This window comes from Camellia sinensis, chromosome 1 (genome assembly GCF_055761805.1).
Source record: "Camellia sinensis isolate YWXY chromosome 1, ASM5576180v1, whole genome shotgun sequence".
In the NCBI taxonomy this organism is placed as follows: Eukaryota; Viridiplantae; Streptophyta; class Magnoliopsida; order Ericales; family Theaceae; genus Camellia; species Camellia sinensis.
In genome coordinates this window covers 236,147,253-236,291,431 of record NC_138961.1, presented here as the reverse complement: position 1 = coordinate 236,291,431, position 144,179 = coordinate 236,147,253, and the positions used below count along the sequence as shown (strand labels likewise).

Sequence of the window (144,179 nt, the reverse complement as noted above, 5' to 3'; positions counted from 1 at the left end):
TGTGAGATATTATTTTTGAGTAACTGTTTAGTAGTGATTCGTAATATGATATTATATATGTTTTGATGGGTTACAAATTGCATTATTGTTAATAAATAAATAAAGTTTTAAAGGTGGTTAAATATTTATTTTTGTAGTCCCAGTTGGAAGTTGTAACGCCCTCAAAATAATAACATTAAACCCATCAAATAAGACATGCATTGATATGTAAAAGTTCCACATTCTTCCATATATCAGAATTTCATTACATAAGTATTACATGTTAACAACAAAAGCAAATGCCCTATGGGCTTACAGCTTTCCAAGTTAACACTTGGTTACAACAAAAGAGTACTAACTCATTACACATTAAGCCCTTGGCTTGAATTACATGTAATACATCAAAAAGTAAACAACAAAAGTATGTCCGCCTCTAGCCTCCCAAGCTATGTCCTTGGAGGTGGCATGCTACCTGTACCTGAAAATGATATTCCCATATAGGGTGAGCCACAGCCCAGTAGAAATACACTAAACCAACCATGAACAATGACTAAAAGATTAGCAATTGATAGATGGCCAACACTGATACATCCACATAAATCACATATTATGTCATACGACTTATGAGTCCAAGTTACTTTTCATTTTCCTCTTTTTCAACAGATAGGCTTATAAGCTCTATCCACATTCTCAACAGATATGTATAAAAACTATATCCCATATTCACAGATAAGCATATAAGCTATATCCACATTCTCAACAGATATGTATAACAACAATATCCCATATTTACAGATAAGCATATGAGCTATATCCACACTTCACAAAGATAAGCATATGAGCTATATCCACACTTCACAAAGGTAAGCATATAAGCTCTATCTTCACTTCTCTAGACAAGCACATGAGCTGTATCTACGGAGTTCATCCCCTATCTTCTCCCAACACTATCCGGTTTAGAGGTACATCCCCCATCTTCCCCTAAACCGCGGAGTACATCCCTCATCTCCTCCTCTACACACAACGTATACAAACACATTGGTTCTATATACAATCACTCAATACATACAATTAATGTATTCTATCAACCGTCAAATTCCATGACACATTCCATTGATTAGTTTCCGTTTGCCTAATCATCATGCATTGTCTACAACAATCACAACTATCCTCCACCGATAGCCCAAAGCAGTTATTTCTAAACAGAAAATAAATGCACAATGGATATTCAATCAACATTTCATTTCCTCATTTCTCACAATTAATTATCCCAATTAATCAAACAATGTAATTAGGTCGTTATCCATAATTACCATTTCAACCCTTAGGTCCCATTTTCATCAATGATTCAACATTTATTCCATTTCTCTATGCCAAACATGCATCTAGGTTTATTATGAATAAAACCCCAACTTTTGTAAAATAACACAAAAGCCCCAAACTTTCACAAAATTACCAAACCAACCCCAACGTCACAAAATACTAAAATTTAAAGACAAAATCCATAGAGAGGAGTAGGATATCCCTACCTCGAAGTTTGAGCCAAAAAGGAGATGAAGACTCGAAGATCAACGTGTTCCAAATCCCAACTTTTTCAGATTAAAACAAAGCTCTCAACGCCCTCTATCTTTTTAACAAAGGCCCTAGGCTAGATTCACACTCTAGGGAGATCAACTCTTAGAGAGAGTGTAAGTTTAGAGAGAGAGGGTCTCGGATCTAGGGTTTGATCAAAAGGAAAGTGAAAAAGTGATGTTTAAAAACGCTACCTTCCGCTGATATAAAACACGCTCGCTCGAGCGAAGACTTTGTCGCTCGAGCGACCAGACACAGAAAACTCTCGCTCGAGCCAAGAAATTCTCACTCGAGCCAAAAACTCAGAAGTGCGCTCGAGCGAAAGAACGCTCGCTCGAGCCAACAACTCAAACCCTCAGGTCTGCAACCAGAAGCACGCTCGAGCGACATACCTCTCGCTCGAGCGAAGAACAAACCAGACCGCTCGAGCCAAGAAATGCAACTCTCAGGTCCAGAACCAGACGCAATCGCTCGCTCGAGCGAAGCCACTCTGGCTCGATCCACCAGACACAAACTCAACTCTCGCTCGAGCGACCAACTCCTCGCTCGAGCGAAGGTCCAAAAATCTGGGCAGCAACACTAGGCTCCCAAACACAACCAACCTGTAACAAACCTGCCCAACACATCCTATAACTCAATATACAAAGTAAAGAGGATGCAAACAAGATAATAAACAACTACCAACATCCACGGACACATGTCCGGATCACTGTACAACAAGGGTAAACCCGAGATCGCTATAGAAGTTTTTTGAATCAATATGGGTGATACTGCCAAAGTGGTTAACTTATTGAGATTTAAAGTGATTTACCAATAAGGATTCTGGGAAGCTCTTCTAATATTATATCACTCAATTACCTACCCAAAGGGGATTAATTGAGTGTATTAATTTTAGAGGTAATGTGAGCCGCTAGTAAGGGAAATTTTATTGTTTTTGAAAGAATTTATCTACCCAAAGGAGAAATTTTTTTGATAAATCATTCTTGCTAGTTGATTGGTTTATTGGTGTTAGAATGTGTCTTATATATTTAGTCCAAAGGTATTTATATGATGATACATTCTGAAACATCTAACAAGATTGTTAAAGTTTATTTGCAGCCCATTGTTGTGAGATTATAATTATTGCCCATGTATAATTAACTAAGATTATATTGAAGTTTAAAGATGTTGATTGTATTCTATATATTCAACCCAAAGGCGTTTATATAGTGATACATTCTGGCACATCTGAGAATATTGCTAAAGTTTATTCGCAACATATTCTTGTGAGATTATAATTATTGCCCATGTATAATTAATTAAGATTATATTGAAGTTTAAATATGTTGATTGTATTCTATATATTCAACCCAAAGGTGTTTATATAGTGATACATTCTGGCACATCTGAGAATATTGCTAAAGTTTATTTGCAGTATATTCTTGTGAGATTATACTAATTGCCTATGTATAATTGAAAGTTGGAGTTGTGAACATGTTTTCTATATATTCAGTTTAAGAGTGATACGTTTTAAATATTTGAGAATATTAATTGTGATTATGAGATTATTATTGTCCATATATAATTGAATGATATTATATTGAATTGAAAGCAATGAAGGGAGATATTTTTATGAAAATCAAATTTACTCCATTAAAGTTTTGATTATGAATCGGTTAAAATTTATTGAGTTAGCTTTAAGACTAACTGATTTAGATATTGACATACTCGAGAATGTGTCTTCTTAACCATTTATATTAAGACCTCAATATAGTGTGAAAGATTGAAATTATATCCAATGTTAACTATTTAAAAAAGTAGCGTTTTAAAATATTCACTAGGTGATTCTTATAAGAAAATCTAAATTATACTCTACAATGCTGTATATAATACCTTCAACTTTTATTAATCGTTATCTCTCTTCAGTGTTTTATGTTTTCCTTTTCAAAATATTCTGCAAATCTCTTTATATATTATTAACTCAAGTAAGAAAAATTCTTTAAAATTTTTTGTGAGCTATGACGCTCTTCCCACCTTCGGAATCTCCTTATTTATTTTTTAAACTACTTAAAAAAAAATGCTTGTGTTAATCAAAATTTTATTTTCTGGTCAAGTTATTTAAGTTATAGTTTAGTACTGATCTTATTTTAAAGAAGGTTATTTTTATATTATTCATGAGATACAATTCAATTTTAATGTCAACAAAATAAGGATTGTTATTATTTTTAATTTTGGTAATAAATAAAATAAAAATAATAATAATTGAAATAGATTTTCATTTATCATAAGGTGTGTGGGAGAAATTATTTTATTAATTTCATAAATGAGTATTGATGTTATGCATTTGTCTAATCTCGTTTATGTTGAAAAACACACTAATAAAGATTTTAAAATTATTAATTGAAGATCGATATTATAGTGAACATGATAATTTTGGTTAATGTGCATAACCTCTTATTAATTTTTTATAAAATTGTGGAATCAATTTAAATATATCATGCTTGTAACTTCGAAAGAAAGTTGAGTACTTGAGCGTCGTAATTGGACTCCAATAAAATGATGAGGTGTATGTTAACATGTTTAAATTATACAAGTTTTTGTGACAAAATATTTTTAATTGCTATGTATACTTGTGTATACTTTACATATGGTACTAAGTTAAAAATATTTTTAAAACACTTTTGAATTGCGAACTAATATAAAATTTAGTTAGAATAACTTTTGAGTTTGGGATTGTACAGAAGTAAAAAAATTTATGATATATTTTTGAAATCAAAATGGGACCTACAGTTATTTGTTGTTACTTTGTAAGTTGTCAATGGTTCTATTATCTTGGTTCTGACATAAAAATCTTTTAAGCTTAAAATGTGAAGTTTTTAGATTGATGAACAGTTTAACGCTTAAATATATAAATCTTTCTGTGTACTTGTGTCTATTGTAATAAACTGGTATGTTCATTCTCATATAGAGAAAGTGAGAGTGCAAGTAGAATCTGAAGTGTCTATTCAGTCTATTGATAAAAGTTGAACATGTATAACACGTGCAACCTTCTAGACATTCTCATACAATTAAAAGATCCTTGCGATTATATTATTTTTCTAAATGAGCAATATCAAGAGATTGAAGAGATGATTGTTACATATGATGAAGATATTGGCGATTTGTAATATGGTAAATGAATTGGTAGAAATTATTAATTAGATATGAGATCATGTTATACCTTTATAAAAGTTTGAAATCTAATGAGTATTTTTTTTTAAAGATAAATAAATAAATACAATGCTATTGCAAGAGGTTGTGATTTGAAAAGAGTATTGTTCTTACCAATGTCATAAATATAGGTTTATAATGATTATAGTGGTATTGTGACATTTTTATCTTTTGCTTCGCCAAACAAAATAAATTTGATTTGTAAGTTAAACAAATTTATCTATGGTTTTAAACGAATTTCTGAGTAATGATATTTAAAGGTTCACCAAATATTATTACTTGGCTTTATGGATAATACTATTAATTTATGCATACATCTCAAGGTCAGTGGGAGCAATTTATTTTTCTTGATCCTTTATACCGATGGAATTTTACTTATTAGTAATAATTTCGAATTAATACTTGACGTGAAAATATTGTTATTAATAAATTTTTGATATAAAATATCTTGATAAAGTATTTTATGTGTTTGGCATTGAGATACTTGAAAAATAACTTAGAGGATTATTCGTCTCATCTCAAAGAGCATACCTAGATCACATTTTTATTGAATTTAATATGCAGAATTGAAAGCTTTACGTTGCTCTTCTTAATGATCGAGATTAATTAAGTAACATTCAGTATTCATAAAATGATTTTGAGAAAAAGTTCATGAAGAATGTCATGTATGCTAGTGTTGTGAGAGTTTAATGAATTATGAAGTTTGAATTAAGCTTTGTGGATATGCAATTAGTTTGTTAGATAATTATTATTTTAATTTAAGCCTTGACCATTGGGTTGAAAGACATAAAGTGTCATGATATTTATAGAGAATTAAAGATTATACAATTGTCTATAAAAGAATTAATCATGTTGATATTACTGATTGTACTATGTCGACTTTGGTAGTTGCTCAAATGATATAGTATCTATTATTGGTTATAGTTTTATGTTTGCATAAGGTGTTGTTTCATGAAAGAATTTCATAAAATCTCTTATAATTTTTCACTAAGCAACATGTTTTAGAGCTCGACTTGAGTTATACAATTAAAGAATTTTATTTCAGAGCTTGGAATTGTTAATTTTATTTCCAAACCTATAAAGATGTATTATGATATATGGTTTTAATTTTCTCTATAAAGAATAACAAAAACTCTGATGGTGTTAAATATATAAATTTAAAGTACTTCAGAATTGGAAAGTTGTTAAAGATGATATTCTTTATGAGCACATGTTATAGAATACATACTAGTCGATCTTCTAAATAAAGGGCTTAGGCCAAATTTTAGTTTGCTAAATATATTGAGCATATGGGTATTATACAGTTTTTTTATGTGTTTGGTTAAAGAAATTTTTTTACCCATGAATATTATCTATGGTATATTTCAGTTAATAAAGTTTAATGTGTTTATTCACATTTTGTTTATAGTTATGTGTGTGTACACATAAATGGTAATTGTCATATATGTATACCTCTTATATGAGCTCTTACAGCTATATTTTAATTTTGAGATATAAAGATTAATACTTCAGTTTAGAAGTGTATATGGATCCATAAAGTATGATGCTTGGTTTAAAGCATGAAAGATCTCCGTTTAGAGGAATAAAGGCTTCTTTTGGAAGTGTAAAATGGAATAAAATTCCTTACAGGGTCTTGTCAAGACCATACAGAGGACTGAATGTGGAATTAGCATGTTATATAATTTTTGGATCAATTATGCTGAAATTCCACACTACACTTTATCACATATAGGAATCCATGTTGGTGAGATATTAGTGTTTGTAATTGTGGAAGGTGTTATGTTGTTCAATAGCATAATTACCGCTACAGTTCGATATTAATATTTCTCATTGAACAGGATTCTGTGCTGAGATGTTTTTATTCTGAATCATGTTTATGTGGCCACTAAAGTTGTTTAACCTGAGAGTCCATTTTTCTTAAATAAAATATTCTCTTAAAGTAGTAGTCAATGTTGCCTAAGTGGGAGAATGTAAGAATTTATTCTTAATTAGGCTGTCATTGACTATATTTTGTTTGGTTTGTGAAAAACGGGTTGAACGTGATTCAGATAGATTGACTGGTATGAGCCCAAAATTATTATTGTGATCCATGAAGTTTGGGCCATGGTCATCTTAATGTATATATTATTTTTATGTGGATATGTGATATGGAGGTGTAAGGCCTGTTTTAAGTTATTTGGGTTCCTTAATGGGAGGGCCCAGTAATTGTTTTATTTAGGCCCAGTCCCCTCTCCTATCCTTATTAGGGTTTACATATATCTATATATATGTAGATCAAAGGGTTGTCAGTCCCATTGAAAGACAACATAAAGATTAGGAGAAGGAGGGGAAGAGCTGGTGCTAAGGTTTTCCAATTGTGAATGCCATATTCTTTCAAGGAAGCAAAACTCAAGACAATAACGAAATTAAACGGTATATATCTAAGTTTATATTTTAGTGGTTAATTATATTCATAGTGTTTTGATTTCTAGTATATAGATCCTATATTCTTACAGCTGTCGCTTATTACATCTCAATCCTATGGCGGTGTATCGGTTGCTGTTGAGTTAGGCAAATGCTGAGGTGTCTTCACAGGGTGTGGCGGCAAAGCGGCAGAACTCTACATCTTTCGGAAGTGCTGAAACCAAGAACAAGTGCACAACCAGACAACCAGGTGTGTGAAATTCCCTACTACGTTCTGCTTTCCTCTATGTTCTGTATTTTCTATTGGTGTTTTTGTGAACTGAAACTCCATTCAGCTTTGTATTTTAATGCTTTTTCGAGATGGTTGGACAATCTGGTATGTAGATAGCTGCTTCCATGCTTATTTGTCTTCCAAGATGTGCCACAATGTGGTTTCGATGTTCTTGTTTCTCTTTACTCTAATGTATGTGTAAATTATGCACACCACATGTTTGCTAATGTGCCTATGAAAATAGAAATAGAAAATTTGTAGTTTTTGTCCTTTACTTCAAAATATATATTGAAGTAATCTGATTGCAAAAATACCCCCAGTTGGATCGTGAGATGTAGTTCTAATGACCATCGGAAATTATGCGCCCTTGAAATTATGTTTTGACATTATTTTCTGGTGATGCTTAATTTGCATTTGTTTTGTTTTCTATTGAATTTGTGTTTTCCATTTGACATGTTATTTTCTTGTTGTAAACATTCTAATAGTTCGTTTCCCAATTTTTTTTTTCCTCATGTTATTTGGCAGGCTTTGGCCAAAACATTGACAGTAGATGAGCTAAGTTATTTGAAGGAGCAGTTTGTGCTATTGGAACCAAACAAAAGTGGCACCATAAGCTTAGACAATGTTGAAGCAGTTGGTTTCTTTTTTGTTTTTTTGGAAAGAGTACTAAAAAAAAGAAAGGAATATTAAAGTGGTTGGCTGAAGCAAAACTGTTTTTTTACTGTATTTAATGTATATGTTGCTCCAAAATATTTTTTATTTGGTCAGGCCTTGACGAAAAGTGCAACAGATGCTATGAAGGAGTCTCACGTCCTTGAATTTCTTACATCAATATGTGCTTTGATTGTGATGGTGGATGTGCAATCAACAATTGTTTTCTCTATGGTGTTCTAATTTTTGGAGTGAAATTGTTTTCTCTTCTTTTGTGACAGCACGAAACGATTTGATTTCCTAAAATAATAGCAACCAACAGGAAAATGGAACAACTACACAGTTAGTGGATCCACAGATAATCTCAACTTACTGAACCAAAAGTGTCTTACTCGCTTCACTTCAAAAAGGACCATTGGGTAATTAATTATTGAAGAAACTGTCACGACCCCAAACCGCCCCTAGTAGGATGGTGCCGTGATGGCCAGTAATCTGGGATTACCGAAGGCCATCTTTCAAAATTCACACACAAACAGAGTATAAATATACGGGGCTCACAGGTACGGAAGCAATACTTACCAATCTAATTAGTCCATAAGAGCTGTGCGTAAGTCAAATGAAATGGCATACATCTTCACATGGGGTACAACATAGTTACAAATGAAGCAAAGTACAATTACATCTTGATCAAAAGGTTTCTCAAGCCGACGTATGTAAAATACAAATATTACAAGTCGAGAAGCATAATTTTCAAGACTGCCGACATGAATACAAGTCAAGCCGACATAACAAAAATCCAAAACAAACTCGTGAATCACATCTAGGTGCCACCGCCTTCTAGCTCATCACCTACATATATATAGAGAGGGTGAGCTTGGATACTCAGTGAATGATATAAATAATAAAGGGTTTGCATGAATAATAGCCGAAGTCTTTTCAAAACGATACATATCAAAACTTTATAAAACAAGGGATGGCCTTTGTCCATCTAACAAATCTTCAAAGCTTCAAGGGATGCTTACTAGCATCAACATATTACAAATGATGACATTCCGGGCAAACAAACCCACGCGGTAAACCGTCAGTGGCAAAACGAGACAAAGCAAGGGAGATATCTCAAACAATGGTGCAGTTGCTTTATAGTCCCCTGGCACTAAGGACTTCCAAAACAAGATGTGCAGTTGCATTATAGTCTCCTAGCACTAAGGACTTTCAAAACAAGATGTGCAGTTGCATTATAGTCCCCTGGCACTAAGGACTTTTCCAAGAATGTCATCAAAACAAGATAATACTGAATATACAAAATAGGGTCAATCATTCATGCTTGATCAAATATTTTTCAAAACAAGGCAAAGCAAGGCTCATCAAAACATTGATAACATAACTTTATTAAAAATAATACTCACTTTGTTCTTCAACGTCGAGGTCAAGGCAAAAGTTTGAGTCCTACAAACACATGGCAAAGTCTATTGAACGTACTTTCAAACAAGATTCACATGCAAACGGATGATCTCGGCATTCATCAAGACTAAGTTAAATCAAAACAAAACACTGTTTTTCATCTCAGGGAAAATATGCTGGGCATCAACCAGGTCTTGGCCAAGGTCCCACACCTTCTCGCCAAGGTGTGGTTCCGACGGCCACATTCAAAAGCGAAGTCGGGAAAATCTGGGTTTCCCTTGGAGGAACATGAAGAACATGAAGATGGAGAAGATGAAGAACATGCATGCTTAAATCATAAATTATCATTACAAAATCTGAGATTTCATGCTATGAGTTCGAAAACATGGACTTGGGTACCCATACTTGAAGATCCTAAGAAAACAAACACAAAAACATGGTTCTTGATATAAACTCTCGGATCAAAACAAGACTTTTCTTCAATAACACATGAACACCCTTTTCTCTTCCTAAAACCAACTTTAAATCAATGCATGGCATGCAAAACAGATTCGATCGTGCAATGCAGCTAAATGATCAACAAGAACGACAATAGTAAATTAAGATTCTAACCTCAAAACTCGAATCTAACGGTTCAAACTCCAACGATCAAGCTTGGAAGTCTACTCTCTCACTCAAAACTTCTCCTTCTCCTTCCTAGAGTCTCTCTCTCTAAAAGACAAGATTTGATACAAAATGATATGTTTTTTTCTCGACAGTCACTGACTTAACCCTCTGCTGAGACACGTGGCATCGGCTGACTGGCTCTACTAAAAAATGTGACTAACTGACAAGACAAGACCATGACAAGGTGTGTTCAACAAGCTAGACAGCAAGAGCACTCCGACAAGTGATGATCTCGGCTAAGGGCAAAGCTTCGACAAGTAGGGTAACAATGACATCGGCTTGGAAGGACAACACTCGACTAAGTTGTGTCACACCTTGACACCTCGGTCTAGGTCATACCATTCCAGGAACAAAAACACTAAGTGCGAGGATCAAGGATCTAGAACGCCTAGATAATAACATCTCGGTCAATATGCCAGGGTGAAGATGGAGGTCAACCGAAGTGGCTCCAAGATAGTTCTAAGTGTGGAAAGGTTTCAAAGTGACTAGGCTTAAGGTGACCTCGGCAACACACCAGGCAAGAACAAAGCATGCAGGTAACACTCAAGCAAAGCAAGACAAGATCACACATAAATGTATGCAAGTAAGACTAAGTTGAAGTGAGGGTTGTTACAGAAACTCTGGACTCTAGTTTTTTACTCTCTTCTCTAAAAAGGTAAATAACAAAGGACCCTTCAAAACAAAACCAAACACTCTCTTCCTGACCCCTCCCCTAGCAACCATAACCAAAGGCCCATCAAATTAACCCATCCTCCTCATATCCTAACAAAGCTGGGTCAGCAAAGAACAGAAAAAGAAAATAATATGGCACATAATATATAACCAACTAACGAGAAAAAAGAAGACAGAAAAATTAAGAGTGGAGCAAGCCAAACCAAAGAGCAGATGTGGTAATTGATGTCTAATTGATGAAACTAGACATGATCCTGTTTTGTAACTTTTGCATCTCTGGATATCTTTAGCTAATTGTTGATTTGTGAACAACGTTTGGTAAGAATAGGGTTCATATGCATCTCTGGATATATTTGGCTAATTGTTGATTTATGAACATCATTTGGTAAGAATAGCGCTCATAGTTTGTTATTGACCATTTGTTAATAAGACCTGGTGCTTCTTTAGTGGATTTACCAAATAATATTACTTTATTAGTTTTGGTTGGAGAGATGAGTTAGGAGGAACTATGAAATGATGATATCAAAGTGATTCTGCCTTGTAATGTGAAAAAGCATCCTAGAAAGCATTTTAGTTAAGAAAATAAACCATATGAAAGTGGTTGATCTCCTTGACAATGTCAACTCATTGAAGTAGATAAGGAACAGTTTTCTTGGTCAAGTTAAAAACTTATATATGTATGCGGAAGTCTTCACTCAATGTGCAGAAACATAGCCTATATTTGGCGGTTGATACACAAGTTGCAATCAGCTACTTGTCACAGATGTTTAAATTAACAAAACAAAAGGTACCTTCCACAACAATTATCAATTAGAGTATGAACTTTGATTCAGATATTCAAAAACAGAAGTAAATTAGTTACAATCAGTATGAAATTCATTACAACACTGTCATAAGGTCTATATAACACTTTACATGTGGATTCAAATGTTCAATTGCATTTCAAAAGTTTTACACATCACATTTGTGACTTTATTTTTTATTTTAACCTTAGTTTTCTTATTTTTAAATGCTAAAAACATTTTATGGCTAAAGTTGAGGAAGTATTAGCCCATCCTTACCTTGCAAGATTACATGACGCAGCTGATGAACCAGTCTGCCTAGAGCCATTCTCCTTTGATTTTGAACAAGCCTTAGGCGAAGAGCAGATAAAGGATATGATTTACCAGGAGGCCTTAGCACTTAATCCGGAGTATGCATAATGCAAAAAACAAAATCCATTTCAGGTTCTCTATATAACAAGTTTGTAAGTCCAGTTCTTCTCAGAGGAGAAGATCACTGCAATTGAAATATTGCAACCAGTAAAGCAAACTCCTTTTCAACAATCAAATTTATAATGTGTTGATCAAATAGCTAAGATCATCCTCTTAATCGGCTTTGATCTGGTATTATTTAATTGTGTGGTGTTTGGATCTTCGATTTTGTCATAAAAGGGAAGAGATTGCGAAAAAAAATATAGCTTTTATCTCATTCACTTTCGCTTCTCAAATCCAAGATCTATGCACAACCTTGGTGTCTCTGCTGATTGTCAATTTTCGCTTCTCCAATCAGTTGTACTGTATTTATGAGGTCAGTATTTTCAAGGGTTCTGTTGGCCTCATACCTCTTACCAAATACCTCTTCATTTTGTATTTGTTTTTTATATGTTTGAAATTAGATTTTTCTACTGCAATTTTATTGTACAGTAGCTTGGATTGATTGTAAAGATGTATAACTTGTGTTGAAAATATATGAATGAGAATTACCATTTGTTGTTCTTTATATATGGTCCTGTTAGCAGTTATGCTAAATTAAGTATATAAATTCCATACCTATGTAAAGATGACTGAAAGAAATACCAGTATGGAGATTGATGACTAAAAAATCAAGTATGTTAAACACTTTTGGTTTGTAGAAGACTTCTTTTATTTCAATTAGCTGAAAAACCTTATAATTTGTTGTTGTAGTTGTTTTTTTTGTTTTTTTTGGGGGTGTGTTTCCCCACTTGCTACTGAGAGCATAAACCTTGCTTAACGTTTTGATTCCTTTGTACATTTCTTTGTAGGTTTAAGTTTGTGTATGAAATTTAATTTTGTTTGCATTGTATTTTGTGTGTACATGGGTTCAGCCTTTTTTGGGCAGTTTTGTAAACGATCTTGAATTTCGTAGTTCTCTAGGGAAGTTCGAAAGTAGGGATGGCAAGCTTATTATCCTGTGATCTGCTTGATTGTTTAGTAAATTGGTTTTGAATTTTTGGTATGGACCTTGGGACATTGGCATACTGGGTCTTCAACTTAGTGAACTGTTGTCATTGGCATTCACTTTCTGATAAGGATTATTTAAAGGTCCCAAGTTATGGGATATTTATGACCTGGAAAATTAGCAAATGAATTGGTTAGTTCCTGGGGTTTAAGAATATAGTGGTTGGTTTGGGTCTAGGCTTGACCTTTAACTTTAAGTCATATTGGACTGGGGGTATCTTCTAAATAGAGCCACCACACTATCATTCCATACTTCGACTGATTTAGAAAACTTTGGGCTTATAAATACATCTTAGTTACCAACAAAATAAATCTTCACATGATGATGTTTTAAAATATTAAAAATGGGAAAAAGAAATGTTATCTGGTGCATTTAATTACTTTTTAGTTATCAACTTGTTGGTTTGTATTTATTTTGAGTCTGTTGGTTGGTGTTTACTAATTCAACATTTATGTGGTCTATTTTGGTTAAGCAATTTGCAAGATCTAGTTACTATTAGCTTTCTTTTGTTCAATTGTTTTGATCCAGACCAATCAAGACTGATGTTAAATGTTAATAATTGTGAGATGGTGAATTAATTCAATATCTGTGATTTATCATTTATGAACCCTTTGATGGTAAACAAAGGCCTTTTTTGTTCTTCTTTTAACTTGGCCAATGCCAATGTTCTTACATTGTCTTGCCCTACTTTCGGTTTCTCAAGCTTCAGGTGCCTTAAAAAAATTGGCCCTTTTTTTCTTGATAATACTGCAATTTACGTTGGCTATTAATGTGATGGTTCCATTTTTCTGAAAACCCTTCTCTAATTTGATATGAATCTTTACTGCATTTTGTGCGTGCGAGTGTTTTCAAATTTCAACTTGAGAAAGTGGTGAATGTTACAACAAATGAATCCTTGGATAAGAGATGTATTGATTTCACATTGCATGTCTAAAGCCATTTTAGCTGCTGTAGTATAGAAAGTGTGCCAAATTAGATTGCCATATACTTATGCTGCTATAGAGAGAATTAATTAAAACTTCTTGTGGAAATAACTTCAAGTTTTCTCTTTTTTGCGGTTTTTGTCTACATTTTTTCTAGAGAACATTTGAGAGATATACATAAAAGAAAAAAAAGAAAAAACTGCAAAAAAAAAAAATGGTATGAACTCAAAAAAATTACGAAGTCATGAAAATACAAGTAATTTATGGGAAAAATAGACAAGAAAAAAAAAAGAACAAGAACAAGAATGAGAAAAATAGAACAATTAAGGTTAGTGAGGGGGTAATAATTTATAGGATTAGTGTATTGGTTATTCAGTTGGATTAACCGAATGATTTTGTATGTGATTTTCTGAAAATATAACTATCACCTATATTTTACACATATTTTTTTTTCCTTTTTTAAGTCACTTTTCAAATTCACAAACGAAATATATTTTTTAAAATATTTATATTGACACTGTAAAGCGATCCTGTGCTCTACTAAATGTGGTGCGAGATCTTACCATGTGGTCACGTAGGTTCAACTCAATTTTAATATAAAAAAATGTGTGAGAGATTATTAATAAGACAGGATTATTAATAATGTCAAAGATTAGAATAAAGAAAGAAATAATATTGGTATTAAAGTCAATAGAATAATACTTGATAGCTCGAAAATTATTGGCCCGAATCGGCTCGAAACCCAAAACGGCGTCGTTTTGGATTTTTTTTTCCCTTTTTTTTGCTTTTCCCTTTTTTTGCTTTTGAATACAGACGAGAGAGAGAAGAGACAAGAGACAAGAGACAAGAGAGACAGAGAGACAGAGAAGAGAGAAGAGAAGAGAAGGGGAAGAGAAAAGAGGCGAGAGAGAAGGAGGAGGAAGAGAAGAAGACAGTGATGGTGGTGATCATCGGTGGGTATCGCTGATCGCCACTTTCTCTGTTTTCTCTACTCTTTTTTTTTTTCTAGTGGATCTGGATCTGAAGATTGGTTGATGATGATGTGTTGATGTTGATGAAGGTGTTGTTGTTAATGATGATGATGCGTTAATGAAGATATTGTTGTTGATTTTTTTTTTTTTTCTGCGGATCTGGATCTAAAGATGAAGGGGGAAAAAAATTTGTTGGTTGATGATGATATTGATGAAGATCCAGCTTCTTCTTCTTTTTCTTTTCTTCTTCTTTTTCTTCTTCTGCTTCTCCTTTTGCTTTTTTTTCTTTTTCTTCAGAAAAACGAGAAAGAAAGGAAAAAAAAAAAAAAAACCCAAAACGACGTCGTTTTGGGTTTTGAGCCAATTCGAGCCAACTATTTTTGAGCTACCAAACGGAACTAAAGTCAATAATTCACACATGTAACTTGAAAAAAATTGACTTGTTACAATCCTTAACTGTTAATTTTAGACTGATATACTTGTTGAGTAGGGATGTAAATTTTACCTAACCCGACCCATCAAGGCTCGAGCCGGCCTATGCCAGGTCGCGCGGGCTCCTGCCACAATTCGGGCCAGGCCATGGACCAAAAATTAAGCTCAGACCTAGGGGATATTTGGGCCTCGAGCCGGGATTGGCCTTGGACTCGGACTTGAACCAAGCTTCGGTGTGTCTGAACATTCTTTTCTTACAAAAATGTTATTATTTTTCACTAAAAATGACACTAAATCTCGGACAGGCAGGATCTCAAGTCAGGCTTTAAATGAGCCTTGAGAGGGCTGGGCTTGGGTCTATCCCAGACCACAGACCATTTTACACCCCTAGGGTATGTTTGATTGGACGGGCTAGATAATGGGGGATTAGAATTGATCGGACTTTAATCCTGGGACTATAAAACCCCCGAACTATTTGGTTGGATTGGATATGTATCCCATGTTTATTTTCTCATGGGATTAGATATCTGGAAATGACTATTTTTAGTGAATCCAATATTTGGTTGGATAGACTGAATAAGGATAAAGAAGCAAAAGATTATTTTACTCTTTTTCAATTATTAAATCTATCTTTAACTTTAATCTTTATTTATATCAAGTAATAGCAATATTTTGGGGGTTTTTTTAGGGTCCCTGGTATTAAGAGTTTATAGTATAAAGGACATCAAATATTTTCATAATGTCTAAGGTCCCTTATATATTGATCCAGAGAAATTTCAATCCCCAGAGAAATTCTCTTCAAATTTCTCTTCAAATTTAAATTTCTCTGAACTTCTTTTCAAATTTCTCTAGACTTCTCTTCAAATTTCTCTGGACTTTCCACTATTTCTTTGGACTACCCACTGTCCAGAGAAATTCTCTCCAAACTTCTCTGGACTTCTCTCTAAATTTTCCTGGACTTCCCATTCTAATTTCTCTGGGCAAAGTAAGTTCAAGTCTCAGCTTGGCCTAAACTCTCTCTCTCTCTCTCTCTCTCTCTTTAATATTTTTGTCTTTGGATGTATGGTTGCAGAAGAAGCTTCTGATTCTCCAAATTTCTCACAGCCATTATTGGTCATTCAAAATCTCAAAATCAAAGAATTTCTCTGGTTACCTACCATGAAAGATTTCTTGGTTATCTAAACTTCGTTATTATTGGTCATTCAAAATCAAACCAAACCAAAGAAAATTGGGCTACTTAGAAACAAAAAAACAATCACAATTTTCTCTGTGTTTTGAACAAACCAGAGAAAATTGTAATTGTTTTTCTCTGTTATTATTTTTCTAAGAAACATTTTATCAAACAAGTTAGCTTCAAAGCTTATAGCTATATGTTTTACAGTTCTAAGAAGAGTTTTGTCAAATCAAATCTCACAGTTATGTGTTTTGGAGTTCTAAGAAGCATTTTGTCAAATAGTTTAACTTCATACTATATACATGGATGTTTGTATGTGTATGAGTTTTGAGAGAGAGAGAGAGAGAGAGTGTGTGTGTGTGTGTGCGAAAGAGAGAGAGACCTTTGTTCCAGGACCAATAGAGGACGGAGCCGGAGGAGAAAGAACCAAGAGAAGCTTGCTAAGGCTTTCAAACATGACAGTGTAACGCCCTCAAAATTAACCCATTATATATATAATTGACATGCATTATTTAAAGAAGACAATTTATTAATTCATTCATTAGAGTACTACTAAATAAAGCATTACATGTAACATTGAATAAAATGCCTTACAGGCTTACATCTTTCCAAGCCAACACTTGGATACAAAAATATGAGTTCTAACTCAATACAAGAAAAGCCCTAGGCTTGAATGTTTACATGTACTAATAAATAAAAACAATTAACTAAAGGTAGTCTTCTTCAAACCAGAAGCCAAACCCTCCCAAGCTAAGTCCTTGGAGGTAGTTTATCACCTGAACCTGAAAATGATGTTCCCATAAAGGGTGAGCCATAGCCCAGTAGAAATATTCTAAACCACATATAAGCAATGAATAAAGCAATAGCATTCAACAGATGGTTAACCAAGATAATCAATTACCTCATTTTACAGCCTCAAGACACTATTATCTAAGATACATTTTACTTTCCAACTTAATCAACATGGCTCAGAACCTGGCCGAACTTACAACAGTGAATTATATATATCATATTCACATTCTTCCTATATCAACAAACAAATGAGACTCAAGCTCAATTCAAAACACTTCATACTTCCAGATTGATACACATTTTAGTGTTGTATCAATAAAACACTTCTATATAAATAAGCACACATAAAAGTGATGCTAATGGAGTCCATCCCCTATCTCCTCCCAAACAAAAAATCCGGTTTAGAGGTCCATCCCCTATCTTCCCCTAAACCGTGGAGTACATCCCCTATCTCCTCCCACACAAAACAATGTATGCAAATGCAATGCTCAATCAATACACGTATTTTCTGTATCAATGCAATAGTCAAAATTAATGACTTAACCAATGTGATCAGTTTCAGTTATTCCTAATCCACATGCAATGTCTACAACAATCACGACTATCCTCCACCGATAGCCCAAAACAGTTATTTCTAAACTGAAAATAACTATGTCAACAATTCAATAGACAAATAATTCAAATTATCCAACTACGTCATTTAATCAATGAATTCCCTAATTCCATGAATTAAACCATCTTTTCCCAACTCCATGAATTAATTATACAAATTAATTTAATAATACAACTAGGGTTTTTCCCTGAATTTACCAAAGTATCCCCAACATATCAAAATACCAAAACTTAGAACAAAACCTATAAAATGGAGTAGGAAATCCCTACCTTACAGAAAACAACCCAAATGGTGAAGACAGAGATGAGTGCCCAAATACCAAAGTGCTCCAAATCGCCAAATGTTCAGATTAAATGGAAGCCCTCGACTCACTCTATCTTTTTAATGAAGGATCTAGGGTAGAAACACTCCCTAAGTGGATCAAATCTAAGAGAGAAGGTGAGTAGGGAGAGAGAGAAGTCGGACCTAGGGTTTGGAATAAAAAAGAAGATGAAAAGGACTGATCAAAACCCGCTGCTGTGTATATAAACTGGACAGGCTCGTCGAGCGAAGCCTTTGTCGCTCGAGCGACCAGACACAGAAAAGCTACGCTCGAGCCAAGGAAACCTTGCTCGAGCCAACAACCCAAAAGCTCGCTCGAGCGAAAGAAAACTCGATCGAGCGAGGAACTCAAATCCTCAGGTCTATAATCAGACTCACGCTCGAGCGAAGGAACCATCGCTCGAGCGAAGAACAAACTAACTCGCTCGAGCGAAGAAAATCTCGCTCGAGCCAAGAATGCAGAGCTACAGGTCAATACTGGACGCCATCTCTCGCTCGAGCGACCAACTCCTCGCTCGAGCGAAGAACCAAAATCCTGGACAGCAACACTTGGTTTCTAAACCCAACCAACCTGAAACAAACCTGCCCAACACATCCTATAATTCCAAATGAGAAAATAAAGGACAACAACAACAATTATACAATGACAGAATCTACGGAACCTGAGTCCGGATACAAGAATCAAATGGAAAAAGACCGGGGTCGCTATAACCTCCCCCCCTTCAAAGAATTTCGTCCCCGAAATTAAGCATAAATTTTTTTTTTTTTTTTTTTTGAAAACAGGTTTTTTTTTTTCTCAATTCCCAAAGATATTATAAAACAATAATAAACAACTTGACCCAATACTGGTCACTTCATCTCTTTATCAAGAGGCATCTCACAATATATATATATAAAAACAACATATATCTCAACCTGCATTACTACTGTGCATTATTCCTTCCAATGTTAGCAATTCCCATATCAAATTCAATTCCAAAATATAACCATTGACCAAAACATACCCAGTGTTTTACAACTTAAGACATTTATAAAGCTCTTAAGTTCAACAATATTACAAAATCTAAATACAAGATTATAAATCTATAAATATGTCCGGATATTTTTCACGGACTTCCAATTCACGCTCCCAAGTGGCTTCCTCCACTCCATGATGTTTCCACAAAACTTTTACCAAAGGGATGGTCTTGCCTTGCAAAACTTGATCCCGCCTATCCAAGACCCGCACCGGTCTCTCCTCATACGAAACATCCTCATCAACCACTAAATCGGTCCAATCCAACACATGTGATGGATCCGGCTCATACTTCCGAAGCATACTCACATGAAACACGTCATGTACTCCGGATAACTGCGGCGGCAAAGCTAAACGATAAGCAGCCTCGCCAATCCTCTCGAGGATCTCAAACGGACCAATGAACCGAGGGGACAACTTCCCACTCTTCCCAAACCTCATCAAACCCCGTCTAGGTGATATTTTCAGAAAGACATGATCACCCACCTCAAACACCAAAGGTCTCCTCCTACGGTCGGCATACGATTTCTGACGACTCTGTGCTGTAACAAGCCTCTTACGGATAAGCTCAACTTTCTCCGTTGTTTCCCTCACCAATTCTGGACCCAACAGAGGTGCATCACCCACCTCGGCCCAACACACAGGAGATCTACACGGTCGGCCATACAAGGCCTCAAAAGGTGCCATACCGATACTAGACTGGAAACTGTTGTTGTAGGCAAACTCCACCAACGGCAAGTGCCTCTCCCACGACCCACTAAAGTCTAGAACACAACCCCGAAGCATATCCTCAAGTATTTGAATAGTACGCTCGGACTGTCCGTCAGTTTGAGGATGATAAGCCGTGCTAAAGGTCAACTTAGTGCCTAAGGCACTCTGCAAACTCTGCCACAACCTGGCAGTAAAACGAGGATCTCTATCTGAGACGATCGTCACTGGGACCCCGTGCAATCTCACTATGTCCCGAATATACAAGTCAGCAAGATGATCTACCGTATCTCTCACGCGCATAGGAATAAAGTGCGCCGACTTAGTCAACCGGTCTACAACCACCCAAATAGCATCACTACCCCGCTGAGTCCTCGGAAGACCTACGACGAAGTCCATAGTGACATGCTCCCACTTCCACTCGGCAATAGGCAAGGGTTGCAACAAACCCGCGGGCCTCTGATGCTCGGCCTTCACTTGCTGGCAAGTAAGGCACTTAGATACAAAAGCTGCCACATCTCTCTTCATACCCTGCCACCAAAACTGGCGACCCAAATCCCGATACATCTTAGTGCCTCCCGGATGCACCGCAAGGCGTGAATGATGAAACTCTCAGAGTACCTCCTCTCGGCAAGACTCCGGCACAAACAGACGGTCTCGGTATCTCACACTCAGGTCGGAATACACCGTCAAACCCTTCTCAACCTTCCCACCGGAAATTTTCTCACGAAGAGATTCTACCTCAAAGTCACCTCTCTGAGCCTCTAACACTCGAGTCACAAGTGAAGGCTGTGCAATAACAGAAAACAAGGCCGCAGCCTCAACGGATTCGCCCAGAAATAAATCAAACTCCCCAAGTGCACCCAACATCTCCCATTCTCGGATGGCTATACTAGCTATGTCACCAACAGGTTTCCTGCTAAGGGCATCGGCCACCACATTGGCCTTTCCCGGATGATAATGCAACTCAAAGTCATAATCCTCTATAAATTCCATCCACCTCCTCTGCCTCAAGTTCAAGTCTTTATGTGTAAACAAATACTTCAAACTCTTATGATCCGAGAACACCTCGAACCTCTCACCATAAAGATAATGCCTCCAAATCTTCAAGGCAAATATCACAGCTGCTAACTCTAGATCATGTGTAGGGTAATTCTGCTCGTGAATTTTCAATTGACGTGAGCCATAGGCAACTACTTTCCCCGCTTGCATTAACACACAACCCAGACCCTCTCGTGAGGCGTCACAATAGACTGTATAACCCAACCCTCTCTCTGGAATAATCAATACTGGAGCGGTAGTCAGTCTAACTTTCAACTCCTGAAACGACTTTTCACAAGTCTCACTCCATACAAATTTGACTCCCTTCCGAGTCAGTCTAGTCAACGGTGATGCTAACCTGGAGAAATCTTTCACAAACCGACGGTAATACCCAGCTAATCCCAGAAAACTGCGGATCTCAAATACACTCTTAGGCTGTGCCCAATCCTGCACTGCCTCTACCTTGGATGTATCAACAGACACTCCTTCACCGGATACCACATGGCCTAAGAATTTGACTTCTCTCAGCCAGAACTCACACTTCCCAAACTTGGCATACAGCCTATGGGCTCTAAGTAACTCAAGCACCACTCTCAAGTGTTCCTCGTGCTCCTCCTCAGAAGGCGAATAGATAAGGATATCATCCACAAAAACGACTACAAACCGATCTAAGAATTTCCGGAAGATCCGGTTCATCAAATCCATAAAAACTGCCGGTGCATTGGTGAGCCCAAATGGCATCACCAGAAACTCATAGTGGCCATACCGCGTACGGAATGCCGTCTTCGAAATATCCTCTTCCCTGACCCTCAACTGGTGATAACCCGATCTCAAGTCTATCTTAGAGAAACAACGGGAACCCTTCAACTGGTCAAACAGATCATCTATACGAGGCATAGGGTACTTATTCTTAACCGTAGCCCGATTCAATTTCCGGTAATCTATACAAAGTCTCAAAGCGCCTCCTTTCTTTTTAACAAAGAGGGCTGGTGCTCCCCACGGCGAAACACTAGGACGTATAAAGCCCTTATCTAGCAACTCCTGGAGTTGGATCTTCAACTCAACTAACTCAGCTGGGGCAAAACGATAAGGTGCCATCGAAATCGGCGCCGTGCCGGGCACTAGGTTAATGGAGAACTCAATCTCCCTATGCGGTGGCAAACCAACAAGATCCTCGGGAAAAACGTCCGAGTACTCACAAACCACCCTTGGCAACACAATCTGTGTTTCCTCATCCTCACTAATCGAAAGGTTAGTAAGTAGACCACTAAGCTCACTCCGTCCTCGTGGAACATACCCCGGTGGCAACACATCACCAACCCGGTCCCTCAGAAAATGAAAATACTCTCCGCTCACAGTACAACAAGTGACCCTCTGGCGGTAGCAATCAATAACTGCCCGGTATGACGATAACCAGTCCATACCCAAAATAACATCGAAACCCCTCATAGGCATAACTACAAAGGAAAATGGGATTCTATGATAATCAACCTCTATATCACAACCCCTAACGCCTTGTTTCAAAATCAATTCACCCCCAAGAGGTGACACTACACAAATAGGAGATGCTAGCTGTGCAAACTCCAACTCCAAAACAGATGCAAATGCAGCAGACACAAAGGAATGAGATGCACCCGTATCAATCAAAATATTAGCAACCGAGTTGCAAAACAAGAAGGTACCTCTCACAACTGATGGTGCTGGCACAAGATCCTGCGCGGTAACAGCATACACGCGCCCAGACGACCTCTGATCAACTTGATCAACCCTAGGAGCATAAGATTGTTGCATCGACTGAGACGATGAAGCCCCCCCTGATTGGCCCTCGAGGCCTGACCCGACTGAGCTGGCTGCTGACCTTGAATCAGCCTCAAACCAGATGCACCAGGTGTGCCACCCAACTGCGGGCAATACCTCTTCATATGCCCTGGCTGACCACACTGATAACACGAGAGTGGCTGACCTCTACCCTGACTCTGGCTCTGAGATCGAGCCGAAGAAGATGCTGCTCTTTGAACTCCTCCCCTCTGAGGACAAACTGGAGACTTGTGGCCCAGCTGGCCACACTTGAAACAGGTAATGTCCCTCTGACTGCCTTTCCCCGAACTAGCACTCGGTACAGGAAAAGTCGATCTAGAAAAGCTACCCTGAGACTGCTGGGGATTAAAACCCTTCTGTCTCCTACCATCATTCTGACCATCCTGACTCCTCTTGGAGCCCTTCTGCCCTTCCTCCTCCTCCTGCATCATGATTTCCATGTGGGCTGCAGCATCAACCATACGCCCATAATCCCGAATCATAGTTCCCCCAACTCTCAGCTTGAGGCCACGCCTCAACTTCTTCTCAAACTCAATACAACGGCGTTCCTCAGACGCCACCAACTCAGGTGCAAACCTGGACAAACTAGTGAATGCAGCCTCAAATTCGGCCACTGAAGAACTCGCCTGCTTAAGCTGACAAAACTGGTCTCGCAGCTTCTCCCTGACTGCTGGAGATAAGAACTTCTCCTGGAAAGCATTCACAAAAGCCTCCCACGTACCTCCTATACGCCCCTTAGTAAACTTCCACCACTGACCTGCATCCCCCTTCAACTGGAAAGACGCCAAGGTCACTTTCAACCCCTCGTCTTCGATGCCAAGCATCTCAAATGTCTTCGTTGTCTGTTCGAGCCATTCATCTGCCTTAAGCGGCTCTTTAGGATCACCCAAAAATTCATCCGGATTAGACCGGAATAACTCCCTCTTCAGAAAGGAAGGTCCTGCATCAGCAGCAACAACCTGAGCTTGATTCTCAGCTCTGAGAATGCCTACTGACTCCCTGAATGCTCCTGCTATCTCTCGAGCTAAAGCCCCCATAGCCTGCTGGCCTACTGGCTCGGCCACATTAGCCTGGCCAATTCCCTCCTGAACTGCCGGAATCTCCTCTGGCACAGGCACCTACCCGGCCTACCACGCCTACCGCGTCCTCGTCCTCGTCCTGACATCCTAATAAAGGAAACAGAGACATTAGCACATTAATAAATGTGCCGAAGCTAAACACTCGCGTCCTAATGCAATGGACAACAATAATACATTCCACGTAAGCACATAATCACATAAGCACCTACGAATTTCATTCCCGGATAATGATAGTCCCAATGCGTTACTATAGTTCCGGTTGGAAGCAGCAGTGATCAAGTGCCTTTCCAACAAGACTACTAGAAACTCAAGGGTCCAATCAACATCCTAGAAACTACATTCCATACCCACATAATCACATAAACATGTTATCACATAAGCATATAACATTACACTAAATCTCTATCAAACGAGACGAACCCAATGTGATACTAATCACGTCCCACGTACCCAAAGTATTCAAACCTGGCTCTGATACCAAGTTGTAACGCCCTCAAAATTAACCCATTATATATATAATTGACATGCATTATTTAAAGAAGACAATTTATTAATTCATTCATCAGAGTACTACTAAATAAAGCATTACATGTAACATTGAATAAAATGCCTTACAGGCTTACATCTTTCCAAGCCAACACTTGGATACAAAAATATGAGTTCTAACTCAATACAAGAAAAGCCCTAGGCTTGAATGTTTACATGTACTAATAAATAAAAACAATTAACTAAAGGTAGTCCTCTTCAAACCAGAAGCCAAACCCTCCCAAGCTAAGTCCTTGGAGGTAGTTTATCACCTGAACCTGAAAATGATGTTCCCATAAAGGGTGAGCCACAGCCCAGTAGAAATATTCTAAACCACATATAAGCAATGAATAAAGCAATAGCATTCAACAGATGGTTAACCAAGATAATCAATTACCTCATTTTACAGCCTCAAGGCACTATTATCTAAGATACATTTTACTTTCCAACTTAATCAACATGGCTCAGAACCTGGCCGAACTTACAACAGTGAATTATATATATCATATTCACATTCTTCTTATATCAACAAACAAATGAGACTCAAGCTCAATTCAAAACACTTCATACTTCCAGATTGATACACATTTTAGTGCTGTATCAATAAAACACTTCTATATAAATAAGCACACATAAAAGTGATGCTAATGGAGTCCATCCCCTATCTCCTCCCAAACAAAAAATCCGGTTTAGAGGTCCATCCCCTATCTTCCCCTAAACCGTGGAGTACATCCCCTATCTCCTCCCACACAAAACAATGTATGCAAATGCAATGCTCAATCAATACACGTATTTTTTGTATCAATGCAATAGTCAAAATTAATGACTTAACCAATGTGATCAGTTTCAGTTATTCCTAATCCACATGCAATGTCTACAACAATCACGACTATCCTCCACCGATAGCCCAAAACAGTTATTTCTAAACTGAAAATAACTATGTCAACAATTCAATAGACAAATAATTCAAATTATCCAACTACGTCACTTAATTAATGAATTCCCCAATTCCATGAATTAAACCATCTTTTCCCAACTCCATGAATTAATTATACAAATTAATTTAATAATACAACTAGGGTTTTTCCCTGAATTTACCAAAGTATCCCCAGCATATCAAAATACCAAAACTTAGAACAAAACCTATAAAATGGAGTAGGAAATCCCTACCTTAAAGAAAACAACCCAAATGGTGAAGACAGAGATGAGTGCCCAAATACCAAAGTGCTCCAAATCGCCAAATGTTCAGATTAAATGGAAGCCCTCGACTCACTCTATCTTTTTAATGAAGGATCTAGGGTAGAAACACTCCCTAAGTGGATCAAATCTAAGAGAGAAGGTGAGTAGGGAGAGAGAGAAGTCGGACCTAGGGTTTGGAATAAAAAAGAAGATGAAAAGGACTGATCAAAACCCGCTGCTGTGTATATAAACTGGACAGGCTCGCTCGAGCGAAGCCTTTGTCGCTCGAGTGACCAGACACAGAAAAGCTACGCTCGAGCCAAGGAAACCTTGCTCGAGCCAACAACCCAAAAGCTCGCTCGAGCGAAAGAAAACTCGATCGAGCGAGGAACTCAAATCCTCAGGTCTGTAATCAGACTCACGCTCGAGCGAAGGAACCATCGCTCGAGCGAAGAACCAAAATCCTGCACAGCAACACTTGGTTTCTAAACCCAACCAACCTGAAACAAACCTGCCCAACACATCCTATAATTCCAAATGAGAAAATAAAGGACAACAACAACAATTATACAATGACAGAATCTACGGAACCTGAGTCCGGATACAATAATCAAATGGGAAAAGACCGGGGTCACTATAGAAAGTGATAGTATCACTTCCATTGTGTGATCAATCTCCTCTTGACTAGTCAATAAGAAGAGGATATCACCCTCAGGTTCTGTCAAGTGGATCTATAGAATAATGATTAGAGATGCATCTAGGTAGTCACTTTCTAGCTGTTTGGTGTAGAGTATCTCCACCGGACAAGTTCTTCCAGGAATTGTAAAGATATTGCAGTTAAAGAAATAACCTGAAAATTTCTCTGCATCTAATGTGGCAGATGTGACAATCAATCGAAGGTCAGGTCTCCTCTTTACAAGCTGCTTCAACAGTCCAAAAAGGACATCAGTGTAGGTGTGGATTGTCCTCTCATGAGCTTTATCAAGCATTATAACTGAATATTGAGATAAATTCTCATCAATCAAAATCTCTCTTAAAAGCATACCATCAGTCATATACTTGATTACTATATCCGGTCCAGTACAGACGACAATGATGAACTCTGATGATGGAGGTAGAGTTCGTTGGAGAGAGAAGAGCAAAGAGAGAGAGAGAGAGGGAGAGGTGGGGGAGAGGCAGTTTGATTTGAGGGAATCAAATTTCTCTGTGATATATGAGTGTTGGGGGTTGAGGGATCTTAGACATCATAAAATAATATTGTGGATCTCTTCCAATATTAAAAATGAGAGAGGGACCTTAGACTAATTTTCCCATATTAAATATGTCTTTACATTTAATCTTTATTTGTAATTGATTAGTAGGCCACAATTAATTGTTTAATTTTTTCAATGTTTCAAACAAACATTTTTCCAATAGTTATATTTTTTAATGGTCACATTCTTTCAATATAAATAAGACCATTTCCCTTCTAATTTTTATCCAACACAAAAATAGACAGAACAGAAACAAACAAACAAACAAACAAAAAAACAAATACAAATCCAGTACCCACCAAAATAGACAAAACAGAAACAAAATCACTGGTGTTGAAAAAAGATAAAAAATGATCTCTACAAAATCCCTCAAATGTGGTTTGATGAAGAGAAAAAAAAATTAAAATAAACAAAAAAAAAAAACTAAAGAGAGAGAAAATAAAATCTCAACCAAATTAGCCACAACAACAACCAAACTTGAAATAAAAAATAAATAGCAAACATAATGGAAGATAAGAAAGTGTTTCAATCCTGAGTGTAGATGGGAGATCGAATGATTTGATGAAATTCAGTCTCAAGAAGAAGAATCGCCTGCTAAGGTTTTTCGTTTTTGCTTCTTCTAAAATAACGATCTCTACCAAAAACAACCGAGGAAGCAAATTATATATGATGAGGGCAAAATAGACTTTTTGCGGTTTAATCCCATGGGATTGTTATCCCATGAAAATTTTCCTACACCTCACCTCCCCTCCCGAACAGTGTAATCCCACATATGGGGGATAACGAGTCTAGTCGAACTCCATGTCTGGCAGATTAAAAAAAAAACAAATGCCGGATAAAAGGCTTCAAATTAATTACAATCCAATCCAACACTCTAATCCTTCCAATCAAATGTTGAGTGTGTTACCAAACCCTTTGATTGATCCATACCCAAAACGTTTTTTTTTTTGTACCCACGGACCTTCCTACCGATTTTGCAATGGGATGGGGTAATTTCATCAATAATTATGTTTTTCAACTTTGGAAAATTTTTAATTTTAGATTAAAGTGATATGAAGTACATAATTTAAGAATAATGATGTATTTTATTACAATTTTGTTAAAATTAATTATAAAATTTATAAAATTAATATTTTTGGATTTAAATTACTATAATACATGTTAAGGCCTTGTTTGGGAACAAGCTACTTTAGTAATTTTTTGATTAAAATATGAGGTAAAAAAATTAGTATGTTTGGAATGATTTTTTACGAAAAAAAGTGCAAAAAGTAAATAAAAAATGAAAATTTTGACTTTTTGATATAGATCGTTGACTTTTAATTTTTTTTAATGACTTTTTAACTTTTAAATTAAAATATTAAGTTACTAAACGAAACTTAAGAGACAATAATTTAGTGTGTTTAGTTTCAGTTTTCTGAATTCAGTTTTCTGAAAATTGTGTTTTTTTGGTTTTAGTGAATATTTTTTAAATTTTAAGTAATTTTTTTACATTTTAGATGCACCTTACTTAGATATATGTAAATAGTAAAATACAAAAAAATACAAAAAATATATTGTAACGCCCTCAAAAATAAACCCATTATATATACATCATTGACATGCATTATTTAAAGAAAACAATTTATTAATTCATTCATCAGAGTATTACTAAATAGAAGCATTACATGTAACATCGAATAAAATGCCCTACAGGCTTACATCCTTCCAAGCCAACACTTGGATACAAAAATATGAGTTCTAACTCAATACAAGAAAAGCCCTAGGCTTGAATGTTTACATGTACTAATTAAAAAAGACAATTAACTAAGATAGTCTTCTTCAAAATCCAGAAACCGAACCCTCCCAAGCTAAGTCCTTGGAGGTAGCTTATCACCTGAACCTGAAAATGATGTTCCCATAAAGGGTGAGCTACAGCCCAGTAGAAATATACTAAACCACATATAAGCAATGAATAAAGCAATAGCATTCAACAGATGGTTAACCAAGATAATCAATTACTTCATTTTACAGTCTCATGACACTATTGTCTAACGCCTGTTTTACTTTCCAATTTTATCAACATGGCTCAGAACCTGGCCAAACTTACAACAGTGAATTACATATATCATATTCACGTCCTTCGAATATCAACAAACATATGAGACTCAAGCTCAAATCAAAACACTTCATACTTCCAGATTGATACACATTTTAGTACTGTATCAATAAAACACTTCAATATAGATAAGCACACATAAAAGTGATGCTAATGGAGTCCATCCCCTATCTCCTCCCAAACAAAATCCAGTTTAGAGGTCCATCCCCTATCTTCCCCTAAACCGTGGAGTACATCCCCTATCTCCTCCAACACAAAACAATGTATGCAAATGCAATGCTCAATCAATACACGTAATTTCTGTATCAATGCAATAGTCAAAATTAATGACTTAACCAATGTGATTAGTTTCAGTTATTCCTAATCCACATGCAATGTCTACAACAATCACGACTATCCTCCACCGATAGCTCAAAACAGTTATTTCTAAACTGAAAATAACTATGTCAACAATTCAATAGACAAATGATTCAAATTATCCAACTACGCCATTTAATCAATAAATTCCCCAATTCCATGAATTTAACCATCTTTTCCCAATTCCATGAATTAATTATACAAATTAATTTAATAATACAACTAGGGTTTTTCCCAAAATTTACCAAAGTAGCCCCAACATATCAAAATACCAAAACTTAGAACAAAACCTATAAAATGGAGTAGGAAATCCCTACCTCGAAGAAATAGCCCCAAAAGAGAAGATGGAGATGAAAGCCCAAACTCCAAAGTGCTCCAAACTACCAACAATTCAGATTAAATGGAAGCCCTCGACCCACTCTATCTTTTTAATAAAGGATCTAAAGTAGAAACTCACTCTAAGTAGATCAATCCTAAGAGAGAAGGTGTGTAGAGGGAGAGAGAACTCGTAACTAGGGTTTTGGAATATGAAAATGCAAGAAAAACAGATCTGAAATACGTTGCTGCCCATTTAAACCTGACAGACTCGCTCGAGCGAAGACTTGGTCGCTCGAGCGACAAGACACAGAAAAGATACGCTCGAGCCAAGAAAACCTTGCTCGAGCCAACAACCCAAAAGCTCGCTCGAGCGAAAGAAAACTCGATCGAGCGAAGAACTCAAACCCTCAGGTCTGTAACCAGACTCACGCTCGAGCGAAGGAACTATTGCTCGAGCGAAGAACGAACTAACTCGCTCGAGCGAAGAAAAGCTCGCTCGAGCCAAGAATGCACAGCTACAGGTCCAAATCAGACGCAACCTCTCGCTCGAGCTACCAAACCCCGGCCCGAGCGAAGAACCAAAAATAACAGCTCGCTCGAGCGACAAACTCCTCGCTCGAGCGAAGATCCAAAATTCTGGACAGCAACACCTGGTTTCTAAACCCAACCAACCTGAAACAAACCTGCCCAACACATCCTATAAGTCCAAATGAGCAAATAAGGGACAACAACAACAATAATACAATGACAGAATCTACGGAACCTAAGTCCGGATACAATAATCAAATGGGAGAAGACCGGGGTCGCTATATATATTGAATTTTTGTATTTTTTTTTTGTATTTTTGGTATTTAGTGTATTTTTTTAAAGATTTTTTTCACAAATATTATACTTTTTAAGTATATTTATATTAAGTGTATCGAAATTTTTAAAAAAAAAATTCTTAAAATATTAAAAAAATTCATTAAAAACATTAACATACAGAAAATAAAAAATTAGCATTTTCTAAAAACCAGAACCAAACAAGCTATATGCTATTCATAATTTTTTTTATTGATTAGACACGAAAACAGGTTATAAAGTGGATTAGTGAGTTAACGGGTGTCAATAGAGGAGTAATTATTTAGTAATTTCGGAATATGGACACGTGGTATTTCATAGTATTATGATTGGTAGAGAAGGTGGATAGGTGAGGTATTGTGTTAGATGATTGAGAAATATGAAGGAACATATTGAATGATAATTAATTAGGGAGTACAAATATGTAGTACTTCTAAAATATTTAATAACTAGGGCATGCCCGCGCCTGAAGGCACGGTGTAAATAATGTTGGTATCACATACTTTACAAAAATTAATTACAATTTCACTGCTATAGAAATCAATTGCAATAAATTAATTTAAAATGACAACAATTTCATTGCAATATAAAACTTCACAGATAAGTCGAAATAGCAAATTACAGTTTTGGCAAACTTCATATTTAAAGTTTAAATAGCAAATTTATAATATAAAAATTTTGTGTACAACATAAGCAAAGTTATTCATGCCAAAATAGCACATGTATAGTGAGTTAGAATGGGACAACTTTCAAGAAATAGTGAGTTGAAACACATGTATAGTGAGTTGTAACTGAGTAACCTTTTCGCTTTATCAAATTTCAAAGCTTCAAGAAATGGTGAATGAACATTTTGGTACAAAAAAGTAATCATCCTACCTTTAAATAAATTTTTTTTAAAAAAAAGATTAATCATCCAGTTTAGAATGAAAGAGCCAACCATCAACACACATAGAAAAACAACACAATCCCAACATTTCTAAGGTGTATTAGTCACCTGTAACAAAATCACTCCAATGCTTGAATTCACTTTAAAAAAATCAATTAAAAGAAATCATAACTGGAAAAATCACATCAAAATACCTTTGAGAAACAGAGAACCCAATAACTATGAATTAACAAGAATTGAACATTAAAAAAATATTTTAATATAACCTTTCTTTCTTTTATTTTCTTTTCTTGATACATATGATTAAGCACCTTTCAATTTAGTTCCCAAGTCTCTTGATTAGTGTATATCATGACTTTTGAGTTTATATGTTGCTGCTTAATGAATATGAATATGAATTGTATCGAGAAAAAAAAATGACTATGAATTGCTAAGTATAACTCTTCTTTCTTTTCTTTTTTCAATTCAACATAAAGAATTTAACAATTGAAAATAAAAAATTACATCTAATTTGGAATCTCATTACAGGCAGGCTCATGACAAAAAGCTTTGCCCAATTAATCATTATACAACAATTTACACAAAATTCTCACTATCATTGTTTTTCTTCAATATTCTGATCATAGCAAAAGAATGCGTAATGAGAAACCCAATAAATAAATAAACACAAAGATGTTACCTTCTGCAATTTGATGGACAATTGCCACTTTTAAAAGAAAAAAACAAATTTAAAAGTTAAAGTCAAAATATATCACTATAATCGAGTGCCAAGGATTCACAAAAACCAAAACAATTACATGAGATCGAACAATTTATGTTGGTGATGAGAAGAGATAAAACAATTTATGTGTAATAAATTTTTATATTACAATTTATTAGGTAGTGCCTAATGAAAGAATTAGAAGGCTTTTTTAAATTCAACAATTAGAAGATTTAACCATAAAGTAAAAATTACCACCACCTCAATAAGATAAAAAAACTATAATGATTGAAGAGATCGTACTCAAGTACTCAAAGTTGTAATTTAAAACATTCCCTACAAAAACCATGCACATTGTGTAAAAGAAACTTTAACGTAAAGTAAATAAAAACTTGGAAAATAAAAATCAAACTAATGTTAAACAATCAAGGGTGAATAAAGTCAATTTTCCAAATGAAAAACAACTCTTTCATTATCATATTAACAATTAACGAAAGGATCAAGAGATTCGTTTCTCCTTCTGCTTCTAAACACACCAATCTATTAATTGATTAAATACATAAATTGAAAACCATTACCTAATCACAAACATAAACATTAAGAGAGACATTATAGTTTGTGTGAGAATCAGATGGTAAGCAGACATTATATCAAAATCATCACCCACCCTCATCCAATCAAACCACCAATCAGATGGTTGCAATTGAGAATCAAATAGAAAACTTCCAAGAAAGAAAAGGAAATAATCAAATTAATACGCACATAGTTCCCCTAATATATTCTCTGCCACTGGGAATTCTTAAACCAGTTAATTCATCAAATGTAAAATTAACTGTAACGATAGATATGTGATTTTTGTAAATTATAATCCATAACTACACAACTGAGTGAGGAATAAGCTTGTGAAATTGGACAAAACTTTGTCAAGCCAAAAAATTGTTTATGCCACTATACTCATTGGCAATATAAACTTAGGTTTTTGCTTAATGTTGCCCCCAAGCCAAAATATTGGTTCTGCCACTAAACCCATTGGCAATATAATTTAATCATGAGGCTAGGCTTGATTGTTCTAATGTTATGTCCTGAAACCATAATAGAAAAATAAAATTAGAAAACATTGTTCTAATGCTATGTCCTGCGAAGACTGATATATTGAAACCATATAAGAAATATAAAATTAGAATAAATAGCACCAAGAACAAAGAGACTATCATTATGTTTCGGGACCAAGTTCAAAACATTAACCAGCTTTTAGGAAGAGTTGTCTCAATTTACGGGTGATTCTACATTTCCTCTTAGCAAAGGAACAATAAGGAGGATGGGCTCCTAGTAGTACTTGATCTACCTACTTGGCATTTATTGGGTTACTAAGTGGAGTAAATGATCTTTGACCAAATCATAGAATCCAAAAATCAACTCAACAAAAGCAACTGACTTCAAGCAAGTGACGCCATCCTATTGTCAAGTTGACAATTGGCCACGTAAATATTATATTTAGTACAACTCTCTACATGAGAACTTCAAAATCATAAAGAAATAACAAATATCACATCAAATAGAATTAACAAATTAGATATTAAAATCCCTCATTTATGTATGTAAATTAGATCGATAGTGCTTATGGTTGGGAAAAAAAGTAAAAATAGAAATTACCATAGAACTTATCCTAGCTTAGTGTCGTCGGTTGATCTCACTCCACTTGTCTGCAAAATTGAACCGGTGTAATGGTGTATTATTAGTGGACAACACACACCATCACACAATGGTTTCTCTTTTCAATAGACAGTGGCATTATCAAATGAGAAAAAAAATAACAACGAAAATGAGTAAGCTTAACAATGTATCAATCGGAAAGCCGATCACCATGGGTCCATTACCGGCATTGGTCTTCTCAATTATAGCAACTAATGCTTTCCTTTTAGCAAAACTAACTAAAATCTGAGTGTGAGAGTTTCAAATTCAATTTTGAAGATCTCAGCTTCTTAACATTGTCCAAGATTAAGGAATAGAAAAATAGATATAGATATATATATATATATATCTTGTAATCACATGAACAAAAGAATATCTTGTAATCCCATACATACTAAAGAGGGAAATGAGCTCAAATCTCAAGTATAAACTAAATATTTAAGGGAATTTTTTTATTTTTTATTTTTGAAGGGAAGGGCCAAAAAAACTTGAATGTGGTTTGTTTGTTTGTTTGTTTGTTTTTTTTTTTTTAATTTGGAGTGTCGTAGGCACGGGTGGTTCTTTTACGATGAAATGTGGTTCTTTTACGATGAAATCATGAAACTGTCCTATTTATACCCAAAATACAGTATAAGTTGATTTTACTATTACCCAATACTATCAATTTAACTGAATTGAATCAATCTGACAAAGACACGAGTTATTGCACATTGTTTTCATATGCATTTTGGTAGTTTCTTTAGACCAAGAACCAAACCATCGAATTCAAGCAATCAATCAAAACCACACATATAATAATATAAAATTCTAAACTTGCTAAAGATGCACTGTTTTATGTCAATATCAATAATCTGTCAATCAATAATACCAAGAACAAAAAGAGATTAGATTCAACATTAAACATAGTTAAATCATTACACTATGAAAAAAATTGAATTTGAAGGTAGTCTAACAAATAGAAGGCACGTTTAAACCAACCGATAATGATGAAATTATAAACAACTATTTAGAGGATTCTATGTAAATAAGAAGGCTTTTATTAATGAGATTAATCAAAGATTGAACAGGATGATACTACAAATCCAAAATAATTAAGTTATGAAATTCAAAACCAATTAACTGGAAAAAAAAAATCAAATAACAATATCAATAACTCAATAAAATTCAAAACCATGAATTTGAAATGTTAGTAAATAAAAACTCCGACTCAACTTCTATAACTAAAACAAATTAACACATGAATTTACCTTTTATATCAATAACTCATGCCAATTAAACAATATCAATAACTCAATAAACCAAATTTTATAGATATTGAATTTACATTTGGTTTATTAAATTTACCTTCTTGCTTACATTTGTACTAATTAAACAAAACCAAAATTTTAACTGAGATAGGGGGTGGGAGTGAGTGGGAATCATTCCATTATGAATCTTCAGCCTAAAACAAAATCCAAACACACATGGGCTTAACTGGTGGTGTATGATGAGATTACAAATGTACAATAAATATTGAGGGGGGGGGGGAAACAAATGTGAGAAAGGTTCAAATGAAAATCTCATTGTGCTATAATGCAATAACAACATACTAAAAACCCCCAAAATCCCAAAAAGCATGAAATAACAACCTATTCACATGAAAAATAGATCTAAAAAATCTAAATTTGGGTGCTCACCATGAAAAAGTTATTGAACCCATTAAATATAAATGCTGTGAGAGAGAGAGAGAGAATCACCACAAATCAACAATGTAGAGCATGTGTTGGTCTTCAAAATCAAAGAATCATGGAAGTAAGAAATTATTGAAGGGCATGGCTTCTGTCCAGTCCTTAATCGGACTGGACCGTTCTGTTGGGCCCGTGGGGGCCCACCACGGGTCCTGTTTTGATAATCTGAACTGTTCAATGTGTAAAACTCGTCGAGTACTATATGTCTGTAAAAAATCACATTAATCGGATATCGATAGCTATGTGATCAAATCAGTTTTGTATTAAAAAAATAGACGGTGAATAAATTAACGGTTGACAAAAATCTGTTTTGATCACATAGCTATCGATATCCGATCAACGTGATTTTTTACAGGCATATAGTACTCGACGAGTTCTACATATTGAACGGTTTAGATTATCAAAATGGGACCCGTGGTGGGCCTCCACGGGCCCAACAGCACTGTCCAGTCCGATTAAGGACTGGACAGAAGCCATTCCCATTATTGAAATCAACTTCCAAGCTGCCCATAATAGCTGTCAACAAACCAAAGCAATACCACGACAAATTATCAAACAAAAACCCCAATGGATTTTAATTGCCTCGAAAAATTATACTTTCATTTGGGTTTAAAGTTCCATGTATGGTGGAGAGGATCACCACTTATATAATTTTGAACAAACTTGCTTGTGCTCAAATCATTAGAATGTTTTTATTACAACCAGAAATTGGAAGTCATACCTTACCTTTTGAAGATTTATGGATAGGCATAGAAAGATATTTGGATTGTTTTCTAAGGGATGAGCGACAAAAGGAAACATTAAAATGCTTTAGTAAGAATGCAAATCAAATACTTACCACAATGTTTGGATGCAAAAGGTTCTTAAGAAGTTTCACTTCTTCCTCAAGCTCTCTAATATGTGAACCTATTAAGCAAATTTAAAGCAATGATTTAGATATATAGGACCACAAACACAATGCTTCATAAATGTAAATAAAACATTTAAATTGGAAGTGATTTTCTATTTTGAAGCACTCTTACTGCAATTGAAAGCTTCTTAGATACATACCAATATCAAAAGCAATTGAAAAAACAAACACAATAAATAAATAAATATATCCAAAAGAATCAGCAAAATATATCTTTTAGAAATGAAAGAGCACTTCACAAAATAATAAATAAATAAGAAGTATAAGAACATTACCCCAAAACAAAATCCACTGCTCATATCCTCTGTGCATCACAACTCATCATCATTCTGTACATCACAATTGAATAATGTGCCAAATAAAGATTAAGTAAATACAAAAGTATTTAATAAATACCAAAAATATTTTGTCTAATTTGAAGCTGAGAGGGTGATTTATGCTCCGGTGTTGGGCCGAGGTATAGACCGAACAAGTTGAGGGCCCAGCAGAGCATTGGGCCGAGATGATCGACTGTTCACCCGGAGATGGGCTACCAGAACTTGGGCCGGGCAGAGTTTGGACTGTGTGCTGCCCCGGACCGTGCAGAAGCTGCTCGGCCAGGAAGTGACCGGTCAGACCAGGATGCTCGGTCCGAGGATTGTCGAGACCAGACAGACCGAGAGGCCGGCGCTCGGAAAGGCGCGGTCAGCCGAGGTAGTTGACTGACCGGCGAGAAGGCCGACCAAAGGAGGAGCCCGGGCTAAGCTTTGCCGAGATGCCGCCTAGCCCAGTCCTTCATTTGGTTATCCGGTTAGGCGCTTAAGGTATGAAGCATGGTATGACCGAGGTAGGGCAGTTCGGCTGCCGAGCTCCAGCTATGCTGACAGGCAGTTGAGAGCAGGTGATGAACGGCATGGTTTATGCTGACAGATGGGATAGCAGAGCCACGTGTCAGGAGATGACAGGGAGTGGATATGGGGCTCAGAAGGTATATAAGCATGTCTGCGCCCCCCATACGCGATACACGAACACTCTGTAAGGAATTTCTTACGCCAAACACTCTCTCCCTTTTCTCTATTCCCTCTAAGGTGTGTGCTAATTTGACCGTCGGAGGGTGTTTCCGGCCACACACCGCCGGGTAGCTCACCGTTATTTGCTCGCAGGTGATCGGATATCGACGGAGCTCGGAAGAAAGGAATACGAGCACGCCGGAATATTTGCTCCCCGTACAATTGGCGCCGTCTGTGGGAAGTTTTCAGACAAAACCTTGTCTTCCAGGTTCATCTGATCGCCGTCCATGGCGAACAACGACGAGTTCCCGTTGTCCGCCATCGATGGAGCCACCCCGGAGTATACCCGAAGGAGAGAGGGACCTCCTGCCGTCCATCCAATGGCTGACTTGGGGACGCCCACTGGAGGACAGTCAGGAGACGCGCGGGATAAGCGCGGAAGGAGTCATGGGCGTTCACGGAGTCCAGACGGTCACCGGCGGAGAGACTCACACGCCAGGCGACTGGAGAGCAAGTTAAAGGATCAAGACGCTGTTATCAGGCGGATGGCGGCGGAGATGGAGGATCTTAAGCGGCATGTCAAAGGGAAAGGTGTAGCTGGAGTGGGAGACCACAGTGAGCGCACTCCGTCCCGCCGATCAGGCGATCAGAGTCAGCGACGTACTCAGTCCATTTCCATCACCAGGAGTTACCAGGTTGGTGATTCCGACGTGCATGCAGAAAAGTCTAGCGCGCAAGACAGTACCTACAAACCCTCACGTCCGGCGACGACGTCGAGGTACTCTTATTCTGCTCAGTCAGAGGACCTACGGGCAGTGTTAAGGGAGCGGGCTCGCCGGCGCGAAGCTCAGAGAATCCCAGCTTTCCAGCGGCTCTCCTACGGGGTTCATGCCAGCGAGGAGGTCGGAATGCCTCCACCCCGCCAGGCAATGCCAATATTCGAAGATACAGACTTGGCAAGGTTGAATGCCACTCCTTTTTCCCTGGAAATAGAAACAACGCCGCTTCCAGCAGGCTTCCATCAGCCTAAGTTCACACTTTACGACGGAAAAACCGATCCGTACATGCATGTGAGCCACTTCCGACAGGTTATGGCCGGACATCGGCGCAATGACGGACTTATGTGCCTAATCTTCCCGTCCAGTTTAGGTGAGCTGGGGTTAAAGTGGTTTGAGAGGTTGCCGGAAGGGAGCATACAACGGTGGCATCAGTTGGCCGAAGCGTTTGTTACGCGCTTCAAAACTAACACAAAAACGCCAAAGGAAGTCGATCACTTGCTGAGTGTCAAGATGGAACCGTGCGACACACTGAAGGCATACAATTCAAGGTATTGGGAGACCTTCAACGAGATCCTGGATTGCCCGGTCAACCTTGCCATCACGCAATATAAGCGTGGTCTCCCGGTCGGACATAGACTGCGGGACTCGCTTACCATGCACCAACCGACCTCCATGGGCCAGCTCATGCAGCGCATCAATGAGCACATCCGAGTAGAGGATGATGCGTCAGCTTCCACCGTGAAGGCCACTCCGGTCGGAACAGACAAGAAGACAGCTGGCAAAGTGCACGCAGTTGGGCAAGAGTCCAGCAGAGGAATCAGACCGAGGTTCAAATCGTAAAAACCGGGGTAGAGGACGTCGGAATGACCGGGATGACTACCCCCGTGATGACGTTGAGGACGCAAACAGGAGAATGAAGGCAAGGACTGGCATAACCACGGTCTTCAAGATTCCAATCTATCGCATACTTAGCGAAATCCGAGACGAGGAGTATGTCCGATTTCCTGCTAAGTTGGGCGATGGACAAAAGGGGTACAATCCGCGGTATCGTTGTACATTTCACCGGGAGAGGGGCCACTGGACTGAGGATTGTTTGCCTTTGCGACAACATTTGGAAGAATTGGTTGCGGCCGGGCATCTGGACCTTTACATTGATGGCGGCGTGAAACCAAATCAGGCTCCGGTCGATCCCAGGGGACAGGATGACCGAGATGCACCACCACAAGGAGTTATTAATGTCATCCACGGCATCGTGGAACCGGAGCGCGTTTGCGAACTCCGGGGCATGATCAAGAAGGCAGAGCATATGAGGAAGGTTTTGTCAGTACAGCCTGCCATCAAAAGGGGGAAGACAGAGGAGAAAGATGTGATTAGTTTCACCTCAAGGGATTTAGAGCGTATTCAGACGCCGCACAACGATGCTCTTGTAGTAACATTACGCGTCAAAGAATTTGATGTTAGACGGATCTTGATCGATCAGGGAAGCTCGGTCGAGATCATGTATTATGATGCGTTCAAACAGCTCAAACTCCGTGAGACAGACTTGGCTCCGGCCACTTCGCCACTGGTTGGATTTAACTCGCAGCCGGAGTGGCCATTGGGAAAGATTATCCTGCCGGTCAAAGCGGGATCCGTGGTCAAGCAAGTGGAGTTTTGGGTACTACAAGTGCCTTCAACGTACAACCTTATCCTTGGAAGAGGATGGCTTCACGCCATGCAAGCCGTAGCATCGACCTACCACTAGGTGATGAGATTCCCCTCGGCTATGGGGGCAATCGAGGAGATTTGGGGTGATCAGGTCATGTCCAAGCAGTGCTTCGTGGCGGTCAACGGGAGCCGGGCAGCCAAAGGATTCGTTCAAATGATCGAGGGACCGGAGGACCGGAGTGTCTTGGATGATGTTGGCACCAAAGCGGAAGACAAGGCTGTTGAAGAATTGGTTGAGGTGCGGATTGATGCCGAGCAGCCGGACAGATTCTTCTTTCTCGGTTCAAGTCTCTCAGCCATGGAGAGAACCGAGATGATTGAGTTTTTGATGGCGAACATCGAAGTCTTTGCATGGTCGCCCTACGACATGCCTGGTCTTGACCCAAGCTTTATCTGCCATCACCTCAATGTCTTCCCTGGAACAAAGCCAGTCATCCAGCGAACAAGGAGATCGGCGCTGCATCACGCCGAGGTAGTAGCAGAGGAGGTAAAGAACTTGCTTGAGGCACGAGCAATACAGGAAGTGCACTACCCTCGGTGGATTTCCAACACGGTAGTGGTGCCCAAGAAAAATGGAAAGTGGCGAGTTTGTGTCGATTACAAGACAGTCAACCGAGCTTGTCCGAAAGACAGCTTCCCTTTGCCGCGCATTGACCAGCTAGTGGATTTGACGGCTGGACACAATCGGCTCAGTTTCTTGGATGCGTACCGCGGCTATCACCAGATTGCCATGCATGGGCCTGACCAAGAGATCACCTCTTTCACGACTCCAAGGGGACTCTTCTGCTATCGAGTTATGCCCTTTGGTTTGAAAAACGCCGGGGCAACCTTTCAGAGGATGGTGACCAAAATGTTCGCTCCTTTGCTCGGCCGGACAATGGAGGCTTACATCGATGATATGGTGGTAAAGAGCCGACATGAGGCACACCATTTGTCCGACTTAGCCGAGATGTTCGCCATTCTGAAGAAGCACAAGCTGCGCTTGAACGCCTCGAAGTGTGCCTTTGGCGTGGGATCCGGGAAATTTTTGGGATTCTTAGTCACGAACCGAGGCATCGAAGCAGACCCTACTCAGGTCAGAGCCGTGCAAGAATTGAAACAACCCAGCTCGGCTAAGGACGTGCAGCATCTGGCCGGGATGGCCGCCGCGCTTAATCGATTTATAAGCCGGTCATCAGATCGCTGCCGCCCTTTCTTTCAAGCATTGAAGTCAAAGTTCTCATGGGATGACGAGTGTGACCGAGCTTTGGCCGAGCTCAAAGATTATTTGTCTTCTCCGCCGATGTTGGTTACACCAGAGCCCGGTGAGGAACTCTACCTTTACCTTGCCGTCTCCCAGCACGCAGTAAGTGCGGTGTTAGTCCGGGCTGAAGGAATCAAGCACCTCCCAATTTTTTACGTAAGTAAGACCTTGCTGCCGGCTGAGACGAGGTACTTGCCGCTGGAAAAGCTTGCGTTGGCACTGATGATGGCTTCGAGGAAATTGGCACATTATTTTCACGCCCATACCATCGTCGTACTGACCGAGTTTCCCCTCAAGGCCTTGTTTGAGCGCGCAGACTTTTCAGGCCGAATTTTAAAATGGGCGGTCGAATTGGGACAGTTCGATGTGAAGTTCCAGCCGCGCACCGCAATCAAAGCCCAAACCCTTGCCGATTTTGTTGCCGAGTTCTCACCTGGCACTCATCCGGTATGCCCGGTCGACATTGCCGAGGCAGATGATGAGACGCACACAATGCCAACCGAGGAACAACCAGCTGCAGAAGGTCGCGCCGCGGAGTTAGCGCGCACTATCGAAGTTCCCTCAGTTTGCACGGTAATACCTCCCGGTGCTGCGATGACGGAGTTGTGTATCACCAACCCATCCACTCTGTCCGGTACCGCATCACCAAGGGGGGAAGGAATGGTTCCACACAGCTCAGAACTTGATGATTCGCCTACGGACTTGGGCATTCTGAACCAACTTGCTGAGTCCGGTGTCGAATCATCAAGGGGGGGAGGAATGGTTCCAGACAGCTCAGAACCTGCGGCCGGCTTCACACCGCAACCTGGTGATTCGCCTACGGACTTGAGCATTACGGACCAACTTGCTGAGTCCGGTGTCGAATCACCAAGGGGCACTGAATTTGAACCGGTCAACACCAAACTTGGCACCGCACAGCCGAGCAGTTGTGATCCCATTGCCCTTCGCAACTCTCAGGACCCATCTGACTGCTGGAAGCTTTTTGTAGGGGACATGTGGAAGCTTTTTGTTGATGGAGCGTCCAACCGTCATGGTGCCGGCCTAGGTATTGTTCTTATATCCCCGGACGGCCTAACCATTGAGCATTCTATCACACTCGGCTTCCCGGCGTCTAATAACGAGGCTGAGTACGAGGCGCTTCTTGCTGGGCTCAAGAGCGCCATTCAAATGAAGGCTGCCGAGCTTCTGGTATATAGTGATTCCCAGCTTGTAGTTAACCAAGTTTCAGGGATTTATGAAGCGAAGGACGACAGGATGGCGAAGTACCAAGCTCTGGTCCGGAACCATATCAAGCAGTTTGAGGCAATCAGAGTCCAACGGATTGGCCGGGAAGAAAACAGCCGGGCTGATGAACTCGCCGGCCTCGCTTCCATGGTAGATGGTACGTCTCCAAACCCCCTGTTGATTGACTTTCTTCCGCGGCCAAGCATTGAACACGCCGGGCAGACGGATGTACTCTGCGCCGAGCTAGGCCCTTCATGGATGGACCCCTTGATCTTGTTCCTCAGAGACCGGACTCTTCCAGCGGACAAGAAAGAAGCACACAAAATCCGGGTGAAGTCAGAGCGGTTTTGGCTCTCTCCATCAGGCGCGTTGTATAAGAAGTCCTTCACCGGTCCGTATCTCAAGTGCGTGCACCCAAACAGTGTGGAGGCCTTCTTGTTTGAAATTCATGAAGGCATTTGCGGCAGCCACATCGGGGGCAGGTCCTTGGCCTACCGAGCTATTTCGCAGGGGTACTGGTGGCCGTGCATGCAGGCCGACGCACAAAAATATGTCCGCAGGTGCGAGAAATGCCAGAAATTCGCCCATCAGATCCATCAGCCTGCCAGGGAACTTCTTCCCCTCACCAGTCCTTGGCCTTTCGCCATGTGGGGGCTAGATATAGTGGGACCATTGCCAACAGCACCGGGCAACCGGAAATTCTTCATCGCGGCCACAGATTACTTCACAAAGTGGGTTGAAGCTGAGCCCTTGGCAACCATCAAAGAGAAAGACGTGAAGCGATTTGTCTGGCAGAACGTTGTCACACGGTTTGGTGTTCCCAAGATTTTGATCTCTGACAACGGCACCCAGTTTGACGGTCTCCTATTCAGAGGATTTTGTGAAGATCTGAAGATAGAATTCTACAACTCCACCCCGGCCTACCCGCAGTCCAATGGTCAAGCCGAAGCATCAAACAAGACTATACTGGATGGGTTGAAGAAACGGTTGGAAAAGGCTAAGGGCAAGTGGGATGAAGAATTACCGAGCGTCCTTTGGGCATACCGAACAACCCCGCGACGTTCGACCGGGGAAACTCCATTTGCTTTGGCTTATGGCATGGAGGCGGTCATACCCTTGGAAGTTGAAATGCCCACCCTCAGAACTGAGAGTTTTGAGCCCGAACTAAATGCCGAGGCTATTGCCTTGGAGTTGGACCTAGCGGAAGAGCGCCGGGAGAAAGCCCTCATCCATGTGGCCGCCTACCAACAAGAGCTCTCCAAGAAGTATAACAAGACAGTGCACCCCAGACCGTTCAAAGTTGGGGATTGGGTTTTGAGGAAGATTATGGGCAACACCCTGGTGCCAGGAGAAGGCAAACTAGGGGCAAATTGGGAAGGACCCTACAAGATCACTGGTCTGGCTGGCAAGGGGGCTTACCACTTGGAGGATCTAGAGGGAAGAGCCATACCCCGGCCATGGAATGCGGCCAACTTGAAATTGTATTATTTTTAAGCTTTTTACTTTCCTCTTTTTGTAAAGCAATTTTTTGGCTTGCAAAGCAGAATGTAATTCTTTTTGTCAAATTATAGAAGTCATTTTGCATTAGCACTTGGATTATTGTTTTAATGTTACGAACCGAGATGATGTACTCCGGTTGGAAGAGTTGGTGTGTTGTCCAACTTAGAATTCCCAACCGAGATGATGTACTCCGGTTGGAAGAAGAGTTGGTGTCTTGTCCAACTTAGGATTCCCAACCGAGATGATGTACTCCGGTTGGAAGAGTTGGTGTCTTGTCCAACTTAGGACTCCCAACCGAGATGGTGTACTCCGGTTGGAAGAGTTGGTGTCTTGTCCAACTTTGGATTCCCAACCGAGATGGTGTATTCCGGTTGGAAGAGTTGGTGTTTTGTCCAACTTAGGATTCCCAACCGAGATGGTGTACTCCGGTTGGAAGAGTTGGTGTCTTGTCCAACTTTGGATTCCCAACCGAGATGATCTACTCCGGTTGGAAGTGTTAATTTGTTCAAATTAGTTACAGCCGAAGTGGCTACTTCGGTTCATGAATTTGTCTTGTTCTGTTGAAGTGCTTAGACCGTGTTATGTATTTCGGTTCGATGAGTTATACTGAGATGTTTTGCTGAAGACAGAACTGATTACAACCGTGCATACACTTGCAAAAATTTGAATTTTCATTGATAAGAAATTCATTACAAAATGGAGGGGACAGAGCCCGGTTACATCAAAAGAGTTGATAGCAAAAATACAAAAACAAGGTAAAAGCAACCTAAACTAAGGGGGAAAGATTGGTGAACGCATCCTCGGCAGCATCAGCATCAAGGTCAATAGCTTGGCTTGCTTCTTGGGCGCCGGGCTCATCGTTGCCGGGCTACTCGGGCACCTCGGCCTCTTCTTCCTCAGAATCTGTCTCCCCGTCCCCGTCCTCAAGTCCCTCCTCGGCCTCAGCCTGTAAAGCGCTGAAAACATCATTTGCATATGGCACAAGGTAGACCGGTAGAGAAGCTGGAAGAGGGTTGGCAAATACGTCGGTGTCAGAACTTTGGCCGAGCTGTTCGCAAGCGGATTTCCAGCCAGCCTTGAAGTATATGTCTTGTGTTGCAAAGACTTGCTTCTGGTAATTCTTCTCGGCCTCGTTGAAACCCGCGTTGTTGGCAGCCCGGCAGGCCTTCCTCTTCTCCTTCTTCAGAGTGTCAACCTCGGCCTGGAGCTCGCTATGTTTTTTCTCGGCTGCATTCAGTTGACCGAGCAGCCTGTTATTATCATTGTTGGCCATCTCGAGAGAAGCTTTAGCTCGGCCGAGCTCGGCTTGAAGGCTTTCAACCTGGCTGGCAGTGTCGTTGGCTTTCTGCCTAAGCCGGTGGATGCGCTCCAAGACCAAATGTTGTTTCTGAATGGCCTGCATAAAGAAGCAAAGTACATCAGAAAGGGGACCGAGCATGAAGGACCGAGCAAACACTTGTGAAATATTAAAAAGAACGCCGACTTACCCTGGCCATGGACTTGACTGAGGATTTCACCAGCCGGGTGTCAGGGACGTGGTCGCTGCCGACCACGTCACCCGGTAGGAGAAATGCTTTGGAGATATCGAAGGCGAGCAAATGTTCTTTGTCAGCCTTGATTGAAGCCGTCGCCGGGATGTCCTGTCCCCGGTGCTTCAGCTGAGGACGCCAAGCGGGCACGGGAGCAGGAGTTTCAGCTGGATGTTCGGTTGTCAGCTCGGCGACGAGCTCGGTGGAGGGATCTGCCCTTGGTCTCTTTCCAGCCCGGCGCGCTTCTCTGGCAGATTGCCCGGCAGCTGGAGCCGGGGACGCAAGGGCGACCACAGCGCTGCTGGATTGGCCGGCGGCTGGCGACCGGGTTATAACGCTCGGTATCTCGGCTGAGGTCGCGGTTAGAAGGTTTTTGATCCGAGATCTTTTGGCCATCTCTTGCTCGTCGGTTAACCGGATTAATGGGACGTCTGGTAGGGTTGGATCTGGAGGTGGCGAAGGAGCTCTGAGGAAGTCAGTTACTCTACTCCGGCGCGGAGCAGAATATCTGTAAGTCGGTGTGTAGCTGAGCAATTCGTTGCAGTCTCGGTGGCGGTACCTAAGCACGGCCCGAATTGCCTCGACGTTGGGGAATTGGTAGTTGGCTTGCAAGGCTTGGATAGCTGCAAAAGAAACAGGGAAACCGGTTAGTTAAACTAAAGAATAAAGTTCACCGAGCAAGTTTGAGTGGCTTACATGAAGAACTGAAGTCCTTGCTTATGAACCAGCCCGGCACCTCGGCTGTTTCGTAATTGCCGGACACCCAGAAGAAATCATCGTCGTGCATATCTTTATCCGGGGTGCCGGTTACGATTTTTTCCTTGCCCGGTCTTATTTTCAAGTAGTAAGCTAGGCCGTCACCGGTGTGGCCCATTGTGTATTGCCTCAATATCTCGGCTAGGCCTAAGTTGGTGCCTAGCCGTTGGTTCAATTCGTGCACGCCGTTGATTATTCTATAAGTGTTGGTGGACACCTGTGTGGGTGCCAGCCTGGTGCAGCGGAGGAACTCGGTTATAAGAGGGTTGAGCGGGAAACGAAGACCCCCTTCCACGATGGATAGCACGGTGAAGGGGCACTCCTCCCTACCCCAAGGTGTGGTCTCCTCTTCTGCGAGCTGCAGGTGGACATCGGCCGGGATGCCGTAGTCCTCCCTGAACGTAGCCAGCGCAGCCGGAGTATCCACTAGGAAGCGGAACTTCCCCATTTTTGGTCGGCTTAGTATATCCCGGCTGAGGGGTTTGGCTCTGGGTATTGGATGTTGCCCGGTCCTGAGAGCCTCAGGAATGACAGTGGTCCCCTTGGACTCTGCAGGAAAAGGATGGCAAGTGTTAAGTGTTAGCGCGGTCGCGCGAAAGGTGCTGAATTTTAGCTCGGTCATTAAGGGCGCCAAACCACCTCGGTTGTCTACTCTATCTAAGGAGCCCGGTCGCCCAAGCGGACCAGATGTTAGCCCGGTTGAACGGCCAAGTCCTTTTGTTAACTCGGTTTTCGCTGGGGTTGAAACAAACATGTTGTTTGCCCGGTTTGGTTGGTTTTTTGGATCAAAAGAAGGCCCAGAGCCCGGTTCACCACAGTTCATCAGTGTTCTTTAGAAATATGAAGAACACCAAGAACAGAGAAAGGTTTTAATACAGATTCTACGACCTATGCCCTAATATCTATGTTTTTGTACCCTAATGTGTGTAATATGAAGGAACATAACAACAAAATGAGGATGGATTGACTTACCAGTGAAGAGTAGGACCTAATCCTTCGAGCACGAAGAATGGCAGCGAGTCTGGATGAGGATGCAAGAGCTCTGGGATCGAATGTCGAAATGGCAGTAGGAGGATTTGGAGTTCGAGCAGGGCATGTATGTATAAGCAAAGAAAACCGCCCAAATTCAAATTCTGGCAAAAACGGCGGGTTGGCTGCCCGATGACCAATGGCAGACCGCCACGTGTCCCCATTTATGGCTTTGACAGGACTGAAGCGACGGGTTGAAAAGACGAAGAGCCAACCGAGCTACTTTCAACGAGAATAGGTCAGCCGAGGAATATAACCGGTCAAATCTGCGGACAATTACGTCAACTAGCTCGGTCGAGGCTTGGCATCTTGACGACCGGAGAAACGTTATCTCGGTCGAGGTGAGTAATCCCAGTCACGCTTCCGCGGACGGAATTAAGGGGCAATTGAGAGGGTGATTTATGCTCCGGTGTTGGGCCGAGGTATAGACCGAACAAGTTGAGGGCCCAGCAGAGCATTGGGCCGAGATGATCGACTGTTCACCCGGAGATGGGCTACCAGAACTTGGGCTGGGCAGAGTTTGGACTGTGTGCTGCCCCGGACCGTGCAGAAGCTGCTCGGCCAGGAAGTGACCGGTCAGACCAGGATGCTCGGTCCGAGGATTGTCGAGACCAGACAGACCGAGAGGCCGGCGCTCGGAAAGGCGCGGTCAGCCGAGGTAGTTGACTGACCGGCGAGAAGGCCGACCAAAGGAGGAGCCCGGGCTAAGCTTTGCCGAGATGCCGCCTAGCCCGGTCCTTCATTTGGTTATCCGGTTAGGCGCTTAAGGTATGAAGCATGGTATGACCGAGGTAGGGCAGCTCGGCTGCCGAGCTCCAGCTATGCTGACAGGCGGTTGAGAGCAGGTGATGAACGGCATGGTTTATGCTGACAGATGGGATAGCAGAGCCACGTGTCAGGAGATGACAGGGAGTGGATATGGGGCTCAGAAGGTATATAAGCATGTCTGCGCCCCCCATACGCGATACACGAACACTCTGTAAGGAATTTCTTACGCCAAACACTCTCTCCCTTTTCTCTATTCCCTCTAAGGTGTGTGCTAATTTGACCGTCGGAGGGTGTTTCCGGCCACACACTGCCGGGTAGCTCACCGTTATTTGCTCGCAGGTGATCAGATATCGACGGAGCTCGGAAGAAAGGAATACGGGCACGCCGGAATATTTGCTCCCCGTATAGAAGCTATGAATAAAAATTTGACCATCTATTTTATTTTTAGCTTAATGTTAACCGTCAAGTTAACATTTCACATTAACCCTTTTAATGTTAACAATCCTCAACCCATTTGACTAACCTGGAAAAAAAAAAGAAAAAAAAAAAGAAAATAAGGTGTTAACATTGAAATAGTGTAATGATAAAGAGTGAGAGCTATGTTGGTCATGGTGGGGATGATGAGAGTGAGAGCTATCCATAATTTTAGACGTCGTTGCAAGTTAGTAGTGCTCAAACATATAATTTTTATGAAAGACGAAAATACATATTAATCCGAGTAATACACTAGTTAATTGACCAATTAAAACCAAATGAAGCAACCAACTTTTAAATATCCAATTGAAACAAAATATAACTAAAAAAAGAAAAAAACTAAAAATGAATTTTGTAACGCCCTCAAAATAATAACATTAAACCTATCAATATAGACATGCATTGATATATAAAAGCTCCACATTCTTCTATTCATCAGAGTTCCATTACCAAAAAGTATTACATGTTAACGACAAAAGCAAATGCCCTAAAGGCTTACAGCTTTCCAAGTTAACACTTGGTTACAACAAAAGAGTGCTAACTCATTTACACATTAAGCCCTTGGCCTGAATATACAAGTAATACATCAAAGAAACTAAACAACAAAAGTCTGCCCGCCTTTAGCCTCCCAAGCTACGTCCTTGGAGGTGGCATGCTACCTGTACCTGAAAATGATATTCCCATATAGGGTGAGCCACAGCCCAGTAGAAATACACTAAACCAAATATGAACAATGACTAAAAAATTAGCAGTTGATAGATGGCCAACACTGATACTTTCCCTTATCACACTTTACGGTTTCATGACATACAAGTCCATTTTACAATCCATTTTCCAATTCTTTTCAATTCTCAATTTATAACCATGGCTCAGAACCTGGCCAAACAACTTATATGAGACAGTAACTCATATTAAACTTCTTCCCAATTCATATTAGATAAGCGTACTAGCTATATCAACATATCAACAGATAAGCATACAAGCTATATCATCACTTCCATAGATATGCATAAGAGCACTATCACACTTCCAAAGACAAGCATATGAGCTATGTCAACACATTACTAGATAAGCATATGAGCTCTATCTATGGAGTCCATCCCCTATCTTCTCCCAACAACATCCGGTTTAGAGGTCCATCCCCTATCATCCCCTAAACCGTGGAGTACATCCCCTATCTCCTCCAACACGACACAATGCATATAAACGATAATTATACACATCATCACACAACACCTAAATTTAATGTATTCTTTCAACCGTCATACTCAATGACACATTCCAGTGATTAGTTTCAATTTGCCTAATCATCATGCATTGTCTACAACAATCAAGACTATCCTCCACCGATAGCCCAAAGCAGTTATTTCTATACAGAAAATAAATGCAACAATGGATATATAATCAACATTTCAACCAGGTGAGTGATAAATAATCCAACTACACCCTTTAATTCCATACATTTCCAAATCAATTTCTTATTCCTCATAATTAATTATGCGAATTAATTGACCAATGTAATTAGGGCATTTTTCATAATTAACATTACAATCCTTAGGTTCCATTTTCATTAATGTTTTAACATTAATTGCACTTTTCCATGCCAAACATGCATCTAGGTTCTATATAGTTAAAACCCCAACTTTTGTAAATTTACACAAAAGCCCCAAACTTTCACAACATTACCAACCCAACCCCAACATCTCAAAATGCTAAAATTTAAAGACAAAACCCATAGTGAGGAGTAGGTTATCCCTACCTCAAAGAATGACACCCAACCAAGAAGATGATGGAAACGAAAACGCTCCAAACCACAAACTTTTCGGATCAAAAGATAGCCCTCGACGATCAACAATCTTTTTGTAAAGGCCAAAGGTGAGGAAATCACTCCTACTAGATCAATATCTAGAGAGAAGTCAAGGTTTTAGAGAGAGGAGCTCTCAAAATAGGTTTTAGAAAAAGTAGGAGAGAGAAAGGAAAGTAAAAAGTGATTTAAAATCACCCAGCGGATAACTCATATACGCATGACCTGCTCGAGCGGAGAACACAACGCTCGAGCACCAAGAACAAAAATCTAGACACGCTCGAGCGCAACAAGGCCCGCTCGAGCGCCAAGACACAAGAATAAAGCACTTCCGCTCGAGCGCAAAAACCAGTCCGCTCGAGCGTAGATTTCCCCCTCCCAGAACTTGTATCCAGAAAGTTCTATCGGCTCAAGCGCCAACAAACCCGCTCGAGCGCTACCGCTCGAGCGTAAACAAACCCGCTCGAGCGTAAAAATCACATCTGCAGAAGTTTTGCAGGAACACGAAATACTGGAGGTGTGCAATCCCCGCTCGAGCGCAAGAAGACCCGCTCGAGCGGATCGCCTAAAAACTGGATGACAAGGAATTGAAACCAAGGCCTAACCAACCTGTAACAACCCTGCCCAATACATCCTAAAACTCAATCAAGTGGAATTAAAGGACGGCAACAAGATAGATACTACTATCAACTTCACGGAACCGAGTCCGGAATACAACAGAACAGTAAAGGGACAACCGGGATCGCTATAAATTTCAGTATTTTAAATATCCAATCACTATACACAAACCCAATCAAATACACCACATAATAAAAAATCAAAAACACAATATACATTACACTATTTCTTTTTCTCTTTTTTTTTTGATCAAACAATTTCAGCTCTGGTTTTTTTTAAACCATAATACAACATGTTCAAAAAAAAGGATTTTTAACAGAATTTCGAGATTTTAAATATCCAATCACTATACAGAAACCCAATCAAATACAACACATAATCAAAAATAAAAAACACAATATACATTACACTATTTCTTACAATGAAATCTAATGAATTACAATCATAATGATCAAAATCAACTACAACAATTTTTCACTTGTTTGATCAAACAATTTCTGCTCTAGTTTTTTTTTTAACCATAATACAATCATGTTCACAAAAAAGGACTGTTAACAGATTGGTAAGATTGGTTTGGGGGATGGAAAATAAAAATAAAACAAAACAAAACAACTAAGATGTGAATCAACCATTGTCATATGAATGGCTTACCTGTTATAGAATAAGATGAGAGATAAGAGGGGCCAATCCACCTGATTGTGCCAAAATCACAGCACACCCATCATACTGCAGTTGAATCAGAAACAAGGAAAAATAAAATAAAATAAACATGAGACCAAAATAAGATCAAAATAAAGAAATTTTCCTCCAAAATTGCTCCTTCACACACCAACAATGGTGATTAGACTTGAAGAGGAGGGGCTGCAGTGGTAGTGAAACGAAGGGGGCTCCTAATGGCTGAGGTAGTGGCTACTCGGTTGAGAATGAGGTTCAAAATTTGAAACCTCTGGAATCGAGAGAGAGAGAGAGAAGCTTGGGTGGGAAAAGTGAGGCTCTATAAGAGTGAAGAGAGAAGGCAAAAGTCCTCCTTTATAGATAGACTAGTATATGCCCGTGCCTAAAGGCATCGTGTAAATAATATTAGGATCAAAATGTAGTTGTAATTTGTACGTACCACGTTAAAATTTGTAGAGTCTGTAGCACCTGATAAAAGATCAAGTCAGCACTCTTACCATTAGTTTGTGGCTAACACCTGATACACTGGTGAGTGTCATAGTACCCCGAACCAAAAATATCTTATTGAAATAACATAATACAAATAACATAAATAACATAACCTGACAAATAGTAATCTTTAGAAAAATAATTTTGCAACCAATCTGAAGAAAGCACTGACACCTCTCTACATCGCGGAGGAAGCCCCAATATTGAATTTTTTGCAACAAAACACATGACAATCTATATAACAAAACACACAAATCGTCATCCTAAAATAGTGAATTTTGCAATTAACTGTAAATTGAAAAAGCTAAATGCATCATATCATCAAGAAAAAATCAACTCTAGAATAGAACCGCTTATGAAAAACCGCTTAAATGGTGAAGTTTAATTTTGTAAAAAAAATAATTCCTACAACTCATATGGTTTGTCAAATTAATATGAAAATCATCAATTACATCAACTATAGACAACTTTAGAATAGAAATTGTTGCTTTACAAAATAGCCAAATTAAAAGGAGTTTAACGTCACCCAATAGCCATCAATTGTTGCTAGTATCAATACTTGAAAGAAAATGTATAATAAAAATAAAATAAGAAAAATTATAAATAGGTGATAGCTTCACAATTTTTTTTAAAACTTACTGATTTGTAATTTTCCCAATGAAATAAGAAGATGAGTAAAGAGATCTCATATTACAGTTTGGTGCAAATCTCCATCGTCCTATGGAAATAAAAGAAAAGAGAATTTTATTAGAAGACAATTACAGGGGAAAAAAGTGTATTTAAAAAGGGGGAAAAAAAAAAAGACAACTTGCATGTCCGAAGTAGTGACAACTTACATGTCCAAAGTAATAAATCAATTCAATTAAAAAAAAGACAATTTTTTTTTTTTTTGTACCACATGGAGAACTCAATTGTAATAAACTGATTCAAAATAAAAGATCAAGTCAGCACTTTTATCATTAGTTTGTGGCTAACACCTGATACATTGGTGAGTGTCACAGTACCCCGAATTACAAATACCTGATTAAAATAACATAAAACAGACAACATGGATTAGGCCAAATGCAATGTATAACTTGGCAAATAGTAGTCTTTAGAAATTGTTTACATATTAAGATACGGAAATCAAATCTCAAAGAATAATTTTCCAATCAATCTGAAGAAAGTAGTGACACCTCTCTACATCATGGAGGGAGCCCCAATATTGAATATTCTACAACAAAAAATAGACAATCTATATAACAAAACACACGAATTGTCACCCTAAAATAGTGAATTTTGCAGTCAACTATAAATTGAAAAACTAAATGGATCAACTCTATGCCATAGCATCCTAACAATGTAGCAATACTTTTTTCATAAAACCGCTTATGAAAAACTGCGTAAAAGGTGAAATTTAATTTTACAAAAAAAAAAAAGTCCTGTAACTAATCTAGTTTGTCAAATTAATATGAAAATCATCAATTACATCAACTATAGACAACTTTAGAATAGAAATTGTTGCTTTAAAAAATAGCCAAATTAAAAGATTTAAAGTCATCCAATAGCCATCAACCGTTGCTAGTATCAATACCTGAAATAAAAATGATCTTAACATGTTTTCCTCCTCTAGTTTTACTACCTTCTTCAAAGCACTTGACAGAAAATGAGCACACATGTTTTTCCTTGCCAGCTAAACCATATTTTTAAAATAATCAACTCCCAAGTAGAAATAACAATAGCACAACAAAGGCAATATACTATGATTATGTTGTGTTTTCTTTTGCTTTATAAAATAAAAGAAAGACATCCTAATAAAAAGTCAACAATATGTTATATCAATCCATTTAACCAAGTCATCATGTTATATCAAATCCATTGAACCAAGTCAACAATATCCAAGACACATGTCAAAACATAGAGTTGTAATTGAATATACCAATCAAGTAAAGGGTTGAACATATGACTTTCAGGTGTAATTAAAGCATGTTCTCTTTTATAAACATTGTAAGTAAACCCAAACAAATTTGTCCCAAAAAAACAAAAACAAAAACAAAACAAGTAAACTAATCAAAAATAGAGCTCCCCTGTTAAACTAAAAAAAAATCAAAAATGGAAATAATAAATAGACCAAGCAACCATATGCTATATTGCAATGCACCCTAAACAAATGTTATGCAATAGGAAATGACAATAATAAATCTTAGAAATGACGATATTAAATCTTAGAAAAATTTATGAACTAAAAAAAAAACCTTGCACAATTTCATTCCCAATGGAAGCCAATTACTCTATTAAAGAATTAGGATACCTTTAATGGGTTAACATGGTATGATGAAATGCTATAAACAGATATTGCAACAAAAACAAAAAATAGTTTAAAGAAACATCAAATAGCTCCAACTATTAATAAGTACCAAAAATATATTGCTCAAATCCGCCCTAGCACAATTTATAAATTGTGCATGTATAAGTACAAAGGAAGACAAAAGGTATGGAGTTTCAAAAGCAAAATAATATCAAACAATACTAAATTTTCAAAAGAAGCATGAGAAGCAGCTAACCTTAGATACATTTCAGTGGTACAAAGGAGCATGAAACCTGTTCTATGAAAGAAACATGTTCTAGATGAGAAATCAACAATTATGCATGAAAACAAAATACAAACACACCTAAAAACACCAATGCAGAGATGTCCCAAATTAACATGTGCATCTTTAGACAAAAATAAAGCCATTAAATTAACTGGAGGTAAAAAAATAAAATAAGACTTGCCACTACATAATCCAAACAAACATTCTATTAAATACACTTAAGCCAAACTTAGCTATACTATCTTATCAAGTACCATTTTCTACTATTTAAAAAAAGTACCATTTTCTATTTTTATATCCCATTTTCTTCTTTGTTTTCGTTCTCGTTGTTAGGTTTTTATTCTTGGCAATCCCGTTTGACAAAACTCCTTTAAGTTGTATTTGTTTTTGCATTTTTTATTTCAATGAGGTTATGAGTGTTTAGATGCGAATCCAACCCGAATTGTGCCTTGCAGAGAAGTTTGTGATATTAATACTTTCAAGATTACCACTTCGCTGATTATGACCGGGATCGAGCTGCCCGGTCAGCTCACGGGAGTCTAGGGGGCAGCGCCCCTTGGCAGGTCCGGGGCAGCACCACGGCGGGGTCGAGGGGCAGCGCCCCCGAAGCAAAATGCAAAATTACATTCGAAGTTGCATGTCCGCCCTTGCTCGCTCGAGCAAAGGAGTGCTCGCTCGAGCGAAGGCTGCGTCTGGCAAAAAACCTGAAAGAGATGAATGTACGCTCGAGCGAAGCCACTTATGGAAAACACGCGTTTTTGGTTCCTCGCTCGAGCGAGAGAGTCTTCGCTCGAGCGAGTATCGCGATTTAGGTTTCTATAAGTACGGGTTTCTATCAGATTTTAGGATTACTGCTCCAGATCTTCTTCTTGGGTTCTAGGGTTTATATCTGGGGATATTTTGCTAGTTTTCTTTGATGTTTTGATTGAGTATTCAACTCATGGTTTAAAGAGTATACATCAAAAGATTATTTGTTTGTTCTACACAAAAGAGAGAGTTGTTCTTCGGTGGATTCTGAAGAATTTGAGACTGAAGCTTTGGTGGATTCTGGAGTGGCTCATCGTCAAGACAATTCCGAGGTGAAGACGGGGTTGGAAGAGGCACATAGAGGTTAGTTCAATTCGAGCGTGGATTCGCTAGGTAATTGAAAGTATTCCTGTGTAATTCCTTTATATCTTCTTAGTGGATTGTTTTGTGGCTGTTGCCCGTGGTTTTTTTATCACAATTGGAGGTGTCCAATTGTGGTTTTTTCACGTAAAATCGTTGTGTCGATTTGTCTTGATTGTTTGATTAGGATTGTTGTTTACTGTTTTAAATTGATACATAATCACAAATCAATATCTAGCGGATTTCTAAATTTATCACTCGTAATTTCTATATTTTTAAAAATAGAATTTAAAAACCCTTTCTTCTAAAAAAAATGCATTATACTCTTGCCCATGGCTACCCATAGTTTTTACAGCAAATAGTTTGTTACAATAACAAACAAATGTTCGGCCAGCTTATGAGCTTCATAAAGAATCCCCATTTAAAGAGGACACATACATGATTTTTTTTTGGGCCCATTTTCTCACTATCTATTCCTTTCTCCCTTCTCTCTTTTTATCTCAAAATTTTCGTGACTTACATTGAAAAGTGCACAGATATACAAGAGATTTCCACAGATAAAATGCCTAGTTTAAAAAATAAAATACAATTATGGCTTATTCAAAAGATACAAACATACGGGAAAAAGAAAAAAAAAAAAAAAAAAACTCTACAAAAACCAGTAAGAACCATACCGCTGGACATGCATTTTCCTTTCTCTTGCCCTTGCAAGCATAAGTCACCTTTTATTTTCCCATAGTTTGTGTGATTTTGTTTACACTAATGAACAAATATTCGGCCAACTTATGAGCTTCATAAAGTATCCCCATTTAAAGAGGACATATACCTGATTTTTGTTTAGGGGGCCCATTTTCTCACTATCTAGTCCTTTCTCCCTTCTGTCTCTTTATCTCTTTATCTCAAAATGTCCATGCACTTATAATAAAAAGTGGTGCAGATTTCCACATATATACAAGAGACACTAAGAAAAGTGCACAGTTTAAAAATTAAATACAATTATGAACCATACCGCTGGACATGCATATGAAAATAAAAAATTTACAAAAACCAGTAAGAACCATACCACTGGACATGCATTTTCCTTTCCCTTGCCCTTGCAAGCATAAGTCACCTTTTCTTTTCCCTTCACCATTGCCTTTGCAATTTCCTTTTCCGTTACCTTTAAAAAATAACCAAAATATAAGAAATACAAAAAATGAAAAGAAAATGATTTTTGGGTTGACCTTAGAATTACGAACGACATTAAGATCCCGCTCATCACGAATCACTACACCGACACTTCTTTCTTAAAGAAACTAAACCTATACATACAGAAACAAATGAGTAGCTGATATGGACAAAATTGAAATTTATAGATTCAAAAATGTTATAAGATAAGAAGATAAGTAAAAGGAACCAATATTACAGTTCGCTATAAGTCTCAAAAAATGAGAGAAAAAAATTTATATGAGATGTAAAATTAAAATAATAATAAGGGTGTAAAGGTTGCTGCAGCTTAGTATTGCCAGTAAGGCTGTGCAAAATACCGCCCAATCTGCTAAAACCGCACCGATCCGCATCAATCCGTACCGCTCTAACCGCTAACCGCGGTTTAAACGTTAAAATTTATAATCTGCCAACCGAACCGCTCCGCTCCGCTAAAGTTGATACATATATATTTTTTAACTTTCAATGAAATATCGATGTAAAAATGAGTGTGAAAAAGATTTAAAATATGAGATTTATTACAAATTAGTGGTTATATATATGAAACATTGTTAGTAATGGGCGCCCATGTGGCATGACCATTAAAATTTGATTTTGAATCCTTATCCAAATAGGTTTTGATTTTGAAATCAAACCTATTTAGGATAACCACTCTTGAAACAGACGTTATCAGTTTGAACTGATATAGATAGATATAATATATTAGATATTATCTGTATCTTAACTGATATGGATAGATATTATAATATATTAAATATTTGTTATATGGTTATGGGTAATCCAAGAGAAACAACGTTGAGTCTGTTTTCAACCCATATTCTGACTCTCTCCCAAGAAACAACGATCAAGTCAGTTGCACTGTGGTTTGTGTGGGTGATATTCACCATTGTAATATCACCCCACTGCTGGGATTGATTGATCTGATTCTGGAAGCACGTGATTTATCCACGAGGTTCTATCATCAAAAGGTATGATCTGATGATTTTATTCCGCTGCATGTTTTGTGTTTTAATTTACATTGGTATCAGAGCTATTGATGGATATTTTCGTGCTTTCTTTTATCATATGTATATTTATAAAAGATAGTGAGATCCAAAATATTTCATTTTTATGATCATTAATGTCATTTTTTAGAGCATAAATGATTTTATTTTGGAAAAAGGAGTCCGGCAGTACAAAAATCGGAACTGTCAGTACCCTGGAAGGCGGCGCGTGGCATTCACGCGCCACCACGCCGAAGCCACGCGCGCCCACGCGCTTCCACGCGCCTACACGCGCCGGATGCCCTTCTGACGCGCCTGCACGCGCCATCACGCGCGCGTCGGCGGTGCTGTCTACGCACGCGCGCCGTCCGCGCCCGCACGCGCGCCGCGTGCGGAGCCGAGCGCCGAGCCGAGGCTGAGCCGCGGGCCGAGCCGAGACTGAGCCGCGCGCCGAGCCGAGACTGAGCCGCGCGCCGAGCCGATCCTTGAGCCGACTTGCGCTGAGCGGCGCCGAGCCGAGCCGAGCCGTTTTTCCGCGCTGGCTTGGCTCTAAGGCTCTGTTTGTTTGTTTTTTAATTCTGAATTGCGTTAATTGGCCATAATTTATTCGTTATAGCTTTGTTTTAAGCATGGTTGGTACCCTTAGACTCAGCATTAATTTTTCTATATTATGTAAAATTTTGAAAATTTTACGAAAATATGTAATATTTTTCCTGTGTTAATAATGCATTTTTTTTGCTTTAAAATGCATCTGGTGTTGCATGATTAATTTTCTGGGGTTGAAATTTTTATTGTGGACTTCTGAAATGTTTTAATATCTACTGGTAATATTGTCTCATTTTACTAGTTTCTGGATTTTTTATTTCTAATTTTATGTGTGTTTAATTAGTTATTTAAAATTCCAGAAAATACCAGAAAATTCCAGAAAATTTCAGGATGATGTACTTTCTGTTATGGCATAATTTAAATATTGAATACAGCATATTTTTTTGGGTTTGTAATATGTTGTAATTAGAAGAGCATGATTATTTATTTATTTATTAGAATTCCATTATTAAATAAATATAGCATGAGTTATTTGTAGATTTACATTAAAATGCTATTGTATGGAATTTATCATGCTTTGTATATGCCATAGTCAGTGGGAGGTTATTCGGTTGAGAGAAATCTTTGTAGATTAACTCCCGAAAACCAATATTTTGCGCATAAATTAAACTAAATTTTGGATAATTGTCACTTGTGGCGCAAGAGATGATTACGAGCATAGCGGATTTTCGATCTTGCGACTTGTGTAATATTGTCACTATTTAATTTAGATTTTTGCGGCAAAATTATATTATGCTAATCAAATTAATCCCAATGCGAATTTCTCTCTAAATTGATTTAACTTATGGAAGTTAATTTGGTTGACCTAGACTTAGTAGAGATGTTCAAATGTGAACAAACTAATCCCATTCTTTAGATGAGAAAAAGTCTTGGAGACTTTAGGTCAAACCTTAATTGAGCCAAAGTAAGGAAACATGACTCAAAGTCGCCGTGTTTTTGTTGCCTTGTTTGGCACAATAAAAACTAATGTGTGCGCTATAGTTAGCGGCACGCTACATAGTTTTGGTTGGCGAGTTTTGGAGTTATGAAATTAGTAAGCCCTCAATAGATCTGTATATGATCTTGACTAATGAGCTGCGCGGATTGACTTTGTAATTTGACTTGTAAATAATGTTGCATCATTGGATGAAGTAACATTCAAGAGTCACGTCATCCAAGAAATGCGAGCTTAAATAAATTAGTCATTAAGTGTAAGACGAGTAGCCAGTACGAGCAGTGTTTTGCTCTCTACCCAATTATTGGGAGTGGATTGAGCGAAATTTCATGCACTATAATAGTGTGCGTTGAAATATCACGTGAAGTTAAAAGATTAGCGCTTAGAAGCTGCAAAATCTATTAACACTGAGTGAAAAGATTAGCGCTTAGTGGCTGCAAAATCTATTAGCATTGCCAACTTGTCTAAGTGTGGACACTTACTGTTTCCACACTTGAGTGTGAAACATGGATGAGGTGCTTCTTTGTGTGATTCCTTTACTAGGCTAACGTTTTGAATAACATTTACCACTAAGCGCAAACGTTGCAGCATAGTAATGAAAAGGTTATGGCTGACAAGGTTGTTATGACTCTAAGAATTTAACGCATCGCTTGTAAGAGTGTTGGATTAGACTCTTTAGCCTAATTCGCGCTTAAGTTACTTCAGGAGCTATCATAGTTGATAGCTTATTCTCTCCTTCTTGTGGATAGTAGAATTAATTGCAAGTAACTATGAAGCGAGAAATAGAGATGGCAACAGGAGTATCGTCATCTTTCAACTAGATGTATTAAAGTGTATGGAGAATAAAATTGACTTGAAGGTGCAGGGGATTAGCACTTACTAGTTAAATTTGCGACTTAGGCGCAGTTGATATCTCCATGACATCCTTTTTATGATCTAGTGAATATGACTTAGTCGTGAGTCATTACCTAGTTGGGCCTAAACCTTTAAAACTTGTCTTCGAGAACTCACACATTAAGATGATTGGAATTAGTTTATGACATTGGTCATGAACCAGTGGCTTATTATACTTAATCACATTAATGAGATGATGACACGATGGTTTGAGTAGGCCTTCTCGGGCCCACTCGCTTATGACATCCTGCTCTCATGTGAATGTGTAACTTTGTTCGCAATGGGTGCGCACAAGTAAGTAGGAAAGCCGCAGAAGGTCATTTGTTTTGGCGCATTTAGTCCACTATGATATTTTGTGACTAGATATGTGTGAGGGTACAATAGCTAAGCCTCAATCTCAACACATTTATAGATTACGATACGCATCTGAGTCAAGACTATTTGATCTCCCATAAGTCAAAAGTTTTGAGATAATTTTTGACATTGCACATATGAGGTCGAGATCAATTAGATAAGAGTTTTTTGTGCTTTTAGTTTTGACCAAGGTGGCGAGTATCTATTTGAGTTATTTTTTCAGAAAAACTCTGTGAAGAGAGATGGATGCTTAGAACATTGATTATTCCTAGTACTCAACAACACACTGGTGTAGTAGAGATAAGGAATTAAATATTGTTAATGTTAGGTAGATAATGGCGCAAAATGTTTCCCAATTGGGAATTGCACTAGTTTGTTGCCTATATCCCTAACTAAGTGCCCTCCATATCAGTTTTTACACTCCATTTTGAGTAATGGGTTAGCAGAGAGCCATCTATGGGCGATCTGTAACCATTAAGCAGCTTATCTTTATTCTACTTCTCATAAGATTGCGAAGTTAAGACCTAGGGTTCTATAGCGCATTATTGTATGCTGTCTTGTAAACACAAAGGGTCGTGTGGCGCATTATTGTATGCGGTCATGCAAACCCTCCGGGTCATGTGCATATAGGTAAGCAGCTTTGTGGTAGTGTAACTAAGTCACATAAAGTTTTATTAGTAAAGGTGACGTGAATAGAGTTTTCGGAACTCTATAAGATGGAGAATTCCAAGCATAGCGCTCTATGTAGCCTAGTTGAGAATGGAAAGAAATTTCCAATATCCTAGGGACAGTGGGAGCGATGTGTCTACTAATGGATTACTCCATTAGAGCAGAATACTTTACATTCTTAGTTGCGTGGTAGCAAATGTGAAAATTTTTCACGTCATCACTGGGTGATTGAGAGGGAAACATTCATGATTGCTCCGCAAGATGATAAAGAGCCTAGGATAATGCCTAAGGCTCTAGTCCCCTATTTTTGAAAGTGGATCAATGTTGCGCAGTTTAAGACAAAGTCTTTGAGGATTAACCATTTTTTATAATTTGGTTGACTTTCCATTATGACGCAAAACTGTTATAAAGTTATGCGTAATTTGGATAGTCATTTTTGAGGCATAAGGCTCGCTAGATACCGAATGGTCGCACCATTGAGGAAAGTGTAGACCATGAGAAGACTTCCTCCTGGGGAGTGAGGTTATTTTGACTTAGGCTATAATTGACATAAGTTCGGAATATTGATTTGTGGACATTGTGACCCGATTTCTCATTAGAGAATTGGATAAGTAGATCCGTAGGGATTTACCTTCTGCTTTTATGGTGAAAAGTTAGGAGCGCAAAAAGGTTGCTAGTTCCAATAAATCTTTTACAGCCTAAAGCAGTTATCCAAACAGTGGTTCTTAGATTTCGTCAAGCCATGATAGGGCAACGATGATCGATGAAGACCACTGAGGCATGATCAATGGTCCAAAAGAAGTTTTTCCTTACTTAGTCATTATGAGCCAGGAATTTATAAGGTTGTCGCCACCTAGGGTGGGCAGTCCTCCATTTTAGATATGATGGACATGGGTGATGTAATTCATATGCTCGGATGTACGATCCTTAGGGACTGTTTTAGGAAAATTCTCGGTTTGTCTTCGATGACTTACATAAGGAATATCCTAGAACGATTCTAGATGCAAAATTGCAAACCCATTGACTTACCTATCGGTAAAAGCCAGAGCCTTAGCTATTGAGTGAATCCTCAGATTGTCTTTGGGAGAAACAGATGACCTATATTCCTTGATTTTTTCTTTGTTGTGGGAGCCTAAAGTACGCTATGTGGGCGTATTCGGCATGATAAGTTTTATCTTTGATAAATGGTTAACTGAGTTGTTTAGACATTGACCTTGCTCATTAGACTGTGGATAAAATGCTTTATTAGAAGCATATTAATTTGCTCATTGTAAAATTCAATGCGCTAGTTGGGCGCATCTGCGCTAGTTGGGCGCATTAAGAATGAACGCAAATTGGTCACCAAAAATATCTTTAGAGAGGTTATTGCGCAAGAGATAGTGATCTTAAATCATTTCATGTGAGGCGCACATGGTGGATTCCGTTGTATATACTTATCGCAAGAGGTGCTGATAAGGCTTATGTTTGGAATCTATAATTGCGCAAGCTGTGGTCAATTTTTTTTTAAATCGATCACTTATTTTGAGATGATGGGATGTTGACACTATTATGGTTTGTGTCATAATGATTAGCAAATGATGATGTCAGCAGGCAAGATTGGCTCACTCACACGAGCAATCGCCCTTGGCGCTTGGGAGCGAGCAAGGATGAGACTGGTGGTTTATTTTTATTCGGAGCCAAGAGAGGCTTAAATCATCCACTATGTATGTCGCCTTGGTTATAACCAAGATGAGGTCGTGTTAAGGACCAAACATGGATGTTAGTACCCACTTTCCATGTTGTGCCTGTTATGATTAGCCAGATTCGAGATCTCATTTGACGCCTAGAAGGCGAGCAAATAGAGAATTCGGGTTAGGCGCTAGAAAGCGACTAGACTAATATCTGTACGGTGTATCGAGTATGACGTCACTCTTTATGGAAGAGTTACTCCACCGTAACATATATTCATACTATATGTGCTTAGCGACCGAGTAATGAGGTGAGAGAATGGATCCCTGCTTCCTCACCGTGTGAGTCTTACGAGTCATTATTGATATGACTTTCATTTATGTACCCTTTTGTGACTTTTGACTATGTCATAAGGTAAGGGGTTGATGTTCTGCTACTTTGGTATGTTGCCTGCGGTCATGCATGATTCGGCCTTAAGGGACATCACTGGGAAAGCGGTCAATCCTAAACTAAATGGCATGAGTGCAAAGGGAAGATCATCTAGTATTACACCACTGTTGTATATTCACTGCCGGCAACTCACATCGCTCTGTATGAGAGGCGAATTGAGTGTGAATATATTGCAAGAATTGAGAGGGTCAAACATGCTCTTTTTGAGGGATTAGAGATGTTTTTTGGACCGGTGTAATTAGATGGGTCTGGGGTATATGAGACACTATTTCTTTTCTTTTTGGGTTGATGTCTCTATGCTGGCTCATTTTGAGTTTCTAGTATAGAGCTCCCACATGCAGGTGTTCTCAGCAGTCGCACGGTGCAGTGGCTAGTATGAGATTGTTTGTTTTTGGGGAGATTGAGATAGAGATGTGGCAGTGTCATGCCAACTCATGTGCGAGTGGGAGATGTTAGTAATGGGCGCCCATGTGGCATGACCATTAAAATTTGATTTTGAATCCTTATCCAAATAGGTTTTGATTTTGAAATCAAACCTATTTAGGATAACCACTCTTGAAACAGACGTTATCAGTTTGAACTGATATAGATAGATATAATATATTAGATATTATCTGTATCTTAACTGATATGGATAGATATTATAATATATTAAATATTTGTTATATGGTTATGGGTAATCCAAGAGAAACAACGTTGAGTCTGTTTTCAACCCATATTCTGACTCTCTCCCAAGAAACAACGATCAAGTCAGTTGCACTGTGGTTTGTGTGGGTGATATTCACCATTGTAATATCACCCCACTGCTGGGATTGATTGATCTGATTCTGGAAGCACGTGATTTATCCACGAGGTTCTATCATCAAAAGGTATGATCTGATGATTTTATTCCGCTGCATGTTTTGTGTTTTAATTTACAAACATATTATGTAATATTACTTTGTGTTATATATCTAAAAAATATTATACAAATTAGTGTTATATATTATGCAAATGTATGATAATTAGTTAGAATATTCTTCAATCCGCCAATCCGCCAAAAACCACCCAAACCGCAATTTGTCAATCCGCCAATCCGCTAACCCGCCATTCGATTTGTAATTTTACTCTCAAACCGCCCGAACCGCACCGCGCACACCCTTAATTGCCAGTATGAACCAGTAATTTGTAAAAAAAAGACAGCTTACATTATCCATAATTGTAGAGGTTGTTGCAGTTTAGTATTGCCAAAACCTGTAATTTTTATGAAAGTTAACTTCACTAAATACATATTAATCCAAGCAATAGGTCATTGCAGCTTAGTATTGCCAAAGCCTGTAAAGGTAGCAATACATAGCTTATTTTAATTCACCAAGTGAAACCAAACAAAGCAATCAATAGATGGCTCCTATATTATTGTTAGGAACCAAACATATCGATGGCTTAAGCTTTCTTGAGTTTTATTGAACTAAAAAAGGTTGAAATGGAACTGCAAAAGTTATAAAGCTAATTCATGAACTATGAATAAAAAATCACTTTCCGCCACCAAAAGTTGGAAAGCTAATTAATAAAAAATCACATAGATATGCAAATGCCAAACTAATAACCTACAGATCACTCTATCAATAAAACACATCAATTGTTTAGTACTTTGTTTCTAAGAATCTATTTAGTAAAATTAACAAATAACAAAAGATTTGAACATCTACATAGTTTTAAAATAATAAAAATAATGAATAAGTCTAAACATCAAAAGAAAATATTAATGAATGTTACCATTTTAGATATGCCACATTACCCCAACCTGGCAAAGGGTGCAAATGAGTAGAAACATATGTACAACCAACAAATAGATATATGCTTCTGCACCTAAAATGAACAAAGAGATAGAAAAACAAACAAAAAATATATATTTCATAAAGTCAAACTCCATACAACCAACAAATAATTTCATCAAAAATAATTCATCCACTAAGTAAGCTAAAACGTCTCCAAGATATAACTAAGCTAACATTTTTTTTGACAAAATATAGATATGATAAAGAAATATTTAAACGTACGTAAGAAAATATTATGAGAATTGAATTATTCACCTTAAAATATCTAAAAATTGACTTTCCAAGATTTTTTTCATTTTTGGTAGGGGGGAAAAAAAGTGTGGTTAAAAAAAATGTGTGGTTGAAGACTAGTACTTGTTTTAGGTTTATCATGTACAGATGCTAAAAATTTTTGGTTCAAAACATTGGTGTTACTGAAATTGGTTTTGTCCTATAAATTGGTTCAAAAATTGGTTTTATCCTTACTATTCAAACTATCTGTCATTCAAATAGTTTGAATACCTGAATGCCAACAATACAATTCTTTTAAACTGTGTTTGGATCATGAACTTGAATTATATTTCATTCATATTTTACTCATATTTTAAATTAAATGAAAAATGAATAAGGCAAAAATATAAAAAATGAAAAAATTTAAATTATATTTCATTCATATTTTATTCACTTTTTTTTTCTTTTATCTTTCCAAATCTTTACCTAAAACCATGATTGAATACCCTTAATAGATTCATACAAAAGAACTATTGTCTTTACTTCTTTACACGGCGGGACATTATTTTTAGAGGAAAAAGACCAGAGAGAGAGAGATAAGGCAATGGATTAATGGCAACAACAAAGATAAGAGAGATGGAGGGAAAAGAGACCATATAAAACGTCTTAACCATGAACAACAACAAATAAAGCCAATCCCCAAAGATATCTGAATCGCACTTCCAAAGTCAATCACACTCCAATCAAAATTGAGTGAATTCCTATAACAAAGCTAAATTAATCCAAGAACTTGGCACATTTCAATGAAACATCATCTGAAACACATCTTATTACTATTTTTCTTGTAATTATTCACTGGTGTTAAGCAATATTGATGTGGAAACCAATACGGTGGATACAAACAATAGTGAAACCAATAAAGGGCTGTTTTACCATAGGAAACATAACCAATAGAAATAAAGGGCAGTTTTATTAGTGATTTTTTATTTTTTTTCTATAGGAGGTTACCTTTGATTAAATCAATCTAATGGTCTAAATTTTGTCAAAGGGTGAGTGGGTTATTTTCAGCCCTTAGATTAAATCAATCTAATGGCCTAAATTTCGACAAAGGGACAAAAGTCTCATCCGAATTCAAAATCTGAGCTATTTTGTTATATAGATTTTAACCAATTGATCAATCATCAGGAGTAAACTACCATCAATCAATCGTTGAAACTAATTGATTAAGTGTAAAAAATAAAAAATAAAAAATAAAAAATAAAAAATTGTAATTTGATTTTCTAAATTATTATGTAAATGAATTATTATGTATATACTCTTATATATTTTCCACTTTCAACCCAATTTATAAAAAAATTTAACTAGAATATCAATTATGAAAAATGTGTATATTTTAAGTGATTCCAAATAGATGATAGTTATTGTGTTTGCATCTATAGATGCAAAAATAACTAAAAATTATTTAGTAGTGCATGCTTACCATCTTGCACATGATCAACACTATACATGCGAATATAATAGATGAATAGTGATTCGGTAAAAAAATCAAAGACTTATGTTTCAAATACCAGGAAAAGTTAGTGTAATTTACAATTTTTTATTTTTTTTAAATAATAATGGTGGGCCATCACATGCAACAGTTTTTGATAAAATTAGACAATATAAAATCACATCCAAAGAACAAAATATCCTCACAATCCCCAAGAGAAAGAAAAAAAAACCCAATATAAAATCAGACAATTCAAGAAATAGGTATTGATAAAAATCGACAAACACAGTTCCGGATCTTCAATTTGCAGAAACAAAATGATAAAATAATAATAATAATTAAAAAGAAAAAAAAAACAGGATGAATCAATATGAATGAATAGAGAAATGGGCCTGCAAATAGAACTGGTACGAACATCCATCCAAACAATGGTGTTATAGAGAGAATTAAAATAATATTAATTCAGAAAGAAGAATACCTCCTGCCATGATGTTCAAGTCTTTGAATCTTGTTCTTGAATGGTCAAATCTTAAATGTATAAACAAAACCCACTCACTGAACACTTTTACAGAACCATATGGGAAAAGTGAAAGGAACAGAGTTTCAAGCCTATTCTATTCACAAAACAACGTCTATGTTTGATGGCTATCACAGGCATATATATAGATAGGCTTGGACCCATATCCAAGTGTAACTCCTTATAACTTCCCACCATCAGAGAAGTTGTAAGGTCTCATGAAACCACCATATGAGAAAGTGAACAGACGCCAGTTACCCATTAACCATTAAACTAATTAAATATATATAATATAAATAAACAAATAAAACAAACATGTGGCATATGGGCCACTTTATGAATATTCTTACATTCTCCCGCTTGGCACATGTAACACACATTGTCGACTGTCGGGTAACTAACAAACTGATTATGGCCATGAAATAAAAATACCCAAACCTTAGAGTTATAATACACAAATCATGGTGGTTATACTCTATCAATTAAGTATTTCCTTCCATGTATTACATTGTATCACACTCTCAACTTTATGTGGTGTCATTCTTTATGAATAACTTCTAATAAGTTATTCTGGGTCCAATGAGCCCTATGGATCAATAGTTCCAATGGACTGCATAGCATCACAAATACTTTAGGTGCACAAAATGATGTTTTTCACTAATAATAATCAAAATGTCATGACAAAACAAAATAAAACAACAACTAGAAAAATTATTGAGCTAACCAATCAGTCCCATGCCCTCAATGTGTTTTGAAAACACCTTTACAGAAAGACCTTTGGTCATGGGATCTGCAACCATCATATCAGTACTAATATGCTCAATGCTGACTTCTTGATTCTTAACACGGTCTCAAACAGCAAGATACTTTATGTCAATATGCTTGCTTCAGCTACCACTTTTGTTGTTGTTAGAGAAGAAAACCGCAGCCGAATTATCACAGTAAACCTTTAATGGCCTAGAAATTGAATCCACAATTCGAAGTGCTGTGATAAAATTCCTTAACCAAATAGCCTGTGATATTGCTTCAAAGCATGCTATAAACTCTGCTTCCATTGTTGACGATGCAATTATCGTCTCTTTGGCGCTTTTCCATGAAATAGCACCGCCTGCTAGCAGATAGACATATCCTAAAGTGGATTTTCTAGAATCTTGACAACCCACAAAATCCGAGTCTGAATATCCAACCACCTCAAGACAGTCAACATGCTTGTAAGTAAGCATGTAGTCCTTGGTTCCTTTTAAGTACCTCATGATTTTCTTTGAAGCCTTCCAATGTTCAATTCCTGGATTGCTTTGGTATCTTCCAAGCATCCTAACTGCAAATGCAATGTCAGGTCGTGTACAAACCAAAGCATGCATTAAACTGCCTATAACAGACGCATAGGGAATGCTAACCATTTGTTCATTTTCCAAATCATTCTTCAGACATTGACTTAAACTGAATTTGCCACCCTTTAAAATGGGCGCTGCATTAGGAGTGCAATCACTCATCTTGAATTTCTCCAAAACTCTTTCAATGTAAGATTTATGAGACAATCCTAATGTCCTTTTGGACCTATCTTTGTGAATCTCTATGCCAATGACATAAGAATCTTCACCCATATCCTTCATTTCAAAATTTTGGGAAAAAAATTGTTTAGTATCATGCAACAATCTCAAATCATTAGATGCAAGTAAAATGTCATCCACATATAGAACTAGAAAAATGTATTTGCTCCCACTAACCTTAAGGTATATGCAGTTGTCCACAACATTCTCTGTAAAACCATATGAAGTAATAACATTGTGGAACTTTAAATACCACTGCCGGGAAGCTTGTTTTAGTCCATATAGGGATTTCTTGAGCTTGCAAACTAAGTGACTATCTTTATCAGAACAAAAACCTTCAAGTTGCTTCATGTATACTTCTTCCTCAAGATCTCCATTTAGAAATGCCGTTTTTACATCCATTTGATGTAGCTCTAAATCAAAATGAGCCACTAATGCCATGATAATTCTAAATGAATCCTTTTTTGAAACCAAAGAAAAGGTATTATGATAATCGATGCTTTCTCTTTTAGTGAAACCTTTAACTACAAGTCTGGCTTTATATCATTTGGCATTGCTATTTGAGTCTTTCTTGGTCTTATAGACCCATTTACAGCCAACCGCTTTAACTCCTTTAAACAACTTGACAATTTCCCAAACTTGATTTTTAGCCATAGATTCCAACTCTTCCTTCATGGCATCATACCATAATTTAGAATCATCCCTATTCATGGCATTGGAAAATGAAATAGAATCATCTTTAGGTCCGATGTCAAAATCAGACTCCATTAAGTATACAAAATAAGCACCAGAAATTGCTGACTTTCTAGCTCGTGAGGATCTTCTTAATTCTGTAGTCTCAATTAGGACTTGAGCTACAGGCTCTATGTTGACTTGTTCCTCTTGTGGTGGAAGTTCTTGAATTTGTTGATTTTCAAGGATCTCAGGTTGATTATCCTGAAAGACAACCAATTCACCTATATTCACGGGTGTTGTCTCTGGATCCCGTGACTCCTTCCACTCTATCTTTCGAGGGTAACTCCCACTAAGGTCAACTTCCTCAATAAACTTAACATTTCTGGCTTCAACAATTCTAAGTGAATTTGAAAGATAATAAAATTTGTAACCCTTGGAGTTTCCCGCATAGCCTATGAAAAAACCACTAACTGTTCTGGGGTCCAATTTCTTTAAATGTGGGTTATACACCCTCATTTCAACTGGACAACCCCAAACATGTAAGTGTCTTAAACTTGGCTTTCATCATTTCCATAACTCAAACGGTGTTTTGGGAACAACCTTGGATAGAATGCTGTTTAAAAGATACACAGCAGTTTTCAAAGCTTCACTCCACAAATTTATAGGCACATTAGAATAACTAAGCATGCTCCTTACCATATCCATAAGTGTTCGGTTCCTTCTTTCAGCAACACCATTTTGTTGTGGTGTGCTAGGTATTTAGTATTGTGCAATAATGCCTTCTTCTTTAAGGAACTTAGCAAATGGACCTGGTAATTGTCCTAATTCTATGTACCTCCCATAATATTCTTCACCCCTGTCTGACCTCACAATTTTAATTTTCTTTTCTGTTTGTTTCTTTACCTCTGCTTTATAATCTTTAAAGGCATCAAGTGCCTCGGCCTTATCAAACAAGAGGTAGAGATAAATGTATCGTGTAAAGTCATCAATAAACGAGATAAAATATCTTTGACCATTCAAACAAGGTGGAGTAAATGGTCCACAAATATCAATGTGTATGATTCCAAGAATTTCCTCACTTATTTTGGCACCTTTACTGGTCTTGTTGGTCTGCTTTCCCTTTATATAGTCCACACAAATACCAAAGTTGGTAAAATCAAGAGTCGGAAGGACTTCATCATTAACCAACCTTTTTATTCTCTCAATGGAGATATGTCCCAATCTCCTATGCCAAAGAATAGAGGAAGAATCATCAACAATATTACGCTTAATGAGACGCCCCAATTTTTTTTTGGAACATCATAAAATTTAAATAACAATAACTTGCTAGATAAAATCTTAACTACTAATTAGGGAATTTTAAACTCTTACATAGTCAAAGTCCAACAACAAAACAAAATTACAAGTTCACATATAACGTCACAACATTGTTAAATACTAATACAAGAGATAATAGAATTTTGTTTGGATAAAATCTTGACTCTAAGTTAGCCAAGGTTCGATATTAGCAGCAGCTCCAAATTCAGCCTCAGTCCCTTTTTTGACATAATCTGGCATGAAACGTCAGGGTAACAAAATATATGCCATAAGTTTTGCAACACAGTAAAAAAAAATAACTAACCTACCATTCTTTTTTAGAGAAAATAATAAGATTATAAACATAAATTACTACCATTAAAATAATTCAAATAATTTTAATAAATTAGGTGACCCTTGAAATCTCACCAAAGAGGCTTAACTTACCAACCACTAAGTCATGGTCACAGTTAATTTGGAAACCCCCCCTTGGTCAAATATTCAAGAACTACCAAAGATGCCCACGCCCGGAGTTATATACCCAACCCGTGACATCCGTGGTCTACCCCAAGGGAACGGTCTGCCAGGGGTACGTAACTTCCCTGCATGCCATCCGCACATCCACCCTTATTCCAAAACCAAATACCGATAAGGGTTCAAATAAGCCACGTGCCATCTTAGGGTTTCGCGACACAATTCACTTAAAAATTATTAAAAACCAGGGCTCACCCTGAATACCCGGTATTAACCCTCTATCAGTAACTTTATATATACCATTAATCATTTCGGTTAATTCATATATTAAACACAAATTATTCAATCTCAATCACCAATAATGTTATACCAACTCAAAAAAAAACTCCCAACATAAAACATTATACATGTCATACAATAATAGTTCAATGTAAAAAATTTAATAGACAATTAATTTAAACCATGGTATGAACATAATAACTTAGATACAAGAAATAAACCATAATCACACACATGCACAAATTTTTGATTTACAAAATTAGACTAACACAATATTAAATAAATCACAACACACCCATACATGGATTACTAATTTATAATAGTTGATGGATTAGACCAACACAATATTGAAGTGATGATTTTATCCTGTCCAGAAAATTCCAGATTGTAACTTAGGTATTAAAAATTATAAATAAATTATTTACACAATCCTAAAATTCATGCAATTGAACAGAATACTCAATAGGGATGTTTAGGTCATTTTTCAGAAAGAATTTCAAAAAAAAGAAGATGTAAATAATCCTGTAAAATTTTCAGCAATTTTTATGACACAGATTTGTTACATTTCCTTACATTAATTCCATGCTTAAATTTATAGATCAAATCCATAATCTAAAAATTTATTATGAAACTAGACTTCTCAAATTTCATCTTTTAGTTAGAAATTACCAGATTTGGCTTAGTATAGAGTTTTAAATAAATTTTCAAATATATAGTAAAATCTGTCTCACTGTTTCAGATTTAGTTAAAAATTTGTATAAATTCGTAAAAAGCTCAAAAATTATTGCCAAAATTCCTAGATGAACTAGACATCATTCTCAACAACTTTGTAGAAGAAATCATCTCGAAATTTTGAGTGTAAAATTGCCTAAAAATTCGTGCAAATATTCTGGCAGGTTCAAGGACAAACAGATTATTTTCAATTTCTCTTTAAAGGTGTAAACTACACATGCAAGCTTATTTTTACAATAATAAGATGATTTTAAGACTATGAATATCTTCAAACATTTGATATACACATCACAAAATTCCTACACATATGTATAAAATTTCTATCTATGAGTAGTCATTTTAATCACATGAACATAATCTGAAAACTTCATTAATAAAAAGAAATGAGAGGGTTTTCTTACTTAATAGTAGGATTGAAATGGGTGATGAAATGATAGAAAAACTTTGCTTCCTAAACCTTCCTCTCTTCTTCTCCTTCTGCTGAATTCTTCTTCTTTTTTTTCTCCTCACCCGTCCAAAGGAGCAGACATGCATGTGTATACTTAAGCTAAGCCTTCTTTTCTTTTTTTTTGTATATCTATCAGATTATGCTCAGCCTTCCTTGAGTATATATAAAAGCATGCTGAGCCTCCCCCTCACGCTCCCTCTCTCTCTCTCTCTCTCTCTCTCTCTTTCTCATCATACTCTGCCACTTCGAATCTCCTCAACCCAAGAACTATGATGAAGTGAAGGTTTCTATGGTTACATGCAAGCTAGCAGGTGGCATCATTCTGCCACCGAGAATTTGATTCAAAGATTTTTTTTTTTAACTAAGGTATTTAATAAGAATAATTGTGATGTTAAATCCCAATTAAAATAATTTATAAATAATAAATATTGAATATTCACAAAATTATTTTTAATAATGTCTTTGTTAGTGGTTTAATTAATTTTAAAACTAACTTATACACCAATATATTTCAGACAAATTCCAGATAATGTTAATTAATTAATTAATTTATTTATTATTTTATTTATTTTATTATATATATATATATTGATTTTTTTTTTTATAATTAAATGCAGGTTTTCACACTTAATGGCAATATCACCATGCAAGGTTAAAAGATTTTGTTTAAAAACAGGATCCAAATTTAATTTGTACAAACCATTAATTAGAGTACCAAATCCTACAAAAACAGAGTCTTTAAACAAACTAAAATTTGCACCAACAAACTGAAATTCAAATCCAAACGGTACTTGTCCAGAAACATAAATTAAATTTTTTGAAAAAGATGGAATGTAAAATGCGTTTTCAAGATCCAAAACAAAGCCATTTTTTAAAACAAGTCTGAAAGTTCCAACAGCTTCAACGTGCGAACGCATCCCATTGCCCAAATAGATGCCTTGTTCATCTCCCGTCGGTTTCCTTAGGCTGAGGAAGCGTTGCATGGTATTAGCAATTTGAATTGTAGAACCCGAATCAATCCACCAATCATATTGATGAGTATTAACAAAATTAGATTCATAACACACAAGAGATATAAGATTACATTTCTTCTCAATCTCTGAGGACTTAAAACGAGCTGCAATGTCCCTCATTTCCATAATGTGCTCACGCACACTCCTAGAATTGTTATGTTTCATTCCTAATAGTTTGTTCATTAGGGTGCTTGCCAATGCTTTGTCAGAACTAACAAATTGCTCTTCAATAGCCCTCGTGTAGTTCTTGACCTTATCAGATGGTGAGATTGAGCCCCTAACGCTTTGGCTGATATGTGACTTTATGAGCATTAGGCTTAAGCGATTGGATCGCTCCCACTTATCATAAGCACTCTTTTTTGCAGCAGAACTCTCGTCCGTGGGTTCAGGAGGTTTATCCACACGGAGTGCCAGATCGAAGTCCATGCACCCTAATGTTAGAAGGATTTTGTCCTTCCAGTCCGAAAAATTATCATCGTTCAAGAATGGAATACGAGAAGACTCATTAGACAATACAGAGGTAGATATCACTGCAATTACCAAGAACATTATTAATGCTTTGAAACAATAACTATAGTCTGAATCAACCAATGTCAAATTCAGTAACAAATCTAAACCTTCCTATGGATAGAGGTCACTAAATTGTATTAGATTTGCTATTACTTTATAATAAGACTAATGGGTTCCGAAATATTTAAGGAAAAGAAAACTCATACTTGTGGGTTTAGAGTGTTCAATCCCTTTAATACCCAATCCATTATCTTATTCCAATTAAATTTCATAAATAATTACTTTCCTGTGGGACCAAGAAATTATTTATAAAACATAATTGCAATGTAAAAATGCCAAATTAATTTTTAACTTTATATGATCAAAATACTGAGGACCACATCTTTATGTCTTAAGATGTTATGGCTACTCTTACAACAGAATAAATTTTTTTAAATATGGTGAAAAATCTAGAAATACCCTAGATGTTGATTTGTGATTATGTATCAATTTTAAGCAGTATATAACAATCCCAATCAAACAATCAAGACAAATCAACACAACGATTTAAAGAAAACTACGGGCAAATGAAGGTTTAAAGGAATTACACAGGTATACTCTCAATTACCTAGCGAATCCACGCCTAATTGAACCAACCTCTATGTGCCTCTTCCAACCCCGTCTTCACCTCGGAATTGTCTTTACGATGAGCTACTCCAGAATCCACCGAAGCTTCAGGCTCGAATTTTTCAGAATCCACCGAAGAACAACTCTTTCTCTCTTGTGTATAACAAACAAAACCTTTGATGTACTCTCTTTAAACCATGAGTTGAATACTCAATAAAACATCAAAGAAAACTAACAAAATATCCCCAGATATAAACCTTAAGAACCAAAAAGAAGATCTGGAGGAATTCAGGAGTCGTCTAGTTTTGGGAGAAAACCAACTACTTATAGAAAACCAAAAGTAATCCTAGATTTGGAAGAAAACCCAATCCTTATTGAAATCCGGAAAACTGTGTTCGCGCGGTCCGCTCAAGCGCCCAACATCACGCTCGAGCGTCTTCAGCAAAATATGCGTGTGACAAAACAGAGGTCCGCTCGAGAGCTGGAGAACCCGCTCGAGCGCGAAATCACACCTTCTAGTATTTTTACAGACCTGACAAACTTCTGAAACCCAGCATTTTCCGCTCGAGCGGGGGAATGTCCGCTCGCGGATAGGCAACTTGGAATGCATTTTTGCATTTTGCTTCGGGGCCGCTACCCCTCAACCCCGCCTGGGCGCTGCCCTGGACCCGCCAAGGGGCGCTGCCCCCTCAACCCCCGCGAGCTGACCGGGCAGCTCGATCCTCGTCATAATCAGGGAAGTGGCAATCTTGAAAGCATTAGCATCACAAACTTCTCTGAAATACACAATTCGGGTTGGATTCGCATCTAAACACTCATAGCCACACTGAAATAAAAGTGTGAAAATAAATACAACTGAAACGAGTTTTGTCAAACGGGGTTGCCAAGAATAAAACCTAACATATGGCATTACTTATTAATGAGAGCAAATCCTTATAGTCACAACAAATACATAATCTTTTAATACACACAATGTATAATACATACAATCAGAGTAATATCACATGAAAAATCTCAAGACCAAACACATGTAATTCAACCTTATACTAGATTTTGCTTTAAAAATTGAACCAAAATAAATTCCATAAGCCCAACACATAGTGTATACATGCTCTTATTTCACATAAATTTTCAATGCATAAATAATTACCTTAATGCATGTAATATTATATTACATTATTTTAGATAACATGCCAATGAATCTCAAAAATTATAAAAGAACATGTTATAATTCACTGTATGAAATTCAATTAAATTTGCTCATTACTTTCACATGCAACTACAATAAAATGTCTTTCATAACATGTCATTCCTACTATAATATTTAACAATAAATTAAACTAGCGTAGGTTTCAAAGATTAAGACTAAATATTGATCTACTCGTAACCACATATACAGGACTAATTGTCTAATGCATATAAAGTTATCAGAATGCATTGTTTGATCAACAGTAAAACCATAATCACAAAAGTTCAAAAATAAAGAAAGCAATTATAAATCAATGTGATCTCCACAAATAAAACTTAATATAAGTTGATCATCTGCTACTTTCCACGTTTATTATACATATAAATTCACTAAATCAATGGAAACAAAAATAGATTTTTAAAGAATAAAATTTAGATTTTAATAAAGTTGATCCCACTGGAAATCTATTATTAGAGATGATGAATAAAAACTAGAAACAATTTGGTGATTCAATCCTTCCTTCCTTCCTCTTTTTTTTTTTATTTTTTATTATGCAACAAGATATGCTTTATACCCATATAGATATTAACCAATCTAAATGCCCCAAACCATTACACACTTGCAAAATCAATTTCGAACAGTAGAATTAAAATAAACAAGTTTCATGAATTCTCAAAACTGAGAATAATAATTGAAATAATTTTGGTTCTCTGATTCCTTATGCTACAGTATTGTGCTAGTGATCAGGCCATTATATTATATGGACAGCACAAATGAAAACAAAATAAAATATGATCTAACAAGATTTGGCCTCCATAAATTACAGTAATACTGAACCACAAACAGAAGGAGGCTCCGATACCAATTGTGAGAATTAAAATAATATTAATTCAGAAAGAAGAATACCTCCTGCCATGATGTTCAAGTCTTTGAATCTTGTTCTTGAATGGTCAAATCTTAAATGTATAAACAAAACCCACTCACTGAACACTTTTACAGAACCATATGGGAAAAGTGGAAGGAACAGAGTTTCAAGCCTATTCTATTCACAAAACAACGTCTGTATTTGATAACTATCACAGGTATATATATAGATAGGCTTGGACCTATATCTAAGTGTAACTCCTTATAACTTCCCATCATCAGGGAAGTTGTAAGGTCCCATGAAACCACTATATGAGATAATGAACAGACGTCAGTTACCTATTAACCATTAAACTAATTAAATATATATAATATAAATAAATAAATAAAACAAACATGTGGTATATGGGCCACTTGATGGATATTCTTACAATGGAGACTAATAGATTTGCTCCAAACGGTCATTGTTTCTCTCTGATTGGCTTGAGTCCACCGTCAACATTGTACCCATCTACAATGGCTTTGTCAATTGCCTTGCTCATACAAATCCTCACTCTCCAGAATCTCCATCGGATCGTGCTTTACCCATCTGCAGATTCACAAACAAAACAACAATAAAAAAAATAAAGCAATCACAGAGAGAGATAGAGAAAGAGAGAGAGAGTTCTTCATACCCTGCTTGTGGGTAGAACTGAGTGAACTCGACCTAGTGAGATCCAATTGGGTGGGCATTTTTGTCGTAGAGAATGAATCTGGTACTGGTGGTTCCTTGATTAATTGACCCAATAAACACATTCTCTTTCGACATTTCTATTCTTCTCTTCCTCCTTCGAAGAGTGTTGTGTTGCGTCTCAAATTGACCAAAAAAACAGAGTTATGAAGACGGGAAGAGAGAGAGAGAGAGGGTGTGTTCAAAATTTGAAATCAGAAAAAAAGAGATAAGAGGAGTAAGTGTGTGAGAGAGATACATTTTCAGCCCTTGGATTGAATCAATCTAAGGGTTCACATTTTGACAAAGGGACAAAAGTCCCATCAGAATTCAAAAACTATCCTTCCTTATTATATAGATTTCCCACCAATTAAATACCAGGTAATAATGTTATGGGTTACTTTTTATCAATTACACATTATTAAATCATGTTATCTTTCTATTGACCAACACAGATTAATTAATCACTTTCAAAATTAATCAAAATAAAAGAAGACAAGACCTCAAACATGTGCTCTCAAGTGTTAAATTATAATTATCAAACACCAAATATGAAATCATCAGAGATAGTAGTGGAGTCGAAATGTACTTTCAGTTGAACCGGACTTGACTCATAGAGGGCGCAATTAGCGGCTCATTCTCAAGCGGTGAAGTTAATTGTACTGGGGGGTGTTTGGTGTGGATTATAGAAGATGATTATAGTTTATTTTAATTTGAAAATTTGTGCCAGACTGTTTGGTGCAGCTTATGTTTATAGTCTTTTAGGCAAAAATAGCTTAAATAAACTGAGAAAACTGATTATTTAAAAGTTGAGGAAGGGGTACTTTTGGTTTCTACTTTACAATTTTCAACTTTTAGCTTACAACAAGCTACACCAAACAACACCACTATACTCCGATCATGACTTTGCCTCCTGTGCTAAAGGTTGATACATTTCTCTCTTCCCCTAATAGTAGATCTCTTCTTTGGGGTTAGGTTAAATGTGACTGTGGTGGTAGGCCAATTCCCCTGAATTAAATTAAATCTGACCGACAACCGATTATTTTAAGATCATGATCCATAAACGCTATGATACTTTCACGGAACGTCTTCTTTTCTTTTTTTTTTTTTACGTAAAAAAAAAAAACACACACGCGCGCACAAATATGAAACTCAAATCTAAAATTAATTTAAAAATTAAAAAAAAAAACACCAAATATGAAACTCGTAGTAGCTAAAATACGACGTCGTGCCTTAAACATTATACGACGCCGTCCGGTCCACACACTCCCAGGTCCGAAAAATCAGAGCGAAAGCAGCCTGCTTCTCTCTTCGATCCACTCGAGCCTAACTCCAATTCCTCTCACACTTCTCTCTACCAAACCAAACCAAACCCTAGACACAGAGAGAATAGCCATGGCGATCCGGCACCTCCTAGCCCTTGCTCGCCGCTCCCACAGCCGCCCCCAATCCTCCCTCCTCCGATCCTTCTCCTCCCCTGCCGTCGCCACCACCACCTCTCCTCCTCCGCCCTCTCCTCCTCCCCCCACCGCCATGATCTACGACCGCCTCGCCGAGTCCGTCAAGCACAAGCTCAAGCAGCTTGAAAACCCCGACCCTCGCTTCCTCCAACACAACTCTCCTCACCCAACCCTAACCGACCACACCTCAATCCTCGCATCCCCTCTCACCCGAGTCACCACTCTCCCCAACGGCCTCCGAGTTGCCACCGAGTCCAACTTCTCCGCCAAGACCGCCACCGTTGGAGTCTGGATCGACGCCGGAAGCAGGTTCGAGACTGATCAGACCAACGGCACTGCTCATTTTCTGGAGCATATGATATTCAAGGGCACTGAGAAGAGGACTGCCAGGGAATTGGAGGAGGAGATTGAGAATATGGGGGGACATCTTAATGCCTATACTTCCAGGGAACAGACTACTTATTATGCTAAGGTTATGGATAATGATGTGCCTAAAGCGTTGGACATATTGGCCGATATTCTGCAGAATTCTAAGTTTGATGAGAATCGCATTAATCGTGAGCGTGATGTCATTTTGAGGGAGATGGAGGAGGTAGTAACATTCATTCTTTGATAAAGTTTGTGTTTTGCTTCAATTTTCCTCATAATTTGATTTGTTTTCCAGGAATGATTCTATATTCCAATTGTTTGATGTAAAAAGCCGTTGCACTATAGACCATATGAATCTTTGGTGGCGTAAATTGCGTATGAGTATTATTAGAATTGGTGTTAATCCTAGTAAAGAATATAGTCAATAGGGAAAGGTGCATCATGATTCACAGGGTAAACAGTAAAGCCTACATTACATGGGGAATAAGAGCCAAGAATAGTTTGTTAAGGTAGTTATTGTTTTAATAATGAGAAGGGGACGCGAACACTAAGGAGTTGTTGGATGATCAAAATGTTTTGATTTTAAGAAAAAAGAATACAATGAGTTCTATTAATTGCTATTAGTTGCTTGAGCAGTTGAAAGTAATGCCTTAGTTAGTGTGGCTGACCTCCTTGTGCTTTACTTACTTCCACCCTTTGCATTGATGTACCAATAGATGCTGATCAAGTCAGTTTTCTGAATGATGAATGCCTTTGCGTATTCATTTGTTGTCTCGAGATTTCATCAATTAAATCATCTCTATATTTTGTTTTTACAAAATTCTAATTGCATTGTCGTTAGTTATTTGATTTTTTATTGTGATGCTTGTATATTCTTCATTATAGGTCGAAGGGCAAACTGAGGAAGTAATTTTCGACCATCTGCATGCAACAGCTTTCCAGTACACTCCTTTGGGCAGAACCATTCTTGGACCTGCTCAAAATATCAAGACGATCACCAAATATAATCTTCAAAAGTATATATCAACACACTACACTGCGCCTAGAATGGTAGGTGATATTCATATTGATTGTTAAGTCTATTTGGTTGGTTGGTTTACATGCTGGCTTTGCTGTCATTTATCATCAATTATTTTACTCTATTGACTTACTTATTGAAATCTTAAGCATTGGTCTTCTATTTTAGGTAATTGCTGCTTCTGGAGCCGTGAAACATGAGGACATTGTTGAGCAAGTAAAGAAATTGTTTACCAAGTTGTCAACAGATCCAACTACAGCTTCTGAATTAGTTTCTAAAGAACCAGCAATTTTTACAGGTTCCGAGGTGTGCTTATTCCTATAAATATTTCACGATTTGTTTAGTTTAAACATTCTCTCCCATCTTGTCTTTCTACAAAATTTATTAATTGGCATTTGTTATGTGAAAATCAGGTTAGGATAATTGATGATGACATTCCTTTGGCACAATTTGCTGTTGCTTTCAATGGGGCTTCTTGGACGGATCCAGATTCCATTGCTTTGATGGTCATGCAGTCTATGTTGGGATCTTGGAATAAGAATGCAGGTGGTGGGAAGCACATGGGGTGAGCTGTTGAACATCATTTGTGGGGTTTTAATAACTAAGTTGGATATTTTCCTGTGATATAACCTGTGAGCGCATGCATTAATTAGTTTTTGACAATTTGTAATCAGTTCTGAGCTTGCACAGAGGGTTGGCATTAATGAGATTGCTGAAAACATGATGGCCTTTAACACCAACTATAAGGACACTGGTCTATTTGGTGTTTATGCCATCGCCAAGGTGAGATTATGTCCTATAATTATAATTTTGTTAGTTTGAGGGCCTCCTTTCCCTCTTCATATCAGGTTCTTTCAAATTTTTGATATCTTTTTGCCATGAATCCATATTTTGTTAGCAAATTGAGAACATCTATAAGTCACTCCCTAAAATGATTGGGTTGTATCTCTTGTTCCCTCTCATTCCATTTCTTTCCTCACTCACTTTTCTGATGGACTAAGTCCCCATTTGGCACTACTGTGTGTTTAGCTTGGAATTACTTTTCTTTCCCTTGAAATAATGCTTTAGGTTTTGTTTGGCTGCAACTTTAAAGTACTTCGATGTGTAGAGGCTCCCCTAAAGGCACTTTTTTAGTGAAATAAAACATACAAGAGGATATGCAAGTGTTTTTGAAGTGCGGCAAATAAACACTTCAAACCCTTTTTACAACATCTTCTATAGAGCTCTTAACTGATTGGAGGCCTATACACCACAAAACAGGCCTAATAAGTGAAACATATTATTGGATGTTGTGGTGGAGGACACTGGTTGCTTGCATTCTGAGTGAGTTCAGACCTGAAATATAGTCAAAAGTAAAACAAAATAGCCCAGCTGGTTCTCTTGTGGGTGATTTAGGTATGTCAGAAAGGGAAAAAGGGAGTACTGTGCCAGGGGATGAGGTTCACCCCTTCCGGTACCCTTTATTGGCAGGGACTAACACTAGGATAGTGGTTATGGCCTCTAAAAGCTTCTCAAAATCAAGAGGGGGGACACACTGGTGCGCGCGCGCACACGCACACATGGAGAGCGGGGAAAACTGCTGTAAGTCAAGTGAGAAGAATAAAAGGGTGCAAGTGCAAAAAGTTACAGTGGAAATTTTGAAAATTTGCAATCCTTTCTCTCCATAATTTAATATGATACCAAGTTAACTTTTAGAATGATTTCCTTTCCACTAATGTCTTGGGATCAAATTGTTACAGTTTAATAGCCAATACCTTAGAACTCTTGATCATGGTAATCTGGAGCAAAAAAATTAAGTATCAGGATTTTGCTCAGACTAAGATGCCCATTAATCATAATTTTATAGCATCACAAACATGATAAAACAGATATCAATATTGCCCATCAGTTTTCACATATGTCATGCCTAGCTTTAGTTTGATTGATTTTAATTCACAATTGATGTTGTATGTTATGCCTCAATAATTCTAGTTATTCATTTTCATTTTTACATTTTGTTTTTAGCCGGATTGCTTGGATGATCTAGCTTATGCAATTATGTACGAGATGAGCAAGTTATGTTATCGAGTTTCTGAAGCTGATGTTACCCGTGCTTGTAACCAGGTAGTTACCGGTTCTTGTGCTGAACCTTGATATTATCTGCTTGCTTGTCCTCAGTTTTTAAGTGCTTTTAATAAAACTATATTGCGTATATCTATATATATATATATATATGTGTGTGTATATTGTTTTGTAATTCAAAAACAATACGACATATATTGCTACCACCCTAATTTGTGGATCAATATGCCTTGCCTATATGCTCAAGTCTTAAGTCTTTATTTCTTTATAGTTGAGTTCTGGAGATAATGAAAGCCATAAGTCTTTATTAATGAGTAAGAAGTATTTCTAAAGTTGGGGATGTTTAAAACTGTTTTTGGTTCACCAAGCAAATAACCCTTTACCAAGTATCCCATATTTTGCCCGTAGTTCTAACTTATCTTAGATAAGTATTTGTTGTGCCAAAGTGAGTCAGAGCTACATCATTTGTTGAATAAAATGTGTTATCCACATTTTTTATTACACACATTAAAACTAATATATGGACAAAGGAGGTCTGGTAGATTAACTTGTATCCGTGCAACATGCTTAGCGTTATGAAAGGGAAATCGATTTTAGCTTGGTCACTTATTTTTTATCTTGTGGTGCTCAGTATATTGGCATTCACTTACAATTCTATTACACTGCAGTTGAAATCTTCTTTGCTGCTTCACATAGATGGAACCAGTCCTGTTGCTGAAGATATTGGGCGCCAGGTAAAGTATTTGATGCATTTTTCATTTGCGGATGGTAAAAAAAAGGGTGGATAAAATAAAATGAAAGAATGCTTTGTATATTACTTGCAGAAAATGAAAGGATTCCCTTGTATTACTTTTGATCTCTTGGATTGTCTACTTAAGAGTGCTAAGTGAGTAGTGTGAGATAAAGACGGTTTAGTTTAGTGTCTAAAACATGGACTCTTTTTATCAAAGACAGAAGCTCTTGTTTTCAAAAAATTTCCTTCCCGGTAAAGAGCCTGATTGTTTGGTGTAATCCATTCTGTTCTTCCAGCTACTTACGTATGGGAGAAGAATCCCATTCGCTGAATTGTTTGCCAGAATTGATGCTGTAGATGCTAGCACTGTCAAACGTGTTGCAAACCGTTTTATATTTGATCAGGTAAGGATTAATGCATCCCCATTGCTAATTGCAAATTTACCTGCTATGAGGGAAGAATGTTAAAAAATTATTTTTTCTCTCGGTACATTCAATATTTGTTCTAAGTCGTGATTGATCTTTTCGCAGGATGTTGCCATTGCTGCCATGGGACCCATCCAGGGTTTACCTGACTACAACTGGTTCAGGCGTAGGACCTACTGGCTCCGTTACTAGGTTCTTTCGTGTTTAGTTTTCTTCATTATTACTCCTCACCTCATTACCTGTTTCATGTGGTCTCCAAAACATTTTGCTGTTTCATAATGCAAACCAAATTCCTCGGTGAGTCCCTTGGAGGGTGGCCTCTTTATTTATTTTTTGTTCCCAGATTTTTTCTGTGTAACATTGCTCCATTAGTAAAAAATAATTAAGCTGTTTTCAGTGATGTATGAGAAAGATCAGTGTAGCCCGTCAGGCTTTTGAACAATTTTTTTTCATGGCATTAAAGCTTTTGGTTGTATTATTACGTACAATTGTCATATGGGTGAGTGATAGGTCATGATACAGCCTATTCAACTGTTTGTGTGCTCATGTCCCTATTAGTAACTCTGGGTGCCATGAAATTGAGTTTTGAGTTGTGTTGTAAATTGATCATACTTGTGTAGATTTTGAGCCAGAATGAATGATAGACATGAGGTCATGACTCTGAAGCTTTTCATCTCTCCACCACTCTTAATCTCTACACCGCCAATGGGCTTCTAGCCAGTGGTGGGCCTCACATACGAGATGTTGTATAACTCTCTACAGCACTGCTTCAATAGCTTATCTGTACAACTGTCACTCATTGCAATTGTAGCTCAGTAGTTCTTCTCCACACCCTTAATGGTAGGCTAGATATATGAATTCTATTGGAAATTCTATATAAAAAAAATAATTATTATATCTCCATAGCCTTCTAAATTGTACCTACTATCCTTTTACGCTAGTTGATTTGAGAGAGAATGCAGTTACCATCATAATGGTTGTGGATTAAAAGATACACAAATCTCCTAATCATATGACGAGAATTTCAATAGTCCATATGAACCATATTAGAACTCACCAAAGAATTATCATTGCATGAAAGTAATGTCACATTTGCAAAGAACGTTAGGAAGCCCACATTTAGGCTCCATCCATATCTGCACATCTTACCTATGTAACATGCTGGTTTATCAAATTGTATGCATACTCTCATGTGCTTATCACATTTAAGATGTCTAACCACATAGAGTTCTGTCTCAACATGGCACATACACATTAAACAATGAACAAAAAAATGGGATAATCAATACCATTGACCCAACCAAGTTACATGATTTCCAGAAAGAGAGAAAAAAAAAAAACAAAGAATTTACATGAGGGAATCAATTACAAAAATTGCTCCTCTGCCACAACCTTCTGAAATATATGGCAGTACTGGTTTTGCATCAATATTCTATTACTTTTTCTGTTCTCAATTCTAACCTCCTTTTTTTCCCTTTCTTCCCCCCCTTCCTACATAATATACATGATGTTAGATTTACCTGTAAATGTATTTACAAACTACGACCACTGCCTACCTCTACTACTGATGCTTTTCCTCCCACTGTTATTTAGCCTCCGGGCCCCACTTCCACTTCCTCCCCAATCTTCATCGTCATCATAATCTTCATCATCCCTGCCTGCACCACGCCCAGACCTCCCCCCTCTCCTCGAAGGAGGCCGTCTCCTTTTGATGTTCGCTGTGTATGTTGAATAGTCAACAGTGTCTTCCTTCAAAGCAGTCTTGAATTCCTGCAGTGAAAAAAAACAGTTCGGATGGTAAAGACAACAAGAGTTCCATCTCAAAACAGGCCAATCGATTTTTACACAATGCCTCATTTTTTTTAATATTATGATTTTGGATTTTTTATCAAGGCGCATCTATCAAAATTCCTCCATTAAAAGAAAAGATAAAACTTGTTAAGTCATTAGAATGAATCCTAGCAATTTCTAATAGGATCACTGCTAGCGTCAAACCAAGTATGTCAAATGTCAATCAAGTGAAGTACAACGAAGCTTGTCACTGTATACTATTCAACTGTTGCAACAGACAAGGTAGAAAATCTATAAATGCAATAAAGCTACTATGCATGTTCATAACAATTTATATCTATGCTATTAAGAGAAGGGGAAAAAAAAAGTATTTGTAACCAAGCACATGGAAAGACACTGATCATACTTTCTAACAAAGATGCCCAAAGAGAACTAGATAAGTAAAAAGGTAGATGTTCTTCATTATGCATGAAAACTTTGCAGTGACTCGAAATGTCAGTGCTCACACACTACCTGATATCTTTGCAACACTTCTTCATGATTAATAGGCAGATCAATGCGTGTTTCATTGGTGTTGAAGGGAATGTTCTGCTTTGAGAGAGCCTCTCCCGGTTTTAGGGGTTCATTTGGAGAGAACTCCTGTTTAAAGACAGTAAGATATTACACAAAAATTAGGATCGTATATGCCACTCTAAAGCAACAAATCTAAGATACAAGACAACAGAAACCACTCCAAAGAAGATTTACCTGACATCGTGTATCATTTAGACCATACACAATTTTTAGATGCCTCTTTAGTTTCAGAAGTAGCTGTAGCGCAATAGCCGAGAGACAGTCAGCCTGTATAAACACCACAAATTTGAATGCCAAGTGAATTGCATTAAGTCTGAGAATGCAAATTTGAATCCATAGAAGACATAAAAAGCAGGACCTTTAAGATTACCTGTATTTTCTGCAAATCATCTTCAGATATGCCACGTGAATTGCATGGACTCCTAGAATGCAAATTTGAATCCACAGACGCTGAATGATTAGAAACAGGCTCATCAGCTGACTCGTCCTTAACTGTCCCATTAAGATCCATTGATATAGTATGACTGGAAACAGGTTGCGAAGATGGCCACTGCGGAGTTATCCCATTCCCATGAATTATCTTTGCATCTTCTTGTAATGAATGCAGAAAGGCTTTCATATTTGCTTCAAGTGTACCAGCTCTAACTTGTATAACTCGATTTATGGCATAAATCAAGTAAAGCGGCTCATCAGGCAATGTGAAAGGGAGTAAAGCAAGGATTTCAGTACAGTACCTGGGAAAAGCAAATTGAAGTCAATATATGTAGTAGAACCACACTACTCTAGGATGGGCACCAAAGAAATAACTCACATCAGAAAAGGGATGACTGAAGGATTCCAGCTTGGAGTATCGAATTTGCGCACTACCGACGACATAAATTTGTTCCTTGAAACACGATTCCCGCGGATCAGCTTGTAGATTCGAGAAACACCAAGCCTTGCATAGTTGAAAGAGCCATTATCGAATTTCCCTTTCATACTATCAGGTACCTTGAGTTGGACTTTTGGGTTTGAATTTTCAGAACTTCCACCCATGGACCTAATGAAAATAAAGGACATTTGAAGGCCATCTCCCAAACGGCTTTCAAAAAATGCTGGATACCTGGAAAGATGCTTTAATAGTTAGAATAATCAGATTAACAAGATACCCAAAATTTTGAAGCATATAGAGGGAAATACTTTTCATTCATATTCATCAGAAGATGATGAGCCAGCTTTGAGTTTGCCTCCTCAGGATCTGTTTCAAGAGCAATAAGGTATGGGACACAAGTAATAGGATGAACTAGACCTTGACGTAGCACAACTTCCACAATCTGCATTGATTAACATTTATAAAAATAAAAAAAGAAGTAAAGATTACAGTAGATACTGATAACAGTAAGATCATGCATTTCACAACATGAGAAACTCAGCCATTTATGAATTCCAGGCCAGAATGCATAATTAAAATGATGGAAAAATCAATGCCTCTAGCTTTCAGACTTTTGACGTCCTTGCTTTCATGTTTTCAAACTAACCAAATGACCAATAAATCCACAATAAAAAATTTTAAAAACATTAGTGTGAGACTTCCTTCTCATGTTTCAGTAAATAATTAATACTTCTGTTTACTGATTGGCTTGGTTGGGCAGACCAGTTCACTTATTTGAATCAAAAAAGACAAACAACCAAGGATAAGAACACGGACAAGATTTTACCTTCACAGCAGATTGGCGAACTTGTTCATTCACATCTAAACATCTTCCTAAGATGTTATCCCAATACAATTGAACTATTCCCCCACAGATATTAGTATCACCGGCACCTGCAGCAACAGGAACACTATGGCCACCATCTACGGAATAATTAACCGCATTATCAATGGTATTATCAGTTGCCATTTGACTTTCTGCATCAAGAAGATACTCGTAGATATTTTGCAACGCTTGCATCTGTAAAACAAATTAATTCAGTATATGGACAGAAAGTGAAGAAAGAAAACAGAAAGAGAAATTATTACCTTAAGTCGCACGTCAGTACTAGAAGAGAGTGTTGCCTCCAAAATTTTCCCAACATCCTTTTCCAACATATATTCAGGCCTAGCAATCAAAACATAACCTAATGCCTACAGAATTCAAAACTTACAAGTTAAATAAGACGAGCTAAAATCTCTCCCTCCCTTCCGTGGTGGGGGTGCACATGCACATTAATGGGCAAATGCTGAAGGGGCATACCTGCAACGATCTGACCTTTAGAACAAAATCTTCTGCATGAAGATACTTTTTAAACAAGTTGAGGCTGTTCTTGACATCTATATTTTTGTTACTGGAGCAGGATGTACTCAGCAAAGAGTTTCCATAACGAATAAGCAACCCAAGGCAGAAAAGAGATCGCCCAACTAGCTGGAATTTACAGAAATTCAACGATTTCTAAGTTTGTCAAGTAAATAAATAATTTCTCAGATAATCATCACAAAAAGCATTAAAAATTAAATCAACCAACGGAATAATTTATCAGCAAAAAAAAAAATACCCAAAGGTATAATTTTAAACTGCATACACAATTTTCTCTGCATAGGAAATGGTACATCAAAAGGGTAGTCCAAAGCAGACCATCAGCCATGATGCAGAATGATTCTGAAAAATAAAGCTATAAAAAGCTATGGTCCATTTTCCAATAAACTTTATAATAATCAAACTGTCTAGCAAGCATGTCCAACTCAACTGCGAATGTCAACAAACAGAGAAGGGTGGCCCAATGGGTTACGATATACTTTTCATATGAGAATAATTGGCAAATTAAAGTTTTCAATAGTTACAACAGTATCTTAAATTGGAAACAGAAGGCTTTCCAAAACAAAAAAACTAGGATAACAAGCATAGGCACTATAAGGTGAAAATATAGAAGATAAGGACAACCAAAACTAATAATGTTCAACTACCTCTATGACCTACAACCCATTGAGTGACAAGGTCAGACCACATCACAAGTATACACATTTCAAAGACATCTCTTAGGAGAGGGTGGAAGCAATTGTCCCTAGAAGATTCAGTGCTTGGGAACATGAAGCAAACATTGTGATATATATAGAACAATTCCAACAAAAAAAGCATGTAAATTCAAAATAATGCAGAAAACCAAAGTTTTTAAAGGCGAATGTGTAACGTAAGACATTTTTCCCCTCATGAGGCGAGGGATAAGCCTTAAGGTGTTAAGGCATAAGCATTTCAAATTTCAAAATTTTATATATAGTAAATATTTTAAATATTTTAAAACAATAAATAAATACATCCAACTTAAATATAAAGGTGTAAATACTTTTCTTCAGAAGGAAGCTTTGCTTTATTGAAAATGAAATTGATATTTTTAGCTTTAGTGATTGACTTCCTAACTGACCATTAACTTTGCGTTTTTTTTCTTGATTGGTCATTTACTTAATTTTTCCTATAGAATATAGTTGCAAAATGAGTTATTTTTTATATTTTACTTTTTTATGTCTAAACCATCTACTAGACTAAGTTTAACAAGAGCCTAAGGTAAACTCTTCATATGCGTACTCCTCACATGCTTATGCATAAAAGCCGTACAAGACGCACCTAAGGCACATGTCTCAAGACTGTGTGCGCAAGCCTTTGGGGAGTAACGCCTAAAAATCAAAGTTTTGAGGCGTTTTGCCTCAGCCTCGCCTCGCGGCGAGCCTCAGTAGAGTTTTTTAAAACTTTGTAGAAAACATTATTTTCAACTTTTGTAAGAAACAATTTACAAAGATCTCTTTCCCTACGAAAAGCCGATAATAAGCTGTTACAATTATTGCAGTGATTTTTTAACAAATACTTTTGTGTTCTAAAGAGGAAATTGTTTCAATTGTTAAACCCTTCTGAACCTTCATCATTCGTTGTGAAGAGAGAATTGTTGATGATTCCAACCAATCTATGGTTTGATGGCTGGCTTATATCTTTCTTCCTTTTTGGGGGAAAGGAAAACCACAGGAGGGCAAATGGATTTTTTGCTGGGGGAAAAAAAAAACAATACAAATGATGTAGTTATTTCAAAATATCCACCAACCTGCTTGTTATCAAATCCTAAGGCATCCAAACGCTTGAAAAACACCTGAACAAGATACTCTACTACAGCTGAACCTTTCCCTGCCACTTTACTCACAGAGCACAGGCACCTGAACAGAGAAGAGAATCAACTCATAAATATAATAAAGTGCAGAACATTAATTTTATGGAGCACACGTTTAAAATTATGCATCAATTCATTAAACCTGACTCAACCAAGAAAACAATATCTCATTTATGAGAAATGGCAGGGAAAAGATGCACTTATCTGGATCCTAACTCCATATATGGCTTATAAACCCATCATCATTACCTTGTTTATCAGGATTCTCTCAGAATAATGATATTTACCAAACCAAACCTTGCATCCCAATCAATTGGAGTCAGCTATATGAATCCTTTTTTGTCATTCTTCTATGTCAATGGCTATATACCCAGCTATTTTTTTACTACAACATCCCATGCCAATTTAAGTCTTTCAAGGGTCACTTCTTGTCAGTGTAACATGGTTTCAAGCAGAGTTCTTACAGGGTGGGATCTTTGTACTTCCTACAATTCTTGTCTTTTTTATTTTTATCTTTGTAGAGCATTGCACTCTCATGTTGTTATCGTATTATTTTTACCATCTTTCTTCATCTTTCTTGGAGATTAATCCTTCCTTTGTACCTTCTCCTTCAAATTTAACTTATTGTTTCCTGAAAAAAAAAAAAAAAAAGAAGCCATCCCCTTCCAATATAATTCCTTGTTTCCAAAAAACAAAGGTGCAGAAAATCATGAAGTATATGAATGTCTTGTAGAAATTTAATGTATAAAGAGAAAAAGAGAATTGTATTATTGATTGATGTTTGTAATTGTTGTATAGATATTTATTACAATGATTCATGATTCCTATATATAGAAGAGGGTGAGTGTGTAGTAGGTAAGGAGTAGGTGAAGTGGAGGTGGTAGTGGTGTAGTGGGTTAGGTTTAGTGGAGTAGGTGAGGTGGTAGTGGTGTAGTGGGTTAGGTTTAGTGGAGTAGGTTTAAGTGGGTCAAGTAGGTGGAGAGTAGGTGGATTTTAACAGTCCCCCGCAAACTCAAGGGGGATAGGAACTAACCAACTTGAGTTTGGAAAGAGTAACAAAACAAGAAAATACATAAAAATAAAAGAGGATAAGAGACACTGTATGGTCGTGTCAGACCATTGGTGAAGACACTGGATGGTGGTGTCATAACGTTGTAAAGGACACTGTATGGGGGTGTCATAACCATGTAGAGGACACTGTATGGTGGTGTCATAACGGTGTAGAGGACACTGGATGGCGGTGTCAGACCGATGTAGAAGACAGTTTATGGGGTCATGTCGGACCGTTGTAGAAACTAACCGGAATCAATGTCGGGACAGTTTACAGAGTCTTGTCGGACCCATGAAGGAGCTAACCGGAATCAATGTCGGGACAGTTTACAGAGTCTTGTCGGACCCTTAAAAATCGCACCCTCAAAAGGTGTCCAATTTTTCAAAAAAGGCGTGCCATCAAAAGGCGTGCCCAATCCATAAAAAAACGTGCCATCAAAATGCGTGCCCAATCCATAAAAAGGCGTGCCATCAAAAGTTGCGCCCTCAAAAGGCGCGCCCACTTCATCAAAAGTCGGGCCCGACAGAAAGCGTCGGGCCCGACAGAAAGCGTCGAGCCATCAAAAGGTGAGCCGGAGACGCGGCGACGCACGTGAGCGACAGAGCGGCGTGTCGGCCGCGTCATCAGTGTCAATATAAACCAATGCGGAGGCGGAGGAAACCAAACCAGACTGAAACCTCTGAACTTGTCATTCTGAAACAATCTGTAAATACTCTATCCAACCTTTCTCGGAAACACTCAGCAACCCAAAAAACATGGCCTCTTCTTCCCGTTCAGCTACCCAGAACATGGCCTCATCTTCCCGTGGTCTGCTCACTCTCTTTCCCGACCTCAACGAGTCAACAGGAGAGATAACAGGTGCGGTGGCCCGTAAACCTCAACCAAACACCTCTGGTTTTGCTCCGTTGAACTTTCCGATGCGGTCGGTGGAGCAAAAAATGGCAGTGCAAACGGATATTGAGGCCAATCAGTATACATTGAAGTCATGTGTGGAAACCATGACTGCGGTCACAAACTTGTCGCACCGGCTGCAGAGTAGGACAAATGAGGTGCAGCAGTTAAACGCCCAACTGGCTCTGCTCCAGCGCATGTATAAGGATGCGCGAGCAGAGATAAGTGTGCTAAAGGCGGAAAATAAGGAGCTGAAGCGGAAGGCCACCGTGATGTTCCGATTTGGAGGTCCGCCATATGCTGCAGTGGAGGAGTATGGGGGAGTGAACGTGCTGGGCGGCGTGGAAAACACGGAGGCAGCACCGGCAAGGGCCGCTCAGGACGGAGGCAAGAAGAAGAGACCGGCGGCAGAGTAGAGAGAAAAATCCCGCCTGTGGATGTGGTTGTTTGGGTTTGTTTTTTGTTTTTTTTTTTTTTTTTTGGTGTAAAATTGTGATCAGGGCGAAATCCCGATAGAAATAAAATGAGTGTATTGTGCAAATCCGAATGGCTTGAAGGTACAAGACTGAGCAGAAAAATTAGATGGAATGATTTTTTTTTTTTATTTTTTATTTTTTATTTTTTTTTTTTTTATTTTTAATAATAAAAAATTGAGGTTCAAGGAAAAGTTGGGCTGTGGAAAGAAGAAAAAGAAAAAGTAGCACCCACGTGAGTTCCATCCAATTTTTTATATATATAAGATTAAAAAAAAAGGTTTGGACGGTGGAAAAATATTTTAAAATAGAAAAAATTATATAATATAGTTATCTCTTTGAAACTATATGCTGGTGTTGATCAAAAAAGTGGGCCAAATTACCAATACCGCCAATCTTGTAGACATCCTGAAGTGGGAGACGAAGAGGCTTGTCTGATGGCCTCTTGGGCTCTGTAATCATGTCGAGGGCATCAAGAAGGGTTGGGCCCTTGTACCATGTTACCGGTGTAGAAGACACTGTATGAGTGTGTATATAGACTGCCCAAAAGATATACATGGATATAGATATCGAGCCCTCAAAAGTCGTGCCCTATTTTGTGGCTTGGAATAGCAGGGATTGAAACCAGACGCAAGGAAGGCCGGTGTCGCGACGGAGCTTTGGCAAAGGGACATCGACGTGCAAGCGGTGGTGGTCTCCGGCGACTGAACAGTAGTGCACTCAGAAAGGAAATTTCAAGGTATGTGTAGAAAAATTTTAGCAGATTAGGTTGAGGTCCGGCGGACGGCCAAGGCGAGGTTGCCGCCCGCCGGTGAAGCGAAAAATACTAAATGCTTAACCTTGCTCTGATACCATGTAGAAATTTAATGTATAAAGAGAAAAAGAGAATTGTATTATTGATTGATGTTTGTAATTGTTGTATAGATATTTATTACAATGATTCATGATTCCTATATATAGAAGAGGGTGAGTGTGTAGTAGGTAAGGAGTAGGTGAAGTGGAGGTGGTAGTGGTGTAGTGGGTTAGGTTTAGTGGAGTAGGTGAGGTGGTAGTGGTGTAGTGGGTTAGGTTTAGTGGAGTAGGTTTAAGTGGGTGAAGTAGGTGGAGAGTAGGTGGATTTTAACATGTCTACTACTCACTCACAACAGCCAAAGATGCATACCGAAGCCCTTTACTTGGCATCATCCTCAATGGCAGTTTCATAATGTAAGAACATAACAGCACAACAATCTAGTTGTACAAGTAGCTATCAATTTGCACCCTCAACACAATCACGAACATGTGTTACTATGTAAATCAAAAAATTTCGTATACTATCACCATGCAAACTATTAATTATAAAAAAATTAAATAATATAACACATATATGTCGCTGTCATGCTGCATATGTTGTATAATTTAAAGCGGATATCAGAAAAGCATTCCTGTTGCATATAATTAATTAATCCAACTGCTAATATAAATTATGGGCTAATTTGTCAAGTTAATTACTCAATTAGGTGACTGAGAACCTCGAATAAAAAACACTTCCAAGATCTAGTAAACAAGTCAATAATGTGTCAAAATGAAATAACATGTGAAATGTAAATTACTTGATGCAGGCATGGACAACTGTCAAGAAAGAATGCCGAACAATCATCTGCTTTAGGTCTTGTTCAAGTTCTTCCACAACATTTTGAGGAAGCTTTCGAAGCAAGGGCAGAACAGAATCAATTACAAAGATTATACTCTCTAGTAACTGTGCTATAACTCGATTATCAGCCTGAACACAAGTAAAACTGAGTTAATATGCATGATCAAAACTCTCTCCACACTCTAATACAAATAACTGAAGAGTAAACACATATAAAAACATCTCCCCAAGTTACATATAGAAAAAACGTATACACATACATTAATGCATATGCACATATATATTAACCAAATTAATCACAATAATGAATACAATACCCACCACAACGAAAGTTGTTACATTTTTATCACAAAGTACAAGATGAGGGAAATCATAAATCATATGGAGTTACCCCACCCATAGCATTTTTTTTTTTTTTTTTTTTTTGGGGGGGGGGGGGGGGGGGGGGGGGGGGGGGGGTGTTTGTTTCAATACAAAATCAATGCCTCCCAGTGGAAGACACTAGATTCCAGTAACAGCTCAAACTCAAATATCACACTGAATAGTGGACTCGAGTTCTAGATTTTAGCATGTTAGGCAGCCTAACATGAAAACCCTGCCAAAAAGAACAAATGGGGACAAAAGATGAAAGAAAGAAAAAATAAAACAAAGAAGGAAATAAAAAATGAAAAAAAAGAAAAAGAAAAAAGAACCAACAAAAAACAAAAACAGAACATACAGAATAAATACAATTTTGTTTCAGTGAAACAAAATTTCTTGAAATGCAATTCCTTGACATATGACCAAGTAATAGATAATATTTATTATAAATAATAATAAATAAAAAAGGTAAAAATGGAAATAGCACGTATATATACCATGGTAAAGATGCGGCCTAATTTATATCATAAATTACTTTTAAAACACAATTTTTTTAAGGAGAAGAAAAAAAGAGAATAAGTAGGCAAGAGACGGAAATTCCATCAAAGACATAATGAGTGTTCTATAATGAAATGTGAAACTGTAGATAACCTGACTCCTTAAATATGGCTGTAAAGTAACCACAAATTGGGAAGGATCAGAAGCCGGAGCACAGAGTGTAGGATCCACAACACAAAAAGCATGCAAGAGAAGCACATACGGAAGTGTGCGCACCTCTTCTTCGTCATTATTCATTTCCTCTACCTGAACAATTACAAGTTTCTCAATGTAACCTGTTTACAAGAAAAAAAGAGCACCAAAATTATTTGGAACATTAACAATCAAGAATACCTGCAATATCCTTTCCAGCAAGAATTTGCACATTAATTCACAACGCTTGCGTACAGATGCAAGAGAGACAGGATTTATACCAACAGCTTTAGCTGATTGTGGTAAAAAATCAAGGGCTAAGTTACGCTTAATGACACTAACAAGAAGTTGATGATTTGGCATCCTCCTCAACATCTCAACAATCTGCTCAGTTTTCTTAGCCAATTCCAATGGAACAGAACTACTACCTCCAAAGAGACGAGTTTGCGAACCAGAAGGTTCCTCAAACCAGAATTCATAAAATGTCTTGCAGACAAGATCCTGAAAGCAAAAGAGAAAAGAGCGAGTTGGAAACCAGATAAACAAATTTTATGCAGGCATTTATTTATATAAGTTTGTATTAACGATGCCTAGGGGTGCAAAACCATCATACCCTTGAATATAAAGCACAGACCTTAGCTACACGAAGTGGGGGCCAGAGAAAGAACATGAGAGCGAGGGCATATAAAAGTTTCAAAGGTCAGGAGCCCCTATCGGAGCATGTATATATAGAAGTTTCTAAGATTGGGAGCACCTACGGGTGTGTATATATTTTTTATATTAAATATATAAATATATTAGGGGTGACCATTGACTCAATGGTTAAGACTTAGCCTAATAACCTTGAGGTTATGCGTTCAAGTCTTGGGGCCACCACTTTGTGCATTATGCCAAAAGTTAGGTGTGTACTCAATCTTTTCCCTCCCAAACACACATTAATGAATATTAATTGGGCCTTGTTTTTTTTAAATATATAAATATATTCTAACAAATATTTTTTCTGCTTAGTTGTAATATGTGTAAAAATATGAATAATTCTTAGAAATCAGTGTCATTGTCAACTGCAAATTGTCTTTGTCCAGTATAAATAAATATTATGTAAATACGAAGTAACAGAAATTTGAGTTGGCTTATTTTCTCTTTCCTGTTTCTTTAAAATTAGTGGCCTTGTTTGGTTTGTATTTCTCAAAAAATTTTGGGAAAAATTCTCTACAAATAAGTTTTCAAAAGTAATTAAACCAAACAAATTTTCTCAAAAAAAATTTTCAAAACTTGTTTGGTTTACACATTTTCCAAACAAATCTCTCTCTCATACACATCAAATCAATCACTTTTTCCAAAATTCTCTCACAAAATAATTTTTCAAAACATCTTTTGAAAAAAAACCAAACCAAACAAATTTTCGTACTTTTTATCTCAAAACATGTTTCTCAAATACAAACCAAACAAGGCCAGTATGTTTGAGAGTTTTTATCTAGTTGGGAGCAAATTTCTTCTTTGACGGGAGCAAGTTTCTTACTTGAAAGTGCAAAATCGAATTTGTGAGTAAGAAACGTCACCCCAGTAGCAATTTCCTGCTACCAAGGCGCAGACAAACTACACACAAGAATTAGGTGTCCACAAAGGTCAAAAAAAGGTATTTCCCATTCCATGAATTAATTCCTTTACTCCTTGAAAGGACCTCCAGTGCCTTGCCCAAAATGCACCACATAAAACAAAGGGTGATAGCATCTTAACTCTTCTCCTTCCTTCCGCAAATTGTGGCCCCTCTCCAACTATGCATCAATTCAGCCACCAATCTGGGGAATACAGCATTCCGTATACAAGTATGGACTCACAGAAACTGTTATCCTACTAATTTTATAGCCCATGTGTCGTCTTGGAATTTGCATTGAATCATTAACGAACTTAAACACAATCTGTGTTTTAAAAATAAAATTAAAAAAAAAAAGCCAAAAAAAAATAAAATAGAAACAACATATCAAAAAACATCAATTTATTTCACCTATCTTTCTGGTTGCCTTCTCCATATGTTTTCAATTATTATTCATCCAACAATGAACAAATAATGGATATCAAAGATGAAAAGGGGAAAAAAAAGGCCAAATATTGCTTACCAAGCACTGAAAAAAAATCATTGCAGACAAATGAAATTGTCTAATCATAGAAGAGTGACAAAATTCAGGGTGATTATTAGAAACATCAAATTCATTGCATTGCTTCAGAACTACCTGAATACTGGATTCATCATCACTAACACGAGAAATAATCTCAATGCAAGCCCTCGTAAATTCTGAGAAGTTAGCATTTGATGTGCACATCTCTCTTATGATTTTGATAGCCCGTTTTCGAACACTAACTCCAGTATCCTTTATTCTCTCAGCAACCTTCTCAAAATACTATGCAAAAAAAAAAAAAGCATGAGTCAGTACAGCATCTTCATAAAGTCTGAGGATGGGAAGGTTCAATTTGCAATACCTTCAAACCAACATCAGGATGAGATGCAATATGCCGACCAACAAGTTCCAGTGCAGCTTCTCTGACAGATATAGCAGAGTCGCAAAACCTTCCTTCAACAGCCGTTTGGACAAATTTATCACATAAAACCTCCGGATCAGCTTCTACGATAATACTAACCTGCTTTCATCAATAAAAAAAACAGAGGAGGGAGGATGAGTGTCTTCAAAAAAAGAAGAGTTCTCCATTAAAAAGACATTTCTTCATAATGACAAAGGGCTTTTCTACTTACAGCTCGTAATGCCTTGGCACGAATCACGGGAGAATTCTCCCTTAAACTTGCCTGAAACCGATTGCATCATAAAAATTAATCATTACCTCAATTAATAATACATACATGATACATCAAACAATAGATAACTTACCAGAAGCATATGCAAAATCTTATCAAAACCTCGGGAGAACGAATTGTTTTGTCCCAATGCTAAAGCTATCTTCTTGACCGAATCCCTTGTCAATAATGAAGAAATAATCCCAGAGTTGCGCACAATGGTTTTTGACTTCAGTCGTGCAAGGTAGTGGTAGAACTTCTGTTGGGAGTTTGGATCATCCTTGTACCATAGGCAAAGATAAAACCTGCACAAAATTATTTTAGAAATAGCACCAAACAAAATGCTCAATCAATTTAATAAAGGAAAATGGATACATTGAGTTACAAACCAGCGGGTGAAGAGATGGACATCATCAGCGGAACCACCATCCTGGAGGTAGTTCAAAAGCATCTGCTGAACAATCTCTACTTTTTCAATTGAATCAGTAATTTCAGATGATTTTTTTGATGGACCACTATTTTTCGTGCCGTCATTCTTGCAATGTGATTTGCAGTATGACTGTAAAACAATAAGTTGTTTCCTACAGTCACAGAACTGACAGTACCAACCACGGCTAGGAACTTCATGTTCTATAACTCCCATGCAGTCTGCATGAAATAATCTCTGACAACCTTGACATAAAAACAACGGTTTTTCAATCCTTCCATCCTTACACAAAGCACATGCATCATTTGGGTAACTGCATTCAACATTATCTCCACTAATCAACTCCTGCACTATCCATAATTTTTCCCTCCTGTTAAGGACAGAATCATGTTTCAACCTTGCAGCAATCGTACCAAGGAGGTCAATGGCCATGGAACGTGCAGCAATATCTTTGGATTTCAGCCCAGCATTCTGGAGTAATAAGACACAGAGAACCTGCAAATAACTGTCCCTTAACATGAAAACAATACAATGCAGTCAAGAAAAGGTAAGACACCATGCATCATACCTCCAGAATGGGAGCAGAAGCAGGATATTCAGGCAGATTCAATGTTGTAAGCAAATCCAAAACAAGGTTCTCCATCATTGATTTCAATTCAGATGCATCCTGAGTTTTTGTACTTGTAAATCGCTGAAGGACACGACTCCAAAAAAGGCAACACGTTTCGGTGACAGCCTCATGGCATTTGGTGGGGTCACTGGCATCAATTAAGACCTCAAAAATAGGATTTCCATTTGATGCTTGCCTTAAAACCTCAGGAAGATTTGCGCTAGAGTGAACCAACTGAATCAGCAAAGCAGTGATCATCTGAATCTGCCTCTGTTCCTCATCAGGTAGATGATAAGTTCTGGGTATTCGCTTCGAGAATGGTAACTTTAAAAGCAACTGAAGCACTTCATCTATCACATAAGTCCGATGCTGCAAGTATGTGTAAAAAATCTGCACCAACAGTAATAAAGACAACAACAAATTCAGATCAACAAGCAGTTGTAAATTCATTTGAAGCAGAAGCGACCAACCCAAAACAGAGAGCATGGATTTCAATACCCCACTAATTAGACTAATTGCTTTCAGTTGCAAGAGCTGGATATTATCCACCAAGAATGTTGTGAAGCTTGTCTTCAGCAATTGCATAATGCAACTATCTGATAAGCGCTCTATTGTCAACAAATCCTTCAGAAAACTAAGAATGGTGCACAGTTTTTGGAGTATGGTGTTCACAGCAGCAGAGACCCTAACAAGGCCAAAACATATAGACCTTAGAAAGAAAACTCATATTAGATTCCAAAAATATTTGCATGCTGTTAGAAGAGAGAAAAACAGTAATAAGCACACTTGTTCACTGATGATTTCTTCACTTTCGCACTCTTAAAAGTACGCCTTCTCTTGCTTGCAGAACCAAAATCAGTATCAGCCTCCTCATCTTCTTCACCTGAAGATCAATGCAAAATAAGCATAAAAAAAGATAAGGGATCAAAGCCAGTCACTAAACATTATCACAGCTTTCATGCACAAGCTTAATTACCTACCTTCAAGAATCCCATTTTCACTAGGCTTGTGCAAAGCACGATATGCTGGATCACAAGCTGACATAACGTCCCCAATTTGATGCTTACAGAATTCCAGAATTCTTTCAATGATCTGTTATGGTTATACAACAATCACTCAAAAAGTCATAATTCCATAAAGAAGCATGCACAAACACAAAATTAAGTTTCCAAGGGATTTCAAATCAATTTGGGAACTTGGTAAAAAGCCACCAAAAAAGCCAAAAAGTCAAAAAGTCAGCTTTTTACCAACTTCCCAAAAGGGGTGGCAACAAGCTAAAAAAGCCAAAAAAACCAAAAAGTTAGTTTTTTACCAACTTCCCAAAACACTACTAAATATTGCAGCAACGCTACTAGATGTAACACATAAGTTGGAAAGAACCAGTTACCTCTTCTTTATAGAGTTGCTTTGGCATGTCATTATAAGCCATTATGGCTAGAGCAGCATGAATGGACTCAAGAGCACCACAGACTGATGACACTACATCTGAATCTGACTGTAATTTAAAATTAATATAAGAACCATTAAAATGACTGCACACACAAAAAAAAAAAAAAAAAGAAGCAAGAAAAAATACAGTGACACACAGGGAAAACAGCTATACACACACATATATATATATTTCCATGTTGTGTCTAGACCATTTCCTTGAAAGATATATGTCCCTCTCCCTCAAACCTTTGTCCTACATTACATACAAGATTGTGCATCACAGAGAGTTGGGGAAACAGATTCCTGTAACTTTCTTGTAAACCAAATGGTTGAGGAAAAAAAATTCCTTCCTACACTATAATCACTCATGGCAAGAACTTCAAAGGAAAACCGGTTACCATGGGATTGAAAACAGTCTGGTCTGGAGAGATTCAGTTAGTTGTCCGAAGGAGGAGCAAAAGCACTTTAACGATTCATTATCAAAATGTCAGGGGGCATGAACCGATAACAGTTCAAAGAAAGATTCTGATTGCAAAAAATTAACTCAACAAAAAAAGAAAAATATAGTTCTAAAAATCTCACCCATATTTGTTAAATCGGGATTTGTATCGTGAATTGAAATGACCTCGTACCGAATCGCGAATCGAATTGAATTGTGAATCGTAAAGATTCGGCCATTTTTTCTAAATTACTTAAAACATATATCCACACATTTAGATGTTAAATACATCTTATGAATATAAAATATTTAGACTTAAATTTATGAAAATATTATTTTGAATGATAATCACATAGTTTAATAGGTAAGAAGGTAACAAAGGTTCCTATGTAAGATCGCCATCTTACCTTTTTTTCTTTTTTAGATATGTCTTATCAACCATTCTTAATAAAAAATAATAACCAAAATACACAAACTATCAATATCTAAAGTAATAATAATTAACGATATTGATATTTGGACAATAAGTATACATACTTTTCTAAGTAACAGTGAGTAAATAATAAGAAAAAATTATTTAGAATCTTTTATTTTAAAACCTAAAATATTTTAAAAGATATAACTGATCTCAGCAATAGAAAATTCATAGTTTAACTTTAATTTTAAACATCATTAGAAGATATATTATGATTTTTTAAAGGAAAAAAAATGAGAAGAAAGGTTAAAAATATGTTGGGTCTGATTAAATCTGATTGGATCATATTAAAAACTCCATAATTACTAAAATAACAACAAATCATGTATATACGATAGTTATTTTGGTATTAAACACTACTAGAAGTTGTATTATGTAATTTTCACCAAAAAGATGGACAAAAAAAGAGACGAAATATGTCGGACACAATAATTTCAAAAATTGCACGAATTGTAAAAAGTGAATCGAATCGTGAATCGATTGTGAATCGTACGATTCACTAGAGATTCACTTCCAAAATAGATTCACCCATAGATTCGGATCGATTTTACAAAAATTGTGAATCGAATCCCGAATCGTAAGATTCTGATAACAGAGATCTCACCTGAAATTCCTATGAAAAGCAAGCATCACCCAATCCCTACAAAAGCTTCAAAAGGAGCTAGAAGTTTTCTATATTGAACTCTAGAACTCTCTCTCTTTAATTCACTGAACTACAATTCACAGGTTTGTCTCCTAATTTTACTAGAACTACAATGCCCTTCAAGAACATATAAAAGCCAACCAAAACAAGCATAACAGCAGGCCCAGCAGCAAACTCACAAGAAATCATAAGTCTGAACATAAATATGAAATAAAACTTGACTCACAAGTCACTACCAAAAAAGGATGTGAAAGGCGTGTCACCCCTGTCCTCAATAAAGTCCACCAACAAAAGCGAAGATTGACAAAACTCCTCCATTTAACAAAAATGAATAGATCTAAGAAAAGCAAACTTGAGTCCATGTATGGCAGTCTATACTACCTCAAATGTTTGCCGATTTCATTCTCTCTAAAGGAACCAGACTGAAACCACCTTCCATAAATTATTTCCTTTGGCAAAAAGGCCTAGATCTTAATAAGGACAACATCCCTTGTTTTGGGCTTCCAGAGCTTATTATTTTTGTTCAGACCTTAATAGATGCAACATCAGTGGCACATAAAAAAAGTCATAGGTGTTACGGTATGTGAAAACAAGAGGATGCCAAAATACACACTCTCATCAACATAAGAGATTGAATTTCAAGAAATGATATTATGACTACTTAGATGAGTTGATAACCAAAATAAAAAGCCAGTTACCAAAAAACAAACAAAACAAAATGACAGTAATTTTACAAGACAGGTAGTGTGGGAGTAGAACTACACCAGGAAAGAGCCAAACCACAAAATAGAGATTCATAATTTGGATTCATTAGTATATATCACTATGAAGGACGCAGCATAAAAGATGACAAGGAACGATTTCAAGGGCATCAATTTTATAATGCACATCAAAAGGGAGGATAGCAGAGTTTAGTAAATTAGGGAGTCTCTTTAGTTGGTTTCTTTGTTATCATTGCTTGATTGCATTTCTTTGGTCTCTCAGAATAGGGATAGGAGGGTTTGGAGCATCAATTCTTCAAGGCTTTTTTCATGTAAATCTATGTTTGAGAGAGTCATCGCTGTTCCTTCTATTCCTTTATTTCCTTTTCATAAAAAAATCTGGAAAGCAGTGGACCCTTATAAAGTGAAGTTCTTTGTATGGTCCTTAGTCCTTAGCTCACGGGGGTGTCACAGCCAATGATATCCTTCAAAGAAGAAGGCCCAATCATTCTCTTGGTCCTCAATGGTGTATTTTGTGTAAAAGAGATGCGGAATCGGCGGATCATCTGTTCCTACATTTCTTGATGGCTATTGCACAATTGCAGCGTCTCTTTGGCCTTTGTGATGAGCCGTGGGTTGCTCCGAGGGTGTGCACGCATTTGTTGCTGATTTCCTATGGAGGATTTGGAAGCAATAACAAGGCCAAAGCTTTGTGGTCTTCCATTATTTTCGCTCTTTGTTGGACCATTTGGTTGGAAAGGAATAGCAGGATCTTTAATGAAAAAGAATCTGAGGCCATACAACAACCCCCCCACCCCCCCCCCCCCAACCCTCTGCAAGGACATACCCCTTTCCTTGATTATTAGGGATTGGGTGGTTGTTTGTCACTATATGTTTAGTTGTCTCTTCCTCAGTTTTTAGGCATCGTTTGACAAGTTAACATTTTAGCAAAAAAGTCAAAAAGTTACTAAAAAAGCTAAAAAGCCTATAACCTATACCAAAAAGTCAAAGATTCCATTTTCTCTCTACTTTTTGCACATCTTTTCGTAAAAAGTCAAAAAATCACCCCAAACATACTAGTTTTTTTTACCTCATATTTCAGCCAAAAATCAAAAAAAATAGCCTGTTCCCAAACGAGGCCTAAGTTTCTTGCTTTTGTACAAGTACTTAATGTCCTCTTGTTTTCATTTTTTATCTCAATAAAATTGTTTTGTTGCTCTTCAAAAAAAAAAAAAAAAAAAAAAATTATTTGTTCATTTTAGTAAGGTTTTACTACCCACTTAAGGAAGGCCATAGCCGCATAGGTTTAGAAGCTAAATCTACTCATGTTGAAGTTCATTACATATTTTACGAGTTAGTACCATATTAAGATTATTTCTATTAAGGCTTGTAGGTGCGCTGGCAATAAAAATCTATCAGAATAAATTCAACAAAGATCTACGATAATAAATTCAATAAGACCTATGTAGCATAGATAAAGGGCACAAAGAACTTACAAAACATGATAGCAACAAGTTGACATGGCAAGTAGGATACAGAAACAGTGATAACGCCAGAATATATTAATACATTCACATAGCTTTTATCCGTATTATATAAGGAACATGCAAACTAATTTATTATCTAAATATTTCTATCCAAAATTACATATATGAACCTCCACAAAAACCATGTATACAATGCATAGTTCGACTGCTTCCTTTCTTACTGCATTTTTTCCCCTTAAGCTTTGTTACTATATTCTTTTCGTATTTTTGAAGTGATCAATTGCTTATCTTACTTTAGGTTAGTCATGTACGCAATGTATTCTTTTAGAAATGTTTTTAAGATTGCATAATCCCCAAGAATGCTAGATTTTTTTTCCTGTTAAGAGATTCACAAAATCTCCTTCAATGTGTCTAATTAAAGCCAAAAAAAAAAACAGATCTCTCTTTAAATAACATTTCAAGTCACAAGTCTCAAGTCTACAAAAATCCAATAAAGCCCAAATATTTCCCTGGGCATACATAAATTATTATCGGTGCTTCTTTTGTATCATGGACAAGCATTTCACATTACTTTGTCTCCACAAATCTTCAATATACAGCTTGTATCCTATGTGGCCTTTCCATTTACAATTGCTTCTTTTTTTTCAAGATAGAAAATTCTCTATAAAACAAATAAATAAACGCTGAGTCATGAGCTGCAATCATAAAAGGCAGAATATTAGATACAAAAACAATTTGATGACCACTAGGGACAAGTTGACCAAATTTAACCACAAGCAATGTGCATGGCAGAAATTGCCATGACAAATGACAGTTTTTTTTATTTAAAAACGATTACATGTTCTAGCTTTTTTATAATTATAACTAAAACTTTTGAAGAAAAAGAAAGCTCAAACAAATGTAGGCAAACAGTAAAATTTCAACAAAAGGCATTGCCCGAATTTGGTAGCCTTATATAGCATTTTGGACAAACCTGGATTCAGATGAAGAGAGGATGGGGGTGGATTAAGTTACACATTGAATACAGTTAAATCATATTCAAAAAAAAAATAAAAAATTCCAGCCCTTTGCCTAACCTTGAAGTCAAAAAAAATATTTAAAATGTTAAATGCAATTGTAAAGCCAAAACTTAAGCATGTCTTCATCAGTTGAATATTACACTTGCATAATAGTTATATCATAACCACTCCATGTTGAAAATTGGGCAAAAGTTGAATAGGATACATGACAAGAAATTCCAAGAAGAGAGAAAAAAATCAAGATATGATGCATATTTGCACAAACAAATTCCCCAAATTATATCAGTTATAGGGAACTGTGCATACATACTTAATTGCTCCCAACTCCCTCACAACCATGTTACCTAACAAGCAAAATATCATACTTCCAGATTCAAAACAAAATCAATTCAAACATTTAAATCATATCCATTAACTAAAAACTTGAAAACAAACTGAGGAACTTCATATCTGTCAGATGCATGCTTCGACAAGTGGATTATTCATGTCAGACACGTGACATGGGTATGACCATGGGAAATTGGCAAGCTCAATTATAACTAGGGATGGCAATTTGAAACCGGCCCGATGGGAACCCGATCCCCCGATCCCGATTCGAACGGTTTTTCCCCGAAAAATACCCCCGACGGGACGGGGATGGTATTTGAAAATTAATCCCCGATTAATTTCGGGCCGGGGACGGTGACAAGTGCCCAATCCCCGCCCCGGCCCCGGCCCGCTTGTCCCCGACATAATATATATATATATATAATATATACTGAGTCTGTCTTTCTATTCTATATAATATATACTGAGTCTGTTTTTATATTCTATATAATATATAATATATGTACTTTCTATTCTATATAATATATATTGAGTCTGTCTTTTTCTATTTCATTTAACATCTACACACTCTCTCTCTTCCCTCTCTCTCTCTCTCTCTCACAGCCTCTGATCTCTCTTTTCTTTTCCTCACCGTCTCTGTTCTCTCTCTCCCTCTCACTCACTCAGAGTCTCTCTCTCACTCTCTCGCACATCTCCCCCTCTTCAGCGCCAGCGTCTCTGTCGCCTCGCACCGCCGTCTTCCTCCGTTGTTCGTCACAATCACCGTCGCTGACCTCCGTCGTCCATGGCCACCGACCTCCGTCATTCGTCACAGTCACCATCGCCGATGTCAGATCTGTTTGATCACATACAAATCTCAGATCTGTGTTAATTGATGATGATGCACACTCAGATCTGTGTGTATCTTTGTTTGTCTTTTTTTTTTTTTAATTTTTTTTTTTTAATGCTCACAGTGTTGTTGTTGATGATAATTTCGTCACTACTTATTGATGATTTTGTTGATGTTGAAAGTTGTTGAAGATGCTGAAACAGATTGGGCCGAGGAATTTTCGGGATCGGGGAAACCCGATCACCGTTAGGGGGCGGGGATGGGGACAGTGACAGGTTCCCCGTCGGGGATCGGGGCGGGGGACGGGGATATTTTTACCATCGGGGATCGGGGATGGGAAGTGTGATCCCCGCCCCGGCCCCGCCCCGCCCCGTTGCCATTCCTAATTATAACATATTTCCCCAGCAAGACAAACTGGAAACTTACTTTCAACATTTATGATGAGGTAAAATTCGCAACAGTTGTATTTTGGCAGCATTTCCATGTCTCAATATTCAAGGATCATGCAAACTTGAAACGATATACACACCCACACCGGACACATGTACACAAGTCCATGTAACAGACTCTCCACAGTTTCCACCAGAACTCATCAAAACATGACGAATCCAATTATACCTCAGTGAAGCATAAAAAAGCACGCCAAATCTTAAATTAGGTTGTAAGTATTTCATAAATACACAACATCAGTAAGTGGAGAATATTTTCCATTTTGATGTATACCACTGTGCAGCATGCATGGAAAGCTCATGTAGTGAGACCATATGAAAACGTCAAGGAACTTAGAAAACAATAATTAATGAGATATAGAAGAAAATAGCAACCCCGCAAAAATCCTATTAGTAGACAAGCACAAAGTTCCAACACAACCAGGAGAAAAAAAGAATGCAACAATTTTTAAATATAAATAAATAAAATCTGTAAATTTAAACTGGACAATTGTGCACCCCACTACAAGCAGAACAGAAACACAATGGTTGCAAACTTACATTTTCACTTTCATTAACTGATAAACCTTCTGCTCGATGAATCTGATGATCTAAAACCCTCAACAGTCTCACAAGGACATCTACAGGAACCAAATGTAGGAATTTCTTTGCTCGGATTGATATAATCTCATTCACAAGCATTCTAAGATCAGCAACAGGCAACTGTAACCATTCTGCATCATCCCGGTCATCGCTAGGAATTTCTGCTCTGCCACATAAATCCTCCAAGAACTCACAAAAGACTCGAATAGCAGCATCTAAGCAAAGAGACATCAAAGTTAAGTTATTCAAACACGACATGCAAAAGCAAACAAGAAATAAACAAACATAAAACTAAGAAAGAACTAAGTTAACCTTGAAGCTCAATGGGATCTGGAGCAGTTGATGATGGATATTCATCACTTCCTTTCTTCTTTACTTTCGGTTTTCTAGAAGATGTAAATGTGTCCTGCAATTTACTAACAAATTTAGGAAACGCAAACAATCCAATCAACAACTGGTTTCATAAAAATACACACATACGTTAGCAAGAACGTAGTCAGGCTGATGATTATAAGTTCCTCCAAAGTCTCTTTGCGGTTGACTAGCAATAGGTAGACTCTCGTCAAAAGGCTTTTTTTCAGATACCGTACTACTATAAAACTGTTCCTTGATAGGACCTGAGAAACTTAAACAGTGCAATAAACAATAAGCGCAGCAACATTAATTATCTTCAAAAGATCTCCACTCCGCCATTTGGAAAGAGACAATAGAGGCTTACTATAATCTATAATATGCATAACCTGAATGAACATCTTGATGAAAAAACTTAGCAAAAAGGAAAATTTGTGATTAAATCAAACCATCATGCATTAAAACCCAAATCCCTATGCACTAAGAGTTACATAGAAGCATACGCAAAGATGATGTTAGAAAAACCAGACCCTGAAGGCTGTCTAGCTGCAGTCTGACCTGAACCAGTCACTATTAGGGTCTAGTTTATCTTATAAAAATTAAGTTGTATAAAAAATAAAAACAATGCAACTGATTACCAGCCAATGAGTACTCAAAGAAGATATTCAGAAATGCTAGGATCACCATTTTTAGGAATCAAATCAGATATGCCACAACAATGCTAAGATGTTCAACTGATTACTAGCACGTCAAAAATTTTAAATTACATAACATCTCCAGTTTTAGGAATCAAATCAATGCATGATGGATTCAAACCCCTCTCAAAAGAACCAAATTACACAACATCTCCATTTTTAGGAATCAAATCAATGCATGATGGATTCAAACCCCTCTCAAAAGAACCAAACTCATAGAAAATGTTAAATAATGCTAAAGTATCTCCTCTAAGGAAACTCCAACCTACAAGAATGACCACCACTGTTAAACCATCCAGACCTGGAGCTATGCCCCATAACCATAGTTAATTTCAAGGCAATCAGATCACTTCACATGGCCCCAACCCACATTTTTGCTTGCACCTTTAACTTGGACTAAGTTACTCCTAGGTTTTTGGAGTGAGCCTCAGGCAAGTCCAAGCCCAAGCTAGGCCGAACTCGCCTAGGGCCCCTAGGCTAGGCTAGGTTTGTAAATTTCGGCGAACCCAGGATTTTTTGGAAGTCCAAGCCCAATGGAACAAATTTACACCCCTAGTTACTCATATCAATCTTATTACTTTATCTACATTACAAATGTCCTAACCATTTCATCCCCTCATTTTACCTTCAACTAGTATCATTTCTAACTTTCAAGAGAGCATTTTTTCATATTCTATATTTTCTTGTAATATTGCTCCACCAATTCAATATCCTTATTTTAGTTACACTGACTTTCTGAACATGCTGTAACAACACAACATTCTTTATCGCAACCTACAAACCTTATACCAAACTAACATAATTTTCCTTCAACCTAATACCAATACTACAATCACCCACACCCGTAGAACACTTTCTCATTTCCTCCTTCATGGTCCAAGTTAAACACATAGAATCGTAAGTTATCATTTTAAAATTTTCAAATATATATATAAACACTATTAAATGTCATTAACCAGTGGTACATTGAACAAGAAAAGCTGAATCAATTGATTCAAATTACATTTATTTTTGTAAAAAAAAAAAAACAATGGTAAGAAAGAAAATAACATAAATAAGCAGTTTAAATACTTTGTTTACCTGGTGTAATGCATTTGAATGCTTCAGAATTGAATTGAAGAACTTCATTGTAAAGATCTAAAGGCTCTAAAAAGCCACAAGGAAGACAAGTTGCTTCAGGTCGAAGATTCCTGCAAATAACACCCAATGAGACCGTAGGACCACAGCACTTATAGCAACATAATGTAAAAATCGAAACCTTCTAAAAAAATAATTCTTTTTTTTAATGTAAAAATCCCAACATACCAAAAGTGCATTTTTTACATATTCCTTTATCTTTATCGCACAGTCCACACAAGAAAACTATACCAACGTAAATGATGGTGACATATGACAAGTTTTAGAAACATGGAATCAAGCTGCCTTGGTTTTATGTTGAAAATTTGAAATATGTCTGCAAAAGTTACTGATTTATAGTTTAATCTAGTAAAAGAAATATTGTGGGGACTGCAAGAAGAAAGATGTTGAAATTGGGTGGATTTCTAGAGTGTCAGGGTGCAAGAATTGTAGCAAAAATAGGCTGGATTTCTCTTAGACAATAGGGCACTCAAGGGCTTATGGTGAATGAAAAAGCCAGAGGGTGAGGCAAATGCTAGGGTTTGCTTTGGCTTGCTTTGATGATGTTTCGGGCCAAAAAAGAAGACTGATCTTGGATGGTGTTTGTGAGCAGTAACTTAGAATAGTACAGTTCTTTAATGTGTATAGAATAAGGAGAAAACAGAAAAATAATAAAAGATAAAAAAGCAATGCTAGAAATTATAAAACTAATAACCCTTTACAAGTTCCTAAATTCTAGACTTACTGCCCCCAAAAAAAAAAAATACCAAAAATCATCACTTAACCCAAATTAGAACCTGCAAACCAAAACCACAATCCATGTCCAGCAATTTTGAAAATTTCCAAAATACCCATGACTAAAAAAACATAAAGCAAAACCAGCAATTAACTAAGTGAAAGTCGAATGCTAATTCTAACATATTCTCGCTTCTGCATCTACACATAACTTTTACTTGCAATTTAACAGTAAACAGGCAGCTGAGCTGACCATACTTCACAACAACAACATTTACAAGCGCAACTGCAATAGCAAGTCCTCCCCAACTGACAAATTGTGGAAACAGCTAGAATAAATGAGAAATAAGTGTTGTCATTGCTCGAATAACATGCATTCAGCGTTTTCTTCTGAATATTTATCAAACCATTAATCATGCAGTTCAAAATTCAAATTACATACACAGTTTATTTCAATTTTTATATATATAATACCAGAAAATTTTTAAGTATTAGAACTATAAGAGCAAAGACCACTAATACACGCTAGTATCCGATTCCATCGATAATCGATATTTTGAAACTGTGAACTACAATTGAAGCTTAAAAACAATAAATGACAACAAAACTAGCAGCTAAAACTCACAAGTAAGAGACATCAGCTGCTCGAAGCAGATCAGCGATCTTGCTAGCCTGGTTAATCACATCATTTCGATTCAACGACCTCGAACTACTCCGCTCATCGAACAACCGCAGCTCCTCATCGATAGCGCCGCAGAACACCGGCAGCGACGGAAGAGGCAAGCACGGCGCGACTTCGGAATGGACTGTGTTGGGGAGGCTGATACCTCGGGGAGCTCCGTCGCCGGAATTCGACATCTGATCAACCGGAGATCCAACAATACACACTACATACACATCTACTACTGCTCATTGAGAGTTCAAATGCAGAGAATCTGATAGATTGTAGCGCGAATTAGGGTTTTTAGTGAGAGGAAGTGGATTGGGAGAGAAGGTGAGGAAGCCCTAGAGAGAGAAAATTATGAGAGAGAGGCACATGGCGGGGAAAGAGTAATAGCAAAAAAATTGGGATTTTTTTGCGGAGGCGAGTCGGAGATAAATAAAAAGTGAGAAAAAGAGTCCAACTTGTGAAGTTACGGAAATGCCCTTTAGCTGTCACTTTGCTGTTTAAACGCGACTTGCTTTTGTACGCTTTTGTGATGCTGCAAGCTTGCTATAGAAGTTTTGAGTCAACTGGTTAAAACGGTAGTTTCCTAGTCTTCATTTTGACTGTTTATTTATTGCAATTTGCAAATAACTTTTTTTTTTCTTTTTTTTTTGTTTTCGCAAAACAAAAAAGTGTTTTTGCTTTCTTCGTAAATGGAAACTGCGTGTCTGCATTCGTGTGATGTTACCTGGCAGAACAAATATTGACACTGGTGCTATGAACACGCTATATAAATGTAAAAAAAGAATAATAAATTATTCATAAATTGAGATTTATTTTAAATATAAAGATAATTTAATTTTTTGTTGATAGATTTAAATTATAATTTAGTTTAGTCTTGTCATTCGTTGCATTCATGTGTATCATTTTGTGATTTATTTTGTATTTTTAAAATTAATATTTGAAGCGGCAAAGATATCTTATAAATAAACTTAAAGTTTAATATCATTATTCAAATTTTAGGTTTCGTTTGACAATTTTATTTTTGGCAAGGGTAGTGTTTGGAAACTGAGTTTAAAAATATATATATATATATATATAAGTAATAAAAATTATTAAATTATTTTAAAAAAATAAATTACAAAATCCAATTACAATAAATTGGTGTTTTTTTTTTTTAGACAAGACAATAAATTGGAGTTAGAATATGAAATTTGTTATTGAAGGCTTCAACTATCAAACTAATATTCATTTTTTCATTGCTCTCTAAGAGCTCATAAATGAGCTTTATTTTCTCCGCATGAGTGATCGAATTTTTTAGTATAATTGATGTGGACTCTACTCACAGCTTATTTTTAGGATTATTTTGGAATTTGTTTATTTTTTTGTCCTTTTTTTCCCTTTATTTTCATATTTAGCAAACTTAAAAAAAAAAAAATTTGGTTTATAAATTAAGCTTGACAAGACAAACCGGGAAGTTGTATTTTTTTTAAAAAAATCTCAAAAAATTTACAGGGAAAAAAAAAACATAATTTTTTTTTATTTTTTTGGTTTATTTTGGTTTTTCATTTTGTTGTTTCAAAAACAAAATTTACTTCCTAGATTCGTAACAACAGGACAAACCAACAATGTAAACAAATTCACCATAATTTTGAGGGGGAAAAAAATGTAAAAAGATGTGACCATTTTTTTTTTTTTTGGATTGCCAGAACAAGTTGTGAACTTAACAGCCGGATTGAATGGGTTTGGTAATCCCATTGAGCAGCTGGATTAGGTTAGTCGGGTGAGAAGTGATATTGAAAAAATAGTCCAAGGGGATTACTATTAGAAACATTCAGAGTTATTTAAAATGATCTAAATAAGTGTATTTTTTATCTTTTTATGAAAAGATGTGTAAAAAAGTAAAGAGGTGATGTGATGGAAAAAAGATAAAAAGATAGATTATTTTAGAGTTGCCAAACTTAGCCTCAGTGTGTTTGGTTTGAGTTTTTTTAAAATTGAGTTTTTTGATTTTCGTATTCTTTTGTTTTTAGTGAATATTTTTTTAATTTTAAATATTTTTTTTACTTTTTTAGATGCATCTTAGTTAGATATATCTAAAAAGTAAAAAAATTGTGAAAAAGTATTTTAAAAAATTAATAAATACATAGAAATACAAAAAATGTACTGAATTCTTATATTTTTTTTATATTTTTGGTATTTAATGAATTTTTAAAAGATTTTTTTTACAAATTTTTTACTTTTTAGGTGTATTTATGTTAGGTGTGTCTAAAAAGTAAAAAAATTACTTAAAATATTAAAAAAATTTAATAAAAACAAAAAAACATGAAAAATAAGAAAGTAAAATTTTCTAAAAATTGTTTTCTAAAAAATAAAAACAAGCAATCTGATTGTTTTTTCCCTATTGCCCTATATCAATATAGCAATGATTTAGAGCTCTAAATAAGGAGTTTTAAATCCACCACTAGTGAGGTGAAAATTAAAAAAAAAACAAAAAACAAACACAACATATACTATGACAGTAGATAGGACTCACTATCTTTTTTTAATTCAGAGATAAGACTCACTGTCACATCATTAATAGTGACTCTAATTAGAGCTCCCAAACATTTTTTATATCAATAAGCATCTATTCTCTTTCCCGTTTCATTTGCAAAGATTCAACAGTAATATTAAGGCCTAGTTTGGGAAGACTAAATAAGTGTACTTTTTGACTTTTTATGAAATATAGGTTGGATTTGAGTTGGGTTTGAAGTGATGTGTTAGAGAGGTGATGTAACTTAAATAAGATGATGTAACTTAAATAGAATAGTGACTTTTTGACTTTTTATCTTTTTTTAATTATGCCAAACTTGACCTAAATCCATTTAAAATAGCAAACCATGCTTGTTTTTACGATACTATTAATGCCGTGTATACAAATAAACACTTTTGATATAACATCTCTAACATAATCTCACCCCATTATTGGTCCCATTATTCCATATCATCCTACTTATAATTTTATATAATTTAACTAATTTAGAATTAATTTTTGCAAAAATAGGAAAAATAAAGAAAAAACCAATATACAGGACAACCGAAAATGATTTAGATGAGATAATAAGATTAGCTGAAACAACAGAAATTTTAGGAGAACAGCCCATGAAATATTGGGAAAGAAATAAAATTTTAGCTAGTTTAGATATAAAAAACAAAGATTATAGGATTACTTCAGCACAAATAGATCATACACCAGCAGACATATAAGAATTTAGAACACAGATTAAGAAATTACTAGATCTAGGAGTAATTAAACCCAGCAATAGCCCACACAGAAGCGCAGCATTTATGGTTAGAAATCATGCAGAGATAAAAAGAGGAAAAGCTAGAATGAAAAGCTAGAATGGTGATAAATTATAAAAGATTAAATGATAATACAGAAGATAATAAATATAATATACCAGATAAAGACCAACTCATAAATAGAATACAGACAGCAAAGATATTTAGCAAATTTGATTGTAAGTCAGGATTTTGGCAGATAAAAATGGAAAAGGAAAGCATACCATGGACAGCCTTCTGTTGCCCTCAAGGACATTATGAGTGGCTAGTTATGTCCTTTGGATTAAAAAATGCACCTTCCATATTTCAGCGCAAAATGGATAGTATATTTAATAAATATAGTTTTATACTGGTATATATAGATGACATATTAGTGTTCAGTCCAGATAAAAGTAGTCATATAGATCATTTGTATATAACATTAGAAGAATTCATAAATAATGGAATAATAATCAGTAAGAAAAAGATGGTATTAAATAAACCCTACATAGAATTCTTAGGAATGGAGCTAGGAGATGGAAAAATTAGGTTACAACCTCATATAGTCAAGAAAATTTTAGACTATCCAGATAAATTAGAAGATACAAAGCAACTGCAATCTTTTTTAGGAATTTTAAATTATGCACGAATGTATATTCCTAACCTCAGTAAAATAATAGGACCCCTTTATAGTAAAACCACACCCACTAGACAAAAATACTTCAATCAACAAGATATAGCTCTAGTTAGAAAAATAAAAGACATTTGTAAAAACCTACCAGACCTACAACTTCCCTTAGAATCTGAATACATAGTTGTAGAAACAGACGCAAGTCAATTAGGATGGGGAACAATATTATTAGCTAAACCCAGTAAATATGACAGTAAAAATAAAGAACGCATTTGTAGATACAGTTCTGGAAAATTTAAAGAAAAAGATACAACTATGACCAGCCTAGATTTTGAAATACTAGGAGTAGTATACGCAATAAATAAATTTAGATTATTTTTGCACAAACCTTTTACAATAAGGACAGATTGTGAAGCCATAGTTAGATTTCATAACAAATTAAACGAGCGTAAATTAAGTACTAGAAGATGGGCAAAATTTTTAGATTGTATAGTACGACAGGGATATAAAGTAGAATTTGAGCATATTAAAGGAAGCGATAATAAATTAACGGACTGGTTAAGTAGAAAATTTTATTTAGAAAAAGAAGATAACCAGTTTAATTTTTGTGCAGATAATAGAGAACAGCAAGACCATGAACTTTGGAGGATTTTCTCTTCCCATTCATGAAGGCAGAACCAAGTTCAGACCCTTAATAGGGATTGAGCTAGACCCAGTTCAACAGTGTCTTTTAGATAACCTTTGGACCAGCCAAAACCACCCAGCTAAGCGCCTTTCAGCCCTAAACTCTCTCAGCATATATTTTTCAAAAATTCAAAACAAGCCCCTGTCTAAAAGTTTTTCTTTCTATGTAGTAGCTAAAGGAACCAAGCCTGGTATTTACCATGATTGGATAGAAGTAGAACCTTTAGTCAAAAATTTTCCCACACCTCAGTTTAAAGGATTTTATGATTTTGAGTCAGCCAGTACCTATGCCCGAAGACAAATAGGAACCAGTTACTTTATTAGCCAGATAGCTAAAGATTACCTGGACACATTGAGCAAGATGAGATCTACCATCTTTGCTACCAGTGGCGTTCCAGTTAGCCAGACAAGTGGAAGCTGTTGTACAAGCAGCAGTAGTTCTAATCCTCAGATAGATTCCCAGAATCCGCTCCAAATGTGCAGACATTGTGAAGGCCTTTCCAGAAATTTCAAGAAAATTATGGATAAAGGCAAGAAGGTCAGTGAAGAGCTAGACCAGCTCCGAGACGAAGAAAAACAATTGAGAGCAACCATTAGAACCTTAACCAACCAGCTTAAAAAATTAGCTCCAGAAAGAACACCTACCTCCTTACCTAGCCCAGAAATCAAACAACTCACCAGTGAGGAATTTGACCAATTGAGTGCTAGAATGTATTTCTTCAGGCATTCTATCATTCAATCCCTTTGTGAGAAAAGCCAAGTAATGGAAGACCTAAAACCCTATATTTATACCTTAGCTGGAGATAGCAGAAATGACGAGTTAGTCATTATTCAGCAGTTTCTTCAAGATCTCTCCATAGCAAGAGTTGACTGCCCCGGCCTAGCTTACCAATGGACCTATACTTATGAAGATGAAGAGCAACCCTGCTTAGATGAAGAAAGATGCAATAAGAGGTCAGAACTTTTTGGTAGATGTCAGTGTAACCTAGACTTCAGCATTTGCCTTTGCCAGATAAATTTAGCTACATTCGAGCCGCTGGAGATAGAAATTAGGGGCGAAACTCGTTATCTAACAGCTCCAAAACTGTTAGATTACGGCTTTGTCTCTAGACTAATTTTCACAGATCCAGATCAGACAAATAACTTCGGACACAAGCTTGCTCATGCAGTACTGTGCGTAATGGAAGAACATCATCCGTATGTGGAAGCCTTAATAGATAGCAAACTACCAGAGTGGAAGGAAATATGGTGCAATCCAGCTAAACACAAAATGTACCTCAGAGGAACTTCCACATTTCCGGGATACCCAGGACTTCTCAATAGGAGACCCTGGCCATGCAGAAGATTTTCACTCAAAGACCAGCTCAATAAATGGAGAAAATTTGCTAGAAACTCTCTCCTAGCCTATAATGGAAATTATGGACATCTAGTCTGTGAAGATAGACATCAGAAGATACATTGTAATTTAGCCATCCCAGGATATCCATTCAGTAAAGAGACATTTATCGATGAAAGTCAGTACCCAAACTACCAACATGGCGTCTCTCATGAATCACCAGTGATGGGAGAAAATGATCAAGAATGGGACGATGAACCACCCATGGGAGATGGAGATGATTTTTACGACCAACTTTCAGCAGCAGATCTTGACGACCTAGCAGATAGAATGTATGGATAAAATAAAATTAAAAAAAAAAAAACAGGGGGTCCCACCCACTACAAGACTCCATTAATCTTGTAATATTTCTACGTGACTCTTTCAATCTTGCAAGCATCACTCCATGGGTCAGCATCAATAACTGGCTCACCGTCAAAAGAAGACAAAAATCCATAGAAGATAGAGATTCTCCTAAGATATCAGAAAAAATGCATGCCAAGAAAAGACAAAAAAGATTTTTGTAGATATTTTGTGAGTCTGTCAGTAATGAAGATTTTCCTTCAATCACTACTTTAATAAAGTAGATATCTCTTATCCTACTTTATTAAAGAAAAGCTGTGAAAATCTTTATACGTGTCTTATAATAAATTATAGTGTCAAAATTTTGTCAAAAAGGAAGGATTGAATGATATGCGATGGGGTCCAAAGTAGTACCCGATATCATTATCCTAATCCTTTATTGATAAAATCTATCTATATCGTGATTTGAGTCAAGCATATAATTGTATATATATGGGTCTTGTCTTTATATGCATGCCATTTCAATCTTCCATCAAAGATGGCAAAGTTTTCAAAGATGGCATAAGTTTTCAAAAGGCCTAAAAAGCCTAGAGTCTAGGTAGTCATAGATTAGTCTAGGTAGTCATAGGACATAGATTAGTCTTTTGAGTTGTATAAATTGGCTTGCATGCCAACGAAAGAAGCAGAATGAAAAAACACCACTTCACTCTGCGTTGTAAATTTTCCAACCCCTCTCAGAAAACCTCTAAGTGTATTAAGTTTTTCAGAGTTTCAGAGTCTGTAATATAATATCTGTAAGTATATTTCTTATTAATATGAAGTGTGAGTTGTTTCTCTTTTTCCTTAAATATTTCAAAAGGGTAACTCTTCTATTCTAAAAATTTATTTTCTTTTTGGAAAAACTAAGTTTATGGAATGCTTGTTTGCTCATTAATATTACATGCTTTGAACCTTCGTAGTATCTTTAATTTTCTATTTTTGTTACTGAGTGACCTTAGCTGAAGAGCCCGTGTGAGCCGTGGTTAGGCGTTGGAGGGCGAATTATAGGCAGAAAGAGAAAAGTAAAAAATGGAAAATAAAAATATACTATGTTGAACGTGGCTTAGTCTCAAGGTGGGAGTACATGTAATGAAAACAAACATTTCTTAAAAATAGTTTTTACCATAGAAATTTTTTTTAGAATAAAAGGAGAGCAACCCGAGTAGAAATATTAAGGAAATATTGTCCATATACGAATCTCAAAAAACCAAAAAGTTGTATGCCCTTAAGACGTAGACTTTAGAAATTAAATTTCAAAAAATCAGGAAAGCACATGCCCTTAGACGAAGACCTTAGTAATAAAATTAAAATTAGTACCGAGCTAATACAAGAACTAGAAGACCAGATATTTAGATATCAGTTTCTTTTATCATTAGCATCTGGCAGATCCCTAGAAAATTACAGTTTTTCTTTTATCATATACACTTAGAGGTTTTCTGACAGGGGTTGGAAAATTTACAACGCAGAGTGAAGTGGTGTTTTTTCATTCTGCTTCATTCGTTGGCATGCAAGCCAATTTATACAACTCAAAAGACTAATCTATGTCCTATGACTACCTAGACTAATCTATGACTACCTAGACTCTAGGCTTTTTAGGCCTTTTGAAAACTTATGCCATCTTTGAAAACTTTGCCATTTTTGACGGAAGATTGAAATGGCATGCATATAAAGACAAGACCCATATATATACAATTATATGCTTGACTCAAATCTCGATATAAATAAATTTTATCAATAAAAGATTAGGATAATGATATCGGGTACTACTTTGGGTCCCATCGCATATCATTCAATCCTTTCTTTTTGACAAAATTTTGACATTACAATTTATTATAAGACACGTATAAAGATTTTCACAGCTTTTCTTTAATAAAGTAAGATAAGAGATATCTACTTTATTAAAGTAGTGATTGAAGGAAAATCTTTATTACTGACAGACTCACAAAATATCTACAAAAATCTTTTTTGTCTTTTCTTGGCGTGCATTTTTTCTGATATCTGAGGAGAATCTCTATCTTCTATGGATTTTGTCTTCTTTTGACGGTGAGCCAATTATTGATGCTGACCCATGGAGTGATGTTTGCAAGATTGAAAGAGTCACGTAGAAATATTACAAGATTAATGGAGTCTTGTAGTGGGTGGGACCCCCTGTTTTTTTTTTTTTTTTTTTTATCCATACATTCTATCTGCTAGGTCGTCAAGATCTGCTGCTGAAAGTTGGTCGTAAAAATCATCTCCATCTCCCATGGGTGGTTCATCGTCCCATTCTTGATCATTTTCTCCCATCACTGGTGATTCATGAGAGACGCCATGTTGGTAGTTTGGGTACTGACTTTCATCGATAAATGTCTCTTTGCTGAACGGATATCCTGGGATGGCTAAATTACAATGTATCTTCTGATGTCTATCTTCACAGACTAGATGTCCATAATTTCCATTATAGGCTAGGAGAGAGTTTCTAGCAAATTTTCTCTATTTATTGAGCTGGTCTTTGAGTGAAAATCTTCTGCATGGCCAGGGTCTCCTATTGAGAAGTCCTGGGTATCCCGGAAATATGGAAGTTCCTCTGAGGTACATTTTGTGTTTAGCTGGATTGCACCATATTTCCTTCCACTCTAGTAGTTTGCTATCTATTAAGGCTTCCACATACGGATGATGTTCTTCCATTACGCACAGTACTGCTTGAGCAAGCTTGTGTCCGAAGTTATCTGTCTGATCTGGATCTGTGAAAATTAGTCTAGAGACAAAGCCGTAATCTAACAGTTTTGGAGCTGTTAGATAACGAGTTTCGCCCCTAATTTCTATCTCCAGCGGCTCGAATGTAGCTAAATTTATCTGGCAAAGGCAAATGCTGAAGTCTAGGTTACACTGACATCTACCAAAAAGTTCTGACCTCTTATTGCATCTTTCTTCATCTAAGCAGGGTTGCTCTTCATCTTCATAAGTATAGGTCCATTAGTAAGCTAGGTCGGGGCAGTCAACTCTTGCTATGGAGAGATCTTAAAGAAACTGCTGAATAATGACTAACTCGTCATTTCTGCTATCTCCAGCTAAGGTATAAATATAGGGTTTTAGGTCTTCCATTACTTGGCTTTTCTCACAAAGGGATCGAATGATAGAATGCCTGAAGAAATACATTCTAGCACTCAATTGGTCAAATTCCTCACTGGTGAGTTGTTTGATTTCTGGGCTAGGTAAGGAGGTAGGTGTTCTTTCTGGAGCTAATTTTTTAAGCTGGTTGGTTAAGGTTCTAATGGTTGCTCTCAATTGTTTTTCTTCGTCTCGGAGCTGGTCTAGCTCTTCACTGACCTTCTTGCCTTTATCCATAATTTTCTTGAAATTTCTGGAAAGGCCTTCACAATGTCTGCACATTTGGAGCGGATTCTGGGAATCTATCTGAGGATTATAACTACTGCTGCTTGTACTACAGCTTCCACTTGTCTGGCTAACTGGAACGCCACTGGTAGCAAAGATGGTAGATCTCATCTTGCTCAATGTGTCCAGGTAATCTTTAGCTATCTGGCTAATAATGTAACTGGTTCCTATTTGTCTTCGGGCATAGGTACTGGCTAACTCAAAATCATAAAATCCTTTAAACTGAGGTGTGGGAAAATTTTTGACTAAAGGTTCTACTTCTATCCAATCATGGTAAATACCAGGCTTGGTTCCTTTAGCTACTACATAGAAAGAAAAACTTTTAGACAGGGGCTTGTTTTGAATTTTTGAAAAATATATGCTGAGAGAGTTTAGGGCTGAAAGGCGCTTAGCTGGGTGGTTTTGGCTGGTCCAAAGGTTATCTAAAAGACACTGTTGAACTGGGTCTAGCTCAATCCCTGTTAAGGGTCTGAACTTGGTTCTGCCTTCATGAATGGGAAGAGAAAATCCTCAAAAGTTCATGGTCTTGCTGTTCTCCATTATCTGCACAAAAATTAAACTGGTTATCTTCTTTTTCTAAATAAATTTTTCTACTTAACCAGTCCGTTAATTTATTATCGCTTCCTTTAATATGCTCAAATTCTACTTTATATCCCTGTCCTACTATACAATCTAAAAATTTTGCCCATCTTCTAATACTTAATTTGCGCTCGTTTAGTTTGTTATGAAATCTAACTATGGCTTCACAATCTGTCCTTATCGTAAAAGGTTTGTGCAAAAATAATCTAAATTTATTTATTGCATATACTACTCCTAGTATTTCAAAATCTAGGCTGGTCATAGTTGTATCTTTTTCTTTAAATTTTCCAGAACTGTATCTACAAATGCGTTCTTTATTTTTGCTGTCATATTTACTGGGTTTAGCTAATAATATTGTTCCCCATCCTAATTGACTTGCGTCTGTTTCTACAACTATGTATTCAGATTCTAAGGGAAGTTGTAGGTCTGGTAGGTTTTTACAAATGTTTTTTATTTTTCTAACTAAAGTTATATCTTGCTGATTGAAATATTTCTGTCCAGTAGGTGTGGTCTTACTATAAAGGGGTCCTATTATTTTACTGAGGTTAGGAATATACATTCGTGCATAATTTAGAATTCCTAAAAAGGATTGCAGTTGCTTTGTATCTTCTAATTTATCTGGATAGTCTAAAATTTTCTTGACTATATGAGGTTGTAACCTGATTTTTCCATCCCCTAGCTCCATTCCTAAAAATTCTATGTAGGGTTTGTTTAATACCATCTTTTTCTTGCTGATTATTATTCCATTATTTATGAATTCTTCTAATGTTATATACAAATGATCTATGTGACTACTTTTATCTGGACTGAACACTAATATGTCATCTATATATACCAGTATAAAGCTATATTTATTAAATATACTATCCATTTTGCGCTAGAATATGGAAGGTGCATTTTTTAATCCAAAGGGCATAAATAGCCACTCATAATGTCCTTGAGGGCAACAAAAGGCTGTCCATGGTATGCTTTCCTTTTCCATTTTTATCTGCCAAAATCCTGACTTACAATCAAATTTGCTAAATACTTTTGCTGTCTGTATTCTATTTATGAGTTGGTCTTTATCTGGTATATTATATTTATCATCTTCTGTATTATCATTTAATCTTTTATAATTTATCACCATTCTAGCTTTTCCTCTTTTTATTTTTGCATGATTTCTAACCATAAATGCTGCACTCCTATGCGGGCTATTGCTGGGTCTAATTACTCCTAGATCTAGTAATTCTTTAATCTGTGTTCTAAATTCTTCTATGTCTGCTGTTGTATGATCTATTTGTGCTGAAGTAATCCTATAATCTTCGTTTTTTATATCTAAACTAGCTAAAATTTTATTTCTTTCCCAATATTTCATGGGCTGTTCTCCTAAAATTTCTGTTGTTTCAGCTAATCTTATTATCTCATCTAAATCATTTTCGGTTTTCTTGTATATTGGTTTTTTCTTTATTTTTCCTATTTTTGCAAAAATTAATTCTAAATTAGCTGGTTGTTTAAAATCTTCTAGGTTCCAATAATCTTCCCTATTTTCAAAATCAAATTCTTCTAAATCATAATTTTCTGTATCTAAATTTTTTAAAGACGTGTTTGCTATCTCATTAGGTATGTATTTTTGGGCTAGGTCGGGAAAAATATTTCTACTTGGAAATAAAAAACTAGCTGGAACTGAATCTACTCCTATGGTACCACCACGCTTCGCACGCAACTCTGAGGAATGGGCGATGGTGCTAAGGGCATAAGCTGTTGGTGTATGTACAGTTCGCTTAAAGAAACTAATGTTGTTTTGACTGAGTAACATGCCACCTTGTAAGCTAAGGATGAAATTAAGTCCTAGGATGAAAGGATGATTCTGCCGGGTATTTCCAATCCAAACTTGAGGTAAAGGGAACCACTCTATATGCTGATCTTGAGAACCTAGATGATGAAAACTAATTTGTGCTCCATTGATGCAATGTGTGTATATCTGTTTAGTGCCGTCTGCTATACTAACTAAAGCTGGGGTTGTTAAAGTCGTGCTCCATCCTGGGGGAACTACTTGTTGTTCAATATATGATTTACTAGCTCCTGTATCTATCATGGCATCTATGCTAAGGGTTTTGGCTGCAAACTTGATTACACAAGAGATCTCGACTAGATTTGGTTTAGGTATAACTGGATAATTAAATGGTAAAGATGTAGTATCTGGTTGGGCTTTAGAGTATTGACTAAAGGGTTGAGAATCAACTAGGTTGACTAATTCTAATGAATTCATATGTTCTTCAATCAGTTTGTCTTTTAGAGGGTACTTGTTATGAAATTGTTCTAGCTGTTGTTTAAGCTGTCTATTTTCTAATTCTAAACATTCTATGTCAAAGCTAGTCTTAGTTTCTATCTCGTGTATTTGTATCTTTAGTTCTCTTACTTGTAGTTCTAATTCTCTAAGTGTTAAATGTAATTCTCTGTTTTCTAGACTATAATCTTCTTTAGTATTTCCTAATGCTATCTTGTGTGTCATATTTAATTTTTCTAGACAGACTATACAATAAGTTATACTGCATAATAAACATTGAGCTCGTTTATCTTTGGCTGGAAACCAATTACAATAGCTGCATCTAGTGGTATCAAATCCTAATCCTATTTGAAAGTTATGCTGACATTCAGTATCTGGATTACACTCCATCATAAAGAAAGTTTATTGGGAAGGTGTTAATCCTATTTCTTGGTTGAGTTGTCCTAAAAGATTATCTATATTAGTATCACTTTCTGAATCACTATCTGAGCTTATGGCTTCTATTTGATATTCATAATCGCTGACTATACTATATACTTCTGAATCATCACTAGTTATGCTAACTATGTCTTCTTCTAAGTCCTCTATAATATGTAGTCTTTCTATCTGTTTATTATTATTTGGTCTTTGTCTTTTTGGGCAGTTCTTTGCAAAATGATTGGGTTCTCCACATATAAAACAATTGCATTTTTTACTGCTAGGTTTTCTAACATATCTTTGTTTTCTCTTATCTTTTTCTTCTCTGGGTAATTTCTTATAATTTGACCTATTAAAAGTTCTACTTTTTCTAATGAATTTTTGTTTTTTCCATGGTTTTCTATAATTTTTCTTCCAATATTTCTCTTTTCTATATTTTCCATATTTTTTGTATTTTTTCCTATTATGTTCATCTTCATATTGCTGAGGAGTATATATTACACTGCTACAGAAGCCGTAACTTTGTTTTTTCAAGTCTTTCTGTATTTTAACTTCTATATATTTTTCTTTGAGCTTATAAAATGTAAAAATTATTCTAGGTCCTATTCCTAAAGTTCCTCTTATTCTTAATTCTCCAGTAGCTATTCTTGCTGGTAAACTTGTATAATAAACTGACCATTTGTTTTCTATCTCTCTTCCTAATTCTCCTGGTAATTTTCTAAAATATTTATTTCCTATTTCTTCATCAAAGCTTTTTCCAGTTCTTGCTGCTATGGCTAAATATTCTTTACTAAAAGGTACAATATATTTCCAACTCCCTAATGTCATTTGGTCTAACTCAGTTAATGCTATGCTTTGAGCGGAGTCATTTCCTCTAGAAGGATCATATCCTATAAGTATTTCTTTAATAAAATTTGTAAAATTCCACGGGTTATTTCCTAATTCTTTGAGCTGTTTAATTGTTTCTTCGTATTTCCCCTTAAAAGTTAAATAAATATTATAAGCTGAATCTCCTAAAAGTGTCTCCATATATTCCCACATATCTGTTGATTCATAGGGGCTAGTCATCCATGCTTTTACTGCATCTTTTTCCCATCTCTCTATTACTTCCTGCCATATCTGAGGGTCGAATCTATCTAAATCTAAAAGGGTTCCTTGATTATGGACTGGCTGCAATTCTATACTCCTATCTAGTTGTCTACGCTTTCCATGAAATCTATAGCTTTTATCTGGGTCTGCTTGACTACGTCCTGAACTAGGTAATGGTCTTCTTCCTCCTACTGCATACTGCATTGGTTCTATTGGATCTTCTACAGTTGGTTGTGGATTATGGGTTCCTGAGCTTTCTGTAGTCATATAAAAAGTTTCTTCTAGGTGGTTAGGTTGTTCTGGTATTCTAAAAATTTTGCTGGGATGTATATTATCTTCTATGATATCATCTACATATTCCGTATGAAATTCCTGATCCAAAAATGACACTGCTTCTTCATGGGTATCTCCTCTGGCTAAGTATTCATAATATCTGGCATCTAGTATTTTATTCATGTCTTCTAGGGTAAATTTTTCTAAATCTATCTCATCAATGTTATATATCTTATTTTGTGATATAGTTTTTTCTTCCGTCATTACGTAAAGCTGATTTATTTCACTACGATTATCTTGATTTTCTTTCCTATCTATACTACTAAATTCATTATCTTCAGATTTTTCTGGTGCTACATAGGTATACTGAGTAAATCTTACTGCATAATTTCCATCTGCTGTTTGGTATAATAAATTATCTTGAGGGGCTAATCTCTTTTGTCCTAGAAAATCTCCTAGTTTCCAATCTAGTGCTGCATTATCTTCAGAGTTAACTTTTTTAGCTGGTAATGCTTTTATTCCTTTTGCACCTAATAATTTAACTATCTGATCATTAGTAAGTCTATAGTGAGTATTGTTTTCTGAGACTGCTAGACCTAAAAATCCTGTGCAAACTAATAAATTCTTTTCTCCCTTTTTCATTTTATATCCTCTACTCTTTATTCCTATTTTTATCTTTTTATGAAAGGTTGAGGTTGGCAATAAAAAGTCTGGGGTAAAATAAACTATTCCTCATTTTGAATTCATATCTAGTTCATAACTTCCTAAAATACTCTGTCCGACATCATTAAACCTATCATCATAGAGACATATAAATACTTTAGTTCCTAAATTTTCTCTGGTTAAAGCCTTAACTCCTACCACTACTAATCCTAAATGAGTCATTTTAAGGTGTTCATTTACTGCATATTTATAGCTTTCTCTTTCTATTAAATTTAGCTCTATTTTCTCATCTTCTTGAGTTACGCTAATCATTCGTTCACCATAGTGTTTAAATAAATATTGTTTTTTATGAATCTTACCTAGCTTATACACATATTTAGCTGGAATTAATTCTAACTTTTCTTTTTTAAATTTTTCTATTTGCTGTTCTACATCTATAAATTCTTCTACTTTAACATCTTCGTCTTCATTACGCTTTTTACTACTACTTCCTTTTATTAGCTGTTTAAACATTTTTATTTTCTATAAATTCTACACACTGGTTTCTTGGGTAATTTAAGTTTTTCAAAATATCTAGCTATATCTTCCTCGTTTACTTGAGATTGAGGTTTGTTGGATTGTCCTTCTATTCCTTGCTCTTTCTGAACTATTTTTTCTAAAGACGCTAGACGATTTTCTAAACTATGTAGTTGTTCTGATAGGTATTCAAGTTTTTCGCACAATCGAATTAAAAATAAAATTTCTATAATATTTTGTCTTACTGATATTTTATCTGATTGATTTATTTCTTGATAAGTACTAATTCCTTCCGGGTTATTATAAAAATCTTCTGCTTGTTTTAAAATAGTCTGGTAATTTCTATTAGCTTTCTTATCACTACTCATAAACTAAGACCTTACAAGTTGTTCTAAAATTTCTAATTTTTGTTTTAAATTATCTTGAATTTGATTAATTTGTTCTATTTGTTTAGCTATTTGATTTGTAGCTGAAATTAATGTTTCTATTTCTAGCTTAGTAGGAAATTTTTCTAAATTTAAATCTATTCTTTTTTGTAAGATAGAACTACACTGATCTTGGATATAATCTAATTTTTTATCTTGATCTTTAATTATACTACGATTATTACGGAGATGATCTATAGATGAAATAAAAAGATTACTAATTTTATCTATGTCTCTTTTAATATTTTCTGCAAAATTAATCTGATAATCTATGATGCTATTTAGCTGAGGATTATGTTCACTATGAAGCTGATGTGTAAAAGTTTCTTCAAAATTACAACGGAAATTATTTTTATTTATGCTAAAGCGACGGTTATGGCTGATGAGTTCTAAATCTAGATACTCTACTTTTTTCATATACAAAATTAACTCCTACTATAAAATTATTACAAGCTACTATAATATGAAATTTATAACTAAAATCTCCAAAAATAAAAACTACTTTATTACCATAAGCAAAATGCATAAACTAATTTAAACTGTCCTAAAACCGAACACTGCTCTGATACCAATTTTTTTGGGTGTGTTAGTGGTTTACCACTATTTTGAAATTGGGCTGAGAATTATCTGACTAATTATGCAGTTATGCTATGCTACTAGATCTTCAAGCTGTTGTATGGCTATTTTTAAGGCTTCTTGTTTTTCAGTTAGCTGTCTATTTATTTGAGAAATTTTTAAACTGTAATTTTCTAGGGATCTGCCAGATGCTAATGATAAAAGAAACTGATATCTAAATATCTGGTCTTCTAGTTCTTGTATTAGCTCGGTACTAATTTTAATTTTATTCCTAAGGTCTTCGTCTAAGGGCATGTGCTTTCCTGATTTTTTGAAATTTAATTTCTAAAGTCTACGTCTTAAGGGCATACAACTTTTTGGTTTTTTGAGATTCTTATATGGACAATATTTCCTTAATATTTCTACTCGGGTTGCTCTCCTTTTATTCTAAAAAAATTTTCTATGGTAAAAACTATTTTTAAGAAATGTTTGTTTTCATTACATGTACTCCCACCTTGAGACTAAGCCACGTTCAACATAGTATATTTTTATTTTCCATTTTTTACTTTTCCCTTTCTGCCTACAATTCGCCCTCCAACGCCTAACCACGGCTCACACGGGCTCTTCAGCTAAGGTCACTCAGTAACAAAATAGAAAATTAAAGATACTACGAAGGTTCAAAGCATGTAATATTAATGAGCAAACAAGCATTCCATAAACTTAGTTTTTCCAAAAAGAAAATAAATTTTTAGAATAGAAGAGTTACCCTTTTGAAATATTTAAGGAAAAAGAGAAACTACTCACACTTCATATTAATAAGAAATATACTTACAGAGATTATATTACAGACTCTGAAACTCTGAAAAACTTAATACACTTAGAGGTTTTCTGAGAGGGGTTGAAAAATTTACAACGCAGAGTGAAGTGGTGTTTTTTCATTCTGCTTCTTTCGTTGGCATGCAAGCCAATTTATACAACTCAAAAGACTAATCTATGTCCTATGACTACCTAGACTAATCTATGACTACCTAGACTCTAGGCTTTTTAGGCCTTTTGAAAACTTATGCCATCTTTGAAAACTTTGCCATCTTTGATGGAAGATTGAAATGGCATGCATATAAAGACAAGACCCATATATATACAATTATATGCTTGACTCAAATCACGATATAGATAGATTTTATCAATAAAGGATTAGGATAATGATATCGGGTACTACTTTGGGCCCCATCGCATATCATTCAATCCTTCCTTTTTGACAAAATTTTGACACTATAATTTATTATAAGACACGTATAAAGATTTTCACAGCTTTTCTTTAATAAAGTAGGATAAGAGATATCTACTTTATTAAAGTAGTGATTGAAGGAAAATCTTCATTACTGACAGACTCACAAAATATCTACAAAAATCTTTTTTGTCTTTTCTTGGCATGCATTTTTTCTGAAATCTGAGGAGAATCTCTATCTTTTATGGATTTTTGTCTTCTTTTGACGGTGAGCCAGTTATTGGTGCTGACCCATGGAGTGATGCTTGCAAGATTGAAAGAGTCACATAGAAATATTACAAGATTAATGGAGTCTTGTAGTGGGACCCTTTTTTTTTTTTTTTTTTTATCCATACATTCTATCTGCTAGGTCGTCAAGATCTGCTGCTGAAAGTTGGTCGTAAAAATCATCTCCATCTCCCATGGGTGGTTCATCGTCCCATTCTTGATCATTTTCTCCCAACACTGCTTATAATTTTATATAATTTAACTCAACAAACAAACGTGACGTAAGAAATGAAAAAAACGAGAGGGACAAAATTTATTTAAAATATATTATATGTATTAATTAATGTACTAATTAATACACTAATTGATAATGTGACATAATTTAAAATATTTTTGATATTTATAATTTATATAATGAGTGGGGTCAATAAAAATATCATAACTAATATTAGTACACTAATTAACATATATAGCACCACCAATTTATTTAAACTATAACGTTTATTACAACATGGTAGGCCATCTGCCACTATTTATTAAATGTTTCATTAAATACATATTTTGTAAAAAAATGCATTAAAATTTAATCGGTGGTATTATATGTACCAATTAGTATACTAACTAGTATACTAATACTAACTGTAACATTATTATTGACCCCATTCATTATACAAATTACAAATACCAAAAACATCAACACTAGTTATAACATTATTATTTACTCCACTTATTATACAAATTACAAATACTAAAAGTATCTTAAATTATGTCACATCATCAATTAGTATATTAGTTAGTATATTAATTATTGCATATAACATTATTCAAATTCAATTCCAATGATTTCCTCAAATCAATATTAAATAAATAAAAAATTATAGAGACATCAAATATTCTACCATATGTTTCACATGAGTGTGAGATCCACACTACGTGGGTCCTACATCCATATAAGACATTTAGTAAAATATTTGACAAAATATTTGGGGTTCTTAGTATTACTATAAATAAATAGAAGGTTAAATTTGTCATTAAATCAAATAATCTTTATCCTTTCATTAATTTTTTTAGAATGATTTTTCTCTAGTTCAATCACGAACTTGAGGGTACTGTTGGGTCCGTGGAGGCCCATCACAGGTCTCATTTCGATAATATGAACCATTCAATATGCAAAAATCGTTGAGAACTATATGGTTGTAAAAAATCACGTTGATGAAATATCGATAGTTATGTGATCAACTCAATTTTGAATGGAAAAAAGTGGACGGTAAAAAGTAAACGACATACAAAAATCTGATTTGATCACATAGTTATCGATATCTAATTGACGTGATTTTTTATATAATATTCAACTAATTTTACACATTGATGATTCGAACTATCAAAATAAAACTCATAATAAATATCCGCATAACCAATAGTATTCTTTAATCCAATCACGAGCCGGAAAAAACCCATTCTCAAATTTTGTAGGTGGCAATTGAGCCGAACGTCCCACAGAACAATAAGACTTTCTTTATCTGATTGTCAATTTTCACTCATGCCTGAACATTTCCCCTGACAACTAAGCTTGTAACAAGATTTGATATATATCATATTAGATTTTTTATTCAAATTTGACGAGGCATTGGGGATTCTATTACACTATTTAATATTTTTAAAAAAGTTATAGGAAATTTGCTAAGGAATAAAAAATGAGATATGCATTATGTCATTTTTTTTAATATAATTAAATTAAAATTATTTATTTATTATTTTTTTGTATTTTTTCTACAAATTGTAGGTCGAATTATACTAATAGCCTTTGTAATTTAAGACTTATGTCACTTTGATCCTTAATTAAGGCTACAAATGAACAAAGCTGTTCATGAACAAGTTTGACTTGGCTCGACTCGGCTCGACTCATTTAGTAAATGAGCCAAACTCAACCTCGAATATTAGGTTCGTTTAGTAAACAAGTCGAACTTGAGCTCTTATAATATCGGCTCATTTATTTTTATTTAAATTACATAATATATTTTATATATATTAAATAACAATATAAATACATTATTTACATATTAAATAATATAACTAATATTTTTATTTGTATAATATTAAAAAAAATCTAATTGAGCCGAGCCGATATTGAGTTTTATTAATATTAATGAACCGAGCTAAGCTTGAGCCTCCTTACTTATTAAGCCAAACTTGAATTCAACAAAAGAACTTGGTAAGCAAACCGGCTCGTTTGCAGCTCTAATTGTGATACATTTAATATTAAATTTTGAATATTATTTCAAATAAGGACAAACGCAAATATTTCATTTGTAAATAGTCAATTTCAATAGCAAAGTTGTCCGTATAATTTATTTTGTATTAGTTAACTTGTTATATGTTGTTTGAAATGTAATGACGTTTTTTTTTAAATGAATAACGTTGCAATTTTATTGGTTATAAAATTTTGTTTAGTTTGCTTTTCATTTTTTTTTTGATTTTTTTTGTAAGAAAAAAATTAAATTGTTGTACAAATTTAAAACACATAATTTTTATATAATTTTAGCTTATGGGAGGATAGAAATCAAATTTTAAAATAATTTTTAATATTTATTTTGGTTAAATTAGTTTATTTTTTAAAAAAAAGCAAACATAGCAACAACTTTAATGTCATTGTTAAACCAATCTATTAAATCAATAAATCTAAAACTAAAATGATTTTATATATTAAAATATCGATTACATATTAAGACTTTAATTACCATTTATCACAGAATAATCATAAAAAATATGTTAACAATAATTATAACCATCTACTATATTATAATTATAAAAAAAATCAACAAAAACAATCACCCATTACATAATTATCATCAAAACACATACTAACATTTAATTTTTAAAAAATTAAAATGTAAAAGATTTATCATTTTTATATAATTTTATATTTGGTAGGTAGAAATGAATTTTAAAAATAAAATTTCGACATTTGTTTTGGTTAAATTAATTTATATTTTATCAAATCAACGATTTTGTCATTAAAATAAAATAATTATATTTTTATTTATCTTTATTTAAAACGGAATTTAAAATTAAAGGTAAAGATCAAAATGACACACAAGTACTTGTTCAAAAAAAAAAAAAATGACACATAAGTGAGTCTAAAATTTGAAGACGACGGGTGTAATTTACCTAATTAATCTGTGTGTTTGGTTTTAGTTTTTTAAAAATTGATGGTTTGCTTGGTTTGTTTTTGAGAGAGTTGTTTTTGAAAAAAAATTTAAGGAGAGAGTTTAGAAATTTTTTTGGTTTGTTTGGTTGTATATTTTGGAATAGTTGTTTTTTTTTTGAGTTTGGGATGATTTGATATTTTGAGAGAATTTGAGTAGATGTGTGTGAGAGAAAAAGTGATTGAGAATGAGAGATGAGAGAGAAAAAGTGATTGATTGATGTGTAAGAGAGAGAAAGTGATTTTGGAAATTTTTTAAGAAAAACTCAAACCAAACAATTTTTTAGAAATTTTTTTTTAAAACTCATCTCCCAAATGCAAACCAAACTTTTTTTTTGTTTTTCGTGTGTTTTTTTTTAATGAATATTTTTAAAATTTTAAACAATTGTTTTTATTTTTTTAGATGCATCTTATTTAAATATATATAAATAATAAAATATTTATGAAAAAATATTTTAATAAATATACAAAAATATGAAAATTTTAGTGAATTTTTTGTATTTTTAGCATTTAGTAAATTTTTTAAAGTTTTTTTTTTTATAAATATTATATTTTTTAAATATATTTATGTTAAGTGTATTTAAATTTTTTAATAATACATAAAATATTTTAAAAATTAAATAAAATAAAAAATACCAAAAACAAAAAATTAAAATTTTCTGAAAAATATAATTTGAAAACTGAACCACACTGCGTGGAACCAGTAACACTTCAATACATCTGAAACAATAGTTTGATAGAGAGAGAGAGGAGAGAGAGAGAGAGAGAGAGAGACACTGAATTGTCTGTAATTGTGTATATATATTTACAAAGAGAATGCACTCTCTTTATAGAGAGGATATGATGCATTGGATGCCCACCGAAAGCATAAAGCATTTACAATATAAAAGATAAAGTGCTAAAGCTATAATGCTAAGCTATGATGCTATAACAGCTATTAACAATTATACACTAACAAAGCTATGATGCTATAACAGCTATTAACAATTATACACTAACAAAGCTATGATGCTATAACAGCTATTAACAATTATACACTAACATTCCCCCGCAAACTCAAGGAGGGAAAGCATCAACCAAGTTGAGTTTGGAAACAAGATCATTGAAGCGTCCAAGAGGATGAGCCTTAGTTGAGATATCAGTGGGTTGATCGACTAAAGCAATAGGGAGAAGATGAACATACCACAGGTAACATGCTGGCGAATGAAATGACAATCAATCTCAATATGTTTTGTGCGATCATGAAAAATATCATTGTGAGCAATCTGAATGGCACTCTGATTATCACAATAGAGAGGGGTAGGACCAAAAGAAGAAACACCCATATCAGCAAGGAGCCAGCGAAGCTAGAGAAGTTCCTGAGTAATATCAGCAAGAGCTCGGTATTCAGCTTCGGTGCTAGAGCGGGCAGTGAGGGATTGTTTTTTGCTACGCCAAGCAAGAAGAGAATCCCCTAAGAAGAAGCAGAGTCCCGTGGTAGAACGTCGATCCGTAGGATCCCCAGCCCAATCAGCATCAGAAAGGGCACGCAGTTCAAGAGATGAGGAAGTAGAGAAGTGAAGGCCATGGAACAGAGTGCCTTTGAGGTAGCGAACAATACGGAGTAGAGCAGCATAGTGGAGAGTGCGAGGAGTCGACATGTACTGATTGACAATGTGAACAGCATAGGCAATGTCAGGACGAGTCACTGTGAAATAAACAAGACTGCCGACGAGCTGGCGATAAAGAGTAGCATCGGAGAGAAGAGTTCCATCGAGAGGAGTGAGACGAATCTGCGGATTAACTGGAGTAGAGGTAGTTTTGCAATCAGTAAGACCAGCACGAGCCAAAAGATCGGATGCATATTTGGCCTGGGACAAATAGGAACCAGTAGAATCATGAGAGACTTCAAGGCCTAAGAAGTAGTTAAGAGTACCAAGGTTCTTTATCTCAAACTGACGATGGAGAAACTGTTTGAGGTGGAGAATACCAGCTTCATCATTACCAGTGATAATCATATAATCCACATACAGAAGAAGAAGAGTGGTACCATGAGGAGTAGTCCGTATAAAAAGAGCAGAGTCATAGGAGCTAGAGGTGAACCCGAAGTCATGAATGGTAGAACTGAACTTAGCAAACCAAGCACGAGGCACTTGCTTGAGGCCATAGAGAGCACGTTGTAGTTTGCAAACCTGATGAGGTGGAACAGTGGACCCAGGTGGAGGTTGCATGTAGACCTCCTCAAGAAGATGACCATTGAGGAAAGCATTTTTGACATCCATCTAAAAGAGCCCCCAGTGGCGAGCAGCAGCAGCAGCAACAGCAAGTAAACTGCGAACAGAGGTAAGCCGAACAACAGAAGAGAATGTCTCGTCATAATCAATACCATATTCCTGGTTGAAACCCTTGGCAACAAGACGAGCTTTGTAGCGTTCAATAGAACCATCAGAATGTGTTTTGATTTTGTAAACCCATTTGCAGCCAATCGCAGTCTTGCTAGGAGGAAGATCAACAAGATCCCAAGTATGAGCTTTGTCCAAGGCCTGGAGTTCATCAATCATAGCTTGCTGCCAAAGAGGATTAGTACAAGCCTCACGATAGGAGGTAGGTTCATAAGTAGAGAAGGCAGCAGATCCAACAATATAATCACGAAGATGGATAGGAGGTTGAGTTACCCGGCGTGGTCGACCTGTAGGAGGATCGGTGGGAGGAATAACCGGTGGAGAAGGAGGTATGGCAATGAGAGGTGGACCTTCAGGGAGAGCAGGCTGGACGGGATCAGGAGTGAGCAAGGGCGTCTCGATGAAGGAGGAACCTGTATCAAAATCATCAGAGAAAAGATCTACGGAAGGATTAGTAAACAGTACATTAGTGGAAAGTGCGGGTAAGTGAAAGGAGGATAGCGAGGAAAACATTTGGTGCTCACAGAAAACGACATGTCGGGAGATACGAAGACGTTTAGAGAGAGGATCCTAACAGCGAAAGCCTTTATGTTCAATTCCATACCCAAGAAAGCAACAAAGACGAGAACGAGGTTCAAGCTTGGTGTGTTCATGGGATTGAAGCAGAACAAAGCAGGCAGAGCCAAAAATCCGAAGATTGGCGTAAGGAGGGGGAGTGCCATACAGACATTCAAAGGGAGTTTGATTATGGATGACAGAGGTAGGAGCACAATTGATAGTGTAAACAGCAGTGAGGGCAGCTTCCCCCCAAAAGTTTTCAGGGCAGGAAGAAGATAGAAGGAGAGTGCGAGTAGTGTCAAGAATATGCCTATGTTTCCGTTCAGCGCGGCCATTTTGCTGGGACGTGCCAGCACAGGAACGATGAGGTAGTGTACCATGATGCTGAAGAAAGGAAAGGAAATCTGAATCTCGATATTCCATAGCATTGTTAGAACAAAAAATTTTGATGGCTTTGGAGAATTGGGTGTGGACCATTTGGGCAAATCTATAATAAATGTGTTTAAGTTTAGACCTATTTTTCATGAGAAAAAGCCAAGTAAACCAGGAAAAATAGCGAGATCCCCCCATAGTAGTAGTAGGGGACGGGCCCCAAATATCCGAATGTATAAGATCAAAAGGTGCAAGGGAAACAGAAGTACTTTTATTAAATGATAAAGCAGGTTGTTTGGCAAGTTGACAAGGTATACAATCGAAATTATATGGAATTACATGACCCAACTATCCACTAGAAACCAAAGACTTTAAGCGATTTACAGAAATATGCCCTAAGCAACAATGCCAAAGATAAAAGGGAGATAATGAGGAAGTAGCTGCAGGAGCAGCGATCTGAGGAGAGGCAGGAACATGAAGGTGAATGAGTTCATAGAGACGTCCATGCTTACGGCCGATCCCAATAGTCTGCCTCATCTGAGGGTCCTGTACCAAACAATCAGTAGCAGAAAATGTGACAGTTAGACCAAGTTCATGTAATTGACCAATGGAAATAAGGTTTAAGGTGAGAGCAGGGATATGATAAACTTGAGGTATAGATAAAGAAGATGTGGAAACAGTACCAACAAGACGAACATACATGAGGGAACCATCAGCAGTATGAATTAAGGGAATATGAGGAGATGAGGAAAAGGAAGAAAATATAGTAGAACTGGAGGCCAAATGATTACAACAGGCAGAGTCAAAATACCAAGAAAAGTTACTTGGGATCACAGACAAAGCAGTAGGAGGAGGTGTACCAGAAGGGGAGAGAAGATGTTTGAGCATGGCCTCTACATCCGTTGGAGAAAAGCGAGGAGTGGACGGAGCAGGTGATTCGGAGAACCCCTCAGAGGCAACAGCAGCAGTGTGATGAGACTGATTCCCGGAACGATGAAAGCTCCCCCGGAGAGAGCCACTGCGAGAGGAGTGGCTATTAGAGGATGATCGGGATGGATTGCGAAAACAATCCTGTTGCAGATGACCAGGACCAAGTTTGTTGCAGTAGCGGCAGGATCTGACGGGGCAATTGACCAGGAGATGGGTTAAAAGAAGGCCCCGATTCTGACAATAGAGGCAGGCAGTGGTCCGCTGGGTAAATGATGGCCGATACGGAGGAGTGGCAAGAACAGAGTCCACTTGATGAGTTTGAAGAGTCCCGAGACGAGTCTCCTCTGATAGCAACTCAGAAATTGCTTGTTCAAGAGTGAGCAATGGATGACGATGAAGCAGAGAGGCACGTACGAGCTCAAAAGAGGAAGTAAGAGCCATGAGAAAGTGCACCAACCTTTGCTAGTTGCGATAGATAGTAAATAAAACAACATCTTCTCGGTCATGCCAAGTTGGTTCTAAAAGAGCAAGCTGATCCCAAACAGAGTACTTTGAGAAAGGAAGTCATTAATGGACTTAGTGGATTCTTGGCGCATGAGGTGAAGTTGGTTCTGAAGTTGATATTGATGGGCAAGACCAGTAGTCTGGTATCGTTCTTTCAAAAAATCCCAGATGTCTTTTGTAGGAGTAGTTACAGAGTCAAGATGAAAGCAACCAAACTGAAGACTAATAGAGGTAACAGAGGTATTACGAAACTAAGTAATGATTTGGTAATTCTTACTATCCCATTCCTCAAGTCGGTCTTCATATGTAGCAGTAATAGCAGTAGTTTCATTAGTGTCACTGTCTTTCACTGGTTTGGTCACATCCCCGGTGACAATTCGCCAAAGCTTCTTTCCTTTGAGGAAGGAAGACATGGCTTGGGCCCACAGAACATAGTTTGAACTATTCAAAATAACGGAAATGGGATGAGAGGCATCATGACGATCCATAATACTAGTTGAGTCGGGCTAAATTAATAGAAATAGACTTGTAGGAGCAAAATTAGGTAAAACAGAGTGTACAAATGAGTCCGTATGGTCGAAAATAGCTAGGAAAGGTGTGCTGTGTAGAGATCATGTCGGCAGAATGCAAGATGATGTCAGCGGCGCACGTTAGCAAAACTGGCGCAAGTATGGCCCACAATAGCAGGATGGCGCAGGCAGGTGCACGATAGTGGAACGACGCAGGCGCGGCTCACGGTAGAGGGATGGCGCACGCGGGTGCACGGTAGTAGGTGCGGCGCACGAAAGAGCAGACCTGAAGGCACGTAAAGGCTCGTGTGAGAGTGGCGACGGAAGAAGAGACGCGCCGATCACAAAGGAGGCGCGTGAGAGCGCGTAGAGGAGTTTCTGATGACGTGCGTGGTGCCGTTGGAATCGTAAGGAGATTCCGAGCTGTTTGGTGTAGTTCCACTATGTACGGGGACTAAACACCAAAATTGAAAAATGCCAGAATTGTATACTTGGGCTCTGATACCATGAAACAATAGTTTGATAGAGAGAGAGAGGATAGAGAGAGAGAGAGAGACACTGAATTGTCTGTAATTGTGTATATATATTTACAAAGAGAATGCACTCTCTTTATAGAGAGGATATGATGCATTGGATGCCCACCGAAAGCATAAAGCATTTACAATATAAAAGATAAAGTGCTAAAACTATAATGCTACGCTATGATGCTATAACAGCTATTAACAATTATACACTAACAAAGCTATGATGCTATAACAGCTATTAACAATTATACACTAACAACATCATAGTAACAGCAGCCGTATTATTGTAGTATTGCACTAGGGTTTCTCGTTCGATTCCAAATCCCATGCACCATCGATCATCCCAACTCCTATTCACCAACAAGAACGGGTAATTAATTGGTTTTGCATTATTGAAATTCAATGACATCTTATGGAATGACCGGTGTAAAGTATCAAAAGTTTTCCAAGAAAATACTTAGCTAGCGTTTGGTAGAGCTTTTTAAATATAATTTAAGAATATGAGTTGTATTTTGAATTTATGAGTTTTGGAATTATGATTTGAGCGTGGAAAATTTGTTTGGTGAATGAGTTTTGAAAAGAGTTTTGAATTGAGTGGGAAATTTTTGACGTGGTATATGATATTTGATACAAAAACTTACAACTTATAACCAAATACGCAATTCAAAATTCTATTAAAGCTCATAATTTTTTAAAAAAATTTGAATTTTTTTTTTGTTGAATATATAAAAATTAACACGTGTCAATTGCAAAAAAAATTAAAAATAAAAAATTGCACTGTTCCGGTCAATTGGCCGGACGACCGGTCAGTCGAAATTTTTCCGCCATCGACCGAGTTTTCAAAAGTAAGTGGAATTAATTTTTGAAACTCATAAACAAACATTATGTGCAAAATAAGCCTTGGAACTAATGTTACCAAACAGAGCCTTCTATTTTCCATCAAAACAAAGAGAGGAGTTGTTTCGTTGGTCATACAATGATTCTAAACCAGTCTCCAAATGGCAATGCAGTTTGAATTTGCTTTATAGATGTGTTGATGTTGAATTTGCTGGCTTTTTGCGCACAAAGCTTGAAAATAGAGTTGATTTGATTCTGTAAACGAAAAAAAGTTAGCAAATACATAATTTAAGTGCATACAAGTGTATATATTAGATTTGAGGATTGTAAGTGTTATGATTTCCATATTTAGATTTCCAGTCATCTTGCACGACTGATGTTGTTAATTGTTCGGTTTTTCAGATGAGTCTTTTGTTGGATCATCATTCAACAGATCGTAGTTAGTCTTCCTTCATTTTTCCTTCTTCCATATTTAAAGCAATTGTTGTTTGAGCAGGTAGCTAAGAACCATAACTATGTTATGTTTACATTTATGTCTGTCTGTTTCTACATATATAGATAATTTCATAATTGCTGATAAAAAAAAAAAAAAGAGTAACTGTTGAGAAACTTTTAGCACAATTTTTGTATGCTTTATACACATATATTTTGGAACTTTTTATTTTATTAATGGTTTGGTTTATTTTTTGTTTGTTGGGTCATGAAGAACGCCCTCAAAATAGTACCATTAAACCCATCAGATAAGACATGCATTTATATATAAACCAACCATATTCCTTTATTTCATTGAGTTTCATTACATAAGTATTACATGTTAACATCAAAACAAAATGCCCTACGGGCTTACAGCTTTCCAAGTTAACACTTGGTTTCAACAAAAGAGTACTAACTCGTTTACACATTAAGCCCTTGGCTTGAAGTTACATGTAATTCATCAAAAGTAAACCAACTACACTATGTCCGCCTCTAGCCTCCCAAGCTATGTCCTTGGAGGTGGCATGCTTCCTGCACCTGAAAATGATATTCCCATAAAGGGTGAGCCACAGCCCAGTAGAAATGCACTAAACCAACCATGGACAATGACTAAAACATTAACAATTGATAGTTGATCAACACTGATACAATCACATAAATAACATATTTATGTCAACGACTTACAAGTCCCAATTACTTTTCATTTTCCCTTTAACAACAGATAAGCATACTAGCTCTATCATCATTTCCACAGATATGTATAAAAACTATATCTCACATTCAGATAAGCATAAAAACTATATCCACATTCTCAACAGATATGTATAACAACAATATCCACAGATAAGCATACAAGCTGTATCCACATTCTACAACAGATATGTATATCAACAATATCCACAGATAAGCATACAAGCTGTATCCATACTTCACAAAGATAAGCATATGAGCTCTATCTTCACTTCTCTAGACAAGCATATGAGCTGTGTCTACGGAGTTCATCCCCTATCTCCTCCCAATACCTATCCGGTTTAGAGGTACATCCCCTATCTTCCCCTAAACCGCGGAGTACATCCACTATCTCCTCCTCTACACATAACGTATACAAACACAATGGTTCTATATACAATCACCCAATACATACAGATAATGTATTCTATCAACCGTCAAGTTCCATGACACATTCCATTGATTAGTTTCCGTTTACCTAATCATCATGCATTGTCTACAACAATCTCGACTATCCTCCACCGATAGCCCAAAGCAGTTATTTCTAAAACAGAAAATAAATGCACAAATGGATATTCAATCAACATTTCATTTCTTCATTCTTCTCAATTAATTATCCCAATTAATTAAACAATGTAGTTAGGGCAATTCCCATAATTAACATTTCAACCCTTAGGTCCCATTTTCATCAATGATTCAACAATCATTCCATTCTTTTCATGCCAAACATGCATCTAGGTTTATTATGAATAAAACCCTAACTTTTGTAAAATTACACAAAAGTCCCAAACGTTCACAAATTACCTAACCAAGCCCAACATCTCAAAATACCAAAATTTAAAGACAAAACCCATAGAGAGGAGTAGGATATCCCTACCTCAAATTCGGAGTCCCAAAGGAGAAGACAACAAAACCCAACGTGCTCCAAAACCCGAGATTTTCAGATTAAAAAGAAGCCCTCGACGATCAACAACTTTTTTTGTAAAGGCCAAAGGTGAGTAAATCACTCCTACTAGATCAAAACCTAGAGAGAAGGTAGAGTCTAGAGTGAGAGGCTCAACAATGGTGATTTTGGAAAAGTAAGAGAGAGAAGAGAAAGTGAAAAAGTGATTTGAAAAGTCACAATTTCGGGACTTTAACCCAGGTCTCCGCTCGAGCGTAAAACACCCCGCTCGAGCGTCCACTCACAGACTTCCGCTCGAGCGGCCAACCTCCCGCTCGAGCGCAGAATGCACTCGCTCAGCACTTTTGCAGAACCAGGCCTCCGCTCGAGCTCCCAACCCTACGCTCGAGCGGCCACTCACACAGATCCGCTCGAGCGGCCAACTGCACGCTCGAGCGTAAAACACTGCACAACAAATACTGGATGGGTGTATTACCCGCTCGAGCGCCAACACCTCCGCTCGAGCGTACAGGCCAAAAATCTGGGCAACTAGTTTTGGTTTCTAAACTCAACCAACCTGAAACAAATCCGCCCAACACATCCTATAACTCAAATACGAAGTAAAAGGATGTAAACAAAATAATAAACAACTACCAACATCCACGGACACATGTCCGGATCACTGTACAACAAGGGTAAACCCGGGATCGCTATAGTTGGGTCATGAAGAATGCACAATCAGAGGTTTAGAGGTTTTTGTTAGTGGTCTGGTGCATAGTACAACTGAAAATAAGATTTGTGAGGTTTATCATCCACTCCTAGATTGCATTTTTTGTAAAAAAAAATTGTAGGTACATGGTGCCATGACTTCTTTGACTTCTCATTCCACTGCATTTGATATTGTTTGAATACTACTAATACTAGATCCAAGAGGATGATTAATAAACTTTGATTATACCTTTATATGACTATCTTTATGCTGGTGATATAAATTGGTGATAACAACGAATCTATATACAACACGAGTAAAGCAAAAACCAAATTATTGCCCTAGATTATACCAAGGGAATAGTTTTATGCAGTGGCAACATGAGAAGATGGATTCTTGTAGCCAACCCATATTAATTGGGCTTAAGGATGTTTAGTTGAGCCGCCGGGTAACAAAAACCTTGAATTATGCATCATATTGTTAATGTGAGTGTGTCCAGTCCAGATCACCATTTCCTGAAGTTCTTGGAATTTCAATGAGAAATTGATATTCAGCTAGGATTTGGACCTTATATTTTAGTGACTAAGGATGCCTTATATGTAGTCGTCTGCAAAGTTTCTTGTACTGCTATTGTTTCCACAGTTATTTTTTACTATTTATGTAGAGATGAATGAGTTTGGTCGAGTTTAATGTGAATTGACTTTTGTTATTGGGGACCAAAGGTTCTCATGACCTACCTTAGGCATTTTGTGGTTTGATGACATTTTCATGGTGACAAGGCCGTATGGGTGGTAGATAGACAACAACTAACATACCATGAAATGTTGTAATGAAATTATACAAGGTTAGCTACCATGAAATATCACAAAGAGATATTGTGATAGCAACTAATGGAAATTAACATTCAACGAAGTATTACAATGTTAATATTCTTTATCGTGAAATAAATTTTTGTGTAATCTTTTGTCGGCCAATAAATTTTTGTCATGTTGTTTCTTTTGCATCGCTGACGGACTATTTGTAGTTTCTTTAAACTTGTATCTGTAGAATAAATTTTCTTTTGAATGAAAGACATTACTTGCCTGGAGTTTCAACCTGATTCCAGTAAATAGGATGTACAAATTTCTCTGATGAGGTTAGAGGTTTAACATTCACATGTACACTGGGGGTTATTTACGAGCTATGAATGGGAGCTATGCATGCACCTAACCTGATGAACTAGTAATTCGAGCAATCTGGTTATTCATGAGCTTCTAATTGGAGACATTGTTATACTGACATGTTTGATTTTATACGAAGTTTTATATTTTTTATGGGGCTTGCTACCAAATAGTTGAAGATGTCGGTTGAACTGCACATGCTATAATATATATATATATATATATATATTTTATAGAACATGATTAACAAGAATAAAAACTAAAATTTGACAGGTTAGAAGTTTATATACATGGTTGCATAATTATAGAATTCAGTTTGACTTCTTCCCCTCCATCCTCAGGTGCTGCTGCTTTCTCTATTCAAGTTTTTTTTGTATTGTTTTTGTTTTTCCAAGGTGTAATAGCATGTTGTTTCAACATTAAGACTGAAATGGTTTAGGTTTGAGGATTCAAGGCACGTGTACATCACATGAAGACAAAACCTGTAATGCATAAAAAGAAAAGACTAGATTAAACCTACTGTAACCTTATGCTTCTCCCATTCTCTAAAAATCATCCTTAGACTATTTTGTTTCATTTCATTTGTTACCCAGGGGTTTTGCTTTATATGCTTTGCGATGAAAGAGGCTGATGACAAAGCTGTGAAGGAAAAATCTGGAATAATGGTAAAAGCAGGCACATTAAGTGAATGATCTCATTTAGTAGGGAATCCTATTATTTTCCATTAGGATACTCTTACCTTTACCACATAAGACTAATTAAATTATGAGCTATGTGAAGTATTTCAAACTCTTAAAGATTATGCCAGGATGGACATGTGTCATGGAAGCTGTGTAAAATGGTTTTTTTTATTTCAAATTTCTTAATGAGGTTCATCTAGAGTTTGAGAAATTTTTTGGTATTCTTTGTAATTTAGAGGAAATCATATTGAATTAAGAACAGTACTGCCTTTAATAGATAATATAGATTTCAAGTGTACAAGTTCATGAAGGTTTAACTATAGTTTTTTGCGTTAGCTTTCAAGTTAGTGGATTGAGTAATTTTTGGGTCCGGTAAATTTTTAGAATTGATCTATTAAATGATAAAATAAAACTGGATTACATAAGCACAATTATAAAACTAGCTATGATTTGAAGTTTTTTCTTAAATCTGGATAATTTTCCACGTGTTGCTCTCGTATACTTGATGCTTTTTGGGTGCTTACATTCCAA

At 36.6% G+C, this 144,179-nt stretch overlaps 3 protein-coding genes and 1 long non-coding RNA gene across 9 annotated transcripts; 2 read left to right on the top strand and 2 right to left on the bottom strand.

Moving 5' to 3' along the window:
• The first annotated feature begins 7,234 nt into the window (after nt 1–7,234).
• Nucleotides 7,235–8,365, top strand: LOC145804533 (uncharacterized). Its single transcript, XR_014346498.1, has 2 exons — nt 7,235–7,393; nt 7,940–8,365. It is a non-coding gene; the product is annotated as an uncharacterized LOC145804533 (long non-coding RNA).
• Nucleotides 8,366–70,459: 62,094 nt separating this feature from the next.
• Nucleotides 70,460–77,919, bottom strand: LOC114311205 (uncharacterized). The gene is made up of 4 exons (XM_082921051.1): nt 77,894–77,919; nt 77,645–77,700; nt 73,698–74,472; nt 70,460–70,925 (listed from the first exon to the last, which is right to left on the bottom strand). Exons 1-4 carry the CDS (start codon nt 77,917–77,919, stop codon nt 70,460–70,462), a joined length of 1,323 nt encoding a protein of 440 aa, XP_082777177.1.
• A 1,134-nt stretch (nt 77,920–79,053) lies between these two features.
• On the top strand, nt 79,054–84,328 carry LOC114275231 (putative mitochondrial-processing peptidase subunit beta, mitochondrial). Its single transcript, XM_082898772.1, has 9 exons — nt 79,054–79,872; nt 80,535–80,699; nt 80,836–80,973; nt 81,081–81,232; nt 81,342–81,450; nt 82,672–82,770; nt 83,397–83,462; nt 83,758–83,865; nt 83,992–84,328. The coding sequence occupies exons 1-9, from the start codon at nt 79,216–79,218 to the stop codon at nt 84,076–84,078; spliced, it is 1,581 nt and encodes a 526-aa protein (XP_082754898.1). The 5' UTR covers nt 79,054–79,215; the 3' UTR covers nt 84,079–84,328.
• An 820-nt stretch (nt 84,329–85,148) lies between these two features.
• On the bottom strand, nt 85,149–111,642 carry EMB2773 (PHD finger family protein). 6 transcript variants are annotated; one of them, XM_028217234.2, is made up of 28 exons: nt 111,185–111,642; nt 109,789–109,898; nt 108,143–108,287; nt 107,975–108,068; nt 107,621–107,877; nt 100,668–100,775; nt 100,261–100,372; nt 100,067–100,163; nt 99,779–99,989; nt 99,239–99,670; nt 98,633–99,165; nt 98,338–98,548; nt 98,205–98,255; nt 97,934–98,092; nt 97,687–97,854; nt 95,657–95,956; nt 95,417–95,569; nt 94,365–94,534; nt 90,295–90,403; nt 88,464–88,631; nt 88,250–88,354; nt 87,948–88,181; nt 87,430–87,563; nt 87,062–87,352; nt 86,621–86,984; nt 86,425–86,517; nt 86,191–86,316; nt 85,149–85,656 (listed from the first exon to the last, which is right to left on the bottom strand). In XM_028217234.2, exons 2-28 carry the CDS (start codon nt 109,800–109,802, stop codon nt 85,426–85,428), a joined length of 5,070 nt encoding a protein of 1,689 aa, XP_028073035.1. In that variant the 5' UTR covers nt 109,803–109,898; nt 111,185–111,642; the 3' UTR covers nt 85,149–85,425. The 6 variants fall into 6 exon arrangements, with proteins under 6 accessions (XP_028073035.1, XP_082754892.1, XP_028073031.2 ...); XM_082898766.1 differs by having other exon boundaries at nt 99,779–99,965; XM_028217230.2 differs by having other exon boundaries at nt 108,143–108,279.
• Between the last annotated feature and the right edge of the window lie 32,537 nt (nt 111,643–144,179).

Coding starts and splice junctions, on each gene's coding strand:
- LOC114311205 (XM_082921051.1), bottom strand. CDS start 77,919: ATGTCGAAAGAGAATGTGTTTATTGG. Junction 77,701..77,893: donor AAAGAGAATGTGTTTATTGG/GTCAATTAATCA, acceptor GTGAATCTGCAG/ATGGGTAAAGCACGATCCGA. Junction 74,473..77,644: donor TGAGGATTTGTATGAGCAAG/GCAATTGACAAA, acceptor TGGTAATTGCAG/TGATATCTACCTCTGTATTG.
- LOC114275231 (XM_082898772.1), top strand. CDS start 79,216: ATGGCGATCCGGCACCTCCTAGCCCTTGCTCGCCGCTCCCACAGCCGC. Junction 81,451..82,671: donor GTGTTTATGCCATCGCCAAG/GTGAGATTATGT, acceptor TTTTGTTTTTAG/CCGGATTGCTTGGATGATCT. Junction 82,771..83,396: donor TTACCCGTGCTTGTAACCAG/GTAGTTACCGGT, acceptor ATTACACTGCAG/TTGAAATCTTCTTTGCTGCT.
- EMB2773 (XM_028217230.2), bottom strand. CDS start 111,417: ATGTCGAATTCCGGCGACGGAGCTCCCCGAGGTATCAGCCTCCCCAAC. Junction 97,855..97,933: donor ATCCTGATGTTGGTTTGAAG/GTATTGCAAATT, acceptor TTTTTTGCATAG/TATTTTGAGAAGGTTGCTGA. Junction 95,957..97,686: donor ATGATGAATCCAGTATTCAG/GTAGTTCTGAAG, acceptor TTTTGCTTTCAG/GATCTTGTCTGCAAGACATT.